This window comes from Ranitomeya variabilis, chromosome 5 (assembly GCF_051348905.1).
Source record: "Ranitomeya variabilis isolate aRanVar5 chromosome 5, aRanVar5.hap1, whole genome shotgun sequence".
Lineage (NCBI taxonomy): Eukaryota > Metazoa > Chordata > Amphibia > Anura > Dendrobatidae > Ranitomeya > Ranitomeya variabilis.
This window is the reverse complement of record NC_135236.1, coordinates 73,744,942-73,889,120: the sequence shown is the minus strand read 5'-3', so window position 1 is coordinate 73,889,120 and position 144,179 is coordinate 73,744,942. Positions and strand designations below refer to the sequence as shown.

Below are 144,179 nucleotides of genomic sequence, written 5' to 3'. Positions count from 1 at the left end.
CGCAGGCTAGGGGGTACTCGGTGTTAGGAGTCAAGTTCCCGCCGCTGCACAAGGGCAATCTCGAACCATGTCTGCTGCGGTCTCTCATCCTGCATCAGCCGCAGTGGAGCCTGCTCAGCGGAGACGTCGGTCCCAGCATCTTGCTCAGTCTCACTCTGTGCAAAGGGTTACTGCTGCTTTTCCTGCTTCTGCCATTGAAGCCAGTGCTGGGCAGCGGCGAGCAGACGCTTTTGGGACTAAGTCCTGCTTTTCCCCTTCTGAGCATGCCCGGGGCAAGATCTCCCGTTGGAGATCGAGGGTCACATGCTCAGATACTGCAGCAGATCCCATTGGTCCTCCAGGAAGGTCCTGAAGGTTCTCAACTTCTGTGACAGCCTCCCATTGGTCCTTCTGGGAAGGTCCTGTACATGCTGCAGCTATAAAATGTTTGCATGGCCGCACAGCCATGCGCTAGTATACAATTGTAATCGTGTGTGTTGATGAGTGCAAGTCGTTCCTTAAAAAACCCATCCCTTGTGTATGACTGTTCGCGTAAGGTGTATGGCTGCTATCTAGCGCCCGGCGGAACTCACAGCGTTAACACACGAAACAGAGTCTACTGCTGTGACCGCCAGTACGGCGCCACGCGCCATTAGAGCGCTTCTTTAGCCCAAGTCTGGGTGGTTTTTGGCGTCCGCCAGTACGGTACAGCTAGCACTCTCCTGCTATTTAATTATTAGTTTTGTTACGTGCGGTACTGCGGCCCTGTGACGCAGCATGGTTCACTTCTTTCACACAGGGTGAAGCTAACCCGTGTGTATCCTCATTGTACTGCCATATAGTCCGTCATTGCTTAGCAGCAGGTACCATCTCTGCACGGTGGACCCCGGGCTGCGAACGCACCTTATTCCTTTTCTCTATTTGGTGCGTTCCGCTAGCCCTAACATTATACTAGCGCAAGGGTCTGGCTAATAATGACGGACGAACAGCTAATGCAGGGGTACATCCAGCTGCTGGAGGGCAGGTTGGCGGCTCTCGAGCATGCAACCTCAGCGGTGGATGTTACCGCAATAGCTGTTCAGGTTGCTAGCGTGGCTGCGGCAGCTTTACCCACTGCCATCTCTGTTCCGACCTTATTTCACCTCCCGATGCCAGAGAAATACTCTGGTGACAGTAAATCCTGTAGGGTTTTCATGAGCCAGTGCGGTATACACCTCAAGCTCCTGGCTGCACGTTTTCCCACAGAGCGGGCAAAGGTGGGATTCATAATTTCTCTGCTGTCGGACAGGGCATTGGAGTGGGCTACGCCGCTGTGGGAGCGCGACGATCATGTGGTGCAGAGTGCTCCTCGGTTTTTGAGCACTCTGAAACAGGTCTTTTTAGGACCCCAAGTCACCCATGATACGGCGCTCCCACTGCTGGCATTGACTCAGGGTTCGTCCATGGTCAGCCATTTTGCTGTCCACTTCCGGACATTAGCGTCTGAGCTGGAATGGTCGGATAAGGCCCTTATCCCGGTATTTTGGAGAGGGCTGGCTGACCATGTGAAGGACGCTTTGGCCACTAGGGAGATTCCCGCCACACTGGAGGAGCTCATAGATATATCAACCCACATCGACCTTCGTTTTCATGAACGAAGGTTGGAGCGCGCCCAGTGTAGGCAGAGGTTTCGTCTGGCTCCCACCTTCGCCAAACCTCAGGAATCTCCGGTCCAGGCGTCCGAGTCACATGAGGCCATAGAGGCGTTGCGTGTGGGATCTAAGTTCCGGTCCGCTCGTGCACCTATGATCTGTCAAGTTTGCCAGCAGTCAGGACATCTTGCCTCCAAGTGTTCTCAGCAGTCGGGGGAACGTCGGCGTCTAGTGGTAGTTGGAGGAGGTACACTAGACACGGAGACGTTTTCCTCTAAATTGTCCTTCAAGGGGACAATAACCATAGGCCCATCCACTCTTATGGTGGAGCTTTGCCTGGACTCCGGGGCAGAAGGCAATTTCATGTCATCTGCTTTCGCCCAGCGTCACGCAATACCAATGGTGATGCTCGCCAAACCTGTGACCGTACGAGTGGTAAATGGGTCGACACTACCGTCACAGATTACACATCAGACCATTCACTCTATCTATGTCTCCATCACATCAGGAGATTATCTCCCTATTAGTCATTCCTGAGGGAATTGATGAGGTCCTGTTGGGGATACCATGGCTTCGCTATCATTCTCCTCATATAGAGTGGTCCTCAGGGAAAATTTGGGGATGGAGTAAATCATGTGACGGTAGATGTCAGAGGGAGTGCGTTCAGGTTACTTCTACAGAGGCACCCGCAGATCTTTCCTCTCTCCCCAAGCACTATTGGTCCTATGCGGACGTGTTCTCCAAAAGGGCTGCGGAGACCCTTCCTCTTCACCGCCCCTATGACTGTCCTATTGTCCTCTGGCCTGGTGCAGAGCCTCCCCGGGGTCGAGTCTATCCGTTATCTCTCCCGGAGACGGAGGCAATGTCCCAGTACATTCAAGAGAATCTGGCAAGAGGATTCATTAGGAAGTCAGTGTCACCTGCAGGGGCTGGCTTATTCTTCGTGCAGAAGAAGAATGGAGAACTACGTCCATGCATAGACTACAGGGGTCTTAACGCCATCACCGTTAAGAATAAATACCCACTACCCCTGATATCTGAGCTTTTGAGCTTTTTGATAGGCTACGGGGAGCAAGGGTATTTACTAAGTTAGATCTGCGGGGTGCTTACAACCTGATTCGCATCCGTGAGGGGGACGAATGGAAGACGGCTTTTAACACCAGGGATGGGCACTATGAATATCTGGTGATACCCTTCAGGCTCTGTAATGCCCCAGCTGTGCTTCAAGACTTTGTGAACGACATCTTCCGGGAGATGCTCACCATCTCGGTCATAGTCTATCTGGATGATATTCTCATCTATTCTCCAGATATTGACTCCCATCGGAGAGATGTTCGCAAAGTTTTTGACCTCTTATGGGCAAACTCCCTCTACGCCAATTGGAGAAGTGTGTGTTTGAGCAGGAGTCCTTGCCTTTCCTTGGCTATATCATCTCTGCCCAGGGATTGGCTATGGATCCTGCCAAGCTACAGGCTGTGATGGACTGGCAAGAACCCCATTCTCTTAAAGCGGTGCAGCGCTTTATGGGGTTCATTAATTACTATCGCCAGTTCATCCCACACTTCTCAACTTTGGTAACTCCCTTGGTTGCCCTCACCAAGAAGGGAACAAATCCCAAGTTGTGGTCGGAGGAGGTCTCCAAGGCCTTTCTCTTGATTAAGTCACACTTCTCTAGCGCTCCCATCCTACATCGCCCCGATGTAGATAAGCCATTTATTATGGAGGTGGATGACTCATCCGTTGGTGCTGGAGCAGTCCTCTTCCAAAAGGATGCTCAAGGTCGGAAGTATCCTTGCTTCTTCTTCTCCAAGACCTTTTCACCAGCGGAGAGGAATTATTCCATCGGGGACAGGGAGCTGCTAGCCATGAAGTTGGCTTTCTCAGAGTGGAGACACCTCTTGGAGGGAGCTCGCTTTCCCTTCCAAGTGTTCACAGACCACAAGAACTTGGTGTGCTTACAGACGGCCCAGCGGCTGAATTCTCGCCAGGCTAGATGATCCCTGTTCTTCTCCCGGTTCCATTTTACTCTCCATTTTCTCTCCAGGGAGAAGAACATTCGTGCCGACACTCTCTCTAGCTCCGTAGTGTCATCTGAGGAGGAGGAAAAGCCTCGGCTTATTGTCCCTTCTGAGAGCCTGAGAACTGTAGCTCCGGTTTCGCTAGAGTCTGTGCCCCCAGGCAAGACTTTCATTCCATCTAATTTGCGACCGGAGGTTCTCTCTTGGGCTCACTCGTCCAGGGTGGGTGGACATTTTTGGACCAAGAGCTTTTGGCGAGGACGTACTGGTGGCCGCATATGGCCCGTGACGTCGGGGACTATATTCGGGCGTGTCTCCTGCGCCAAGAATCGGTCTCCTCGGCAACGGCCTGCTCTACAACTGTACCCCCTGCCGGTGGCAGACAGGCCCTGGGAGATGGTCGGGATGGACTTCGTGGTGGGATTACCCAAGTCTCGTAACTGCACCGTTATCTGGGTTGTCACCGATCAGTTCTCTAAGATGGTGCACTTGGTGCCGCTTCCACGGTTACCTTCTGCACGGGCCTTGGCGGCGTTGTTCATTAAACATATTTTCCGTTTACATGGCATGCCTGATAAAATTGTCAGTAGCTGGGTCCCCAGTTCGCGTCTCGGTTTTGGAGAGAGCTCTGTCGTTTACTCAGCATAGAACTAAATCTCTCCTCTGCATATCATCCCGAGACGAATGGGTTGGTAGAGAGAGCCAACCAGACTCTGGTGACATATTTGCAACATTTTGTCTCTGCTAGGCAGGATGACTTGGCATCTTTGCTACCTTGGGCAGAATTTGCTCTGAACAACGCCGTAGCTGATTCCACTGGGCAGACTCCTTTTCTCCTTAATTACGGCCAGCATCCGCGTGTCTCTGTGCCCATGCCTGTGTCATCCACTGATTCCAGGGTGGCAGACTGGGCAGTGGAGGCACATGACATTTGGGACCGTACACAGGATGCCATTCGGGCTTCCAAGGAGAGAATGAGGGTTTCTGCCGATGCTCACTGGCGCCCCGCTCCGACCTTTGCTCCTGGCGACTTAGTGTTGCTCTCCACCCATAACATCAGGCTGCGAGTTGAGTCCACTAAGTTTGCGCTTCGCTACATTGGTCCTTTCAGGGTTCTGGAACAGGTTATCCCTGTGGTCTACCATTTGGATATTCCTCCGCACCTTGGTATCACCGACACCTTCCAGGTTTCCCTCTTAAAGCCCGTCTATATGTCCCGGTTTTCTGAGTCATCTGCCGGGACATCGGGTTCGTCCACGGATGAGTACGAGGTGAATGCTATCATGGGGTGCAAGGTAGTATGTGGCAAAAAATACTATCTGGTGGACTGTAAGGGCCACGGCCCTGAGGACAGAACCTGGGAACCTGTAGAGCACATTCGGGCTCTGTTGCTCATTGCAGCCTTTGAGCGTAGCGAGGCCCAAGGAGGGGGCCCCATGTTAGGAGTCGAGTTCCCGCTGCTGCACAGGGGGAATCTCGAACCATGTCTGCTGCGGTCTCTCATTCTGCATCAGCCACAGTGGAGCCCGCTCAGCGGAGACGTCGGTCCCAGCATCTTGCTCAGTCTCACTCTGTGCAAAGGGTTACTGCTGCTTTTCCTGCTTCTGCCATTGAAGCCAGTGCTGGGCAGCGGCGAGCAGACGCTTTTGGGACTAAGTCCTGCTTTTCCCCTTCTGAGCATGCCCGGGGCAAGATCTCCCGTTGGAGATCGAGGGTCACATGCTCAGATACTGCAGCAGATCCCATTGGTCCTCCAGGAAGGTCCTGAAGGTGCTCAACTTCTGTGGCAGCCTCCCATTGGTCCTTCTGGGAAGGTCCTGTACATGCTGCAGCTATAAGAGGTTTGCATGGCTGCACGGCCATGCGCTAGTATACAATTGTAATCGTGTGTGTGTTGATGAGTGCAAGTGCAGCACCCCAGAGTCCTGGTCGTTGCAGTAATGTCGCTCTGCCACTAAGGGGAGTGATTTTACGTATGATTGCACTAAAGGAGTTCACCTGACCAGGTAACACTCACTCTACACTTCACACTCCGGCCACCAGGGGGAGTGGTTCTATCTAGTAGGCCACTCCTCACACTCTGGTAAAACTGGGGGTTGGACAGGAAGACAGAGAGAAGTAACTGGGAAGAGCTAGAGAGAGGACCTGTCAGGGATGGGATCCTGACAGATTCCTAAGAAAGGACAAAAAGTGAGAAAACGGGAATACAGCAAAGAGGCGATAGGACCAGAAGGAGTCGTGCTGTAAGATCGAGGCAACATCCTTCTGAGGCGCAAACAGTCAGTGGCCGGAACGCCGAGAAAGTAAGAGACTTTAAGCATTACTTCAAACCACAGCAGGACAGCCAATTATAGGTTGGCTGTCTCACTAAAACACCTAAGGCTTCTTTCACACTTCAGTTGTTTGGTGTCAGTCACTTCCGACATAGTGACGGATCGACGGATCCGTCACAATTGTTGAGAAAACGGTTCCAACGGATCCGTTACTTGGGGGTTGTCTGGGAAAAGTATCTACTTTTTGGAGCATGCGCAATTGAAAAAACGGATTGGGGCGACGGATCCGCCGAAATGACGGTCGCGACGGATCCGTCACCCATAGGCGGCCATTCTATGGAATGACGGACGCGACGGATCCGCCGCGAACCGTCATTTCGGCGTTGACAAAAAACGTTTCAATGTCCGTCTATGTCTAGACAACGTCCGCCAAATTTCGACGGATCCGTCGCAGGACGGATGGAACTGACGACCATCCGTCACAATCCGTCGCCAATGCAAGTCTATGGGAAAATAACGGATCCGCCAAAAAAAAATGACGGATCCGTTATTTGAGGAAACTGGCGGTTTTAGACTGACGCCAAAAAACTGAAGTGTGAAAGAGGCCTAAGCAGACAACGGAGGCAGCTGTGGGAGAGGGGCAACTCTAGGGTCCCGGAAGAACTCCAGGCCTACCCCGTCATACGGGTGCGTCCTAACCATATCATCTGGGGGACGGAGAGAACGAACATCAGAGACAGACAGAATCAGTTGTGAGGACTATCCTGGGGTGCTCAGCAGGGAAGGACTACAACACACAGGCGCTAGAAGGTAGACACTGATTCCCACCTGCAAAGGGAACTCCGGATGTGCCGTTGGACCGGCCGGTCTCAGCCAGCCCTGTTAACATTGCTCTGGTTTGGGTACCTCCAAGCCTTCAGTAAAAGGGTAAAGAGACTGCAACCTGGTGTCCTTTTTATTTACTGCGACCGGCACCACACCACAACAGCATCACCCTCCACCTTCATTGGACGCCCCTCAGCAGTTTCACGGGCCGGGTCTAGCCACCGTGACAACCCCAGAACTGAGACAGAAAGGCCTGGTCCCGGGTACCCCTTGGCCCTGCGGCAGTGGGGGCGCTCCAATTTGGCGTCATGAACAGGATCTACTTAAGCCTGAAGAATCAGGTCATGTGTGCCTTGGAACTGTGATTTATTTTGCTTGGACTGTGACTTATTGTAAAGACTGTGCATTGCCATTTACCGCCAAAACCGCCGCCATTACAGCGCTGAGGAGAGCGCAGGAGAAGAAGAGGGGCGTGGAGCGGGCGTAGACAAGCTGAAGAGCGCGAAAGACAATGGCCGCCCAGTCTAAATATTTCGGCCCTTTGAGGACGTGTCCATCAGCAGCTGAGATCCGCCTCCTGATCCTCAATGGTGGGCAGAGACAAAGAAAGCGAAACCGCCCACGAAGGCGAGAGCGGGAAAAGGACCAGGAAGAAGAAGTCAGTGACATGGAGGATGCCATGGCGAGCCACCCTGAGCCGGAGCGTGGGGTAGGAGCAGAGGACTCCCCCAGCTACCCGGAGGGGCACCGCAACCAGGCCTCCACCACTGATATTGATTTCCTGCAGGCCGGAGTGGATGAGCTCGGCGACCAACTCCGGCGGATGCAGCTGAGCACTGGGGCTGGGTGGAAGAAGACCTTCATCGGGAGCCTCGTCAGACGTCTGTTGGCAGCCTCGTCTGGTCCGGAGCAGGAAAGAAGTTCCAGCGCTCCGAAGCCAGAAAGCAAGGCCCTGCCGGAAAGCGAGATGCTGCAAACGGAGATGACAACGCCGCAGCACAAGGCCCTGCAACTAGCGTTCCAGACCCCAGCGGAGACGGAGCAGATCGGCACCAGAGGGACCGCATCTGAAGCAGGTATGAAGAACCACCCTGCCCCGCCAGCAGAGGCCCTGCTGATAGGCCCCGTCGCGGCACTCCCTCTCCCTCGGACCTATAAACTCCAGCGCCTTACACCCTGGGATCAGGCCCCGGGTATGGAGCACTTCTTAAAGGCCCCGAGCTCGCCGATCACCTTGCCGGGCGAGGTCTATGCGGAGCTACGGCCGCCAGAGCGAGAGTAAACCTCAATGCCATGGATATGTAAATAGTTAACTGTTTGTCCTTTTTGTGTTTTCTCTGCTGCTACAACCCGGTTAGGGTTAACTCTTAAAGGGATCCCTTTGTTTGCCCGGGATCCCTTCTGCTGCTTTTGTTTTTGTTTCTCGTTTTATCATTGTTGAAAGAACTGCTGGATCATGAACACTGCATGATTACAAACTTACTGTAAATAGTTGCACCTTCTTAAAGGTGCCCTCTACTGGTTTTACAAAAGAAAGGACTCTTTGCGAAGAAACTGTTCCTGGAAACAGCACCAGAGTCCTTACTGCATACGGACTTGCAGCTTGAGAAGTTGCACTACCTCATAGAGACTTGGTCCCCTCTTAAAGGGAACGTTCACCCATAGCACTTAAAGTATAATGATGCCTTAAGAGAAATAGTGATAACGCTTACATGTAAAGTTATATGTAGTCAGACAGTTGATAGTAAGAAATGTTTAATGATGTGTCAGAGAATGAGGACAGGAAGTGAACCCGTACGGGGTTAGTCGGTGAGTCCTCTTGGGAGCCATACAGAGATGGCTCAGTGATCTTGAACTGAGAGATGGATGATACGTTCTATACTGTGTATAGTAGCAGAAAGGCAGTAGGCCCGGGCGGAAAGGGGCGGTCCTGCAACCGAACGAGAAGCAGTAGGCCTGGGGCAGATAGACAGGCGGTCCTGCAGATGTAAAGGAGGAAAATGAAGAAAAGTTGATTAGCCTTATAGTGTTTTATAAGAAGGTCTTTAGTGGATTCAGTGTGTACGTCCTTAAAGGCAAAGTTAAATTATTGTTCAAAAATTTGCACTTAGTAGAATACCCGGTTGGGTAAGAAAAGTTATTTATAGTATGTTATTTAAAGTAATTAACCATGTTATAGTAGCCTGTATAGGCAAATACAGTCGGAGTACTTTCTCTTATCATATACAGACCTTCTTGAAAAAGGCATTATCTGCCGAAACGTTGGAATTTTGATGTCTGTTTTTGCTGGCTGTCTCCACCAATAAATCATTTTCCATTTAAATACAATAAGTTGTGGACTAGTTGAGTGCCGAAGGTTATCTTTTTTCTACATAACTTCAAACCTATGGCAGGACAGTCAGTTATAGGCGGGCTGTCTCACCCAAATCACCTAAGAAGACATAGGGGGCAACAAGAGGAGAGGGGCGACACTAGGGTCCAGGAAGAGCTCCGAGCCTACCCATCATACGGGTGCGTCCTAGCCATATCATCTGGGGGACGAAGAAGAACATCATAATCGAGTTGTGAGGGAACTTCAGAAACAGACACAACAGTTGTGGGGACTATCCCATAAGCACAGCAGGGGAGGACCACAACACACAAGCGCTAGAAGGTAGGCACAGATTTCCACCTGCAAAGGGAACTCTGGAGGTGCCATCGGACCGGCCAGACTTGCGCAGCCCGGTTAACCGTATTCCGGACTGAGGATCCTGAAGCCTTCAGTAAAGAGGTAAAGAGACTGCAACCTGGTGTCCTCGTTATTTACTGCGACCTGCACCGCACCATAACATCATCACCACCCACACCTTTCATTGGGCGCCCGTCTTCTTTAAAAAATCCATCCCTTGTGTATGACTGTTCGCATAAGGTGTATGGCTGCTATCTAGCGCCCGGCTCAACTCACAGCGTTAACTGTTGTGATTTTGCTTTTTGCTCCCTCTAGTGGTCATTAGTGATTTGACTCTGGAGCGTCTGTCTTTTCCTATATCCTCACCTGGGCCGTTAGTTCAGGGGCGTTGCTATATAAGCTCCCTGGACCTTCAGTTCAATGCCTGGCATCGTTGAAATCAGAGCTAATCTGCTGTGCTCTTGTCCTCTGATCCTGGTTCCTGTTTTTCAAGCTAAGTCTGCTTCTTTGCTTTTTGCTTTTGTTTTGTTTGGTATTTTTGTCCAGCTTGTTCCTATCTGTATCCTGACCTTTGCTGGAAGCTCTAGGGGGCTGGTGTTCTCCCCCCGGACCGTTAGACGGTTCGGGGGTTCTTGAATCTCCAGCGTGGATTTTTATAGGGTTTTTGTTGACCAGATAAGTTATCTTGCTATATTCTGCTATTAGTAAGCTGGCCTCTCTTTGCTGAACCTGGTTCATTTCTGTGTTTGTCATTTCCTCTTACCTCACCGTTATTATTTGTGGGGGGCTTGTATCTTGCTTTGGGGTCCCTTTCTCTGGAGGCAAGAGAGGTCTTTGTTTTCTTCTCCTAGGGGTAGTTAGATTCTCCGGCTGGCGCGAGTCATCCAGCGATCACCGTAGGCATGATCCCCGGCTACTTCTAGTGTTGGCGTTAGGAGTAGCTATTTGGTCAACCCAGTTACCACAGCCCTATGAGCTGGATTTTTGTATCTTGCAGACTTACACGTTCCTCTGAGACCCTGTCCACTGGGGTCATAACATTATGCCAGGCCAGTATTAAATGTTTAATGCATTGCAGAAGTGGGATTATAAGAAAGAAAATTTTGAGGTTTTGTTTTTTCCCTCTCTCATTTTTTTTTTTCTTTTCCCCTTTACCTCAGAGTGGCTTAAGCTTGCTGCAGACATGAATGTCCAGACCTTGATTACAAGTGTGGACCAGCTTGCCGCTCGTGTGCAGGGTATACAAGATTATGTTACCAGAAATCCTAGGTCTGAACCCAAGATTCCGATTCCTGAACTGTTTTCAGGAGACCGATTTAAGTTTAGGAATTTCAGGAATAATTGTAAATTATTTTTGTCCCTGAAACCTTGTTCGTCTGGAGACTCTGCTCAACAAGTAAAAATTGTTATTTCATTCTTACGGGGTGACCCTCAAGATTGGGCTTTTTCGTTGGCGCCAGGAGATCCGGCATTGGCTGATATTGATGCGTTTTTTCTGGCGCTCGGTTTACTTTATGAGGAACCCAATCTTGAGATTCAGGCAGAGAAAGCCTTGCTGGCTATGTCTCAGGGCCAGGACGAGGCTGAGGTGTATTGCCAAAAATTTCGGAAATGGTCCGTGCTGACACATTGGAACGAGTGTGCACTGGCCGCTAATTTTAGAAATGGCCTTTCTGAGGCCATTAAGAATGTTATGGTGGGTTTTCCCATTCCCACAGGTCTGAATGATACCATGTCCCTGGCTATTCAAATTGACCGGCGGTTGCGGGAGCGCAAAACCGCAAATTCCCTCATGTTGTTGTCTGAACAGACACCTGATGTGATGCAATGTGATAGAAAAACCGCAAATTCCCTCATGGTGTTGTCTGAACGGACACCTGATTTGATGCAATGTGATAGAATCCTGACTAGAAATGAGAGGAAAATTCATAGACGCCGGAATGGCTTGTGCTACTACTGTGGTGATTCTACACATGTTATCTCAGCATGCTCTAAACGTATATCTAAGATTGTTAGTCCTGTCACCGTTGGTAATTTGCATCCTAAGTTTATTCTGTCTGTAACTTTGATTTGCTCACTGTCATCTTATCCTGTCATGGCGTTTGTAGATTCAGGTGCTGCCCTGAGTCTTATGGATCTCTCATTTGCTAAGCGCTGTGGTTTTATTCTTGAACCATTAGAAAATCCTATCCCTCTTAGGGGTATTGATGCTACGCCATTGGCAGAAAATAAGCCGCAGTATTGGACACAGGTTACCATGTGCATGACTCCTGAACACCGCGAGGTGATACGTTTTCTCGTTCTACATAAAATGCATGATTTGGTTGTTTTGGGGCTGCCATGGTTACAGACCCATAATCCAGTCCTTGACTGGAAGGCTATGTCAGTGTCTAGTTGGGGCTGTCGTGGTATTCATGAGGATTCCCTGCCTGTGTCTATTGCTTCTTCTACGCCTTCGGAAGTTCCGGAGTACTTGTCTGATTATCAGGATGTCTTTAGCGAGTCCAGGTCCAGTGCATTGCCTCCTCATAGGGAATGTGACTGTGCAATAGATTTGATTCCAGGCAGTAAATTTCCTAAGGGAAGACTGTTTAATCTGTCGATACCTGAACATACCGCTATGCGTTCATATATCAAGGAGTCTCTGGAGAAAGGACACATCCGTCCGTCTTCTTCCCCTCTTGGTGCGGGATTCTTTTTTGTGGCTAAAAAGGACGGATCTTTGAGGCCTTGTATTGACTATCGGCTTTTAAATAAGATCACTGTCAAATTTCAGTATCCTTTGCCGCTGTTGTCTGACTTGTTTGCCCGGATTAAAGGTGCCAAGTGGTTTACCAAGATAGACCTTCGTGGTGCGTACAACCTTGTGCGCATTAAGCAAGGGGATGAATGGAAAACCGCATTCAATACGCCCGAAGGTCATTTTGAGTACTTGGTGATGCCTTTTGGGCTCTCTAATGCCCCTTCAGTTTTTCAGTCCTTTATGCATGACATTTTCCGGAACTATCTGGATAAATTTCTGATCGTTTATCTGGATGATATTCTGGTTTTTTCTGATAATTGGGACTCGCATGTGGAGCAGGTCAGGATGGTCTTTAAAATTTTGCATGAAAATTCTTTGTTTGTCAAGGGCTCAAAGTGTCTTTTTGGTGTACAGAAGGTTCCCTTTTTGGGGTTCATTTTTTCCCCTTCTGCTGTGGAGATGGACCCAGTCAAGGTCCGAGCTATTCTTGATTGGACTCAGCCCTCGTCAGTTAAGAGTCTTCAGAAGTTCTTGGGTTTCGCTAACTTCTACCGTCGTTTTATCGCTAACTTTTCTAGCATTGTGAAACCTTTGACGGATATGACCAAGAAGGGCTCCGATGTGGTTAATTGGGCTCCTGCTGCCGTGGAGGCTTTCCAGGAGTTGAAACGTCGGTTTACTTCGGCGCCTGTTTTGTGCCAGCCTGATGTCTCGCTTCCCTTTCAAGTTGAGGTGGATGCTTCAGAGATTGGAGCAGGGGCCGTTTTGTCGCAGAGAGGCCCTGGTTGCTCTGTTATGAGACCTTGCGCCTTTTTCTCTAGGAAGTTTTCGCCTGCGGAGCGAAATTATGATGTGGGCAATCGGGAGTTGTTGGCCATGAAATGGGCATTTGAGGAGTGGCGTCATTGGCTCGAGGGTGCTAAGCATCGTGTGGTGGTCTTGACTGATCACAAAAATCTGATGTATCTCGAGTCTGCTAAACGCCTGAATCCTAGACAGGCCCGCTGGTCATTGTTTTTCTCCCGTTTTGACTTTGTTGTCTCGTATTTACCAGGTTCAAAGAATGTGAAGGCCGATGCTCTTTCCAGGAGCTTTGTGCCTGATGCTCCTGGAGTCGCTGAACCTGTTGGTATTCTTAAGGATGGTATTATCTTGTCAGCTATTTCTCCTGATCTGCGACGTGTGTTGCAGAGATTTCAGGCTGATAGGCCTGATTCTTGTCCACCTGACAGACTGTTTGTGCCTGATAAGTGGACCAGCAGAGTCATTTCCGAGGTTCATTCCTCGGTGTTGGCAGGTCACCCAGGAATTTTTGGCACCAGAGATCTGGTGGCCAGATCCTTTTGGTGGCCTTCCTTGTCTAGGGATGTGCGGTCATTTGTACAGTCCTGTGGGACTTGTGCTCAAGCTAAGCCTTGCTGTTCTCGTGCCAGCGGGTTGCTCTTGCCCTTGCCTGTCCCTAAGAGACCTTGGACACATATCTCCATGGATTTTATTTCTGATCTTCCGGTGTCTCAGGGCATGTCTGTTATCTGGGTGATATGTGATCGCTTCTCCAAGATGGTCCATTTGGTTCCTTTGCCTAAACTGCCTTCCTCTTCCGATCTGGTTCCTGTGTTTTTCCAGAACGTGGTTCGTTTGCACGGCATCCCTGAGAATATTGTGTCAGACAGAGGATCCCAGTTCGTTTCCAGATTCTGGCGATCCTTTTGTAGTAGGATGGGCATTGACTTGTCGTTTTCGTCTGCTTTCCATCCTCAGACTAATGGACAGACGGAGCGAACTAATCAGACTTTGGAGGCTTATTTGAGGTGTTTTGTCTCTGCTGATCAGGACGATTGGGTGACCTTCTTGCCGTTAGCTGAGTTTGCCCTTAATAATCGGGCTAGTTCCGCCACCTTGGTTTCGCCGTTTTTCTGCAACTCTGGTTTCCACCCTCGTTTTTCTTCGGGTCATGTGAAACCTTCTGACTGCCCTGGGGTGGATTCTGTGGTGGATAGGTTGCAGCGAATCTGGAATCTTGTGGTGGACTGTTATGACCCCAATGGCGAGGGTCTCAGAGGAACGTGGAAGTCTGCAGAATACAAAAATCCAGCTCATAGGGCAGTGGTAACTGGGTTGACCATATATCTACTCCTAACGCCAACACTAGAAGTAGCCGGGGATCATTCCTACGTTGATTCTAGATGACACGCGCCAGCCGGAGAATCTAGCTACCCCTAGTAGAGGAAAACAAAGACCTTTCTTGCCTCCAGAGAAGGGGACCCCAAAGCTGGATAGAAGCCCCCCACAAATAATGACGGTGAGGTAAGAGGAAATGACAAACACAGAAATGAACCAGGTTTAGCACAGAGAGGCCCGCTTACTGATAGCAGAATAAAGAAAGGTAACTTATATGGTCAACAAAAACCCTATCAAAATCCACACTGGAAATTCAAGAACCCCCGAACCGTCTAACGGTCCGGGGGGAGAACACCAGCCCCTAGAGCTTCCAGCAAAGGTCAGGATATAGATTTGGAACAAGCTGGACAAAAATACAAAACCAAAACAAATAGCAAAAAGCAAAAGGCAGACTTAGCTGATATAACTGGAACCAGGATCAGTAGACAAGAGCACAGCAGACTAGCTCTGATAACTACGTTGCCAGGCATTGAACTGAAGGTCCAGGGAGCTTATATAGCAACACCCCTAACTAACGACCCAGGTGCGGATAAAAGGAATGACAGAAAAACCAGAGTCAAAAAACTAGTAACCACTAGAGGGAGCAAAAAGCAAATTCACAACAGTACCCCCCCCCTTAGTGAGGGGTCACCGAACCCTCACCACGACCACCAGGGCGATCAGGATGAGCGGCATGAAAGGCACGAACTAAATCGGCCGCATGAACATCAGAGGCGACCACCCAGGAATTATCCTCCTGACCATAGCCCTTCCACTTGACCAGGTACTGAAGCCTCCGCCTGGAGAGGCGAGAATCCAAGATCTTCTCCACCACGTACTCCAACTCGCCCTCAACCAACACCGGAGCAGGAGGCTCAGCAGAAGGAACTACAGGCACAATGTACCGCCGCAACAAGGACCTATGAAATACATTGTGAATAGCAAACGACACAGGAAGATCCAGACGAAAAGATACAGGATTAAGGATTTCCAATATCTTGTAAGGCCCAATAAAACGAGGTTTAAATTTGGGAGAGGAGACCTTCATAGGAACAAAGCGGGAAGAAAGCCACACCAAATCCCCAACGCGTAGTCGGGGACCCACACCGCGGCGGCGGTTGGCAAAGCGCTGAGCCTTCTCCTGTGACAACTTCAAGTTGTCCACCACATGATTCCAGATCCGCTGCAACCTATCCACCACAGAATCCACCCCAGGACAGTCAGAAGGCTCCACATGACCCGAAGAAAAGCGAGGATGGAAACCAGAGTTGCAGAAAAAAGGCGAAACCAAGGTGGCGGAACTAGCCCGATTATTAAGGGCAAACTCAGCCAACGGCAAGAATGTCACCCAATCGTCCTGATCAGCAGAGACAAAACACCTCAAATAAGCCTCCAAAGTCTGATTGGTTCGCTCCGTCTGTCCATTAGTCTGAGGATGGAAAGCAGACGAAAACGACAAATCAATGCCCATCCTACTACAAAAGGATCGCCAGAACCTGGAAACGAACTGGGATCCTCTGTCTGACACAATATTCTCAGGGATGCCGTGCAAACGAACCACGTTCTGGAAAAACACAGGAACCAGATCGGAAGAGGAAGGCAGCTTAGGCAAAGGAACCAAATGGACCATCTTGGAGAAGCGATCACATATCACCCAGATAACGGACATGCCCTGAGATAGCGGAAGATCAGAAATGAAATCCATGGAGATATGTGTCCAAGGTCTCTTCGGGACAGGCAAGGGCAAGAGCAAACCGCTGGCACGAGAACAGCAAGGCTTAGCTCGAGCACAAGTCCCACAGGACTGCACAAATGACCGCACATCCCTTGACAAGGAAGGCCACCAAAAGGACCTGGCCACCAGATCTCTGGTGCCAAAAATTCCCGGGTGACCTGCCAACACCGAGGAATGAACCTCGGAAATGACTCTGCTGGTCCACTTATCCGGGACAAACAGTCTGTCAGGTGGACAAGACTCAGGCCTATCAGCCTGAAATCTCTGCAACACACGTCGCAGATCCGGAGAAATAGCTGACAAGATAACTCCATCTTTAAGAATACCAACAGGATCAGCGACTCCAGGAGCATCAGGCACAAAGCTCCTAGAAAGAGCATCGGCCTTCACATTCTTTGAACCTGGTAAATACGAGACAACAAAATCAAAGCGGGAGAAAAACAATGACCAGCGGGCCTGTCTCGGATTAAGGCGTTTAGCAGACTCGAGATACATCAGATTTTTGTGATCAGTCAAGACCACCACACGATGCTTAGCACCCTCGAGCCAATGACGCCACTCCTCAAATGCCCATTTCATGGCCAACAACTCCCGATTGCCCACATCATAATTTCGCTCGGCAGGCGAAAACTTCCTAGAGAAAAAGGCACAAGGTTTCATAACAGAGCAACCAGGGCCTCTCTGCGACAAAACGGCCCCTGCCCCAATCTCCGAAGCATCCACCTCAACCTGAAAGGGAAGTGAGACGTCAGGCTGGCACAAAACAGGCGCCGAAGTAAACCGGCGTTTCAACTCCTGGAAAGCCTCCACGGCAGCAGGAGCCCAGTTAGCTACATCTGAGCCCTTCTTGGTCATATCCGTCAAAGGTTTCACAATGCTAGAAAAATTAGCGATAAAACGACGGTAGAAGTTAGCGAAGCCCAAGAACTTCTGAAGACTCTTAACTGACGAGGGCTGAGTCCAATCAAGAATAGCTCGGACCTTGACTGGGTCCATCTCCACAGCAGAAGGGGAAAAAATGAACCCCAAAAAGGGAACCTTCTGTACACCAAAGAGACACTTTGAGCCCTTGACAAACAAAGAATTTTCACGCAAAATTTCAAAGACCAACCTGACCTGCTCCACATGCGAATCCCAATCATCAGAAAAAACCAAAATATCATCCAGATAAACAATCAAAAATTTATCCAGATACTTCCGGAAAATGTCATGCATAAAGGACTGAAAAACTGAAGGCGCATTGGAGAGCCCAAAAGGCATCACCAAGTACTCAAAATGACCTTCGGGCGTATTGAATGCGGTTTTCCATTCATCACCTTGCTTAATGCGCACAAGGTTGTACGCACCACGAAGGTCTATCTTGGTGAACCACTTGGCACCCTTAATCCGGGCAAACAAGTCAGACAACAGCGGTAAAGGATACTGAAATTTGACAGTGATCTTATTTAAAAGCCGATAATCAATACAAGGTCTCAAAGATCCGTCCTTTTTTGCCACAAAAAAGAATCCCGCACCAAGAGGGGAAGAAGACGGACGAATATGTCCTTTTTCCAGAGACTCCTTGATATATGAACGCATAGCGGTATGTTCAGGTACCGACAGATTAAACAGTCTTCCCTTAGGAAATTTACTGCCTGGGATCAAATCTATAGCACAGTCACAGTCCCTATGAGGAGGCAGTGCACTGGACTCAGACTCACTGAAGACATCCTGATAATCAGACAAATACTCCGGAACTTCCGAAGGCGTAGAAGAAGCAATAGACACAGGCAGGGAATCCTCATGAATACCACGACAGCCCCAACTTGAGACTGACATAGCCTTCCAGTCCAGGACTGGATTATGGGTCTGTAACCATGGCAGCCCTAAAACGACCAAATCATGCATTTTATGTAAAACCAGGAAACGTATCACCTCGCGGTGTTCAGGAGTCATGCACATGGTAACCTGTGTCCAATACTGCGGTTTATTTGCTGCCAATGGTGTAGCATCAATACCCCTAAGAGGAATAGGATTTTCTAATGGTTCAAGAGTAAAACCACAGCGCTTAGCAAATGAGAGATCCATAAGACTCAGGGCAGCACCTGAATCTACAAACGCCATGACAGGATAAGATGACAGTGAGCAAATCAAAGTTACAGACAGAATAAATTTAGGTTGCAAATTACCAACGGTGACAGGACTAACAACCTTAGCTATACGTTTAGAGCATGCTGAGATAACATGTGTAGAATCACCACAGTAGTAGCACAAGCCATTCCGGCGTCTATGAATTTTCCGCTCATTTCTAGTCAGGATTCTATCACATTGCATTAAATCAGGTGTCTGTTCAGACAACACCATGAGGGAATTTGCGGTTTTTCTATCACATTGCACCGAATTAGGTGTCTGTTCAGACAACACCATGAGGGAATTTGCGGTTTTGCGCTCCCGCAACCGCCGGTCAATTTGAATAGCCAGTGCCATAGTATCATTCAGACCTGTGGGAATGGGAAAACACACCATAACATTCTTAATGGCTTCAGAAAGGCCATTTCTAAAATTAGCGGCCAGTGCACACTCGTTCCAATGTGTCAGCACGGACCATTTCCGAAATTTTTGGCAATACACTTCAGCCTCGTCCTGCCCCTGAGACATAGACAGCAAGGCCTTTTCTGCCTGAATCTCAAGATTGGGTTCCTCATAAAGTAAACCGAGCGCCAGAAAAAACGCATCAAGATCAGCCAATGCCGGATCTCCTGGCGCCAGCGAAAAAGCCCAATCCTGAGGGTCGCCCCGTAAGAACGAAATAACAATTTTTACTTGCTGAGCAGAATCTCCTGATGAACAGGGTCTCAGGGACAAAAACAATTTACAATTATTCACGAAATTCCTAAACTTAAACCTGTCTCCGGAAAACAGTTCAGGAATCGGTATTTTAGGTTCTGACCTAGGATTTCTGATAACATAGTCTTGTATGCCCTGCACACGAGTAGCCAGCTGGTCCACACTTGTAATCAAGGTCTGGACATTCATGTCTGCAGCAAGCATAGCCACTCTGAGGTAAAGGGGAAGGAGAAAAAAAAAAACTCAGAATCTTCTTTCTTATAATCCCTCTTCTGCAATGCATTAAACATTTAATACAGGCCTGGCAAACTATTATGACCCCAATGGCGAGGGTCTCAGAGGAACGTGGAAGTCTGCAGAATACAAAAATCCAGCTCATAGGGCAGTGGTAACTGGGTTGACCATATATCTACTCCTAACGCCAACACTAGAAGTAGCCGGGGATCATTCCTACGTTGATTCTAGATGACACGCGCCAGCCGGAGAATCTAGCTACCCCTAGTAGAGGAAAACAAAGACCTTTCTTGCCTCCAGAGAAGGGGACCCCAAAGCTGGATAGAAGCCCCCCACAAATAATGACGGTGAGGTAAGAGGAAATGACAAACACAGAAATGAACCAGGTTTAGCACAGAGAGGCCCGCTTACTGATAGCAGAATAAAGAAAGGTAACTTATATGGTCAACAAAAACCCTATCAAAATCCACACTGGAAATTCAAGAACCCCCGAACCGTCTAACGGTCCGGGGGGAGAACACCAGCCCCTAGAGCTTCCAGCAAAGGTCAGGATATAGATTTGGAACAAGCTGGACAAAAATACAAAACCAAAACAAATAGCAAAAAGCAAAAGGCAGACTTAGCTGATATAACTGGAACCAGGATCAGTAGACAAGAGCACAGCAGACTAGCTCTGATAACTACGTTGCCAGGCATTGAACTGAAGGTCCAGGGAGCTTATATAGCAACACCCCTAACTAACGACCCAGGTGCGGATAAAAGGAATGACAGAAAAACCAGAGTCAAAAAACTAGTAACCACTAGAGGGAGCAAAAAGCAAATTCACAACAGTGGACAACTTGAAGTTGTCACAGGAGAGGGCTCAGCGCTTTGCCAACCGCCGCCGCGGTGTGGGTCCCCGACTACGTGTTGGGGATTTGGTGTGGCTTTCTTCCCGCTTTGTTCCTATGAAGGTTTCCTCTCCCAAATTTAAACCTCGTTTTATTGGTCCTTACAAGATATTGGAAATTCTTAATCCTGTATCCTTTCGCCTGGATCTACCTGTGTCGTTTGCTATCCACAACGTGTTTCATAGGTCCTTGTTGCGGCGGTACGTTGTGCCTGTGGTTCCTTCTGCTGAGCCTCCTGCTCCGGTGTTGGTTGAGGGCGAGTTGGAGTACGTGGTGGAGAAGATCTTGGATTCTCATCTCTCCAGGCGGAGGCTTCAGTACCTGGTCAAGTGGAAGGGCTATGGTCAGGAAGATAATTCCTGGGTGGTCGCCTCTGATGTTCATGCGGCCGATTTAGTTCGTGCCTTTCATGCCGCTCATCCTGATCGCCCTGGTGGTCGTGGTGAGGGTTCGGTGACCCCTCACTAAGGGGGGGGTACTGTTGTGATTTTGCTTTTTGCTCCCTCTAGTGGTCATTAGTGATTTGACTCTGGAGCGTCTGTCTTTTCCTATATCCTCACCTGGGCCGTTAGTTCAGGGGCGTTGCTATATAAGCTCCCTGGACCTTCAGTTCAATGCCTGGCATCGTTGAAATCAGAGCTAATCTGCTGTGCTCTTGTCCTCTGATCCTGGTTCCTGTTTTTCAAGCTAAGTCTGCTTCTTTGCTTTTTGCTTTTGTTTTGTTTGGTATTTTTGTCCAGCTTGTTCCTATCTGTATCCTGACCTTTGCTGGAAGCTCTAGGGGGCTGGTGTTCTCCCCCCGGACCGTTAGACGGTTCGGGGGTTCTTGAATCTCCAGCGTGGATTTTTATAGGGTTTTTGTTGACCAGATAAGTCATCTTGCTATATTCTGCTATTAGTAAGCTGGCCTCTCTTTGCTGAACCTGGTTCATTTCTGTGTTTGTCATTTCCTCTTACCTCACCGTTATTATTTGTGGGGGGCTTGTATCTTGCTTTGGGGTCCCTTTCTCTGGAGGCAAGAGAGGTCTTTGTTTTCTTCTCCTAGGGGTAGTTAGATTCTCCGGCTGGCGCGAGTCATCTAGCGATCACCGTAGGCATGATCCCCGGCTACTTCTAGTGTTGGCGTTAGGAGTAGCTATTTGGTCAACCCAGTTACCACAGCCCTATGAGCTGGATTTTTGTATCTTGCAGACTTACACGTTCCTCTGAGACCCTGTCCACTGGGGTCATAACAGTTAACACATGAAACAGCGTCTACTGCCGTGACCACCAGTACGGCACCACGCGCCATTAGAGCGCATCTTTAGCCCAAGTCTGGGTGGTTAGTGGCGTCCGCTAGTACGGCACAGCTCGCACTCTCATGCTATTTAATTATTAGTTTTGTTACGTGCGGTACTGCGGGCTGTGACGCAACATGGTTCGCTTCTTTTACACAGGGTGAAGCTAACCCGTGTGTATCCTCACTGTACCGCCATATAGTCCGTCATTGCTTAGCAGGAGGTACCATCGGCAAATTTTAGGCCACGCCTCTGTCCACACCCATTCATAATTAGTCACACCCATATCCACGTCCCAACCACACCCATTTAGCACTGCTGATCACACTGTTTCATATACAATAATTATAAACAAAAAAATATAGCCACACAGTGCTCCATACCGTATAATGGCCACACATGATGCTCCATACTGTATAATGGCCGCACATGATGCTCCATACTGTATAATGGCCACACATGATGCTCCATACTGTATAATGGCCACACATGATGCTCCATACTGTATAATGACCGCACATGATGCTCCATACTGTATATTGGCCACACATGATGCTCCATACTGTATAATGGCCACACATGATGCTCCATACTGTATAATGGCCACACATGATGCTGCATACTTTATAATGGCCACACATGATGCTCCATACTGTATAATGACTGCACATGATGCTCCATATTGTATAATGACCGCACATGATGCTCCATACTGTATAATGACCGCACCTGATGCTCCATACTGTATAATGGCCACACATGATGCTCCATACTGTATAATGACCGCACATGATGCTCCATATTGTATAATGACTGCATATGATGCTCCATACTGTATAATGACCGCACATGATGCTTCATACTGTATAATGGCCACACATGATGCTCCATACTGTATAATGGCCACACATGATCCTCCATACTGTATAATGACCCCACATGATGCTCCATACTGCATAATGGCCACACATGATGCTCCATACTGTATAATGGCCACACCTGTATAATGGCCACACATGATCCTCCATACTGTATAATGACCCCACATGATGCTCCATACTGCATAATGGCCACACATGATGCTCCATACTGTATAATGGCCACACATGATGCTCCATACTGTATAATGGCCACACAGTGCTCCATACTGTAAAATGACCACACATGATGCTCCATACTGTATATTGGCCGCACATGATACTTCGTACCATATAATGGCCACACATAGCTACTCCTACACACGCGGCTGCGCTCCCTACACTTTGCACACACGGCTCCACTCCGTACACACGCGGTCCGCTCCATAACCTCATACACATGCGGCTCCGCTCCGTACACCTCGCACACATTTAGCTCCGCTCCGTACACCTCATACACACAAGGCTCCGCTCCATACACCTTGTACACACACGGCTCCGCTCCATACACCTTGCACACATTCAGCTCCGCTCCATACACCTCAAACACACACGGCTCCGCTCCACACACCTCGTACACACACGGCTCCGCTCCACACACCTCGTACACACACAGCTCCGCTCCATACACCTCGTACACACACGGCTCCGCTCCACACACCTCGTACACACACGGCTCCGCCCCATACACCTTGTACACACATGGCTCCGCTCCATACACCTCGTACACACACGGCTCCGCTCCATACACCTCGTACACACACGGCTCCGCTCCATACACCTCGTACACACGGCTCCGCTCCATACACCTCGTACTCACACGGCTCCGCTCCGTAGACCTCGTACACATTCAGCTCCGCTCCATACACCTCATACGCACACGGCTCCGCTCTATACACCTCATACACACACGGCTCCGCTCCATACACCTCGTACACACACGGCTCCGCTCCATACACCTCGTACTTACACAGCTCCGCTCTGTACACCTCGTACACATTTAGCTCTGCTCCATCCACCTCATACACACATGGCTCCGCTCCGTTCACCTTGTACACACACGCTCCGCTCCATACACCTCGTACACACACGGCTCCGCTCCATACACCTCGTACACACACAGCTCCGCTCCATACACCTCGTACACACACGGCTCTGCTCCATACACCTCGTACACACACGGCTCCGCTCCAAACACCTCGTACACACGGCTCCACTCCGTACACCTCGTACACATTCAGCTCCGTTCCATACACCTCATACACACACGGCTCCACTCCGTACACCTCGTACACACACGGCTCCGCTCCGTAGACCTCGTACACACACGGCTCCGCTCCTTACACCTCGTACACACACGGCTCAGCTCCGTACACCTCGTACACACACAGCTATCTGCACAGACTTCTCCATACCTGATACATTGATCTGCAATCACAGCAGCAGAGGCCAGTAACAGAGGAGGCTGTCAGTGTCCATCCCACCCTGCTCAGCCCCACTCATTCCACGCACGATTAGTTTACTAGCCAGGCATGATTAGGTCAGCAGTCCACTGGTCTGCTGCTTATTGCGGCACCCAGGGCTGTGTTCGGCAGATAAGCCCTGGAGGTGGTGACTGACTGTGTTGTAACTTATGTACCTCAAAGAACAGAAGTGTCCCCTCTCAGTGTCTCCCTCTCTGAAGTTCTGTACCGCACGCACATTGGAGACACACTGAGGAACATACCCGAATGAGAAGGGGCATGGCCTAACACAAGGGGGCGTGACACGTAACGCAAACATGTCTCCTCTCTCTCCCTCTGAGCTGTACCACGCACACTGGAAGATAAACAGACTGCTGGGGGCGTGGCTTAACACAAGGGGGCGTGTCGGTTGCTTCTCATTCTGTCTGAGGGATCAGAGCATCCCGTGCTGGACAGCGGGGAAAAGCATCAAAACCCGGACAGTCCCGCACAATGAGGGACGGTTGGGAGCTATGTGTTAATGCAAGAAGACATACAATTTTTTTTAAATGCTATAAAATAAGTAAACAAGTTAATACAAACTGGTGCTTCCCTTTATGTGAGGTGAGGACACTTGAACGTTGCAGAACATATTTACATTGTGGGCCCATTTTGATAAGAATAGAAAACAATATACCAACTACTAAATGCAAGTACCCTCTAAGGGTATACTATCTTTTAAGTGCTACATAAACATTTTCTTTATCTTCTTCTAAGTGCAAAACTTTGACTAACTCCCACGGGTTTACTGCATCTCGTTCTCAATTTTATTCAAAAGTAGATCATCATCATCTTCATAAATGATATAAATGAGGTTTCACTGTAATCGTACTGACCCGAAGAATAAAACTGCTTTATCAATTTTACCAAACGTGGAACGGTATAAACGCCCCCCAAAAAGAAATTCATGAATAGCTGGTTTTTGGTCATTCTGCCTCACAAAAATCGGAATAAAAAGCGATCAAAAAATGTCACGTGCCCAAAATTGTTACCAATAAAAACGTCAACTCATCCCGCAAAAAACAAGACCTCACATAACTCTGTGGACCAAAATATGGAAAAATTATAGCTCTCAAAATGTGGAGATGCAAAAACTATTTTTTGCAATAAAAAGCGTCTTTTAGTGTGTGACGGCTGCCAATCATAAAAATCCGCTAAAAAAAATTATAAATAGTCAATCAAATCCCCCTTCATCACCCGCTTAGTTAGGGAAAAATAATAAAATATTTTTTTTTTATTTATTTCTATTTTCCCATTAGGGTTAGGACTAGGGTTAAGGTTAGGGTTAAGGCTAGTGCTAGGGTTAGGGCTAGGGTTAGGATTATGGCTAGGGTTAGGGTTAGGGCTAGGGTTAGGGTTGGGGCTAGTGTTAGGGTTTCAGTTAGAATTGGGAGTTTCCACTGTTTAGGCACATCAGGGGCTCTCCAAACGCGACATGGTGTCCGATCTCAATTCCTGCCAATTCTGCGTTGAAAAAGTAAAACAGTGCTCCTTCCCTTCTGAGCTCTCCCGTGCGCCCAAACAGAAGTTTACCCCAACATATGGGGTATCAGCGTACTCAGGACAAATTGGACAACAACTTTTGGGGTCCAATATCTCTTGTTACCCTTGGGAAAATGTTGTGGATTCTGTTTGTGGGCTCCCTCTGGTGGTTGCTGCTGGTACTGGGTGACTTTGGTGGGTTGCGGCCTTTGGTTTCCACCTGTCCATCAGAGGCTGGGTGTTTCCTATTTTACCTGGCCTTTCTGTCATTCCCTTGCCGGCTATCAATGTATTCAGATATGCTCTGTTTGGTTCCTGCCTACCTGCTCCCAGATCTTTCAGGATAAGCTAAGTGCTGATTTTCAGTTGTTTGTTTTTTTGTCCAGCTTGCTTATTATGTCTCTATGCTAGCTGGTAGCTCTAGTGGACTGAGGTTCTCCCCATGTGCCATGAGTTGGCACATGGGTTCTTGTAATCTCAGGATGGTATTTTTGATTAGGGTTTTTTGCTGACCGCTCATTCCCGTTTTGTATCTTTCTGCTTTCTAGTTTACAGCGGGCCTCAATTTGCTAAAGCTATATATATCATCTCTATGTGTGTGCCTTCCTCTCATTTCACCGTCAATACATGTGAGGGGGCAACTATATCTTTTGGGGTTCATTCCTCTGGAGGCAAGTGAGGTCTTATTTTCTCTGCAGTACTAGTTAGCTCTTAGGCTGGTGCGTGGCGTCTAGAACCAACGTAGGCACGCTCCCTGGCTATTTCTAGTTGCGTTTGTCAGGCGTAGGGCAGCGGTCAGCCCAGGTTCCATCACCCTAGAGCTCGTCCGTTATTTATTTGTACTTTGTTTGTCCTGTGCTATCCCTAGCCATTGGGGATTCATGACAGTATAGCCGGCCCACAAAGTGTTGATATTTTGGGCTGAAGCAGGAGAAATAGAAGTGTTTAAGGGAATTTTTTTTTTTTTTTTTTTTTTTTTCCCTTCAGAGTTTTGCTGCCTAGCCCTTAATTGCTGTCTAGCTGCTTCTTACCTCCTCTTAACCCTTGAATGGCTCTGATCTTAGCTGTTTAACATGGATGTCCAGAGTTTGGCTTCCAGCCTGAGTAATCTCGCGGCAAAAGTTCAAAACATACAGGATTTTGTTGTTCACACTCCCATGTCTGAACCTAGAATTCCTATTCCAGAGTTCTTTTCTGGAGATAGATCTACCTTCCTGAATTTCAGGAACAATTGTAAATTGTTTCTTTCTTTAAAATCTCGCTCCTCTGGAGACCCTGCTCAACAGGTCAAGATAGTAATATCTTTCCTGCGGGGCGACCCTCAGAATTGGGCATTTGCATTGGCACCAGGGGATCCTGCATTGTTCAGTGTGGATGCGTTTTTTCTGGCATTGGGATTGCTCTATGAGGAACCTAACCTGGAGATTCAGGCTGAAAAGGCTTTATTAGCCCTCTCTCAGGGGCATGATGAAGCGGAAATATATTGTCAAAAATTTCGGAAATGGTCGGTGCTTACTCAGTGGAATGAGTGCGCCCTGGCTGCAAACTTCAGAAATGGTCTTTCTGAGGCCATTAAGGATATTATGGTGGGGTTCCCTACGCCTACAGGTCTGAATGAGTCTATGGCTATGGCCATTCAGATTGATCAGCGTTTACGGGAGCGCAAACCCGTGCACCAGTTGGCGGTGTCTTCTGAACAGGCACCGGAGACTATGCAATGTGATAGAATTCAGTCCAGAAGTGAACGGCAAAATTATAGGCGGAAAAATGGATTGTGTTTTTATTGTGGTGATTCAGCTCATGTTATATCAGCATGCTCTAAACGCACAAAAAGGGTTGATAAATCTTTTGCCATTGGTACTCTGCAGCCTAAGTTCATTTTGTCTGTGACTCTGATTTTTTCACTGTCTTCCATTTCCGTTGATGCCTATGTGGATTCGGGCGCTGCCCTGAGTCTTATGGATTGGTCATTTGCTAAACGCTGCGGTTTTAGTCTGGAGCCTCTGGAAGTTCCTATTCCTCTGAAGGGAATTGACTCTACACCATTGGCTATGAATAAACCACAGTACTGGACACAAGTGACCATGCGCATGACTCCCGTTCATCAGGAGGTGATTCGCTTCCTTGTACTGTATAATTTACATGATGTACTAGTGCTTGGTCTGCCATGGTTACAAACTCATAATCCTGTCCTGGACTGGAAAACAATGTCTGTGTTAAGCTGGGGATGTCAGGGGGTTCATGGTGATGCACCTCCGATTTCAATTGCTTCATCTACTCCTTCTGAGATCCCTGCGTTTTTGTCTGACTATAGGGATGTTTTTGAGGAGCCTAAGCTCAATTCGCTCCCTCCTCATAGAGAGTGTGACTGTGCTATAGAATTGATTCCTGGCAGTAAGTTCCCTAAGGGTCGTTTATTTAATCTGTCACTGCCAGAGCATACTGCTATGCGGAATTATATTAAGGAGTCCTTGGAAAAGGGACATATTCATCCATCTTCGTCCCCTCTGGGAGCAGGTTTTTTTTTCGTGGCAAAAAAAGATGGTTCCCTGAGGCCTTGTATAGATTATCGCCTTTTGAATAAGATTACAGTCAAATATCAGTATCCATTGCCATTATTAACTGATTTGTTTGCTCGCATTAAGGGGGCTAGGTGGTTCACTAAGATAGATCTTCGCGGTGCGTATAATCTGGTGCGGATAAAACAGGGTGATGAGTGGAAAACCGCATTTAATACGCCTGAGGGCCATTTTGAGTATTTGGTAATGCCTTTTGGACTCTCCAATGCTCCGTCAGTCTTTCAGTCCTTTATGCACAATATTTTCCGTGAATATCTGGATAAGTTTATGATTGTGTATTTGGATGATATTTTGGTGTTTTCTGATGACTGGGAGTCTCATGTTCTACAGGTCAGGAAGGTGTTTCAGGTTCTGCGGGCCAATTCTCTGTTTGTGAAGGGCTCAAAGTGTCTCTAAGGAGTCCAGAAGATTTCTTTTTTGGGGTACATTTTTTCTCCTTCTACTATTGAGATGGATCCCGTCAAGGTTCAGGCTATTTGTGACTGGACACAACCTACATCTGTTAAGAGCCTTCAGAAGTTCTTGGGGTTTGCTAATTTTTATCGTCGGTTCATTGCTAATTTTTCCAGTATTGTTAAACCTTTGACTGATTTGACTAAAAAGGGTGCTGATGTTGCTGATTGGTCTCCTGCGGCTGTGGAGGCCTTTCAGGAACTTAAGCGCCGGTTTTCTTCTGCTCCTGTGTTGTGTCAACCAGATGTTTCACTTCCTTTTCAGGTTGAGGTTGATGCTTCCGAGATTGGAGCGGGGGCGGTTTTGTCGCAGAGAAGTTCTAATGGCTCGGTGATGAAGCCATGTGCATTCTTCTCTAGAAAATTCTCGCCCGCCGAGCGCAATTATGATGTGGGTAATCGGGAGCTTTTGGCCATGAAGTGGGCATTTGAGGAGTGGCGTCATTGGCTTGAGGGTGCTAAACATCGTGTGGTGGTCTTGACTGATCACAAGAATCTCATTTACCTTGAGTCTGCCAGGCGTTTGAATCCTAGACAGGCTCTTTGGTCGTTGTTTTTTTCTCGTTTCAATTTCGTGGTTTCATACCTGCCAGGTTCAAAGAATGTAAAGGCAGATGCTCTTTCCAGGAGTTTTGTGCCTGACTCTCCTGGAGACTCTGGGCCTACTGGTATCCTTAGGGATGGGGTAATATTGTCCACCGTATCCCCAGACTTGCGACGTGCATTGCAGGAGTTTCAGGTGGATAAACCGGATCGTTGTCCACCAGAAAGACTGTTTGTCCCGGATGATTGGACCAGTAGAGTCATCTCCGAGGTCCATTCTTCTGTGTTGGCTGGTCATCCTGGAATATTTGGTACTAGAGACTTGGTGGCCAGGTCTTTTTGGTGGCCTTCCTTGTCTAGGGATGTGCGTACCTTTGTGCAGTCTTGTGAAGTGTGTGCTCGAGCTAAGCCTTGCTGTTCTCGGGCCAGTGTGTTGTTGTTATCCTTGCCCATCCCGAAGAGGCCTTGGACGCACATTTCCATGGATTTTATTTCTGATCTCCCGGTTTCACAGAAAATGTCCGTTATCTGGGTTGTGTGTGACCGCTTTTCTAAGATGGTTCATTTGGTGCCCTTGCCTAAGTTGCCCTCCTCCTCTGAGTTGGTCCCGTTATTTTTTCAGAACGTGGTTCGTTTGCATGGGATTCCGGAGAATATCGTTTCTGACAGGGGATCCCAGTTTGTGTCTAGATTTTGGCGGACGTTTTGTGCCAAGATGGGCATTGATTTGTCTTTTTCGTCTGCATTCCATCCTCAGACGAATGGCCAGATGGAGCGAACTAATCAGACCTTGGAAACTTATTTGAGGTGTTTTGTTTCTGCTGATCAAGATGACTGGGTTGCTTTTTTGCCACTGGCCGAATTTGCTCTTAATAATCGGGCTAGTTCTGCCACGTTGGTCTCTCCTTTTTTTTGTAATTCGGGGTTTCATCCTCGTTTTTCCTCTGGTCAGGTGGAGTCTTCGGATTGTCCTGGAGTGGACGTGGTGGTGGACAGGCTACATCAGATTTGGAATCAGGTGGTGGACAATTTGAAGTTATCTCAGGAGAAGACTCAGCAGTTTGCTAATCGCCGTCGCCGCGTGGGTCCCCGACTTCTTGTTGGGGATTTGGTGTGGTTGTCTTCTCGTTTTGTCCCTATGAAGGTCTCTTCTCCTAAGTTCAAGCCTCGGTTCATCGGTCCTTATAGGATCTCGGAGATTCTTAACCCTGTATCTTTTCGTTTGGATCTCCCAGCATCGTTTGCTATTCATAATGTGTTCCATCGGTCGTTGTTGCGGAGGTATGAGGTACCCGTTGTTCCTTCGGTTGAGCCTCCTGCTCCGGTGCTGGTGGAGGGAGAATTGGAGTATGTTGTTGAGAAGATCTTGGATTCTCGTGTTTCCAGACGCAAACTCCAGTATTTGGTTAAGTGGAAGGGTTATGGTCAGGAGGATAATTCCTGGGTGGTCGCCTCCGATGTTCATGCGACTGATTTGGTCCGCGCCTTCCATAGAGCTCACCCTGATCGCCCTGGGGGTTCTCGTGAGGGTTCGGTGACCCCTCCTCAAGGGGGGGGGGTACTGTTGTGGATTCTGTTTGTGGGCTCCCTCTGGTGGTTGCTGCTGGTACTGGGTGACTTTGGTGGGTTGCGGCCTTTGGTTTCCACCTGTCCATCAGAGGCTGGGTGTTTCCTATTTTACCTGGCCTTTCTGTCATTCCCTTGCCGGCTATCAATGTATTCAGATGTGCTCTGTTTGGTTCCTGCCTACCTGCTCCCAGATCTTTCAGGATAAGCTAAGTGCTGATTTTCAGTTGTTTGGTTTTTTGTCCAGCTTGCTTATTATGTCTCTATGCTAGCTGGTAGCTCTAGTGGACTGAGGTTCTCCCCATGTGCCATGAGTTGGCACATGGGTTCTTGTAATCTCAGGATGGTATTTTTGATTAGGGTTTTTTGCTGACCGCTCAGTCCCCTTTTGTATCTTTCTGCTTTCTAGTTTACAGCGGGCCTCAATTTGCTAAAGCTATATATATCATCTCTATGTGTGTGCCTTCCTCTCATTTCACCGTCAATACATGTGAGGGGGCAACTATATCTTTTGGGGTTCATTCCTCTGGAGGCAAGTGAGGTCTTATTTTCTCTGCAGTACTAGTTAGCTCTTAGGCTGGTGCGTGGCGTCTAGAACCAACGTAGGCACGCTCCCTGACTATTTCTAGTTGCGTTTGTCAGGCGTAGGGCAGCGGTCAGCCCAGGTTCCATCACCCTAGAGCTCGTCCGTTATTTATTTGTACTTTGTTTGTCCTGTGCTACCCTAGCCATTGGGGATTCATGACAGGAAAATAAAAATTTGGGGGGCTAAAAAACCATTTTTGTGAGAAAAAAATGATTTTTTATTTTCACGGCTCTGCCTTATAAACTGTAGTGAAACACTTGGAGGTTCAAAGTTCTCACAACACATCTAGATAAGTTCCTTGGGGGGTGTCCCTAATATATGGTCACTTGTGGGGGGTTTCTACTGTTTAGGTACATTAGGGGCTCTGCAAACACAATATGACACCTGCAGACCAATCCATCTAAGGCTACTTTCACACTAGTCCGTTGGTACGGGCCGTCGCAAACCGTCGGCCCGACGTACCGACGGACAGTGTGTTAATGTAGCACAAAGTGGGCAGCGGATGCAGTTTTACAGTGCATCCGCTGCCCATTGTGAGATCCGGGGTAGAGGGGGCGGAGTTTTGGCCGCGCATGCGCGGTCGAAAATGGCGGACCCGACGCACAAAAAAAGTTACATTGAACTTTTTATGTGCGTCGCGGCCGCCAAAAACACGATGCATCCGTCACACGACGGATGCGACCTGCGGCCATACGACGCAATGCGTCGCTAATGCAAGTCTATGGAGAAAAAAACGCATCCTGCGGGCAACTTTGCAGGATGCGTTTTTTCTCCAAAACGACGCATTGCGACGTCCGTCACACGACACTAGTGTGAAACTAACCTAAGTCTGCATTCCAAATGGCGCTCCTTCTCTTCCCAGCTATGACATGCGCCCAAACGGTGGTTCCCCCCACATATGGGGTATCAGCGTACTCAGGACAAATTGGACAACTTTTGGGGTCCAATTTCTCCTGTTACCCTTGGGAAAATACAAAACTGGGGGCTAAAAAATAATTTTTGTGGGAAAAAAATATTTTTTATTTTCACAGCTCTGGGTGACTGTAGTGAAACACTTGGGGGTTCAAAGCTCTCACAACACATCTAGATAAGTTCCTTAGGGGGTGTAGTTTCTAATATAGGGTCACTTGTGGGGGGTTTTCTACTGTTTAGGTACATTAGGGGCTCTCCAAAAGCAACATGGTGTCCCATCTCAATTCCAGTCAATTTTGCATTGAAAAGTCAAACGGCACTCCTTCTCTTCCGAGCTCTGCCATGCGCCCAAACAGTGGTTTACCCCCACATATGGGGTATCGGCGTACTCGGGACAAATTGTACAACAACTTTTGGGGACCATTTTCTCCTGTTACCCTCGGTATTATAAAACAAATTGGAACTGAAGTAAATTTGTTGTGAAAAAAAGAAAAATGTTCATTTTTATTTAAACATTCCAAAAATTCCTGTGAAACACCTGAAGGGTTAATAAACTTCTTGAATGTGGTTTTGAGCACCTTGAGGGGTGCAGTTTTTAGAATGGTGTCACACTTGGTTATTTTCTATCATATACTGTAGACCCCTCAAAATGACTTCAAATGAAATGTGGTCCCTAAAAAAATGGTTTTGTAAAAATGAGAAATTGCTGGTCAACTTTTAACCCTTATAACTCCCCCCAAAAATATTTGGTTCCAAAATTGTGCTGATGTAAAGTAGACATGTGGGAAATGTTACTTATTAAGTATTTAGTGTGACATATCTCTGTGATTTAAGGGCATAAAAATTAAAAGTTGGAAAATTGCGAAATTTTCAAAATTTTTGCCAAATTTCTGTTTATTTAAAAAATAAACGCAGGTAATATCAAAGATATTTTACCACTTTCATGAAGTACAATATGTCACGAGAAAACAATGTCAGAATCATCAGGATCTGTTGAAGCGTTCCAGAGTTATAACCTTATAAAGGGACAGTGGTCAGAATTGTAAAAATTGGCTCGCTCATTAACATGCAAACCACCCTTGGGGCTTAAGGGGTTAAACAGGGGACCCCTTTAAGAAGAAACCCTGGTCGGGTTCGATGAACTTGAAACAGTAGCAGTCATTTTGGGAACTTGCAGCAAAAGAGTTGTTATCTATTTACAGTCATTTTCAAATTTGTTTTGTTCTATTATAGCAGTTGCCAAGGCACCAGTCGGTATCGAACACTTCTTGGCCCGAAAAGATTGGTATCGGAATTCACATCTGGTGCCAGATCGACGTCATGGGTTTGTTCCTCATGTACAGTCAAGTCATTAGCTGCTATCAAAGTTTGTGTGGCTTGAGTGCATACGTCAGCGAGTGCAGTTGCCACAGCAGTTGTCTCAGTGGTGGTGATTATGCACACAGTAGTACTGGTAAGGGTCTGAGCGGTTGTTGGCTGTGCTAAGGTAGTAGTGGTGGTAGTTTCTTTGGCGCTAGGTTGTACTGTTGTGGGTACGCATTTCTTAACTTTCATGGCATACCAACCTTTTTCACTCCAGTGACGGGTGTAGGTCACATGATCCCCTCGGCACAGATCCCGGTCAGGATGTCCTTCCCGAAGATGAGATTCCATGTCACGGCGGGTGACATAGACCTCCACCAGCAGTCCCGGTTCCTTAATGAAACCCCAGCCCCTTTTTGGGTGGAAAGCCACAACCACACCCCATTTTGCTGGGCTTTTGTTACATCGCTTGGTTTTATGGGCCTGCGCTTTGCGTTGGGCCTCACTCCCTTTTTCCTCCTTCCATCTTAGCAACAGACATTGGTTATATTCCTCCCAGGTGATGGCTTCAATATGGGACCCTTCTGGTTGGGCCTCCCCAGGGGACCCAATTGGTTCTGCTCTCGGATTTTCCAATTGAAAAACCACCCCCTCGGGGCTCACCTTCAGTGGCGTGCCCATGGGTGTTGGAAGTGGGCCGTCAACGTCTCGTCAGTGGTGGTAATAGTCGCTGGAGCAGGGCCTTCATCTGGGGCAGGAGCTGTCGCTGAAGCGAGGTCAGTGACTGGGGAAGAGCGGTCGCTGGAGCGGGATCAGTCACCGGGGCAGGGTTGTTTTCTGTATCTGCGTCTGATGTGGTTCCACCAATGCCGGTCCGCTCCGCTGATGTGGCTGCTGGAGTCGGCTGCTGCACGGACCGCGGCGATTCCAGTGAATTCTTCCTGCACAGGGCCGACTTCCATTTCTTCACCGCTGTCAGCTCAGTATCCAGGAGCTGGCAGCTCAGTGCCTCCACCTGCGGTTCCAGGGAGTCCGAATCCTCCAGCAGCGGTGAGTTCGTGTCCTCCTCCGGTGGCTTGGGATAGTCCTGGGTCGCTTCGCCGTCTTTCGGGTACCCGCTGGTCGCCATCTCTCCTTCCGGATCTGCAGCCACACACGCATGCTGCTCCTCCATCTCTTGGGGGCGGGGCTCCTTCTCCTCCTTGTTCCCGCTATGGCAGATCAGGAAGCGGACCTCTTTGGCAGACGGGCACATCTGTTGTGAATTCTGCTTTTGGGCTCCCTCCGGTGGTTGTAGGTGGTAATGCAGTTGCCCCGAGTTGCAGTCCTGGTCAGGTGTATCTGCTGATTGCAGTTCTGACTGGGGTATTTAGGCGTGCAGGATTCATTAGTCCTTGCCAGTTGTCCATGGTTGTTGGGAGGTTTTGGTCCTGGTTTGGTTCCTTCTGCCTTCTGCCAAATCAGCAAAGATAAGTGTCTGGTTTTGTTTCTGTGGCACACATGCTGTGTGCTTAATAATTCTGTGCTATTCAGTGTTTTTTGTCCAGCTTAGATTGTGTCAGTATTTTCTCAGTCTTGTTGGATTCTCTGGAGTGGCAGATATACATTCCATGTCTTTAGTTAGATTGTGGAACTTTTTGTATCATCTGCTGTGGATATTTTTGGAAGGGTTTTAATACTGACTGCTTAGTATTCTGTCCTATCTTTCCCTATTTAGCTAGAGTGGCCTCTTTTGCTGAATCCTGTTTTCTGCTTGCGTGTGTCTTTCCTCTCCTACTCACAGTCAATATTCGTGGGGGGCTTCCTATCCTTTGGGGTTCTGCTCTGAGGCAAGGTAGTATTCCAATTTCTATCTATAGGGGTATTTAGTCCTCCGGCTGTGTTGAGGTGTCTAGGGTTTGTTAGGCACACCCCACGGCTACTTCTAGTTGCGGTGTTAGTTCAGGTTTTGCGGTCAGTACAGTTTCCACCTACTCCAGAGAAAGTTCATGCGGCTCCAAAGTCACCGGATCATAACACACATCCTCGTCGAATAGTAGCATTCGTAGGGATCTTTCATCACTGTTCGCACCACTCCGATAGTCCCCTCCCATGAAGGCACACCCTTCTTCTCCGGCGCTCCTCGTGGCGCTGTAATGGTGGCGGTTTTGGCGGAAAATCACAATATACAGTCTCTCAATAAATCACGGTTCAGGCACAGTCTTTTAGGTGCACATGAGCCGATTTTGCTGGGTCAGTCCATCCTGGTGATAGCGATCGTCATCTCTCCCTCTGGTCGGCGGGATCCTCTTCTGTCGTCGCCAGGGAACATCCTCCGGTCTGGAAGCCAGTTTGATCTTCTCCTTGGGGGCCTCCTGTAGGGACTGCACGGTCTGGGCCAACGCAGAAAAGTTCTTGGTCAGCTCCTGCATCTGGAGGCGTAGTCCTGCGGAGAATCATCATCGAGGACCTGGGCATTGGCCTCAGCAGGGACCTGAGGATATGACGTCACCTCCTGGTGGTACGTGATGGCTGGACGCTTAGGAGGTACTGCATGGCTGGGTGGGGGTTCGTGCAACACCCGAATGGCGCTGTCCTTAAATCGTATACTGTTTTGGGCTTTTTGCTTACATCCGAAGAAATTCATTTTTATCTCTGCAGCGGTGCGGGTGTCAAAGGTAAAGATCTGCTGTACAGTCCCTTTATCCACATCCAGCCAGGATTTTGCCTCCCTCAGGGCCGCTCCGAACAGTTGGCCAGTTAGAATGTTAATCTTCTGATGCTCTGTCAGGGGATACACTTCAAACAGGCTGCAAAGTCTTTCTTTGAAGTCGGTTAACGTATGTGACTGTCCAGTATTGTGGGAGCCATGCTGCTCCAGGTATATATGGCAATGAGAGGGGCATGATGGCTGCTGTAGCTGTGGCGGTGTCTGACCGGCTTACTGAAGCTGCGGGCTCTGCGATACCTGGCGGTGGTACAGGGCCTGCGGCTGCGTCTACCGCGGGGCCCAGGGGCGCTATGAGGTAAGTGGCTGCGACCGCCGCCAACTCCCCTCCCGAGTTAGACATGGCTCTTTCCCCTCACTAACCTGGTAGAAGCCGGCGTCTCCTCTTCGAAATCTGCGGTGGTCTCTCCGGTGCTCCGCTCGGCACTTTACAGTGTCTTTTCTTTCGGCTCCGCTGTACGACGCCTTCACTTCCGGCGCTCTTCTCAGTAGTGCGGCACCCGTTTTCCCGCTTCGCGCTCTTTTTGGCTGGCTCCGCCCACGAAGGTATGTCTCCTCCTCCCCTCGCGCTCCACGCGGCGCAGCAATGGCGGATGTTGGCGGCAAAGTGTTACAGTCACTGGCACACAATACCTAGCAACGCCAGGGCACGAAATCCTGTTCGTGACGCCAAGATGAGTTGCCCCATGGGCTAGGGGGTACTCGGTACCGGGTCCTGTGTTCACAGGGGGATGTCACGGTGACTGCGACCTGGTCCGTGGCCCTGGGCGCCCATGTGAAAGGGAACGGTCTTTAAAGGGAATAAAGTTAATGTTCGTGACGCCACCTGTGGTATTTGGTCAGGGTGACCGACGCTGCTTTAAGGGGTCCGCTGGGGTGATGTTATGGCAACTAGATGGTATACCTTCCCACAGGTGAAGTATATCCCCAGGGCCTCCCAGTGTGTAAATGGTGGTATAGTGAGAGGTGCAGTAAGGAACGAGGACACAGGTTTGCAGTCTCTTTACCTCGTTTACTGAAGACTTCAGCATCCACAGTCCGGGGCACCAGATCACGGGGCAAATAGGGTCCGGCCGGTTCGGAGGCAAGTCCAGAGTCCACTTATCCAGGTGCAAAGTAAAAGCTTTCCTTTGCGCTGTAGTGGTGTAGTCCCTTTCTGCTAAGCTTCACATAAGGTCCTCACAGATGTTATCTCTCTGTCTCTCTGTCCTCCTGGTTCGGAGAGGACATAACCCGTATGACTGGTGACTTGAGCCTGTTTATAGGGTCTCTTAGATGACCCGGCTCTGCAGGGTATCACCGTGCCTCCTGGATTTAGGTGCAGACAGGTAACGTGCAATTAGCTGTCCTGCCGGTCTCTGATGTAAGGCGTGGAGGTCCTTACAACCTCGGTATTCCTGCTACCGGTGTTCTGCGCCTCAGAAGGAGGCAGCTTGCTTGGGGCTAGTCCCCTGCTGGTATCCTCTCCTGTGCTTCCTCTCCTGCACGCTTGCTGCAATCAATTCTGCTTTCTAAAATGTCTCTTTCTGGGAGCTGCAGCTCTGAGGGCATGCACAGCTCTGTAAACCCTCTGTCCTCCTTAGACGGATGTCTGGAACTTTCTCACTTTCCCTACAGACTACCAGTTATATATATATGGAGTCACCTAGTAAATAGGATCAAAAGCTCCCCCTGGCGGCCTGGAGTGTGAATGTGTTGCATGTTTGTGGTACATGGTTACAGTTATCCTTTCTTGCCTCCAAACGTAGCATCACTCTCCCCGTGAGGAAAGCGACATTACTGTGACGACCAGGACCCTGGGGCGCCACATACACATGCGGCTCTGCTCCGTACACCTCGTACACAAGCTGCTCTGCTCCGTGCACTTCGTACACACACGCAAATGCGCTTCATACACAGTGACTGCGCTCCAAACACCTCATACACACATGGCTCTGCTCCGTACACCTCGTACACATGCGGCTCCGCTCCGTACACCTCGTACACACGCATGACTCTGCTCCATACACCTTGTACACGCGGCTCCGCTCCGTACACACACGTCTCTGCTCCATACACATTGCACACGCAGCTGTGCTCCGTACACCTCATACACACGCGGCTCCGCTCCGTACACATGCTTCTTTGCTCCATACACCTCGTACACACGCTGCTCCACTCCGTACACACGCTGCTCCACTCCGTACACACGCTGCTCCGCTTCGTACACACGCTGCTCCACTCCGTACACCTCGTACACACGTCTCCGCTCCAAACACCTCGTACACACATGTCTCCGCTCCAAACACCTCGTACACATGCTGCCCCGCTTCGTACACACACGGCTCCGCGCTGTACACCTTACACACACACGGCTCCGCTCCGTACACCTCGTACACACGCTGCTTCGCTTCGTACACCTCATACACATGCGGCTCCGCTCCATACACCTCATACACACACGGCTACACTCCATACAGCTCGTACACACACGGCTCTGCTCCATACACCTCGCAGACACCTTAATTGTGCCATGATTTGCTGTCTCATTATAGTGCGGCGCGCCCCCACACCGCCGCAGGGCCGAGGGGTACCCGGAGCCGGGCCTCTAGTTCTCAGTCTCGGGGTTGTCACGGTGGCTAGACCCGGTCCGTGGCCCTGTCCGTCAGTGGGGGACGTCCGGTGTAATAGGTGGTAGTAATGATAGCGGTGGAGCGGTGCAGTTGTGGGGTGTAAGTCGCGGTAAATAACGAGGACACCAGGTTGCAGTCTCTTTACCTCTTTACTGGAGATCTCTGAGTCCTCAGTCCAGAACACGGTTCACCAGGCTACGCAAGTCCGGCCGGTCCAATGGCACCTCCAGAGTTCTCCTCTCAGGTGGAAATCTGTGCCTTCCTTCTAGCGCTATGTGTTGTAGTCCTTCCCTGCTGTGCTTACGGAAAGTAACCCCACAACGGTTGTGTCTGTTTCTTAAGTTCCCTCACAACTCGATTTGATGTTCCTCTGTAATCCACCCCTTCCCTGTATTCAGGTTGGAATGGCACCCGTTTGTCAGGTAGGCCTGGAGTTCTTCCGGGACCCTAGAGTCGCCCCTCTCCCGCAATTGCCCCCCAAGACTTCATAGGTGATATGTGGTAGACAGCCCGCCTGAGACCGACTGTCCTGCCGCTGTTTGGAGTATGGCTTGAAGCTGTATTCTAATCCACTCCCTCGGCGTTCCGGCCACCGGTATTGTGCCTCAGCAGGGTGCTGCCTCTTTCAACAAAACCCCTGCTGGTATTCTCCTTCTGCTTGATCTCGTTTCTCACTCAGCACAATCTATCTCGCTTCTAGTCCTTTCTTGAGTCCCGCCGCTTCCAGGAGCCTGCGCGGACCCGTTACGTTCTTTCAATGCCAAGCCTCTGCCAGGATCCCACCCCTGGCAGAGACCCTACAGTCTCTCCCTTCACAACACCCCCTGCCACAGGGTGTTGCTCCGTTCAATCCCGTCAGCGTTCTCTCTAACTTCCTGCCTGACCCCCAGTTTACCCACTATGGTGGGGAGTGGCCTAATGAATAGCACCCTTAGCTCCCCCCGGAGGCCCAGCTGTGAAACATATTGGTGTCTGTGATACCTGATTGGAGGAACTCCTTTGGTGCCATCGAACGTACCATGGCTCCCCTTAGCGGCGAAGCCACAGTACTGCAACGACCAGAACTCTGGGGCGCTGCACTCCCCCCTGGTTAAACACAGTACTCCGGGACTGGGAAGAAAAACAACAATACAGATTAGTAAACAGACATACAATTTTGTTGAGTGCAAAACAATAAGTATACTTGAACAGGCTTCCCTTTATGGGAGGTGAGGACACTTTTAACGTTACAAACATGGTCAACATTATAAATTACAGGCTATGCATAACTCCCGTTACCCAACCGGGTATTCTACTTAGTGCAAATTCTGGAACAATAAATTAACATTGCCTTTAAGAAACATACACTCTTAGTTTACCAAAGGCCTTCCTATAATCACATTACAGGGTAAGGTAACTTCACATTCTCCTACTTTGAACCTGTAGGACCGCCTGTCCCTATGGCACCAGACCTACTGCCTCTCCTTTCTTTTACAGGACCGCCCCGTTCAGCCAGGGCCTACTGCCTTTCTCTACTATACATGGTATAGACATAACATTCCTTTCGTTTAAAGAACTCTGAGCCAGCTCTACTCGGCTCCTTTAAGGACTCACTCTCTAACCCCTACGGGTTCACTCTCTGTCCTTAGTAACAAAGTAACTTTCAATGGGGACGCGGGGTTTACCTTCTATCCTCACCTTCATTATTACTTCGCTTACTTTCAACTATGCAGACCTCTATCTCTACCCCTACGGGCTCTCTGCATCTTTTCTTTCTGCAAAACATTATTTAGACATTTCAACAAATTCAACACATATAACTTAGCATGTAAAACAGTTACATTTCTTTTCAAAGCATCATTATGGCATTACTGTTCTGCAACAGTATCTTTCTCAAGTTCAGTTTCTCACATCCCCTTTAAGAGGAGACCAAGTCTTTCTAAGGTAGCTCGTCTTCTCAGCCTACCGGCCCATGCAAAGGTTCCGGCATGGTATCTTCGCAAAGTGTCTTTAATTAGAATCAGTAGGAAAGGTATCTTCACAAAGTGTCTCTGGCTCAAACCAATAGAGCAAACATCTTCGCAAAGTGTCTTTGGCTAAAACCAGTAGGGAGCACCTTTAAGAAGGTGCAAACTATTTACAATGGAAGTTCGAATCATGCACAGTCCATGATTTCTGCAGTTTGTGTAACTTTTGTGCAACAACTTCAGAAAAGGAAAACAAACAAAGAGGATCCCGGGTTAACAGAGGGATCCATTAACCCTGGGCGGGTTTAGCAGCAACTCAAAAGAACAGTTAAAACAATAAAGTAGCAACTATGTACATTTTCATAACATTGAAAGCTATATCTTACTGAGGTTCTACGGGAGGTGACCTTCTTCCTGGCTTCACCAGACTCACAGATCGGCCCGGTGAGCCAGGACGCCGTTCTGGTCCCAGTAAGGATAGAATCCCTCTCCGGGAGGTCCTTCTCGTCGGTAGGCGTACCCGCCTCTCCGGGGCGCGGTGAGGTCGAACTTCCCCTGGTTCCGCGGGGTCAGGTCCCGCTGCCTTTCCTCCAGGACTATCCTCTTCTGGTGTCCCAGCAGCAGCCTGGAGGGCGACACATCGTTGGACCCCCCGGGCAAACCAGCCCGTCTCGCTGGTGTTCTTTCTCCACCTCGTATAGGTGACGGCGTCCCCCGGCTCCAGATTGCAATCAGACCGCCTGCCAGAAGGTTCCACCTCTTCTCGGTCCACCCGGACCTGGATCGGCTCCCCGATCTCCTGTATGACCCCTCTCCCTTGCTGGGGATGGAAGGCCACCACAACACCCCAGTGTGAGGGCGAAATCTCGGGGACACTAACCAAGTCCACTTGTTCTGCAGGCTGGGGCCGGCTCCGCCACTCTGCCATAAGGCGCCGTAAGTGCTCCGCATCCGGCATGATCTTTAGACCCGGTGCAGGCAGGGCGCTTTCAGCCGGGTCCGGGTAAGGAGCAATGGGAGACAGCTTAATCTCGGTGGGTTGGCCCACCCGGGTGAGCACGCGGGCATCGGCCCTCCGTCGGCGGGTCAGCTGGCGGGCCTCGGCCGCAGCCACACGTTCCTCCGATAACGGCGTCGGAGGTCGGCCCATCGGTGACTCGGTAAGGGTCAGACCTCCCAGCAGCGGTGCCTCGGAGCCTATCTCGGACGCCGCGGCCTCAGACTGAGCCGACTCAGCTCCGCGTGGTGCTTCGGGTGCCGCCATCTTTTTCTCCTCTCCCGCGTCTTCTTCCCGCGGTCTCTTCCGTGGGCGGCCCCGTCCCCATGGTCTCCACCCTCCGACCAAGATCAGGAGGCGTACCTCAGCTGTTGACGGGCACGTCCTCAGGACACAGAAATACTTAGACTGGGCGGCCATTACTGTTCGCGCTCTCCAGCTCGTCTACGCCCACTCCACGCCTCTCTCCTCTTCCCGCGCCTTCCTCAGCGCTGCAATGGCGGCGGATTTTGGCGGCAAATGGCACAGCACACAGTCTTGCAATAAAGTACAGTCCAAGCACAATAAATCACAGTCTCTAGGCACACATGACCTGATTCTTCAGGCTTAAGTAGATCCTGTTCGTGACGCCAAGTCTGCGGCGCGCCCCCACACCGCCGCAGGGCCGAGGGGTACCCGGAGCCGGGCCTCTAGTTCTCAGTCTCGGGGTTGTCACGGTGGCTAGACCCGGTCCGTGGCCCTGTCCGTCAGTGGGGGACGTCCGGTGTAATAGGTGGTAGTAATGATAGCGGTGGAGCGGTGCAGTTGTGGGGTGTAAGTCGCGGTAAATAACGAGGACACCAGGTTGCAGTCTCTTTACCTCTTTACTGGAGATCTCTGAGTCCTCAGTCCAGAACACGGTTCACCAGGCTACGCAAGTCCGGCCGGTCCAATGGCACCTCCAGAGTTCTCCTCTCAGGTGGAAATCTGTGCCTTCCTTCTAGCGCTATGTGTTGTAGTCCTTCCCTGCTGTGCTTACGGAAAGTAACCCCACAACGGTTGTGTCTGTTTCTTAAGTTCCCTCACAACTCGATTTGATGTTCCTCTGTAATCCACCCCTTCCCTGTATTCAGGTTGGAATGGCACCCGTTTGTCAGGTAGGCCTGGAGTTCTTCCGGGACCCTAGAGTCGCCCCTCTCCCGCAATTGCCCCCCAAGACTTCATAGGTGATATGTGGTAGACAGCCCGCCTGAGACCGACTGTCCTGCCGCTGTTTGGAGTATGGCTTGAAGCTGTATTCTAATCCACTCCCTCGGCGTTCCGGCCACCGGTATTGTGCCTCAGCAGGGTGCTGCCTCTTTCAACAAAACCCCTGCTGGTATTCTCCTTCTGCTTGATCTCGTTTCTCACTCAGCACAATCTATCTCGCTTCTAGTCCTTTCTTGAGTCCCGCCGCTTCCAGGAGCCTGCGCGGACCCGTTACGTTCTTTCAATGCCAAGCCTCTGCCAGGATCCCACCCCTGGCAGAGACCCTACAGTCTCTCCCTTCACAACACCCCCTGCCACAGGGTGTTGCTCCGTTCAATCCCGTCAGCGTTCTCTCTAACTTCCTGCCTGACCCCCAGTTTACCCACTATGGTGGGGAGTGGCCTAATGAATAGCACCCTTAGCTCCCCCCGGAGGCCCAGCTGTGAAACATATTGGTGTCTGTGATACCTGATTGGAGGAACTCCTTTGGTGCCATCGAACGTACCATGGCTCCCCTTAGCGGCGAAGCCACAGTACTGCAACGACCAGAACTCTGGGGCGCTGCAATAGCACATGATGATGCAGTGTCAGACTGTCACAGGGGCTTTGGCTTAGCCCTTTTATGCGTGGGGAAAAAAGCAGCCACAATAGCGTCGTCACCCTCTCCCAGGGAGCTGCAGCTGCTCCTCCTCTGAAATGCACTGACTGGAGTGTCAGTGAGTCATCGATCTGTGACATCGACTACTCACTCACTGATCTGCATCTGTCGCTCTGCAATAACACAGCAGTGAGCACTGAGCAGCCGAGGCAAACAGAGGGAGGCTGTGAGTGTGTCCATCCCTCCCTGCTCAGCCCCAGACTCATTCCACGCACGATTACTAGCCAGGCATTATTAGCTCCAGTCCACTGGTCTGCTGCTTACATTGCCGCCGGCACCCAGGCTGTGTTCGGCTGTTACGTACCCAAACTAGAAGTGTCCCCTCTCTCTCCCTCTCTGAACAGTGACGCTGGGAGACTCAGGAACATACGGAAGGGGCGTGGCCTAACAAAAGGGGGTGTGACAGCAGTTTCTCCTGCTGTCTCTGGGATCACAGCGTCCTGCGCTGGACAGCGGGGCAAAGCATCAAATGCGGGACAGTCCAGCACAATGAGGGACGGTTGGGAGCTATGACGCGGCTCCGCTCCGAACACCTCGTACACACGCTGCTTCGCTTCGTACACCTCATACGCACGCTGCTCCGCTCCGTACACCTCATACACACGCGGCTCCGCTCCGTAAACCTCGTACACACACGGCTCCGCCCCGTACATCTCGTACACACGCTGCTCCGCTCAGTACACCTTGTACACACACTGCTTCGCTTCGTACACCTCATACACGCGGCTCCGCCCCGTACATCTCGTACACACGCTGCTCCGCTCAGTACACCTTGTACACACGCTGCTCCGCTCCGTACACCTTGTACACACGCTGCTCCGCTCCGTACATCTCGCACACATGCTGCTCCGCTCCGTACACCTCGTACACACGTGGCTCCACTCCATACACCTCGTACACACGCGGCTCCGCTCAGTACACCTCGTACACACACGGCTCCGCTCTGTACACCTCGTACACACACGGCTCCGCTCAGTACACCTCGTACACACGCGGCTCCGCTCAGTACACCTCGTACACACGCGGCTCCGCTCCATACACCTCGTACACACGCGGCTCCGCTCCATACACCTCGTACACACGCGGCTCCCCACCGTACACCTCATGCGCACGCTGCTCCGCTCCGTACACCTTGTACACACGCTGCTCCGCTCCGTACACCTCGTACACACACGGCTCCGCTCCATACACCTCGTACACACACGGCTCCGCTCAGTACACCTCGTACACACACGGCTCCGCTCCGTACACCTCGTACACACACTTTAGGTACTTTATTGTGCAATATTGTATATGCAGATTTGGTGTAATATTTATGGTGTTTTCCAATCCCTTACCTGCTACTACCATTATACTATATCACCATTGGTTACCATAGTTATCGGGCATTTCTTTACTAAAAATAAGGATTTATCAGTGTGGTTACTGTCATATTCACGGCAGAAAATCCTTCACACTTGCACCACTATTTTTAGACTTATTTTCATTTTTGAAAAAAAAAAAATCTGCTACTTTTCCACAAAAAAAAAATAAAATCCCCCATTGCCCATATCTCTGTATAACTTGTTCAACATGTCATACTGGACGACGAGGAGAGTGGGAGTTGTAGTGGTGGCAAATTTTCCCTGACTAGTAATGGCGTTTTCCTCAGAAAGCTCAAGTCTCGCGAGAGCTAGCTCATCTCCTTTCTCCCTAGACAAAGGGGAAAAACAAAAAATCACGTGACCCGTTCAATACAAAGTAAAACAGCCAGGAGGACATGATCACGTGATAATTGGACAGTGGGCGGCGCTCGGAGCAAGAGCGTCTGATTCAACATGGCGGCCTGTTAGTGGTAAGTGCATGTACTGTACTGTTATACCCGGCCCTCAGTGCCAGAGGGCGCCCTCTATGGGCCGGGGGGAGGATTGTACGCCTGCGCAGATTTACAGACGGCGCTGACTGGAGTGACCATAAGCCGCAGCATGTCGTGTGTGTGTACGTGTGCAGTGCGGTATATTGTATCCTCACATGATGGAGGACTAGCCTCAGGAGCGAGCAGTGGACACAGTCCTGTATGTCATGTGCAGTGCAAAAGTATTCAACCCCCTAGCAAAAATCATCATATTTGTCTTTCATTAAAATTGCAGAAAAACCTGAATAAAATTAATTTTTTATTAGTAAATTAGTATTTATTATGCTTTGATTACATAGCTAAATAAATAAAATAAAATATATTAGTAAAAAATTATATATATATTTTTATACCATGATACACGTCTTGCAAATGTAAAACCTTAATTAAGAAAAAAAAACCTGAAAACTCTTGGCTTTTGTTGGAAATAGAAAAGTGTTATTTATTATCATTTCTTAACTTTTTTTTAAGGGTTATTCTCAAATCGTTAAAGAGAGTTGTCCCCTTTTCAGAAAGTCCCAGTTCCTGGGTGCAGTTTAAATAAAAATAACAAACCGTGCTTGAGTCACTCTCCTCAGGTCCAGCTTTGAGTGTTTGCCGCTGCTACTGGTCCCTGGTATTGTCTGCAGCGCTTTCGTCATGTCTACAGCCAATTAGTGACTCTGCCCGTGTAGATGCACCGCCCTGCTAAGTGCTACTCAACTCACTGATTGGCTGCATCGCTAACGACGTGACGTCAGCGCTGCAGGCAGAGACTCAGAGCTGGACCCAGGGAAGGAGAGTACTATATAAATATATATATAACTAGCTATTGAACCCGTTCTACGCCCGGGTGGCGAGCATTTATATTGGTATATGGTCACCATCCTGGTATGTGCTGCTCCCATCTTGCTCTCCCATCCTGTCATGTGCTGCTCCATCCTGCGTCCCCATCAGTGCGGGCGGCTGTGCTGAGTGCGGGCGGCTGTGCTGAGTGCGGGCGGCTGCGCGTGGCTGTGCTGGGTTCGGGCGGCTGCGCGTGGCTGTGCTGGGTTCGGGCGGCTGCGCGTGGCTGTGCTGGGTTCGGGCGGCTGCGCGTGGCTGTGCTGGGTTCGGGCGGCTGCGCGTGGCTGTGCTGGGTTCGGGCGGCTGGGCGTGGCTGTGCTGGGTTCGGGCGGCTGGGCGTGGCTGTGCTGGGTGCGGGCGGCTGCGTGGCTGTGCTGGGTGCGGGCGGCTGTGCGTGGCGGTGCTGGGTGCGGGCGGCTGTGCGTGGCGGTGCTGGGTGCGGGCGGCTGTGCGTGGCTGCGGGCGGCTGTGCTGGGTGTGGTGGCTGTGCTGGGTGTGGTGGCTGTGCTGGGTGTGGTGGCTGTGCTGGGTGTGGTGGCTGTGCTGGGTGTGGTGGCTGTGCTGGGTGCGGTGGCTGTGCTGGGTGCGGTGGCTGTGCTTCTCCATCCTGCGCCCCCATCCTGTCATGTGCTGCTCCATCCTGCGCCCCCACCATGTCATGTGCTGCTCCACCCTATCATGTGCTGCTCCATCCTGCGCCCCCATCAGTGCGGGCGGCTGTGCTAAGTGCGGGCGGCTGTATGTGGCTGTGCTGTGCGTGGGCGGCTGTGCGTGGGGGTGCTGAGTGCGGGCAGCTGTGCGTGGCTGTGCTGGGTGCGGGCGGCTGTGCGTGGCTGTGCTGGGTGCGGGCGGCTGTGCGTGGCTGTGCTCGATGTGGGCGGCTGTGCTGGGTGCGGTGGCTGTGCTGGGTGCGGCGGCTGTGCTGGATGCGGTGGCTGTGCGTGGCTATGCTGGGTGCGGCGGCTGTATGTGGGCGGCTGTGCGTGGCGGTGCTGAGTTCGGGCGGCTGTGCGTGGTGGTGCTGAGTGCAGGCGGCTGTGCGTGGCTGTGGGCGGCTGTGCTGGGTGTGGGCGGCTGTGCGTGGCGGTGCTGAGTGCAGGCGGCTGTGGGTGGGTGTGCGTGGCTGTGGGTGGGTGTGCGTGGCTGTTGGTGGGTGTGCGTAGCTGTGGGTGGCTGTGCGTGGCTGTGCTGGGTGCAGTGGCTGTGCTGGGTGCGGCGGCTGTGCGTGGCTGTGCTGGGTGCGGCGGCTGTGCGTGGCTGTGCTGAGTGCAGGCAGCTGTGCGTGGCTGTGCTGAGTGCAGGTGGCTGTGCGTGGCTGTGCTGGGTGCAGTGGCTGTGCTGGGTGCGGCGGCTGTGCGTGGCTGTGCTGGGTGCGGCGGCTGTGCGTGGCTGTGCTGGGTGCGGCGGCTGTGCATGGCTGTGCTGGGTGCGGCGGCTGTGCGTGGCTGTGCTGGGTGCGGCGGCTGTGCTGGGTGCGGCGGCTGTGCGTGGCTGTGCTGGGTGCGGTGGCTCAGGCTGTGCTGGGTGCGGTGGCTCAGGCTGTGCTGGGTGCGGTGGCTCAGGCTGTGCTGGGTGCGGTGGCTCAGGCTGTGCTGGGTGCCGTGGCTCAGGCTGTGCTGGGTGCCGTGGCTCAGGCTGTGCTGGGTGCCGTGGCTCAGGCTGTGCGCGGCGGTGCTGGGGGCCTGAGCAGGCGGGGACGCCGGCACGCTGTGGGGGTCAGGTGCCGGAGTCGCCGCTAGCTCAGGCCCCCGGCACTTGCTATAGTTACCTGGGCCTGATCCAGCGCTGCGCGCCGGTCTGTCTTCCGGGTCCTCTGGCTGTGACTGTTCAGTCAGAGGGCGGCGCGCATTAAGCGCGTCATCGCGCCCTCTGAACTGTGAACGTCACAGGCAGAGGATGTGGACCGGAGGTCGGAGGAGCAGCGCGCAACGGAGGAACGGGACAGGTAAATATATCATACTTACCCTCCTGGCGGTCCCTGCTTCTCCGTTGGAGATCGCGGTGTGCGTTCAGTGTTTACGCATACCGCAATCTCCTGGGAGCGTCGCTCTGTGGGGTCTAGACTGCGCCGGCGCGTGCACTTGCGCAGTCTATAGAGGCTTCGGACAGAGTGACGCTCCCAGCGTTATATTATAGATGATGGCCCGATTCTAACGCATCGGGTATTCTAGAATATGCATGTCCACGTAGTATATTGTCCAGCCACGTAGTATTTAGTATATTGCCCAGTTACGTAGTATATTGCCCAGCCACGTAGTATATTGCCCAGCCACGTAGTATATTGCCCAGCCACGTATTATATTGCCCAGTGACATAGTATACAGCACAGAGCCACGTAGTATATTGTGCAGCCCATGTAGTATATTGGCCAGCTATGTAGTATATTGCCCAGCCACTTATATTGCCCAGTGACGTAGTATACAGCACAGAGCCACGTAGTATATTGTACAGCCCATGTAGTATATTGGCCAGCTATGTAGTATATTGCCCAGCCACTTATGACACAGGTAGTATATTGCCCAGCTATGTAGCATATTGCCCATCCACGTATGACACAGGTTAAAAAAATAAACATATACTCACCTTCCGCAGGCGCGTTGTAGCTCTGTCGCCTGTGTGGGGTGCAGGCGGCATCTTCCGGTCCCAGGGTGTGATGACGTCGCGGTCACGTGACCGTGACGCGGTCACGTGACCGTGACGCGGTCACATGACCTTGACGTCACGGCAGGTCCTTGTCGTGCAGGACCTGTCATGACGTCGCGGTCACATGACCGTGTAGCGGTCACATGACTGTGACGTCACGGCAGGTCCTCCTGCCAGACGATCCGTGCCACCGGAACGTGCCGGTTGCATCGCGAGGAGCGGGAAAGGCGGCGTAGGTGAGTATATAATCGTTTTTTATTTTTTTTACTATTTTTAACATTAGATGTTTTTACTATTGGCGCTGCATAGGCTGCGTCAATAGTAAAAAAACTTGGTCACACAGGGTTAATAGCAGCGGTAACGGAGTGCGTTACCCGCGGCATAACGTGGTCCGTTACCGCCGGCATTAACCCTGTGTGAGCGGTGAGCGGACGGGAGTATGCGGGCGCCGGGCAGTGAGTGCGGGGAGTAAGGCTAGGTTCACATTGCGTTAATGTGTGCACGCTAACCGACAGCGTTGCACGGCGAAAATGTCGCAATTAACGCCGTGCAACGGGTCCGTTAGCGCACCCATTGACAGCAATGTGAAGATTCCCTGTAGCGCATCGCAAGCGCGTGCCTTTTTCGGCTCGCGCTAGCGATGTGCCGTTCTTCTGTGGCGCGCCTCGGACGCTGCTTGCAGCGTCCGCGGCGCGCCCGAGGTCCGTTCCCCGCTCTCGCAGATCGGGGATCTGCGAGAGCGGGGACGTTACCGCGACCCCTAAACGTGGCCCCTAAATAAACATTGCGTTAGCGCAATCTGCTAGCGCTAGCGCTAAACGGATTGCCCTAACGCAATGTGAACCTAGCCTAAGGAGCGGCCATTTTCTTCCGGACTGTGCGCGTCGCTGATTGGTCGCGGCAGCCATGACAGGCAGCTGGCGAGACCAATCAGCGAACGAATAACCGTTACAGACAGAAGGACAGACGGAAGTGACCCTTAGACAATCATATAGTAGATAGATATATATATATATATATATATATATATATATATATATATATATATATATATATATATATATATATATATATAATAAAAATGTAGGAAACCTCCATAGGGGTTTTCTATAGGGGTTTTCTTTTTTTGCGGAGCTCTGGAAGCCAATCAAATCAGTGATCTGCCTCCACTCTTTTTATTGTGGAGCCTGATGCCTTCCTAAGGCCGGAGACACACTGGTGCGAGAGACGGCCGAGTCTCGCTGGTTAAAAGCAAGCTGTGGCACCTGTATTCCGGAGCTGAGCGTGCAGCTCCATGTATTGCTATGGAGCCGCACGCTCCGCTCCGGAGTGCAGGTGCCACAGCTTGCTTTTAACCAGCGAGACTCGGCCGTCTCTCGCACCAGTGTGTCTCCGGCCTAAGCCATGATCTCAGGATTGGGGAAGGTTCCAGCAGACTGACCCCCTCTCTTCACCAGGGCTGTGGAGTCGGAGTCGCGGAGTCGGAGTTAGTTTTGGTTGGAGTCGGTAGAAATGTACCGACTCCGACTCAGCGTTAAAAAAAAAAAATGTATTAATATTTCATAATTGAATTTTCATATGAATTTTATAAATGTTACTCAAATATATATGTTCTATCAAACTATGAACAACAGTGATAAGCAGTTCTGGAGATACAAACATTTCTTACTTCTTTTGTGTCACTGTTCTCCACTGCCCTTATCTAATCTTATACTTGGTTAACCTCATGCTGCCCCAACCCCCTACTTACAATGTATGAAACTGAAAGTGAAAATGTGTTGCAAATTCTTAGTAGTAAAGCTCCTCCTCTAGACTAGATGTTTACTAGGTGTGCGTCTTCCAAGCATCTCACAGCTGCTACTTAGAAGAGGAAGACTGTAAGAAGTATTATCCTTTCAACAAACTTTGCATCAGTTAACTGTGAGTACATGAGGAATAATAGTATTACTGACCACTATATCAGTTGTATGACCTGGCATTAATTTTGTACAATTGTTTTTAGGAAAAACAATTGTCATTTGGATTGTGAATGCAGAATTAAAACCCTGAGAATGTCAAAGAAGCGTCACATTAAATCAGCTGTATTTGAACATTTCACCATCACTCAAGATAGAAAACATTATGTCTGTCAGTGTATGACAAATGATCCAGACGAAAACAAATGCTGTGAAGCCAAGATCGGTGCATATTCAGGCAAAGATAACAATGCTCCTACCAGAGATTCTAATCTAAAGAGACATTTACATCGCTTTCATCCAGAAGTACTGAAAGCAGTGGATGAGAAAGACTGCTTCCAAACCAATGAACCAGTGCCCAGCTCTTCCAGCCAAACAAAGGAGCAGAGAACTTTGTAGTAGGGTTGAGCGACATTAACTTTTTTAGGATCAAGTCGGGTTTCGCGAAACCCGACTTTGTCAAAAGTCGAGTCAAATCGTCCGATTATCGCGCAAAGTCAGGGATCGACCGAAACACGAAACCCAATGTAAGTCAATGGGGGAGCAAAGTCTCTCTCTCTCTCTCTCTCTCTCTCTCTCTCTCTCTCTCTCTCTCTCTCTCTCTCTCTCTCTCTCTCTCTCTCTCTCTCTCTCTCTCTCTCTCTCTCTCTCTCTCTCTCTCTCTCTCTCTCTCTCTCTCTCTCTCTCTCTCTCTCTCTCTCTCTCTCTCTCTCTCTCTCTCTCTCTCTCTCTCTCTCTCTCTCCCGATCCGTTTCGCTCCACCCTACTTTGCAGCCATCACTTGCAAGATATTGTCAGTGACAAAGTTACTGTGACAATGACAGTAGATACATTTAAAAAACAGATCATAGAGCTTGTTGTAAAGGATAGTGTGCCTATTTCATTATTTTCACGACCAGCTTTTATGTGTCTGAATGGGGAAATGGCCCGCAAGCTTGGTGTTTCTCTGGAGAGATAGAGTATTAGAAAATTAGTAATCGAAGAAGCTTTTAAACAAAAGGAAGAACTTAAAAAAACTCTCAAGGGACGCTTTCTGTTTCTTAAAATGGATGCCTGCACACGTCACAGAGTGAACTATTTTGCCATCAATGTCCGATTTGTTTGTGACAAAAATGAAATAATTACCAAGACATTGGCAGTAAAAGACACCAAAGCTCATCACACCAGTGAGTTTCTCCAGGTCTTGGTGGAAGGTTCTGCAAGACTATCAACTTAAAAAAGAGCAAGTTCTTTCTGTCGTAACTGACAATGCTTCAAATATGATAAGTACTATTAAGCTAATGAATGAGAGTAATGATGGTGACCAGCAGCTGGAAGAACATTCTGGGTCCACAGACACAGAAATGTTTGAAATAGAGGAACACAGTATTGTAACTGAGGAGCAAACTGAAGTTGCTTCAGATGAACAGCAACATGATAGTTTAGATGATCTTGTTGAAACTGTGTCAATACGTTCTTTCATTCATCACATGCGCTGTGTTGTGCATACGCTACAGCTGGCTATAAGAGACAGTCTGCAAGAAGGACATGCTGCTGCCCTGATTGGCAAGGTGAGAAAATTGGCTACTGAGGCCAGAACCCCTAAAGTTGTCTCAATTTTGAAGAGACGTGCTGGAAAAGGGGCAATTATTGATCAAGCCACACGATGGGGCAGTACTTACTTAATGATTCAGCGCTTGGTTGAACTGAAAACCTTTCTTGTAGACATGGCTAACCCTCAACTGACGCTAAATGAAAGTCAGTGGAATCAGGTGACTGAGCTGGAAAAATTGCTAGAGCACCCATTTACAGTGACTAAAAAATTACAAGCAGAGGACTTAACTCCAGGTATTTTCTTAAAGGAGTGGAAGAACCTGATGTTTCGCCTGTCCCAAAGAGGAGGGTTAATTGCAAGTGGCATTGCTACATCAATGAAACGGAGAGAGGAGCTACTATTACAAAATAACATTCTTTTAGCAGTTGTTTATGTAGACCCAATGCATCGGATTCTTCTAGATGATCAACAGCTAACTAAAGGAAAAGAAGCTCTGTTTGAAATAGCAGTAAGGATGAAAGAGTGGCAGAACTGTCAGGAGGAACAAGAAGAATTTGGTCGTCCTGCCACATCTTCACCCTCATCAACTGATGAAGAATTTAATTCCGAAAAATATTTGGATCACAAGGACCGTGCAAAGCGTTCCCGCATAGAAGAAGAGTCATCCCCATCAAACACAGCCAGTACATTTCAGCAGAATTTTTCATGTGCACTAAAAGAAATTGAGAAATTTGACTGTTCATCAAAAATAACAGTGCAACAAGCGATTCCTCTGTATCCTGACATTGTCAGAGATGATGCCCGAGTGGTTACTGCTTTGCCACCAACCCAAGTTAGTGTAGAGAGGTTGTTCTCTGCTCTCAAAATAATTAGATCAGATTTGAGGGCATCCATGAAGGAGGATCTGACAGAGGCAATACTTTTTCTGAGGACAAATTTATAGATTTCTTATTAACTACACAACAGTGTTTATTGCATATTTACTTACAAGAGTTTAGAAAAGTTATTTGCTATATTCTAATTGTATTCTAATAAATATAGTTTTTGCTCTAAGTGGTCTGATTACTTATATGATGGTGAGAAACTGAATAAGCACGATGTTATTATTTTACAACAGTAAATTTATTGTTACGAATTGGCCATTTATGTCGGAGCCTGATAAAATCCAGGAGTCGGAGTCGCAACTGTGGCTTACCGACTCCACAGCCCTGCAGTCTTCACCAGTGATCAGAATATTAGGGATAGGGGACAACTTTTGTGAATAGTCTTTGGGAATCGGAACTCTGGAAACCAAACGAAGCAGCGGACTGCCTCCACTCTTTTTACTGTGGAGCCTGATGCCTTCCTAAGGCTGCTTTCACACATCAGGTTTTTTGTTTCAGGCACAATCCAGCAGTTTTTGAAAAAAAACGGATCCGTTTTTTTTTTTTTACGCCGGATCCGTTTTTTTCCCATAGAGTTGTATTAGCGCCGGATTGTCCCTGAAGGACATGCGTTTCATCCGATTTGTGCCGGATCCGTCCCTTCAGGCTTTTTTGCCGGACACAAAAAAGTCTACTGCAACGTTTTTTCTGTGCGGCGAAAAAGCCTGAAGGGACGTTTGCGGCAATAAACACATGGAACGGATGTGTGTATGAACGGTTCCGGCTACCGAATCCATTTTTTGTACACTGAGCATGCCCAGAAGCTTTGTTTTTGATTCTGGCATGGGAAAAATCTCGCTCTTGCTCCTTTCACATATCAGGTTTTTTGTTTCAGGCTAAATCCGGCAAATTTGCTAAAAAACGGATCCGGTGTGAAAAACTGATGCACCGGATCCGTTTTTTAGCTGGATCCGGCATTTTTTACTGCGCATGTATTTTGGACTTCCTGGAGGGGGGGGGAGAGAGATTTTTCAGTTTATCCGTTTTTTTCTAAAATTGCCAGATTGTGCCTGAAACAAAAAACCTGATGTGTGAAAGCAGCCTAAGCCATGATCTTAGGATTGGGAATTGGAGGGGGTTGCAGCGACTGACCCCCTCTCTTCACCAGTGGTCAGAATATTATGGATAGGGGTAACTTTTGTGAATAGTCTTTAGGAATCGGAGCTCTGGAGACCAAACGAAGCAGCGATCTGCCTCCACTGTTTTTATTGTGGAGCCTGATACTTGCGTTCCAAAGCCATGATCCCAGGATTGGGGGAGGCTACAGCAGACTGACCCCCTCTCTTTACCAGTGATCAGAATATTAGGGATAGGGGACAACTTTTGTGAATAGTCTTTGGGAATCGAAACTCTGGAAACCAAACGAAGCAGCGGACTGCCTTCACTCTTTTTATCGTGGAGCCTGATACCTGCGTTCCAAAGCCATGATCTCAGGATCGGGGGAGGGGTGTTTGAGTTCCAGCAGACGGACCACTCTCCTACGAATAGTAACAGATGCACCAAGTTATAATACCTCTCTATAGTGCCTCATAGCAGGATCAGGGGTCTTCAGTCATGTACATGCGCGCTGTGAATACGTTGTCCCGTCCCCCTATACTTTTGTAGGTTCCCCAAGCAGAGAGATGATTATAGGGGTCCTGTGGCTACTACCTGCCCTAATTGGTAGAGGGAACACATGGTCACCCCCAATCCCCAGAGACAGGATCCTTTTCTGTGTTTTCCACTGTGGCTCATGCAGAAGGATCACAGATGCAGTGTCCGTCAGGACACGTCCTTTAAAGGGGTATTCCGGTTTTGCCTACTTCCACATCGGGTATAGCTGGACTTGTGCCATCGCATCCACATATATCTGCTGGCTCATGTGCATAGGTGGCAGGTAACACGCACCTGTCCTTTTCATTAGAATAAAGCAGATGCCCAATACCTGTCGCTCATGATCGCAAGTCTGCAGATCTCTCTTCGGATGCAGGAGTGATCAGAGACAGGTAGTCCCTTTAACGGCAGTCATGTTGTTGTTACCCGACTTTGCCAAAAAATGGATATTTATTTCTTACAGTAACTGTTTGTTCATTAGGGAATTAGAACTCTCAGGAACAACTTCATTCATTCATTCATTCATTCATTCATTCATTCACACATGCCGTCTGAAACTGGGCACCAGGCGTGGCTCACATGTAACTGGTGTATTCATACGGCCACCCACCTCGCGTTCTAAATTATTATGCAAATTGGATTTAAGTATCATAAAGATGTGATTTTTTTTGTTTTATTTTTCCAATAAACTCATGGTTAGTTGGTGCCTCAGGCTCCTTGGATCACTGAAATCTATCTCAAACACCTGAGATAATTAGGTGAGCTCAATTATAGGAAAACTACTTAAGGACTCTTTCACACATCCTGATACTTGCCACCGCTACAGGGCAAATGGAAAGAGCGGGGCAAAACGCCGAAGTTGGTACATCTGATAGATGTGCCTTGTCTGGGTGGCTGCGGGAGGTCAATATCCATGGCCCCTTACCAGCCTGAGAATACCAGCCCCCAGTTGTCTGCTTTAGCTTGGCTGGTTGTCAAAGTGTGGGGGTTCCCACGCTGTTTTTTAAAATCATTTATTTAATTATTAAAAAATACGGTATGTAGATCCTTCTATTCTTCATAACAAGCCTTGCTGAAGCTGATAGCTGTCAGTTTTGCTTGTTTTTGTTTTTTTTTTCCTTTTTAATTTATTTATAGCACAGGCGGCGGCTAATGAATACTCCCATCAGTCACCACCTGCTGTCGCTGTTATCAGTTGAATACAACTTTCAACATTGTCCCCTGCTAGTGCTGATCGCCAGCAGTGCTGGGGAGAATGATGGGAGCGGTCTTCAGCACCCGGCGCCGGGGTAGAGTGCTGATTCCCAGGCTCTGGTACATGACACACTGATGTCGTCTGTGTATCATGAGTGTGCGCGTGTGTGGGCCGTTTTGGGGCCCGTGCGGCTGTTAAAAAAGTGGACATGGCGTATTTTGCCCACAGACACATGGTCCATGGAAACACATTGACATGTTCACAGACCCATTCACTTGAATGGGTCTACTTGTGTAAGTGCCTCCAGTACGTGTGAAAACTGTCACCACACGTGCCGGACACACTGACGTCTGAAAGAGCCCTAAGAAGGATGTTCAAAATTATAAAACTGACCACATGGGAAAGAAAAATGATCTATCTGCTGTCAAAAAGCATAAGCAAGGTATGAAAACATTCGATATTTCATTTATAATTAGGCAAGATCATTGTACTGTGAAGAGATTTCTGGTTGATGCAGAGAACTGATGGGTTTGTGCTGATAAAGGCATAATAAGGAAGGTTTCTGCCAGACAAATTTGTCAGATTAAAGGTACCTTCACACTTAGCGACTTTGCAGCGAGAACGACGACGATCCGTGACGTTGCAGCGTCCTGGATAGCGATCTCGTTGTGTTTGACACGCAGCAGCGATCTGGATCCCGCTGTGATATCGCTGGTCGGAGCTAGAAGTCCAGAACTTTATTTCGTCGCTGATCACTCGCTGTCATCGCTGGATCGGTGTGTGTGACACCGATCCAGCGATGTGTTCACTTGTAACCAGGGTAAATATCGGGTTACTAAGCGCAGGGCCGTGCTTAGTAACCCGATATTTACCCTGGTTACCATTGTAAAAGTAAAAAAAAAACACTACATACTCACCTTCTGATGTCTGTCACGTCCCCCGCCGGCGGCTTCCCTGCACTGAATGTGGCAGCGCCGGCCGGCCGTAAAGCAGAGCACAGCGGTCGTGATCGTTGGTAAGTCGTTTAGTGTAACGGTACCCTAAGAGAGCAGCTGCTAAATTACCATTACAAACCAGCAAACAGGTATTTGAAGCTGCCGGTGGCTTTGAATTTTCGGGAATCTCAAGGTGTAGGATCCTAGAGGCTTGCAGTTGTGCATAAACCTACTATTCGGCTACTCCTAAACAGTGCTCACAAGCAGAAACAGTTGCTGTAGGCCGAGACGTACATGACTACTAATTTAATAGCCACGTTCACACGTTAAATATTTGGTCAGAATGTTATATCAGTATTTTTAAGTGTTCCAATCCTGATTTTCAATCAGAGGAAATGTATAGTAGAAATACGTCACCACTTCTGTATTTTTTACCCACTCCTGATATTGGTTTACAAATACCGAGGTAAAATGCTAAATGTGTGAATGTGGCCAAGAACAGCCTTGTTTATGGGGGGGTGTGTCTCAACCCTGGATGGTCCAGATTAATGGAGTAGTGGATAGTTGGATGGTCACCATGTTCCATCCATGCTGTGATGTTTTGGAGTCATGTTTAGGGCCAGAACCATGGGGAAACAGCTGGTTGGCACCTTTAGGATCCCTGAAAGTGTGAAAATGACCTTGGCAATGTATATAGCGTTACTGACTGACAACTTTCTTCCATGGTACAAAACAAAGAACGATGCCATCCAAAATCATCTTCATGCATGATAATGCCCCATCTCATTCTGCAAGGAAACCTCCAAGTCATTGGCTGCTCTGGGCAAAAAGGAGATAAACTCATGGTGTGGCCACCATCTTCCCCTGACCTCAACCCTATAGAGATCCTTTGGAGTATCATCAAGCAAAAGATCTATGAGGGTGGGAGGCAGTTCACATCAAAACAGCAGCTCTGGGAGGCTATTCTGACTTTATGCCAAGAAATACAAGCAGAAACTCTGCAAAAACTCACAAGTTCAATGGATGCAAGAATTGTGAAGGTGATATCAAAGAAGGGCTCCTATGTTAACATGAAACCTGTTAAGATGTTTTTGATTCAGTAAATGTGACCGCTTAACGCTGAAAATTCAACAAATGACCATTTTCAGTTCTTTACAACTCCGCTGTGCAGAATAATTAGGAACAACACATTTTGAGGTTTTTTTTTTTTGCTTTGATAAAAATCCTGTTATCTTTGGGAGGTTTGTCAAATAAAATGTGATTTATCCTCTAACGGGTGAATTGAACATTTGTACAGACACATTTGCATCCACCATTTAGGAAAATCGGAATAAAAGTAGCATTTGCATAATAAGTTGGAACACGGTGTAAAGTCCATTATGAAAAGAAATGGTGGCAGGTTACATCACCTGCAACGCTCGGCCCTGTGCAACGAGCCTTGTGCCTGTGTCATTTGCATATATGTTCAAGATTGGATGTAAACAGTAGAGATGGGCGAACCCGTACAGTAAAGTTCGGCAACCGTACCAAACACCTACTGTTTGCGCATGGACTTCACCAGGAAGTCCGTGTTACTGTTCAGGTTCGGCAAACACCGCTTCTGATCGGTAGTGAAATAATCCCCGCCGGTGAGAGAGCCGTGGGAACAAAAAGTAAAAAGACAAAGCTCCGCTCAACTGTGATCGGAGGTATAAATTTTACCTCCGGTCACTGTTATCAGCTGATGGGATAACTGCTCGCATCATCCAACACCTGCTGCTGCTGCTAATGACAGTGACAGCAGGAGCGACGGATAATAATAATAATAATCTTTATATAGCGCCAACATATTCCGCAGCGCTTTACAGTTTGGATGGGAGACGGATGGGAGTATTCATCAGCCGCTTCTGCGCTGTAAATAATAATAATAAAAAAAAACGACGTGTGTTCCCCTGTATTTTTGTTAACCAGCTAGGCAAAACTCACAGCTGGAGGCTACATCCCTCAGCTTTAGCAAGGCTAGTTATCAAGAATAGAGGGGTCCCACGCCATATTATTTAATTATTTAAATAAATAATTTAAAAAAAACGGCCTGGGGTCCCCCCTATTTTTTGACAACCAACCTTGCTAAAGCAGACAGCTGGGGGCTGGTATTCTCAGGCTGGTAAGGGGCCATGGATATTTGGCCCCGCCCCATCCTAAAAATAGCAGCCTTCAGCTGCCCAGAAAAGGCGCATCTATTAGAAGCGCCAATTCTGATGCTTTGCCGGCTCTTCCCACTTGCCCTGTAGTGGTGGCAAGTGGGGTTCATATTTGTGGGGTTGATGTCACCTTTGTATTGTCAGGTGACATCAAGCCCACGGCTTAGTAACGGAGAGGCATCTATAAGACACCTATCCATTACTAATCCTATAGTTGTATTATAAATAAAGACACAGTCAGAATAAAGTCCTTTATTTGATAAAATGACACAGACGCCTTTAATAATCTCAATTAAACCATACTTACGACCTTGCCTAATTCCAACGAAACCCTCGATCTCCTGTAATAAACCAAAAATAATAAAACAACAATATACCATACCTGTCTGTCATTATGTCCCTAATCTATGGGAGAAAAACAGTTTTCATCCTGGACGGTGCCAAGATGCGACCGTCCAGGCTGAGAACCACTGGGGAATGAACTGCTGCGAGCGCAGCCTCAGTGACTGGAGGTGACGTCATCGAGATACCTACGGTCACTGAGGCTCCGTGTACAGCCGGACTGAACTGTCATGACGTCTGTGACATTCCCGCTAGCAGCTTGCAACTTCAGCCTCATTCAGACTCCCATTTTTTCCCTTAAAAGTTCAATCTGTATTTTTCACAGATATCGCTCGTACCTATATTATTAACCCCTTCACCCCCAAGGGTGGTTTGCACGTTAATGACCGGGCCAATTTTTACAATTCTGACCACTGTCCCTTTATGAGGCTATAACTCTGGAACGCTTTGACGGATCTTGGCGATTCTGACATTGTTTTCTCGTGACATATTGTACTTCATGTTAAAGGTAAAATTTATTCGATATAACTTGCGTTTATTTGTGAAAAAAATGGAAATTTGGCGAAAATTTTGAAAATTTTGCAATTTTCCAACTTTGAATTTTTGTGCCCTTAAATCACAGACATATGTCATGCAAAATACTTAATAAGTAACATTTCCCACATGTCTACTTTACATCAGTACAATTTTGGAACCAAAATTTTTTTTTGTGACGGAGTTATAAGGGTTAAAAGTTGACCAGCAATTTCTCATTTTTACAACACCATTTTTTTTTAGGGACCACATCTCATTTGAAGTCATTTTGAGGGGTCTATATGATAGAAAATACTCAAGTGTGACACCATTCTAAAAACTGCACCCCTCAAGGTGCTCAAAACCACATTCAAGAAGTTTATTAACCCTTCAGGTGTTTCACAGGAATTTTTGGAATGTTTAAATAAAAATGAACATTTAACTTTTTTTCACACAAAATTTATTTCAGCTCCAATTTGTTTTATTTTACCAAGGGTAACAGGAGAAAATGGACCCCCAAAGTTGTTGTACAATTTGTCCTGAGTACGATGATACCCCATATGTGGGTGTAAACCATTGTTTAGGCGCATGGCAGAGCTTGGAAGGGAAGGAGCGCCATTTGACTTTTCAATGCAAAATTGACTGGAATTGAGATGGGACGCCATGTTGCGTTTGGAGAGCCCCTGATGTGCCTAAACATTGAAACTCCCTACAAGTGACACCATTTTGGAAAGTAGACCCCCTAAGGAACTTATCTAGATGTGTGGTGAGCACTTTGACCCACCAAGTGCTTCACAGAAGTTTATAATGCAGAGCCGTAAAAATAAAAAATCATATTTTTTCACAAAAATGATCTTTTCGCCCCCAATTTTTTATTTTCCCAAGGGTAAGAGAAGAAATTGGACCCCAAAAAATGTTGTGCAATTTGTCCTGAGTACGCTGATACCCCATATGTGGGTGTAAACCATTGTTTGGGCGCATGGCAGAGCTTGGAAGGGAAGGAGCGCCATTTGACTTTTCAATGCAAAATTGACTGGAATTGAGATGGGACGCCATGTTGCGTTTGGAGAGCCCCTGATGTGCCTAAACATTGAAACTCCCTACAAGTGACACCATTTTGGAAAGTAGACCCCCTAAGGAACTTATCTAGATGTGTTTTGAGAGCTTTGAACCCCCAAGTGTTTCACTACAGATTATAACGCAGAGCCGTGAAAATAATTTTTTTTTTTTTTCTCAAAAATGATTTTTTAGCCCCCAGCTTTGTATTTTTACAAGGGTAACAGAATAAATTGGACCCCAAAATTTGTTTTCCAATTTGTCCTGAGTACGCTGATACCCCATATGTGGGGGGGAACCACTGTTTGGGCGCATGACAGAGCTCGGAAGGGAAGGAGCGCCATTTGGAATGCAGACTTAAATGGATTGGTCAGCAGCCGTCACGTTGCATTTGCAGAGCCCCTGATGTACCCAAACAGTACAAACCCCCCACAAGTGACCCCATATTGGAAACTAGACCTCCCAAGGAACTTATCTAGATGTGTTGTGAGAACTTTGAACCCCCAAGTGTTTCACTACAGTTTATAATGCAGAGCCGTGAAAATAAAACATCTTTTTTTTCCCACAAAAATGATTTTTAGCCCCCCAAATTTTTATTTTCCTAAGGATAACAAGAGAACTTGGACCCCAGAAGTTGTTGATCAATTTGTCCCGAGTACGCTGATAACACATATGTTGGGGTAAACCCCTTTTTGGGCGCACGGGAGAGCTCGGAAGGGAAGGAGCACTGTTTTACTTTTTCAACGCAGAATTGGCTGGAATTGAGATTGGACGCCATGTCGCGCTTGGAGAGCCCCTGATGTGCCTGGACAGTGGAAACCCCCCAATTCTACCTGAAACCCTAACCCAAACACACCCCTAACCCTAATCCCAACGGTAACCCTAACCACACCCCTAGCCCTGACACACCCATAATTCTAATCCCAACCCTAATCCAAACGTAAATGTAATCCAAACCCTAACCCTAACTTTAGCCCCAACCCTAACTTTAGCCCCAACCCTAACTTTACCTCCAACCCTAGCCCTAACCCTAACCCTACCCCTAACCCTAACCCTAAACGTGACTGAAATACGTGGCACTGAAATACGTGGCACTGAAATACGTGGCACTGAAATACGTGGCACTGAAATACGTGGCACTGAAATACGTGATACGTGGCACTTAAATACGTGGCACTGAAATACGTGGCACTGAAATACGTGGCACTGAAATACGTGGCACTGAAATACGTGATACGTGGCACTGAAATACGTGGCACTGAAATACGTGGCACTGAAATACGTGGCACTGAAATACGTGGCACTGAAATACGTGGCACTGAAATATGTGATACGTGGCACTTAAATACGTGGCACTGAAATACGTGGCACTGAAATACGTGGCACTGAAATACGTGGCACTGAAATACGTGCAACTGAAATACGTGCAACTGAAATACGTGGTACTAAAATATGTGGCACTGAAATACGTGAAAACGTGGCACTGAAATACGTGGCACTGAAACACGTGGCACTGAAATACATGGCACTGAAATACGTGGCACTGAAATACGTGGCACTGAAATACGTGGCACTATGACTGTCAGAAAATGTTCATTAAACGGTTAGGGGTGAGGTTAGGGGTAGAGTTAGGGTTAGGGTTTGGATCCCTTTATCACCTTGATGGTGGTGGGTGGCTTTTCAGTGTGTTTTCTGTTTTTTTTCGATAAAAATGCATGCGTTTTTAACGCAAACAAACGCATGTGCTTAAAAACGCAAGAAAATACTGCAGGTTGTATTTCTGAAAATGAACGCATGCAGAAAAAAACCGCATGCGTTTGAAAACGCGACCAAACGCGTACAAAAAAACCGCATGCGTTTTCAATGTTAAATATAGGGAAAAAACGCATGCGTTTTTTTGTGCAAAAAACGCTGCAGACAAAAACGGAAGTGTGAAACCAGCGACGCTTTTTATAGCAAAAAAGTTTTTGCGTCTCCACCTTTTGAGACCTATAATTTTTCCACATTTGCTCCACAGAGTCATGTGAGGTCTTGTTTTTTGCGGGACGAGTTGACGTTTTTATTGGTAACATTTTCGGACACGTGACCATTTTTGATCGCTTTTTATTCCGATTTTTGTGAGGCAGAATGACCAAAAACCTGCTATTCATGAATTTCTTTTGGGAGAGGCGTTTATACCGTTCCGGGTTTGGTAAAATTGATAAAGCAGTTTTATTCGTCGGGTCAGTACGATTACAGCGATATCTCATTTATATCATTTTTTTTATGTTTTGGCGCTTTTATACGATAAAAACTATTTTATAGAAAAAATAATTATTTTGGTATCGCTTTATTCTCAGGACTATAACTTTTTTATTTTTTTGCTGATGATGCTGTATGGCGGCTTGTTTTTTGCGGGACAAGATGACGTTTTCAGCGGTACCATGGATATTTATATCAGTCTTTTTGATCGCGTGTTATTCCACTTTTTGTTCGGCGGTATGGTAATAAAGCGTTGTTTTTTGCCTCGTTTTTTTTTTTTTTTTCTTACGGTGTTTACTGAAGGGGTTAACTAGTGGGGCAGTTTTATAGGTTGGGTCGTTACGGACGTGGCGATACTAAATATGTGTACTTTTATTGTTTTTTTTTTTTTATTTAGATAAAGAAATGTATTTATGGGAATAATATTTTTTTTTTTTTTCATTATTTTGGAATATTTTTTTTTATTATTTTTTACACATTTGGAAATTTTTTTTTTTACTTTTTTACTTTGCCCCAGGGGGGGACAATACAGATCGGTGATCTGCCAGTTTGCATAGCACTCTGACAGATCACCGATCTGCGACAAGTGCAGGCTGCTTCACAGTGCCTGCTCTGAGCAGGCTTCTGTGAAGCCACCTCCCTCCCTGCAGGACCCGGATCCGCGGCCATCTTGGATCCGGGTCTGGAGCAGGCAGGGAGGGAGGTAAGACCCTCGCAGCAACGCGATCACATCGCGTTGCTGCGGGGGGCTCAGGGAAGCCCGCAGGGAGCCCTCTCCCTGCGCGATGCTTCCCTGCATCGCCGGCACATCGCGATCATGTTTGATCGCGGTGTGCCGGGGGTTAATGTGCCGGGGGCGGTCCGTGACCGCTCCTGGCACATAGTGCCGGATGTCAGCTGCGATATGCAGCCGACACCCGGCCGCGATCGGCCGCGCTCCCCCCGTGAGCGCGGCCGATCGGCTATGACGTATTATCCCGTCGGCGGTCATACGGGCCCACCCCACCTCGACGGGATAGTACGTCGGATGTCAGGAAGGGGTTAAAAAGGGTCATTGACATGTCTGCGATATTTCATGGACCAAGTGATCCTCTTAAAATCACAGAGACATATCTGATTTTGATACGAGGGTCGAACAAAATCGGAAATGCAAGTATATAGGTCTGTGAAAAAAATAATTTACAGCAAATTACTCAAACTGGTAAATGGACCCCATGTTAAGAGATGTGATAAAACATGACTTTTATTGACTCTCAATTAAAAAAGTCAATAACGTTAAAATTTGCTAGAGTGATCCTGTATTGTTTATTTTGTTTGCAATCAGACTCCTAAATTGGAGATTCCTACTTTATATTAGCTATCCTAATCAGTTAGTAGAAATACTGACTGTTCACGGCTACGTCTGTGGCTCCACAATAAATCATAAGGTAAGTATCAATGTTATTGATGTACAGTACAGACCAAAAGTTTGGACACACCTTCTCATTTAAAGATTTTTCTGTATTTTCATGACTATGAAAATTGTACATTCACACTGAAGGCATGAAAACTATGAATTAACACATGTGGAATTATATACTTAATTTCAGTTGTTTCACACTGTTTTATTATGTCTTATATTCTAGGTTCTTCAAAGTAGCCACCTTTTGCTTTGATGACTGCTTTGCACACTCTTGGCATTCTCTTGATGAGCTTCAAGAGGTAGTCACCGGGAATGGTCTTCCAACAATCTTGAAGGAGTTCCCAGAGATGCTTAGCACTTGTTGGCCCTTTTGCCTTCACTCTGCGGTCCAGCTCACCCCAAACCATCTCGATTGGGTTCAGGTCTGGTGACTGTGGAGGCCAGGTCATCTGGCGTAGCACCCCATCACTCTCCTTCTTGGTCAAATAGCCCTTACACAGCCTGGAGGTGTGTTTGGGGTCATTGTCCTGTTGAAAAATAAATGATGGTCCAACTAAACGCAAACCGGATGGAATAGCATGCCACTGCAAGATCCTGTGGTAGCCATGCTGGTTCAGTATGCCTTCAATTTTGAATAAATCCCCAACAGTGTCACCAGCAAAGCACCCCCACACCATCACACCTCCTCCTCCATGCTTCACGGTGGGAACCAGGCATGTAGAGTCCATCCGTTCACCTTTTCTGCGTCGCACAAAGACACGGTGGTCGGAACCAAAGATCTCAAATTTGGACTCATCAGACCAAAGCACAGATTTCCACTGGTCTAATGTCCATTCCTTGTGTTCTTTAGCCCAAACAAGTCTCTTCTGTTTGTTGCCTGTCCTTAGCAGTGGTTTCCTAGCAGCTATTTTACCATGAAGGCCTGCTGCACAAAGTCTCCTCTTAACAGTTGTTGTAGAGATGTGCCTGCTGCTAGAACTCTGTGTGGCATTGACCTGATCTCTAATCTGAGCTGCTGTTAACCTGCGATTTCTGATACTGGTGACTCGGATAAACTTATCCTCAGAAGCAGAGGTGACTCTTGGTCTTCCTTTCCTGGGGCGGTCCTCATGTGAGCCAGTTTCTTTGTAGCGCTTGATGGTTTTTGCCACCGCACTTGGGGACACTTTCAAAGTTTTCCAAATTTTTCCGACTGACTGACCTTCATTTTTTAAAGTAATGATGCCCACTCGTTTTTCTTTACTTAGCTGCTTTTTTCTTGCCATAATACAAATTCTAACAGTCTATTCAGTAGGACTATCAGCTGTGTATCCACCAGACTTCTGCTCAACACAACTGATGGTCCCAACACCATTTATAGGGCAAGAAATCCCACTTATTAAACCTGACAGGGCACACCTGTGAAGTGAAAACCATTCCCGGTGACTACCTCTTGAAGCTCATCAAGAGAATGCCAAGAGTGTGCAATATGCAAATTGCCTCTTCTGAGAAAAAGAGGACTTAAACTCTATAGCGCCACCTGTTGGAAGTAGCGATCCTACAAGTCACAATCAACCCTTTAACAAGTCGTGCAAGATGACTTAGGATAAAAGCCAAATCAGTATCTCAATTCGCAGACACGGTGTTTCGGGCTGTTGGCCCTCGTCAGTGCGAAGCATGAGAACTGATTTGGCTAGGTGAGAGGCTCTGGACTGGGGTCTAAGGGGTATCATTTCTCCTTATGGAGAGTGACATACCATCTCTGGCTTGTCAAGGTAAGGAGGCTTATTCGCCGTGCAACGCTCCTCTAGGAAAGAGAAAAAGAGGACTTAAACTCTATAGCGCCAACTGTTGGAAGTAGCGATCCTGCAAGTCACAATCAACCCTTTAACGAGTCGTGCAAGATGACTTTGGGATAAAAGCCAAATCAGTATCTCAATTCAGTATCAGTATCTCAAAGAGTGTGCAAAGCAGTCATCAAAGCAAAAGGTGGCTACTTTGAAGAACCTAGAATATAAGACATAATTTCAGTTCTTTCACACTTTTTTTAAGTACCATTTTTTGGGGGCTGAAAGTCCCCCTCTCGGCTTATACTCGAGTCATACCCAGGGGTCGGCAGGGGAGGGGGAGCGGGGGCTGTCTAATTATACTCACCTGCTCCTGGCTTGGTCACTGCAGGTCCCTGGCTCCCCGGAGCCGGCAGCTTCTTCCTGTACTGAGCGGTCGCATGGTACCGCTCATTACAGTAATGAATATGCGGCTCCACCTCCCATAGAGGTGGAGCCGCATTTTAACTACTGTAATGAGCGGTAACGGTGACCGCTCAGTACAGGAAGAAGCTGCGGCGCCCGGGAAGCGGGGACTGCACCGTGCCAGGAGCAGGTGTGTATAATGGGGAGCGCTGCACGATATTCACCTGCTGCTCGTTCCGGCGCCACTCCGTCTTCAGGTTCTTCTGCAGTGACGCTCAGGTCAGAGGGCGTGGTGACGTGGCTAGTGCGCGCCCTCTGCCTGAACGTCAGTGCTGAAGACGGAGCGGCGGCTGGAACGAGGAAAGGTGCATATTGAAAGTGCCGGGGGCCTGAGCGACGGAGAGGTATGTGTTTTTTTTTTGTTTTTTTATCGCAGTGTCTCTATGGAGCATCTTATGGGGCCATAACGTTTGTGCAGCATTATATGGGGCAAGTGTCTGTATGGGGCCATAATAAACGTTTGTGCAGCACTATATGGGGCAAATATCTTTATGGAGCATCTTATGGGGCCATAATCAAGGTTTTTTTTTTTTATCCCACGTACACTTGGGCAAACTCTGATGAAAATCACTAATGAAACATGGTCCGTTTTTTTTTTTTTTCTTTTGACGTGCTACCCGGATTTCCGTAGAGCCTTTTACCAGACCGCATCGGTCTCCCGCCCGAAACAAACAAGCATAATTCCTCATATACTGTGTGGAAAAAAAAAAAAAAATTGGCAGCAAAAGTTTTTGTGGTGCAACATGTGCAGTTGCCAAAGGGGCTCAAGAGGTAGCGTGTCCACTTCAGGTTCGACAGCGGCTTCTGTTACAAACCCATTAGTTGACTACAAAGGGCCCATATACTATTTTTGCACAGGGGCCCTCTTCCATATGTGCCTGGCTGTAGGAGAGGGGATGACAATCTTAAGATTAGGACTCTAGAACCCCTAGAGCATCCTGCATGCAGCGGAGGTGTGATGCTCCTCTTCTGCTCCATTCATTGTCTGTGGGACAGCCTGAAATAGCTAAGTACTGTATTTGACTTTCTTCTATAGTCACGTTGACAATAAATGGAGTGGAGGATGAGCTTGCATATCTCTACTCCATTCAGGAATGCCAAGCCCCAATCTCAGGGGAGGAATAACCCCTGAAAGCTACGTTTTGGATGAGTTGGTTTTACTTTTTCTTTATTTCTACATTTTTGGCTGTTTTTTAGGTCTTCGCAGAAGTTCTTCATTTTCTTTATTTTTTTTTTACAGCTTGTATTACTCCCCACTCAGACATTTCTGACCTGCGCCTTGTGTGTCCCCCATATCACGCTTCAGTTTCCATTCTTAAATGCTACACAAAAAGCAAAGATGTGAGTGAGACATAAGGGGACCTTCATATGAGGCTAATTGGTGGTGCGGAGTCAGACCACCATTTCCCGATGTGAATAACCAGCAACGTTTTGGGTGTTCAAGGGTGTTCCCATCTCGTAAAGGGATGAAGTGATCTGTCCCCTTCTCTCTTTTTCTGCGCAGCAGGTTTCCCGGCCACCTCCCCGCACAGGGATCTGTGGCCACATTTACCCATATAGTGCCGTTCTGTGGAGGGTGGATGGAAATGTGCCAGTGAAGGGAACACAAATCTACACCATAAATAAAGATCGTTGGTCGGTCCTCCACCGATCCTAAAGTCATGACATATCTTTGCGATATGTCTTCACTTTATGAAATGTGAATAGGTCTTTACCTGCAAGTAATTTGGTGTCAGCCCTGGTGCCGATTTATTCACAACTCCAGGTTATATTAGGGCTCAAATAGATGTAACATCCTAGTGTCCCTAGACCCACAAGCTTTCCCCGCTTCTACAATGAAGCTTGATCGTCTTCCTCTATTACCTGTGCCGGACTATGGCCACTGATTCTAGCACACAAGCGACTCCTGTGACCTCTCTCCAGCTTAGCTGTGCTGTTGGTGGGTCTGTTAACTGTGCTGGTCCATAAATCTGATCTACGATGTCCTATGTTTATGAACAGGTTCCCGTCGGCATAGCTTCTCTAACACTGATATTGTACTCCCTCCCTATAGGGAGCCTTTTGCTCCTAACCTATGGCACTGATTTCAACATTTCTGCTCTCTCCTAACTTCGGGCCAAGATTTCTACATTTGAAGACCAGGTCAAGCAGCTTCTGGACGAAATACTCTGACAAAGCACTGAGATGTTCACACCACAGCTTTCCTTACTCCCCCATACACAAGAATGCTTGTCTCCGTTGGATGTTCATTCAAAAACTAGGCTTATCTTCCCGAAAAGAAAGCTAAAGTTCAACTGTTCAATGCTAATTTTCCTCAATCTCATTTGTCGGTGAGAGTCTGGGGGCCTCCATACACATCAAATGACAGGCCAATCCTTGTGAAATTGTTGGATTTGGACATCTTTTATCTAATGTGCATGGTGGCCTTAAGAGATGAGTATATAAAATTGATGACTACTCTCATAACTCAGAATTCCTCAATAGTCTTTAGAAACTGATTTTCCAAAACCAATACGGTAATCCATTTTTAGGATGCCGAGCACCATGAAGAAGAAGAAACATAGGGTCTGATTTATTGTGTTTGCACCCTTTTTCTGCAATAAAAATGGTTCTAACAGACACTTTTAATTATTATTTACTTTGTGCCCTTTTAAAGTTATCTTTACTTGGTCTCTTCTGTTTGTTTTTTGTTTTTTTTTTATTTAACTTGCCATTATGTGTGTGGTTTTGGTATTCAGATGTTCATCATTTTGGACTCTTTTTATTAATATTTATGCTCATTTATACTCCAGAACCTTAGTGAAGAATAAAAATCTGTCCAACTTTCTTTTTTTGTACCTGACATTTTAAAGATTATTTAGAGGATCAAATAATTTTTTTTGTTAATTTACACTAAAAAGGTGCAAAAGAGCCAAAAGAATAATCATCATTTGATTTGTGCCAATTCATCAAACATTGTACCCCATATTGACTGATTTGGTGCAAAATCCACCAGTTAAAAAAGAAATACAAGACTAAAGATTACTTAAAACGAAAACCTCACAAATGATGTATCGAAGTCTACAATACATCCAAATGTCTATTGTTGAGCTGATGAAGACCCAACAGTCCCACAGTTAACGATTGTGATTGTCTGCAAGCAGCCAGAACAACAGTGCACCTTGGTGGTGGACCAACACTTTGGAATTTTCTCGTACCCTTCTCCGGCTTTGTTTCTTCCATCACTTACAGAGAGAGCAATAACTGCATCCACGGTAGCAAAAAAGCTTTGTCTTTATTAATGTGTCACGTAATAAAGGGAGATGGATACGTTCTAACTTTATTAGATAGGTCTTTGTCAAGCCACCAACTTCCGGTCAGGTCTAGATGAGAAGCTATTGTAGACTTACACTGTTGAAAAAAATAGCTTTAAGTACTAAATATTTCTACAAAGTTCAAGTTCTCCATTAGGATTTACAATATCCTTTCGAAGACTTTTCAGTTAGAATCGATGACGATCTGGACAGCTCGACTTCAGCACGACATGGTCAAAGATTGCCATGTACCATACATGTATAAAGCTACTTAGATCGAGCACTTCTGGTCAACTTGTGGGTTGTGTAACCAGGATAGCTTTCATTTACAGCACTGTTTTTTAATTTTTTTTGTAGATTCTGTGGCACCGTGAGCATTCATGATGTCCATTTCCATACATCTTTTACCGTTTTTGACTTGCTCATGTTCACAAGCCTCGTAACTTGGCCACCAGAAGATACAGACTATCGGTACAAGCTGTATATATCCTGTAAATGGTTTTCCAATACCTTTTTAGATGATTGGTTCCAAAAATGAAGGTGATGGGTAGATGCTGAACTTTGTTTCAGACATTGTTTGTTGATGCTCGGCTTTCAAACACTTACGTGATCCTAGAAAAGACTTCCGATACTTTGGTAGGGTCCAAGGCTTGAGTGTTGTCCCACCAACATCTGCTTACGTATTGTCGCTTTTGTTCTACAGCCTTGCAGGAGAGGTAGACTTAACTCATGAAAGGTTTATGTTGGGTGCCAGTGCCGTGTTTAAAATTATCATTTTTTTTTTTTCACTTTCATCAATCAGCTGTGGGTTGCCAACACATCCATCAGAGATGTTATGGAATGGGTTTAGCTTCGTATTGACCCAGCTAAAATGCTTGCATAATGAACAAATGGCTGTGTACGCCTCTGATCTGGCCATACAAGTGCTCACGGCATTGCGACCTGCAAATAGCTGGCTCACGACAGATAAAAATGGCTGACCTTTTATAAGTCTTTTTTTAGGACTGAAAGCGTTCTCGGGCAAGTGGGTCACTTTAAGCCAACACAAGCTCTGATATAGGGGCAGTTATTGGACATTGCCATCAGTATTGTAGAAGGTACAGGCACCTTAAATAAGAGACCTTTCTCTCTTTTTTTTCTAGAAATCAACCCATATTCTTCGCTGTGTAATTAAAGTTTGTTTAACTTGTAGATAAGCCTCGGGTACTGTTCCTTGGTGGTCATCAAAAGCAACATGAAGAACAAGCAGCTTTCTAAAGACGTGCGGGACAGAGTTGTAGCGCTCTACAAAGCTGGAGAAGGGTATAAAAAAATTTCAAAGGCACTGACTCTCCCCGTAAGCACAGTGCGCAGTATCGTTGTCAAATGGAAGACCCACCACACTACAGAGACTCTACCGAGGTCAGGTCGCCCTCCTAAGCTGTGCAGCCAAGTACGCAGGAGGTTAGTTGAGGATTTCTCGCTGCAGCCATTGACGACTCTGAAAGACCTTCAGAATGCCGCTTCTTTGATGGGAGTCAATGTTCACACATCTACAATAAGTCGTTCCTTACAAAAACTCCAAATTTATGTGAGTGTTTGGTTGTTTTTTGTTTTTCCCAAAAAATGCTTTATAATTCTACATCTGTGTTTCTCGAAATCCTGCTTCTGAAGATAAGGCAATAGAATTTGATGTATAGAATTTAGTCCAGGGAATATCCTAGAATCCACAAGAGTAGGCTATATGGGTACTCGGCTACACCTAATGATGTTTTTTTTTTCATTATTTTTGGGTGTGGATTCAACAATTTATAATTTACCAAATTACGGAAAAGATGTCTTCAGGACCTTGTTGGAACTGTAAAGTGTGCATGTGTTCTTGGTTGGAAAAGGGTAGGAAGCCACTGCTAGACACCATTTGATGGTTGGTTATCTCCTTAAAGTACCACCTATCAGGAGGCTCCCATACAAATTGGTCAGCTGATCCCCATTTGCATTGTGGAAAAATTAAAATTTCATTGTCGTCCCCCTTCATATCAATTGATACATGCATCAAAAATAAAATACGGTATCTGCTTAGTAAGAAATTGCTTTTGTGACTTCATAAATAATATCCGCTAAAGAAAAGCCACAACAGCGTGGTCAGCCGGAATACAGTCATTGGCCATCTTAAATGTATTCTGTCATCAGGTTATACTTCTCAGACTGAGAGCTATTGATTCCAGTGCAATGTCATTTACTCGGCTTGTTTCTGTAGTTTTGATAAACTCCATTTTCTCTGCTGCAGCTCTGCTAGTCTTCTCATTGATGAGCTCTGTCTAACCCCCACTGGCAACATTGATTATGCACAGTGTAGACATAAAGCTTCTGACCAATAGTGTGTTGATAAAGATGGCGGATAGACAGAGCTCATCATTGAGAAGACTAGCAGAGCTGCAGCTGAGACATCTGTTATCCAAAACTACAGCAAGAAAGCCATTAAGTGACACATCTCTGGAATCGGGATCTCTGTCCCTACATTATATTGCCCTCAGGGGGACAAATTGTCATTTAACATCTAACCAGTTGAGAATGAATTTGTAGTCTTCATCTTGTCTGAAAATTTGAGCTTGAAACGCCAGTTTGAATACACATCTAAATAGCACAATTTTGAACCGTGTCCATTTTAGGCATCAGAGTTGGCCTTCAATGGCCTAAAATTTGCTTTTGTATGTCAATGCTTACCCAAAATGCTTATCTGGGTTCTAAAATCTATTCTCTAATATCTTATTGGCGGATTCTAACTTGAGTTATGTGCACAGAGGTTTTTTTTTTAAGATTTTTTTTTTTTTTTTTTTTGGAACTGAAATTAAGAGTAAACTTTCCGTATCTCAAAAACATTGCGCTTTTGCTCTGAAAATTCGGAATAAATACTCAGTGTGCACATAACTTTTTAAACTTTTTTTTTTATTCTTATGTTTGTAATTTACTCACTGTTTAATGTAAAGCCACTGATGCTGCAATTTCGATAGCCTTTACGTTATCCTCATCTACTCAGTTAAATAGATGCCTTTAGATCATGTCCTGTACATGCTTCACGTGATCTCTTCTTACTTGTCTTCTCCCACCAAGTATTTTTTGTCTCTTTGTTTCTGTTATAGCTCTTTTTACATAGTTCAAATGCTTTATAGTCTTTGCCTAGGGGGCGTGGCTTACAGGATCCTCTGGGGCGTGTCTTTAGGCTGCTCTGCATTGTCACCGTAGAGCCACGCCCCCTTGTAAAGACCATAAAAATTTGCAGGAAATAATAAAAAAAATAAATAAATAAATCCATTTCTCTGTAGCTGGATGGTAAAATTAATTATATATAAACCCACAAAGACTGAATACTCAAGGGAACAGTGGGAATAAAGTAAGAGCAAAAACTGGTCACTTTTGACCTGGTTTTCTTTGAGAGGTGAAAACTATTGCATCACTGGGAATTGAAATATTGTCTGTAGATACTCAATTATAAGAACTGTCCAGGATTCTTTAGAAATTGCCACACTGCAGGAAACTGGAGATGACTTTAACTTAGCCTTATTCACATGTCAGTATTTGGTCAGTATTTTGCCTCAGTATTTTTAACCCCTTTCTGACATTGGACGTACTATCCCGTCGAGGTGGTATGGGCCCGTATGAGCACCGACGGGATAGTACGTCTAACGCGATCAGCCGCGCTCAAGGGGGGAGCGCTGCCGGGTGTCAGCTGACTATCACAGCTGACATCCGGCACTATGTGCCAGGAGTGGTCACGGACCGCTCCTGGTACATTAACCTTCGGCACACTGCGATCAAACATGATCGCAGCATTCCGGCGGCATGGGGAAGCATCGCGCAGGGAGGGGGCTCCCTGCGTGCTTCCCTGAGACCCTCAGAGCAATCTGATGTGATCGCGTTGCTCCGAGTGTCTCCTCCGTCCTCTTCCCTGCAGGCTCCGGATCCAAGATGGCCGCGGGGCTCCTTCCGGGTCCTGCAGGGATGTGGCTTGCAAGCTCCTGCTCAGAGCAAGCGCTTGCAAGCCTCCCTGCATCTCAGATTTCTGATCTGATACAGTGCATTGCGAAGTGTCAGATCAGCGATCTGACACTTTATACCATGATATCCCACCCTGGGACAAAGTGAAAAAGTAAAAAAAAAAAAATATTTACATGTGAAAAAAACACATATTTAGTATCGCCGCGTCCGTAATGACCCGACCTATAAAACTGTCCAACTAGTTAACCCCTTCAGTGATCACCATAAAAAAAAAAGAAACGGGGCAAGAAACAACGCTTTATTATCATACCGGCGAACAAAATGTGGAATAGCACACGATCAAAGACGGATATCAATAAACATTGTACCACCGAAAACTTCATCTTGACCCGCAAAAAATGAGCCGCCATACAGCGTCATCAGCGAAAAAATAAAAAAGTTATAGTCCTCAGAATAAAGCGATGCAAAATTAATTATTTTTTCTGTACAATAGTTTTTATTGTATAAAAGCGCCAAAACATAAAAAATGATATAAATGAGGTATCGCTGTAATCGTACTGCCCCGAAGGATAAAACTGCTTTATCAATTTTACCAAACGCGGAACGGTATAAAGGCCCCTCCCAAAAGAAATTCACGAATTGCTGGTTTTTGTTTATTCTGCCTAACAAAAATCAGAATAAAAAGCGATCAAAAAAGTCATGTGCCCGAAAATGATACAAATAAAAACGTCAACTCGTCCCGCAAAAAACAAGATCTGAGATGATTCTGTGGACCAAAATATGGAAAAATTATAGCTCTCAAAATGTGGTAACGCAAAAAAATTTTTTTGCAATAAAAAGCGTCTTTTAGTGTGTGACAGCTGCCAATCATAAAAACCCGCAATAAATAGTAAATCAAACCCCCCTTTATCACTGCCTTAGGTAGGGAAAAATAATACAATAAAAAAGTATTTATTTCCATTTTCCCGTTAGGGTTGGGGCTAAACTTTGGGCTGGGGCTAAAGTTAGGGTTAGGGTTGGGGCTAAAGTTAGGATTGGGGTTAGGGTTGGGGCTAAAGTTACTGTTAGGGTTGGGACTAGACTTGGGGTTAGGGTTTGGATTACGTTTACGGTTGGGGGTGTGTCGGGTATGGTTAGGGTTGGGGTTAGGGGTGTGTTGGGGTTAGGGGTGTGTTCGGGTTAGGGGTGTGGTTAGCGTTGGAATTAGGCTTAGGGTTGGAGTTAGAATTGTGACGTCCGATCTCAATCCATACAATTCTGCGTTGGAAAAAGTGAAACGGTGCTCCTTCCCTTCCGAGCTCTGCCGTGCGCCAAAACAGTGGTTTACCCCCACATATGGGATATCAGCGTACTCAGGACAAATTGTACAACAACTTTTGGGGTCCAATTTATCCTGTTGCCCTTGGGAAAATAAAACAAATTGGATAAGAAGTAAATTTTTTGTGAAAAAAAGTTAAATGTTCATTTTTTTATTTTTTTTTTAAACATTCAAATAATCCCTAACACCTGAAGGGTTAATAAACTTCTTGAATGTGGTTTTGAGCACCTTGAGGGGTACAGTTTGTAGAATGGTGTCACACTTGGGTATTTTCTATCATATAGACCCCTCAAAGTGACTTCAAATGTGATGTGGTCCCTAAAAATAAATAAATAAATAAAAAAAAAATGGAGTTGTAAAAATGAGAAATCGCTGGTCGACTTTTAACCCTTATAACGCCCTAGCAAAAAAAAAATGTTGATTCCAAAATTGTGCTGATGTAAAGTAGACATGTGGGAAATGTTACTTATTAAGTATTTTGTGTGACATATCTCTGTGATTTAAGGGCATGAAAATTCAATGTTGGAAAATTGCGAAACTTCAAAATTTTTGCCAAATTTCCATTTTTTTTTCACAAATAAACTCAAGTAATGTCAGGGAAATGTTACCACTACCATGAAGTACAATATGTTACGAGAAAACAAAGTCAGAATCACTGGGATCCGTTGAAGTGTTCCAGAGTTATAACCTCATAAAGGGACTGTGGTCAGAATTGTAAAAATTGGCCTGGTCATTAACGTGCAAACCACCCTTGGGGGTAAAGGGGTTAAGCAAAAATCAGTAGTGGATCTTACAGAGAGAGAAGGTATAATAGAAGATTCGCAGCTGTTCTGAGTTTTTGTGCCATTTCTGACGAAAAATACTGATGTCTCAATAAGGCCCAATAAATCCCTCATGTCTTCAGTGAATCGGTGACCAACTGCCTAGTCATGTGCAGGAAAGACGTCTCCGCTGCAGCCAAATAAGGGCAAGTGATGGAGACACAACGCTGGACCAGGGGAGGGGGTAAGTAAAGCCAAGGTTGTTTTTTTTTTTTTTTTATTCCCCCCCCCCAGAAAGGGGGCAACCACTTTAACCCTTTAGTGACAGAGCCAATTTTGACCTTAATGACCAAGCCATTTTTTTTACAAGTCTGACCACTGTCACTGTATGAGGTTATAGCTCTGGAACACTTCAACGGATCCCATTGATTCTGAGACTGTTTTTTCGTGACATATTATTCTTCATGTTACTGGTAAAATTTATTGGATATGACTTGCATTTATTTATGGAAAAAAGGAAATTTGGCAAAAATGGTAAAAATTTTGCAATTTTCAAACTTTTTTTAATTTCTCCTTCGCCTCATTGGGTGAAACAGACCGTGGGTGTACGCTGCTGCCACTAGGAGGCTGACACTAAGTGATACAAAAAACGTTCTCTCCTCCCCTGCAGTATACACCCCCCTGCTGGCTCTCAGCTAACCAGTTCTTGATTAGTGTCTGTAGGAGGCACTTGGGTCTGGTTCAGACCCCAACGTTTTTATTTTATTTTAAAATTTTCTGTAACTTTTTATTTTTTAATTAACGGAGTGAAGGGGGCGACGGATCCTTTCAAGGTTCCGATCTCCCCCGAAACATCAACAGGCGAGAACGCGGAGTGTCGCCTCCCCGTACCCTCTCTTGCGACGTGGGATGCCAGGCCTGAGCTGATTCATAGGGGTGACGGGTCCCTTCAAGGGCACCGATCTCTCCCGGAAGCTGCGCCCGCACTATGGCGCGCTAAGGCTGCTCCGCCTGCTTTTCTGGCGCTTTTCGCCTGCCACGAGAACGCTCAATTTTCTCGCCTCACTTCTATCTCTGGTATTGCCCCCGCAGGCTGCAGAAATTTAGGCCCTGACTTGGGCCTATTCATGGAAGTCTCGAGGCTCCGCCCACATCATGTCTGTGGCTCCGCCCCCGAATTGGCGCTTCTCGCTCGCTGCGAGATTTTACCACCTACCTGGCCGGCTCACACAGGGGCGACGGTTTTTGCATTAAAATGGCACAACGACTACATCAGTACCTGGGTAAGGAAGTACCCGACCAGTATGCCCTGGTCCTAAAGGCACATGACCAGCATGCCCTGGGCTTAAAGGCACATGACCAGCATGCCCTGTGTTTAAAGGCACATGACCAGTATGCCCTGGTCTTAAAGGCACATGACCAGTATGCCCTGGTCTTAGGCACATGACCAGTACGCCCTGGTCTTAAAAACACATGACCAGTATACCCTGGTCTTACAGGCACATGACCAGTATGCCCTGGTCTTACAGGCACATGACCAGTATGCCCTGGTCTTAGGCACATGACCAGTATGCCCTGGTCTTAAAGGCACATGACCAGTATGCCCTGGTCTTAAAGGCACATGACCAGTATGCCCTGGTCTTAAAGGCACATGACCAGTATGCCCTAGTCTAAAAAGGTGCATTCCCTCGTCTTAAAGGCACATGACCAGTACGCCCTGGTCTTAAAAACACATGACCAGTATACCCTGGTCTTACAGGCACATGACCAGTATGCCCTGGTCTTACAGGCACATGACCAGTATGCCCTGGTCTTAGGCACATGACCAGTATGCCCTGGTCTTAAAGGCACATGACCAGTATGCCCTGGTCTTAAAGGCACATGACCAGTATGCCCTGGTTCTTAAAGACACATGACCAGTATTCCTTCCTCTTAAAGGCGCACGACCAGTATTCCCTGGTCTTAAAGACGCATGACCAGTATTCACTGGTCTTAAGGACACATGATCAATCCGACCCTAAATGAGCTCAGGAGCACTCCGCCGCTGATCCCAGTTTATCCCAGAGTACCTAGTCCCCCTCAGTGGACTTTGTCACTAACCGCAATCCATGGTTTCTCTGACCAAGAGTTTGAATCCCTCCGTGAACCCTCTGTGGCTCGGAGTGCTCGCAGGACCGATATACATGGTCCCTCTCCTACATGGGAGCCGTCGGCTAGCCGGGGCCGCAAGTATTTTAGAAATGTACAGGCGTCTAGAAACGCACAGGCATCTAGAAAGCAGAAGTTTCATTTCCTGATCTCTCTCACCAATGATTTGCTGAGAACAAGGCTCTGAATATGGATCGGATATTGACTTGGGTTGCCAGATCTTCAGAAAAGGATGGACTCGCCTATTTATATCAACCAAATTGATGAGCGATTCACTGGACAGAAGCCTCTATGTGGGATGCCATGCCTGGCCTGATTTTTAAGGGCGATGGGTCCTTTAAAGGGCCCCGATCTCCCCACACCATCAACAGACGAGCACATGGAGTGTCGCCTCCATGTATCCTCTTCTGCATCCAGGCCTAACGCCAGACAACCTGCCCTGTCCACCCGGGAACCTCAACTCTGGGGATGTACAGAGGCACCCCTTTTTGGCGTCCGAGCACCCCCCTTTGCATCACCACTATTTAGCGGATGATGCAAGAAGGCGAACGATTCCTCTCCACTTCCCTGTTAAGAGGATGGTGGATCGAGGGTTCCTAATTTTCTACTCTGCACCATCAAAAGAGAGCGACGATGGCAAGAGACGGTTTTTTCCTGACCTTCTGGATGCAGCCCCGCATTCTGCCACTTGGCAGACTAACCGGGTAGAATTTCTTGTGGCATACCTACCAGTATCCCTGCCCGATGTATCATCAATTAAAAATATCAAGGACTGTTGGATAGCAAATCTGGTTCGTTCTGTCTTGTGGCTTCGGGTTCAGCGCTCTTCCCTTCCTTAGCCGCCACATGGGTTGCTTGAGCAATGGTCTCCTGGTCGGAGACCTTAACTACTTCGATTCACACAAGTAATCTTTCCCCGAAGACAGTACAGCTGGCCAATCAAATCTTCTGAGCGGAAGACTAACAAGGGATCGTATTTTTTCTACAGACCCAACCAGCAGTGGAAGGGTTGTCCAGAACAGGATCTTGGTTCCAAAAAAGGGGAAGGAAAAGTAAGACCAATCCCGGACCTCAAACTTCTAACAACCTTTGACAAGGTCCTCCTTTTTCGGATGGAGTTCCTCCGCTCAGCCATTACTTCAACAGAAAAAGGTGGAGTTTCTAGTATCCTTCGACATTCGGGTTTCTTACCCTCAGGGTATGTGCACACGTTCATGTTTTTTCGCGTTTTTTTTCGTGTTTTTTTCGTGTATTTGTCGCATTTTTTCGCTATAAAAACGCTATAAAAACTCATTAAAAATGCATGCATTATTATGTATTCGATCATTTAGAATGCATTCTGCATGTTTTGTGCACATGGTGCAAAAACGCATCGCGGTAAAAAAAGCAGCATGTTCATTAATTTTGCGGATTTTCCGCATTTTTCCCGCAATTCTATGCATTTGGAAAAAACGCATGAAAAAAACACGAAAAAAACGCATGCGGATTTCTGGCAGAAATGTCAGGTTTTTGTCAGGAAAATTTCTGCTAGAAATCCTGACGTGTGCACATAGCCTCACATTCCTATTTTTCCCCTCTACAAAAATCCCTTCGCCTTTCCATTCGCGAACAGCATTTTCAAGTCACGACCTTGCCCTTCGGCCTGGCTACCGCACCCAGAGTGTTCGCAAGGGTCATGGCGGTTGTCAGGTTCCTCTGGCACCCTAGTAGCGTGGTTGTCCTGCCCTATTTGGTCGACTTTCTAGCCGCTCTTCCTGGACTACGCTGAGTCGTCTATATCACTTGCGATACCCTCTCTCCTCGGCTGGCAGCTAAACTTAGACAAGTTTTCCTCATTTCCAGCCCAGCAGATCCTTTTTGAGGATGATCCTGCTCAAGAAGGATGGTAATTCTCTCTCGAGTCAAGCTCGTGGCCCTTCAACAGGGAGCTCGCGCACTTGATCACTCATCCCCTCAGTTCAATCGATTCGCTAGGAGGGTTCTGAGGAAAAATGGTGACGACAATGGAAGCAGTTTCCTTCGTTCCTCTCGTTTTCAGCAAGTCAATCAGGCTTTCAAAAGGTAGTCTCTGAGCTCCTTCCTCATCCAGGGCCTTCTCCTGGTCCAATGGTTATTAGTGAATACCAATGCCAGTCTTCTTCTCCCGATCATTGCTCTTGGGATCCAAAACGGTACGGCTAATCCTACAGCAGGTCCACTGCCTTCAGGCGGGTCACCCCATCTGACTTCAATTGGATAATGCCATGGCTGTGCCATACAGCAATCATCTAGCAGGTACCCACAGTCAAGCGCCATGGCCGAGGTACCTCACACTCTCTGATGGGCCGAGATCTACCATTCAATGATCTCGGCAGTACATATCCCTTGAGTAGTGGGAGCTTCACCCGGAAGTCTTCCATCAGATCTGCCTTCACTGGATACTCCAGATGTAGGTCGGATGGCGTCCAAACTGAACGCCAATATACTTGCGTTCATGGTTCGGCCTCGAGATCCAAGAGCATCACAGTGCATGCTCTGTTCTTCCATGGTACCAATTTCCATAACCCCTCTTCCACTACTTCCGAGATCTTTTTGGAAGCAGAAATGGCCCCAGTGATCCTGGGACACCCACACTGACCATGTCAGGATTTCTCGCTTGCGGTACTAGTATTTTTCCGTCTTATTGCAACAAAACTACAAATATGGACTCCCTTGTGGGGAGTCTTCACCTTTGGTTCTTCTCTATCGCATACCGTTAGATCTTTGGGACCTTAATGGTCCTGGGGGTCTTACAGTAAACTCCTTTTTTGATCCGGACAGACTTTACTATCAGGGAAGGTCACTCCCTTTTTTCTCTGCGTTCTTGTCATCCTGATGAGTCTTCAGAGCTTGCCGCTCTGTTCTTTCAGACTTTTTTCCTTATTACCATCAAGGCAAGGTTGTCCTCAGGCTATCCCCTTCCCTTGTTACCAAGGTGGTATTGTATTCCCACTGTTACAGGGGCATCGTCCTTCTCTCATCTCTTTCGGTTCCAGTCCACAAAACGGAATGGGTTCTCCATAATCTGGACGAAGCGAGTGCTCCAAATAGGTACTTATCAAGGACGGCGTCCTTCCGAAGGTTGGACACTTTATTTGGGCTTCCTGATGGTAAGAAGAAGGCTTCCTGACGGTCACAGGAAGGGTTTAGCCATTTTATCAGCCATGTTAGCCTGGTGGACTCGTTTCACCATCCAGGAGTCCTTCCGTGCTACATGTCAGCCTATCTCCCTGTCTGAGGGCCCTAGGTACCAAACGTCGGCAAGCATGGCTGCAAGCTTGCGGATTTGTCCAGTCTGCATGCATTCTTGAAGCACTATAATTCCCACACTTCCACAGATGTGAGTGTGGGCAGGCGGACTCTGCAGGACGCGGTGGCGCACTTGTAAGTAGCGGTTACACAGGGCCCGATCTATTGTTGTCCCCACCCAGGGACTGCTTTGGGACATCCCACTTTCTGTGTCCCCCAATGAGGCGAAGGAGAAATAGGGATTTTTGTGTACTCATTGTAAAATCCTTTTCTCCGAGCCATTCATTGGGGGACACAGCTCCCACCCTATTATTATCTTGTGCTTGTTTTTTATAATTTGACATGCTATACTCTCATATATATAATATGACATGATATACGCTCATTTGTTGTTATTGATCTCCTACTGCTTATGCACTGAACTGGTTAGCTGAGAGCCAGCAGGAGGGTGTATACTGCAGGGGAGGAGCTAACTTTTTTTGTATCACTTAGTGTCAGCCTCCTGGTGGCAGTAGCATACACCCACGGTCTGTGTCCCCCAATGAATGGCTCGGAGAAAAGGATTTTACAGTGAGTACACAAAAATCCCTATTTTTGTGTCCTTAAAGTAAAAAACCGTGGCAGACAAAATAGTCAATAAATAACATTTCCCACATGTCAACTTTACATCAGCATAATCTTAGAAACAATTTTTTTTTTTTTTGTTAGGAAGTTGTAAGGGTTAAAAGTTGACCAGCGATTTCTCAATTTTTTTACATCAAAATTGACAAAACCATTTTTTTATGGACCATCTCATATTTGAAGTCACTTTGGGGGGGTCAGTATGACATAAAATACCCCAAAGTGACACCATTCTAAAAACTGCACCCCTCAAGGTACTCAAAACCACATTCAAGAAGTTTAATAACCCTTCAGGTGCTTCACAAGAACTAAAGCAGTGTAAAACGAAAATATTAACATTTAACTTTTTTTCACAAAAAATGTACTTTAGACCCAAACTTTTTTTATTTTCACAAGGGTATCAAGAGAAAATGGACCACAACATTTGTTGTGCAATTTCTCCTGAGTACTATGACATAAAATACCCAAAAGTGACACCATTCTAAAAACTGCACTGTTGTGAATTTACTTTTTGGCTCCCTCTAGTGGCTACTAGTGATTTGACTCTGGGGTTGTCAGTCATTCCTTTTATGCTCACCTGGGTCGTTAGGTCAGGGGTGTTGCTATATAAGCTCCCTGGACCTTCAGTTCAATGCCTGGCAACGTTGATATCAGAGCTAATCTGTAGTGCTCTTGTCTACTGATCCTGGTTCCTGCTTGATTAAGCTAAGTCTGCTTTTTTGCTTTTTGCAATTCGTTTTTGTTTGCATTTTTTGTCCAGCTTGTATACTATCTGTATCCTGACCTTGCTGGAAGCTCTAGGGCGGCTGGTGTTCTCCCCCCGGGCCGTTAGACGGTTCGGGGGTTCTTGAATCTCCAGCGTGGATTTTTGATAGGGTTTTTGTTGACCATATAAGTTATCTTACTATATTCTGCTATTAGTAAGTGGGCCTCTCTGTGCTAAACCTAGTTCATCTCTGTGTTTGTCACTTCCTCTTACCTCACCATTATTATTTGTGGGGGGCTTGTATCCTACTTTTGGGGTCCTTTCTCTGGAGGCAAGAGAGGTCTTTGTTTTCCTCTTCTAGGGGTAGTTAGCTCTCCGGCTGGCGCGAGACATCTAGCGACCAACGTAGGCATGTTCCCCGGCTACTTCTAGGGTTGGCGTTAGGAGTAGATATATGGTCAACCCAGTTACCACTGCCCTATGAGCTGGATTTTTGTACTTTGCAGACTTGCTGATATCTCTGAGACCCTCGCCATTGGGGTCATAACAGTTTGCCAGGCCAGTACTAAATGTTAAATGCATTGCAGAAGTGGGATTATAAGAAAGAAAGTTCTGAGTTTTTTTTCTCTCTCTCATTTTTTTTTCTTTTCCCCTTTACCTTTGAGTGGCTTGTGATTGCTGCAGACATGAATGTCCAGACCTTGATTACAAGTGTGGACCAGCTTGCTGCTCGTGTGCAGGGCATACAAGATTATGTTACCAGAAATCCTATGTCAGAACCTAAGATACCGATTCCTGAACTGTTTTCCGGAGACCGATTTAAGTTTAGAAATTTCAGGAATAATTGTAAATTGTTTTTGTCCCTGAGACCCTGTTCCTCTGGAGACTCCGCTCAGCAAGTGAAAATTGTTATTTCTTTTTTACGGGGCGACCCTCAGGATTGGGCTTTCTCGCTGGCGCCAGGAGATCCGGCATTGGCTGATATTGATGCGTTTTTTCTGGCGCTCGGTTTGCTTTATGAGGAACCCAATCTTGAGATTCAGGCAGAAAAAGCCTTGCTGGCTATGTCTCAGGGCCAGGACGAGGCTGAGGTGTATTGCCAAAAATTTCGGAAATGGTCCGTGCTGACCCAGTGGAACGAGTGTGCATTGGCTGCAAATTTTAGAAATGGCCTTTCTGAAGCCATTAAGAATGTGATGGTGGGTTTTCCCATTCCCACAGGTCTGAATGATTCCATGGCCCTGGCGATTCAAATTGACCGGCGGTTGCGGGAGCGCAAAACCGCAAATTCCCTCATGGTGTTATCTGAACAGGCACCTGATTGAATGCAATGTGATAGAATCCTGACTAGAAATGAGCGGAAAATTCATAGACGCCAGAATGGCTTGTGTTACTACTGTGGTGATTCTGCACATGTTATCTCAGCATGCTCTAAGCGTCTTACTACGGTTGTTAGTCCTGTCGCCATTGGTAATTTGCAACCTAAGTTCATTCTATCTGTAACTTTGATTTGCTCACTGTCATCGTATCCTGTCGTGGCGTTTGTAGATTCAGGTGCTGCCCTGAGTCTTATGGATCTGTCATTTGCCAAGCGTTGCGGTTTTGTTCTTGAGCCATTAGAAAATCCTATCCCTCTTAGGGGTATTGACGCTACGCCATTGGCAGAAAATAAGCCGCAGTTTTGGACACAGGTTACCATGTGCATGACTCCTGAACATCGGGAGGTGATACGTTTTCTTGTTCTGCATAAGATGCATGATTTGGTTGTTTTGGGGTTGCCATGGTTACAGACCCATAATCCAGTCTTGGACTGGAAGGCAATGTCAGTGTCAAGTTGGGGCTGTCATGGAATTCATGGAGATTCCCTGCCCGTGTCTATTGCTACTTCTACGCCTTCGGAAGTTCCGGCGTATTTGTCTGATTATCAGGATGTCTTCAGCGAGTCTAGGTCAAGTGCATTGCCTCCTCATAGGGAATGTGACTGTGCAATAGATTTGATTCCAGGCAGTAAGTTTCCTAAGGGAAGACTGTTTAATCTGTCGGTACCTGAACATACCGCGATGCGTTCATATATCAAGGAGTCTCTGGAGAAGGGGCATATCCGTCCTTCTTCTTCCCCTCTTGGTGCGGGATTCTTTTTTGTGGCTAAAAAGGACGGATCTTTGAGGCCTTGTATTGACTATCGGCTTTTGAATAAGCTCACTGTCAAATTTCAGTATCCTTTGCCGTTGTTGTCAGACTTGTTTGCCCGGATTAAAGGTGCCAAGTGGTTCACCAAGATAGACCTTCGTGGTGCGTACAACCTTGTGCGCATTAAGCAAGGAGATGAATGGAAAACCGCATTCAATACGCCCGAAGGTCATTTTGAGTACTTGGTGATGCCATTTGGGCTCTCTAATGCACCTTCAGTTTTTCAGTCCTTTATGCATGACATTTTCCGGAAGTATCTGGATAAATTTTTGATCGTTTATCTGGATGATATTCTGGTTTTTTCTGATGATTGGGACTCGCATGTGGAACAGGTCAGGATGGTTTTCAAGATTTTGCGTGAAAATTCTTTGTTTGTTAAAGGCTCAAAGTGTCTCTTTGGTGTACAGAAGGTTCCGTTTTTAGGGTTCATTTTTTCCCCTTCTGCTGTGGAGATGGACACAGTCAAGGTTCGAGCTATTCATGATTGGACTCAACCCTCGTCAGTTAAGAGTCTTCAGAAGTTCTTGGGTTTTGCTAACTTCTACCATCGTTTTATCGCTAATTTTTCTAGCGTTGTTAAACCGTTGACGGATATGACCAAGAAAGGCTCTGATGTGGCTAACTGGGCTCCTGCTGCCGTGGAGGCTTTCCAGGAGTTGAAGCGCCGGTTTACTTCAGCGCCTGTTTTGTGCCAGCCTGATGTCTCACTTCCCTTTCAGGTTGAAGTGGATGCTTCGGAGATTGGGGCAGGGGCCGTTTTGTCGCAGAGAGGCCCTGGTTGCTCTACTATGAGACCTTGTGCCTTTTTCTCTAGGAAGTTTTCGCCGGCAGAGCGAAATTATGATGTGGGCAATCGGGAGTTGTTGGCCATGAAGTGGGCATTTGAGGAGTGGCGTCATTGGCTCGAGGGTGCTAAGCATCGTGTGGTGGTCTTGACTGATCACAAAAATCTGATGTACCTCGAGTCTGCTAAACGCCTGAATCCTAGACAGGCCCGCTGGTCATTGTTTTTCTCCCGTTTTGACTTTGTGGTTTCGTATTTACCAGGTTCTAAGAATGTGAAGGCCGATGCTCTGTCTAGGAGCTTTGTGCCTGATGCTCCTGGAGTCGCTGAACCTGTGGGTATTCTTAAGGAAGGAGTTATCCTGTCAGCTATTTCTCCAGATCTGCGACGTGTGTTGCAGAGATTTCAGGCAGGTAGGCCTGACTCTTGTCCACCTGACAGATTGTTTGTGCCTGCTAAATGGACCAGCAGAGTCATTTCCGAGGTTCATTCCTCAGTGTTGGCAGGGCACCCGGGAATTTTTGGCACCAGAGATCTGGTGGCCAGGTCCTTTTGGTGGCCTTCCTTGTCAAGAGATGTGCGGTCATTTGTGCAGTCCTGTGGTACTTGTGCTCGAGCTAAGCCTTGCTGTTCTCGTGCCAGCGGATTGCTCTTGCCCTTGCCTGTCCCGAAGAGACCTTGGACACACATCTCTATGGATTTCATTTCGGATCTTCCGGTGTCTCAGGGCATGTCTGTCATCTGGGTGATATGTGATCGTTTCTCCAAGATGGTCCATCTGGTTCCTTTGCCCAAACTGCCTTCCTCTTCTGATCTGGTTCCTGTGTTCTTCCAGAACGTGGTTCGTTTGCACGGCATTCCTGAGAATATTGTGTCGGACAGAGGATCCCAGTTTGTTTCCAGGTTCTGGCGATCCTTTTGTGGTAGGATGGGCATAGATTTGTCGTTTTCGTCCGCTTTTCATCCACAGACTAACGGACAAACGGAACGAACTAATCAGACTCTGGAGGCGTATTTGAGGTGTTTTGTCTCTTCTGATCAGGATGATTGGGTGACCTTCTTGCCGTTGGCTGAATTTGCCCTTAATAATCGGGCTAGTTCTGCCACCTTGGTTTCGCCATTTTTCTGCAACTCTGGTTTCCACCCTCGTTTTTCCTCGGGACATGTGGAGCCTTCTGACTGTCCTGGGGTGGATTCTGTGGTGGATAGGTTGCAGCGGATCTGGAATCATGTGGTGGACAACTTGAAGTTGTCACAGGAGAAGGCTCAGCGTTTTGCCAACCGCCGCCGCGGTGTGGGTCCCCGACTTTGTGTTGGGGATTTGGTATGGCTGTCTTCTCGATTTGTTCCTATGAAGGTCTCCTCTCCCAAATATAAGCCTCGATTCATTGGTCCTTACAAGATATTGGAGATCCTTAATCCTGTATCCTTTCGCCTGGATCTTCCGGTGTCGTTTACCATTCACAACGTATTTCATAGGTCCTTGTTGCGGCGGTACGTTGTGCCTGTGGTTCCTTCTGCTGAGCCTCCTGCTCCGGTGTTGGTTGAGGGCGAGTTGGAGTACGTGGTGGAGAAGATCTTAGATTCTCGTCTCTCCAGGCGGAGGCTTCAGTACCTGGTCAAGTGGAGGGGCTATGGTCAGGAGGATAATTCCTGGGTGGTCGCCTCTGATGTGCATGCGGCCGATTTAGTTTGTGCCTTTCACGCCGCTCATCCTGATCGCCCTGGTGGTCTTGGTGAGGGTTCGGTGACCCCTCACTAAGGGGGGGGGGGTACTGTTGTGAATTTACTTTTTGGCTCCCTCTAGTGGCTACTAGTGATTTGACTCTGGGGTTGTCAGTCATTCCTTTTATGCTCACCTGGGTCGTTAGGTCAGGGGTGTTGCTATATAAGCTCCCTGGACCTTCAGTTCAATGCCTGGCAACGTTGATATCAGAGCTAATCTGTAGTGCTCTTGTCTACTGATCCTGGTTCCTGCTTGATTAAGCTAAGTCTGCTTTTTTGCTTTTTGCAATTCGTTTTTGTTTGCATTTTTTGTCCAGCTTGTATATTATCTGTATCCTGACCTTGCTGGAAGCTCTAGGGCGGCTGGTGTTCTCCCCCCGGGCCGTTAGACGGTTCGGGGGTTCTTGAATCTCCAGCGTGGATTTTTGATAGGGTTTTTGTTGACCATATAAGTTATCTTACTATATTCTGCTATTAGTAAGTGGGCCTCTCTGTGCTAAACCTAGTTCATCTCTGTGTTTGTCACTTCCTCTTACCTCACCGTTATTATTTGTGGGGGGCTTGTATCCTACTTTTGGGGTCCTTTCTCTGGAGGCAAGAGAGGTCTTTGTTTTTTCCTCTTCTAGGGGTAGTTAGGTCTCCGGCTGGCGCGAGACATCTAGCGACCAACGTAGGCATGTTCCCCGGCTACTTCTAGGGTTGGCGTTAGGAGTAGATATATGGTCAACCCAGTTACCACTGCCCTATGAGCTGGATTTTTGTACTTTGCAGACTTGCTGATATCTCTGAGACCCTCGCCATTGGGGTCATAACACTGCACCCCTCAAGGTACTCAAAACCACATTCAAGAAGTTTAATAACCCTTCACAAGAACTAAAGCAGTGTAGAACGAAAATATTAACATTTAACTTTTTTTCACAAAAAATTTACTTTAGACCCAAACTTTTTTTATTTTCACATGGGTATCAGGAGAAAATGGACCACAACATTTGTTGTGCAATTTCTCCTGAGTACTATGATAACCCGTATGTGGGGGAAAGCCACTATTTGGGCGCACGTCAGGGCTCAGAAGGGAGGGAGCACCATTTGACTTTTTGAACTCAAAATTGTCTGGAATCAATGGCGGGTGCCATGTTGCGTTTGGAGACCCCTTGATGTACCTAAATAGTGGAAACCCCCCAATTCTAACTCCAACCCTAACACAGCCCCAACACACACCTAACCCTAATCCCAACCCTAACCACAGCTATATCCCAAACACCACCCTATCCCCAACACAACCGTAACACCAACACAACCCTAACCCTAGCACCAACCCTAACTGCAAAGAATGGAAAAATGCATTTTTTTTTTTAGTTTTATTACATTTACCTAACTAAGAGGGTGACAAAAGGGGGGTTTGATTTACTATTTTTTAAATTTTGATCACTGTGATAGGGTCTTTCACAGTGATCAAAATTACCCAATAGGAAAAATTTTGTATTGTTGCAGGGTACCGTCCAGCAGATCTCGGCAGGCCGGGCACACTGCGCATGCCCCCTCCATTTTCTTCCTGGAAGAAGACGTGGAAGGCCGTGGATGGTGGAGGTACCGGGGGGCTTGGGGGACCCAATTTCTCTCTCCTCTAGACCATTTCAGAGGGGTTCTCCGTCCATGGATCCAGCCATAACTGTCCTTCTCTCTGCAGTTAGCTGCAGCGGTGAAGTCTCGTCGACAGCATTGTCATCACCACTGTAGCCAATCGATGAGCTCTACCTCTGCACACTCGCTGAGCTCAGTGATTAGGTACAGCGGTGATGTGCGCTGACTACGTGATGTCACCACTGCAGTCAAAACATTGTGGCCCCGATTCATCAAAGTCTCTTCACCATAAATTTCTTTCAGAAAAATAGGAATTTCGGTGGTTGAGTCCACGGTGACCAAGGTTCAAAGGTGCAGTCACACAAGGTTAAAGCATGAATGGGGTTTATTGTGGCAACGTGTTTCAAGGTTTCCAAAGCTCTTCAACAGCATACAACTCAAAAACTGTGGAAATATATGAACAATGTATTCAGAAAAAAGGCCCTCAGTAGTGAATCGTAGCAGTCATATGATACCTCGTCATTGTAGCATATACAGAGTGAACGCAAAATACAAAAATATGTAATTTTGACAGAAACCTTGAAACGCGTTGAAATAAACCCCATTCATGCTTTATCCTTGTGTGTGACTGCACCTTTGAACCTTGGGCAGCGCGGACTCTGAACCACGTAGTCCTCTTTTTCTGCCCGGCATTTTATTGGTGGTCCAGCAGCAGCCATTACATGGTTTTATAGGAGTAGTGACTGTCCCAACCCAATCAGGTGAGCGTACCTACAATATTTTATTTCATTTGTCTGCGATAAGACACTATTTGTGCTTTTTGTTTCTCCAGCTTTATTAGTTGATTGTCACCAGAAAAAAGCATCAAAGATTGATAAGTCTCAACAGTTTTTCACACCATGAGGTTGTCGAATAATTTTGCCATTTTTGATGGTTTTATGCCAGTTTTGCTCAGCTTTAGAGGGTAGAATGTCTAGAATTAAACTTTTGAAATGTCATAGAGAAGCGTCAGACGTTTTGATCAGTGGGTGTCCAGAAGCTGAGATCTTTAGAGATTGCTAAAACCTGGTCTTCACTCTTGGAGGAGCGCAGTGTGTCATCAACTTAATTTTAGTGATTGGTGGAAGTCTCAGGATCTGGCACCCAAGTCTCTAACGTGCCAAAAGTTCTTAGAAAACGCAGTTGCCCTTTATGTGCAAACAACGATCCATAAAGAAGTTGGCAAAGTTTTTTAGCTGACTCTTTTATTAGTTTACTTTGTCATTCTAGCACATGGCGTCACTGGACACATCCGATATACTGGAGACCCCTCCACCGATCTTGTACCCGGTCTGTACTGAGACGATGGAGACGACAGTGTACTACGAGGTGGTGGTCCCGCACTGGTTCTATGCCAGGACACATGATGGCAGAAGTTCCTGGAACCCCTTCAGCAAGGAGGACTCCGACATACTGGAGGCAGCGTTCTGCTCTGGTAAGGAAGCCCTGTAGAACACCTCCCGTACGGGTACACCTATAGCATTACCAAAAACATCGTTCACACAGGTCGCGTAGAGTTTGAGGGGTTTCAGTGTAAAATAATCTAACATTTTCTCCAGCTTTGTAACATACCTTGTGCTCTCTATCTCTCTATTATCCCTTTTTCTTTTTTTTTTTTGTTGTAACATAAGGTTTATTATAAAGTTGTGCAACTTTTTCACTGATGCAGCAATTATAGGGGTTTCCGTCATGGAAACATAAATGTATGACGGAAACCAATTGCTGAGTGTGTTTCTGTATCTGTCTATGCATCAACAGACCCCCTTAAGTGATTAGCAATGAAAAGTTATACTTCTCGCCAATATATAATATTTCTGGGATCTGAATACTTGGACCTCAGACCACCGAGAAAATGTGTATCCTTAAAGGGGTATTCCCATCTCCAAGATCCCATCCCAATATGTAATAGGTATAATAATATTATTAGCAGATACCTCCAATTAGAAATGTAATATAGTTCTTCTGATTCGCTATTTCACTTACCCCATGTGCAGGGCATTGCAGTAGCTTAGGTATCCATGGTTATGGGCACTAACTAACTGGCACTATATGACTGGTTGTAGCCATAGATGCCTAAGCTACTGCAATGCCCTGCACATGGAGTGAGCGACATAGCGAATCAGAAGAACTATACTACATTTCTAAATGGAGGTATTTTCTAATTTTATTATTATTACATTGTGCACATATCGGGATAGGATCTTGGAGATGGGAATACTCCTTTTTAAGTTCCTTTTGTGAATGTAGTGGTGGTGAGCATGGATGACTTCTATGTGCTGTCTTCTTTTATTTCCTTATTCCTGTAGAAGAGAATGGTCACATATGAGCACTAGTGTTCCCTTCATAGGGGGGACTTGGAAATGCACCACGTATGTGAGGGTCCCAACGATAGGACCTCCCAGCAATCATATCCTTTGGATAGGTGATAAATCCTGTAAAAACCTGCATAATTTGAAATCAAAATGTCCTATTATAGGATACGTTTTTTTTTTCCTGCTTACAGTAGACCTAATTACTGTCCTTACTGTGTTTTCTTCTTCAGTCCTTTTTTTTTTTTTTTTTTAAGAAACTTTTTTAAACTGCTCTCTTGTACACATTGCGCTTGCTCTGGCTTGTCATGTGACCGTCACTCATACTTTTTATAAATAGAGATCACATGAGTAGAAATCTGTTGCCACTGACACTACCATGGCGACCCCAGAGCAGGCGCATTATTTCCTTATATTCACTGCAGTAATTCCAGCCCTTTAATATCTGCATAGCTCTAATTATTAATGATGAATAGTATATCTGTGGTGACAAAACAATTATATCTGACCACGTATGATACTTTAAATGGTGGGAAAATCATTCCTGTGGTTACGGTTGTGGCTTATTCATAACATCCTCTATGTCGGCTATGGAGGAATCTGTACCTAGCGGGATCGGAGTAATTGGATTTACATGTTTGAGATTTAATCTCATTAATTATAAAGTTTAGCACATTAGTTAAGCCTTTAATCTTCTAGATGGTAATCTCCCCATAGACAATTCATGATTGTGGGTAGGTGCTGGCAGAATATGTGTGTAATGGATCCACAACATCCTAGCCTTTAGGACCTAGAGGATGGGACATGCTGGGTTTTACATGCCCAATCCTTAATGGGTCTACTAATAATACATCTGGCCGCTCGATGATCCTACGGCTATGACCACCATTGTTGCACTTTGGTTTTACAACATTAGGGTGTAGCTGGATGGCGGAGGGAAAAAAAGTCTGTGTGTTTCTCCTAAAACTTGACATCTTTTCACCCGTTGTGTGCAACTGTCTAAGAATTATATGTTCATGAAGTTTGTTTAGAGCCGATCAGGTCAGAAATAAAACTTTAAAGACTTTTCCTATTCATTTCTATTGGAAGTGTATGTGTGCATGGCGTTATTTAGACTGCAGAGTTTTCCGAGGTCGACTCTTTCCTGAGGCAGTTTCGCCATAGTTTTTCCGTCAGATCTGCCACCGGCGTCTTTCTCGCTATACTGTGCATTATAGTGAGTAGGCGACTTCCAAATGAGCATGTTACTTCTTGTAACCACTTGACTGTTTCCAATCCCTGAAGCCATTAAAAGACGTGATATAAGATGGATCATGTACACAGGAAAATACTATTTTCATTTTATGGGGCACCAAATCGAAAACAATGAACTGGCACACAAGTTGGTATGAAAAAAAAGGAGAATGTTCACACTGGCCATTAAACAGGAAAAAAGAAGACAACAGGAACATAAACCCTGCTGTAAGTAAAGGCAAAAGTGCATTTAAATAGCACAGGGTACTTTGTAAACACCGGTTTTGATTTAAAAAAAAAAAAAGCGTAGAGGCCATCCCACCAGCGCCAAGGTGACCCAAATCAGGATAGTCCTAACCCCTAGTATTAAAACCTTACCATGCGTCATAGTGACGTCCCACATTGCACATATACCAACACGTGTGTCAGCCCATTTGGTATTAAAATAGTAAATGATGAAATAATTCTGATTTTAATATTCACCTACTGTTTTGGTGTATACAGCTCCTGTGCTGACCAATGTACATTGGAAGGATACACTATACTATTTTACTTACTATACTTGCAAAAAAAAACAATGGCCCCCCTGGGTCCTTCAATATGATCTGAGCAATTTAGGTTTATGTCCACCAAGGGAGAAGCTTCAGAGGAGACGATCACTGAGCTCTGAACTTGCAGGTCCACTTGCTGGAGTGTTAAAATGGGTCTTTAAAAAAGCAGCTTCAGAGGAGATGATCACTGAGCTCTGAACTTGCAGGTCCACTTGCTGGAGTGTTAAAATGGTTCTTAAAGAAGCAGCTTCAGAGGAGACGATCACTGAGCTCTGAACTTGCAGGTCCACATGCTGGAGTGTTAAAATGGGTCTCAAAAATAGAAGTGCCTAAGTCTGCCCACTATTTAGTGCAGGACCGTCAGCCACATGGACTTTAGGTTGTTGGTGGTTTCTGACATCTGTTCATGGGCAGCTCCAGAACTTGAGGATTTGGTGGTGCCATCATAGTCATTTTGACGCTCTTCGACCTGAATTTTGTAACATTTCTTGCTCTATAATGTTTCTCTTTTTTTTATTCTGTTTTTATCAGGAGAGAATCCAAACAGTATTGTTGTGCCGGTTTGTGGTGGCCGATATGACGTTTACCTGGGCAGTCGCAGGCGACTGTCTGTGTACTGGGATGAAGAGGACTCCATCGTACAGAGATGCACCTGGTTCTTCAAAGGGGATAAGGACAGCAAATATGTTCCGTATCCAGAGAACTTCAGTGAGATCTTGGAGGTCATTTCCTATTACATTATTATATATAATGAAAGACTGCGGGGAAGGGGTCTTCATCAGAAATGACCCTCCTTAAAAGACTCTGCTCCTGGCATCCCAGCCAAATATCTGACCTTACCGAGGAAATCTGTGTCCAGCCAGTGCCTGTGGTTGATCCCTAGGGGCATTATCACTCATGGCTGAAATTGTCTGTTTCCGTAACGCCCATATAGGTTCTATGTCAGTAGTAATTTGACATAGACATGTCTGTAAATTAATATTTTACTTTTTTTTTTTACCCTCCCAGGATGCCTTCATGCAGGCAGTAACCCGAAATGAGTGGAAAAAGAGATTGGAATCGCCATCTAGAGACCTAATTATTTTGCATAATCCCAAGGTGAATGAAGAAGACTTTTTCAATGCAATTGCAACCCCACAATGCTGTAAATGTTTGTGAGAAGCTATGTCAGTGATTTTTATATATATTTTTTTCTTGATAAAGTGGAACAAAATATGGCTGCTTTCCTCTTTGTGAAAGGCAGCGGCTATTATTATTGTTAAAAAAAATCAAAATTAAAATATATATTATTATTATTTATTTTTTATTTACTATACATTTTTTTTATTCCTAGTTTCAGTGACTCAAGTTAACTTTATTAGGAGGTTCGGTCCACCCTAACTGTGGCCGATGTGAACTACCTGCAAACTCTGTCATTGCAAAGACTGAGTGTTCTGAGTTTTAGCAAGCATTCTGGCTTAAAAAAATGTTTTTGAAATGTTGCGAAGAATTTTCAATTTTTAGTAGATTTACACCAGTCTCAGCCAACTTTTTGGAAAAAGTGGGTAGGACTTAATTAAGGGCAGAGGTCAAGGCTAAGCGGGGCCCAGAATTTCATGACTCCATAAAAGTGGCTTAAATTAATAGAGAAATGTACATTTCTTCTATTGACGCTCGGCAGCTAAAACATTATTGGGTCGAACAGCTTTTATTGAAATTTCCACATCATGGTACAACGCTTCCTTCATCAAGACCGGTGTGAAAAATGCACGTCTTGGTGAATCAGGGGCCTAAGTTTAGAGTGTGAAATATGTAAAAAAATGAAGGGGCTGGTGGGACCGCTGTGGGGTCCGCTTCTTGGCTTCATCATTTCCTCCTATTTGGACACATACTGGATTTTCAGACATGGTTTATGGTAGGCGGCTGAGGTCTCGTATTAGAATTTATACATCCTATATGTTAATATATGAATAGTGATCAGATTAAGTTCCTAGTCCTCTTACTGTCTTTTTAATTTGCAGCTTATGGTTCACTACCAGCCAACAGGAATCGTAGATGAATGGGGGGCCACCCCAAGTGAGCAGGGCCGGCCTCGGATTGTAAAGAGAGGAGTAGACAATATTTCGGTGGAGATACCTCAAGGTGAGATTTGCCTTCACATGCAAATTATGGGATGTAGACGCAGCGTGTGCGACTAGAAGCGAAACGTTACTTAGAGAATTCCACGACTCAAAGACACCGCAGGTAGTCATGCTCTATCCCTTTCTATGCATCAAACTACTTTTTCTGGAGTTTCTTTTTAAAGGGCTTTTCCATTTATAATTTTTGAAGGGAACCATCAGAAAAGCTCTATTTACCTCCATAACTAGGGTTACAATGCTGGCCGGCCACCTTACTGAAAATGTGGCTACTGGGAGAAAATGAACTTTGTCTTTCCTCCCAGGAGCTGCTGGTTAAAAATACTGATCTTGGCGTTACTCACTTTTTCCGTTACAACCATGGTCCCGGTCTTGCAATGGTGACAACTACTGTGTGCGTGACCACTGCAGCCGATCACCAGCTCTGTCGTTGTACATGGCACAGGCTGCTGAGCTCAGGGATTGACTGCAGTGTAGTTGTGATGTTACCGCTGCAGCCTGTTAGAAAGGACAGCAGATCTCTTACCTTCCATAACTGTGGCACTGGGTAGGTGCTGGATTATCGGGCTGATATATCCACTCTCAATGGGAAATATAGCCGGACATTCCTTTAGGTCGCAAGTTCCTGGATTCAGGGGGTGATTATTATGCCCTGACACTTGGATTTTCTTACTTGTTATCACACCGCTATAAAAGCGTCTGATCATTCAGTATCCGAGCTGTGAGTCCAGACCATGAATTCGGCAGCTTTACCTCCCCTGCTTCCAGCAGACCATTAAGCCCCAATTCACTTTGTTTTAGGTGAGCCACCCCAGATTGATCACTTGGTCTTCATGGTTCATGGCATCGGCCCGGCCTGTGACTTACAGTTTCGAAGTATTGTGCAATGTGGTGAGTACTGTCACATAAAGAAATCGGCATGGATCGCCCTCTCCATCACTGGCCGTCATGTACCTGACCTCCATTGTTTTTTTCCTTTTCTCAGTAAATGATTTCCGACTTGTATCTCTGAATCTGCTCCACGCGCACTTTAAGAAATCCTTAGAAGAAGAACGGATCGGACGGGTAGAGTTTCTCCCCGTGGACTGGCACAGCGCTCTCCACGCTGATGCCACCGGAGATGACAAGTACGTGCACCGCACACTGCATGGACACCGCTGACGTGACTTGGAAGAGGGCGATATAAGTAGCAAAGGTTACCATGCCTCGCAGCGCACCATCTCGATAACTTGTCACAGAAGATTATTTCACTTAAGAGGATTAAGATAACATAAAAGGGTTATTCCCAGCTCCAAGATCCTATCCCAATATGTAGTAGGTGTAGTAATAATATGAGCAAATACCTATAATTAGACATGTAGTATAGTTCTTCTGATTCACTATGTCACTTACCTCATGTGTAGGGCATTACAATAGCTTAGATATCTATGGTTACGACCACTAACTGCTAAATAACGAACTATATGAGTAGTCGTAACTATGGATACCTAAGCTACTGCAATGCTCTGTAGGTAGGTGACATAGCTAATCAGAAGAACTATACTACATTTCTAATTCGAGGTATTTGCTAATATTATTAAGAATAATATTAATAATACACCTACTATATATAGGGATAGGATCTTCGAGATGGGAGTAACCCTTTAAGGGGAACGTTCATTTTATCAACCAGATGAAAGATACAATATCCCTTCTCAACCGTGGTACATAAGTATATGTGATATGGGCACAAGGTATGGCATGGGTTAAGGACGTTTCTAGTTTGGTATCTTTGTAATCGTACTGACCTGGAACATCATGCTGCCTGGTCAGTTTTACTGCACAGTGCATGTCTTAAACCCCTCCCCCACCCAATAAAAAATGGCAAAAAGTGGTTTTATTCTTTTTCAACATTTCACTTTTGGATTTTACTCTGTCGCCTCATTGGGGGACACAGGACCATGGGTGTTATGCTGCTGTCCACTAGGAGGCGACACTATGCATAATCTGAACAAGATTAACCGTGGCTCCTCCTCTGCAGTATACACCCCTGCATGGCGTCAGCCTTCTCCAGTTTTTGCTTAGTGTCGTATAGGAGGCACACCTAAGATTTTTTCTTTTACTCCGTTTTTTTCCGACGGATTACAGATGAAGAAAAGTGGGTCTCCTGTGAGACTCCCGGCATGGCTCCTTCCTCGGCCCCCTATTATGGGGTGCCCAGTTGAAGTAGAGATGGCTATTCCCCATGTTGCTCCTTCCCCAGTCCCTCGGGTGCTGGTTCGAAGTCGAGACCCCCCCCTCTTTCCCCAATTCCTTTTGGTTTCTGGGTTGAGGTCGAGGATAGGATAAAGGCCCCTAAAGGTCACACAGCACCCTCCCTATCCCCCTCTGGGGGTATTAGGTTGAGACACCTCAGGTAGGGCCTGAACAGACCGCATTCTGCAGCTCCCAGCAATGGGCCAGCGCACTGCGCCTGCATCCAGGGACCCCAGCCCAGCTGCGGGCTCCTGTTGGGGCCGGGGGGAGTGCAGGCAGGCATGGCACAGACAGACACAGGGCTCCCTGCGTCCCTGTCTCTGCGGCAGCACCAGCTCTATACTGCCTCAGGGGGACCCCAACCGGGCTCCCCCTTCCGCTTACAGCCCCACCGCCATCCTGCCTTTAAATCCGGAGGCATCCGGTTCAGATCCGACCCCCTCCCGGACTTTCGCGCCGACCTGGAGCCTTTCTGGGCCTCAGGCATCTAATTTAGGCCCCGGCTTCGGCCTAGCTGTAGCCGCCGCCTCTTCTCCGCCCCCCCGGCCCACCCCCCGGATGACAAATATGACACTCTACAGTGTCATAGAGGGGGCGGATCGAGACAGAAAGGGCGTGTTTTTACACAGCTTTGCCGCCTTTTTCTCAGCTCTCCGCCCCCTTCTCCCCCTGCCTCTTCTCCTCGGCGGCCATTTCTACTGCAGCAAGGATTAACCCTGCATCTCCCGGTCAGCAGGACCAGGACTAGGCCAGCCAGTCTCCGGGGGGCACAAGACTGTGGATCTTCAGCGCTGGACCTAGGGGCACACTGGTGGGGTAAGATCACAGCTGGGTTGTTTTACTCGACTGTGAATCCATATTACCTATAAGGCTCCCCTATAGGTTTCTCTACCCCTGTAAGGTCCTCTGCAGCCAGCCCTTCTGCACTCTGTGCACTATGCCGGGCTCAAGGTCCAAGAGAACCAGGCAGGACTGCTATTATGCATTCTGTACAACCTGCAGGACCGCTCTCCCCAGTGGCAGCACGTAACGCACTGCCAGGACTGCATCCAGACTACTGCGTCAGAGCCCCAAGAAGCCCCTGCCAATGCCTCGGTGTCTAATGCCACGCCGGAATGGGTCACTCAGAGGTCGCAATCTATGACGCAGTCTATAGATAACAAACCTCCACATTGCTTCAGGCTCTGCAGGGTCATGCCTCGGCTATGACCGTTACCCAGCAAAGGGAGAGCTTGACTCAGGAACAGAACGACCCTGGCACATCCAAGTCCAGATCAGGACGCAAGCGGACCCATAGGTCAAGTCCATCTACGTCATCCCATAGCACACGGTCATCCCCTTCTAGGGAGAGACACCGTAGTTCCAGGTCTTCTAGACCATCCCCTTCCAGGGGCAGACAATGCAGATCTCCGCAATCCCCGACCAGAGAAGGCCTCCTCCCCAGCTCACCCAGCAGGGGACGCCTCAGTGATACACAGGATTCGGAAGGCATCTGTGACTCCGACTCAGACAGGGAAACGGAGGGGTCCCTGATCCCAATCCCCCCCTAGCAATACAGCGCTAGTTGAGGACATAACCTCTTCCATCCATCGGGTGCTGGACATTTCTAATCTGCCACTAGAGGCCCCAGAACACAAGATTTCCTTTGAAGGACCTCTGAAGCCGCCTAAGGTTTTCTCTAACCACCCAGAGTTTAAAGCGATCCTTATAGAGCAGCTCTCACAGCCTGAGAAAAAATTCGCTAATCGCAAATATCTGGAGGCAAGGTACCTTTTCCCACAGAACAACACCAAGGAATGGACAGATCCACCCGAAGTGGACCCCCCAGTCTCTAGCCTAGCAGCACAGACCCTCCTTTTTTACTGCCAGATAGCTCAACCCTCAGGGACGCAGCAGACCACCGGCAGTTAGAACGCATGGCTCGTTAAATTTTCGAGGCGGCAGGGGCCTCCCTGGCTCCCGCGTTCGCTTCAGTTTGGGCTGCCAAGGCCATACTGGCATGGGCCAAAAATGTACAAGCTGGCCTCCAAGCATCTGCTCCTGAGCTGTCGGACCAAGCGGTTCAAATAGCAGTTGTAGCAGATTACATGCTTCATGCAGCTCTGGATTCAGCAAGGGGCGTAGCAGGGATAGCATCAAACGCCATCACGATTCGGCGTATCCTCTGGCTGTGGAATGGAAAGCGGACGTAGCCTCAAAGAAGTCCCTCACGCACCTCCCGTATCTCAATGGGTGACTTTTCGGTGAAAAGTTGGACACAATGATATCCAACGCCACCGGGGGGAAGAGTACCTCTCTCCCTCAACTGAAACCTATACGCACTTAAGAAGAAGTGTAACAAAACCGATTCCGATCCTTTCGGAATTCCTCGGGCTGGTCCGTATCGCGTCCAGCACAAAATCTTAACCGTTCCCCACACAGGGACAACTCATGGTCGACGCAAAGGTGGGACAAGACCTGGCAGTTAAAAGTAGGCCAGTCAAAGCCCAAAGGAGGTAAACCTCAGATCTTTTCCTCCTCATGACTCACGGACCCCGGAAGACATCCCACCCGTAGGCGGACGACTTTGCTCTTTCAGCAAGTCTGGATGCCTACTACAGAAGACAGGTGGGTCAGGGAACTAGTGTCTTCCGGATACAAAGTAGAGTTCACCTCCAACCCACCGAACTGATTCTTCCTCTCTGTTCCCCCAAAACCACCAGCCAAGGCTCGTGCCTTCCACCAAGCGGTTTCCTCGCTTCTTCAAGCAGGAGTCATAGTACAAGTTCCCACGGCCGGGCGCTTCCGAGGGTTCTACTCCAATCTATTCGTAGTCCCCAAGAATGGAGGCAGCGTACGGCCCATACTGGACCTAAAACAACTCAACAAATACGTACAGGTTCGTCACTTCCACTGGAGTCCCTTCGGTCCATCATTGAGTCCACGGAGAAGGGAGAATATCTCGCCTTCATAGATATACAAGACGCATACCTGCATATACCGATTGCACCTGCACATCAGAGTTTTTTCACAGGTTCGCAATCGACCAGGACCACTACCAGTTCGTGGCTCTCCCGTTCGGACTCGCCACGGCTCCCAGAGTGTTTACCAAGGTCATGGCAGCCACCATGGACGTCCTGCACTCCAGAGGCATAGTAGTCGTTCCATACCTGGACGATCTACTCATCAAGGCTCCTACCTTCAAGGACTGCGAGCTCAGCGTCTCAATCACAAACGACATTCTGAGTCGCATGGGCTGGTTAGTCAACCTACAAAGGTCATCACCAACTCTGAGTCAGTCTCTGACCTTCCTGGGAATGCTATACAACACCTCCAGGGGTCTAGTGCCCTTTCCCAGGGACAAGGCACTGGCTCTCCGCCTAGGAGTTCGCATCCTCCTCTGCAAACCCCCTCGATCTCTCCGGTTTGCCATGATAGTCCTCGGCAGGATGGGGGCAGCAATAGAAGCGGTCCCATTTGGCCCAGTTTCACCTCAGGCCTCTCCAACTAGCGGTTCTCAAGTCCTGGGACAGGAATCCTTTTTCCTCTCGACAGGGAATTCCAGCTAATGCCGTCAACCAGGAGGTCCCTGCTCTGGTTGCTCAAGCCAACCTTGCTAGCAAAGGGGAAATCCTTTCTCACAGGTCAATGGAAGGTTCTGACCAATGATGCGAGCCTGATGGGTTGGGGTGCAGTGCACCTACACCACGGGACCCCAGATGTGGACCTAATGGCATCCCACTTCAATGCCAAGGTCTCCAACGTCATGGCCAGAACACACGATCCACGGTCGCTCGGAGCAGACGCTCTGGTTCAGGACTGGACCCAGTTCCAGCTTCTGTACATTTTTCCACCTCTCCCCCTGTTATCCAGAGGTGAGGAAGATCAAGAAAGATGGAGTTCCAACCACCTTAATCGCACCGGTCTGGCCCAGACGTACATGGTACGCCGACGTCGTACAACTTTCAGTAGATGCCCCCTGGCGCCTCCCCGACCGCCCGGATCTTCTATCACAAAGCCCATTCTACCACCAGAACTCAGGGGCTCTCAATTTGACGGCGTGGCCCTTGAAACCTGGGTTCTAACCAGGCAGGGCTCTCGACGAACGTCATTAGGACCATGATCAGGGCACGGAAGCCAGCCTCTGTCAAGATCTATGACCGTACCTGGAAAGTTCTCTTTACCTGGTGCGAATCTCGCGGCCAGACCCCATTCCCTTCTTCCCTCCCCGAACTACCTGTTTTTTTTTTTTTTTTTTCTCCAATGGGGTCTGGAGGCCAGGCTGTCCCTGGGCTCGCCTAAGAGCCAGGTGTCAGCCCTCTCAGTGCTTTTTTTCAAAGGCGCATTGCTACCAAGCCACGAGTAAGGACTTTTCTTCAGGTGGTTTTCTGATTGGTTCCCCCCTACAGACGACGACTAGAAACGTGGGACCTCAACCTGGTCCTGACAGCATTGCAGGAACCACCCTTCGAACCCCTTAAGGAGGTCCCGCTCCGCCTTCTCTCCCAGAAGGTGTTTTTTTTTCCTGGTAGCACTCACCTTCGCTACGCAGGGTGTCTGAACTGACAGCACTCTCCTGCAGACGGCCCTTCATCCACCATACAAGAGGCCTACCGCCTTAAGAATTCTCCTCTTCCAGCCGGTATTACGGCACACTCTAAACGGGCGGTAGGGGCCTCCTGGGCCATTCGGCACCAGGCTTCGGCACAACAAGTGTGTAAGGCGGCCTCTTGGACTAGCCTACACACGTTTACGAAACACTACAGGGTTCATACCCAGTCCTCAGCGGACGCGAGCCTGGGTAGATGTGTTCTGCAGGCGGCGGTGCCCCAAGTATAGGGGCCTGTCTGCACAATATTTGTCCATTGCTTCCCACCCAGGTACTGCTTTGGGACGTCCCATGGTCCTGTGTCCCCCAATGAGGCGACAGAGTAAAGGAAATTTTTGTGTACTCACCGTAAAATCTCTTTCTCTTAGCCTCTAATTGGGGAACACAGCTCCCACCCTGTTGCCCTTTTCGGGCCGTTGTTACTGTTGAGTTCTCATATTGTTCTTTGAGCTCGTACATAGTGGCCTTCTTATAGGCATGTCTATGTTATTCATGTTACATTCCTCCTACTGCTTTTGCACAAAACTGGAGAAAGCTGACGCCATCCAGGGGTGTATACTGCAGAGGAGGAGCCACGGTTAATCTTTTTCAGATTATGCATAGTGTCGCCCCTTAGTGGTCAGCAGCATAACAGTCATGGTCCTGTGTCCTCCAATTAGAGGCTAAGAGAAAGAGATTTTACGGTGAGTACACAAAAATCTCCTTTTTTTTCTTTCCGTTTCTCGGTACATTATATTGTAAAGCGAAAAATATAATTCTAAACTACAACCAACCAACCTCTCATACGATTATGTAGACAGGAACATTTTTTTTATGGTTCTTGTAAGAATGTACTGGGGAAAATAAAAAGTGTCACAAAAAAAAAAAAAAGAAAGGGATTAAAATACCCCAGTTTCTCTTTGTCCCTAATTGTAAAAAAGTTTTCCTTTTTATCTGCTTTTAATTTGACTTCTTTTAATGCTCCCTAGTGACATCCAGAGGATCTCGCTGCCCAGCATCTGCCGCCTCCGGCAGTTCACAAACGAGACCATACCGGACCTGTTCTTCTACAACAGCCCGACGTACTGCCAGACCATCGCGAACACCGTGTGTGGGGAGATGAATCGCATCTACCGCCTGTTCTTGGAGAGGAACCCCAAATTTAAGGGGCGAATCTCAGTCACAGGACACAGTCTTGGTAGGTGGAGAGAGGGCAACATGTCGCCCGAGGTTCTTATCCTACATTGGCTACGTATTGGGCCATACCAATTGTGGTAAGGTGGCCCGTAATGTTACAGTGGAGAAAGAGACCCAGCACATTTCCTGCATACAGTACTAGTTCAATATCAAAACAAAAGTGGTCTTCTAGGCATTAACCTTCAAGGATACAGCCCATATCCCATTTTCATTTTTGCTATATTTTTTTTAAATATATATTTTTTAAATTTTCCCATCGATATAGCAGCATGAAGGCTTGTATTTCCTTTTCTTTCTTTTTTTAGATGAGTTAGTTTTGAATTTGATGTATTTTGTAAATTTTTTTTTTTTTTATTGTACAGTTGTGTGAAAGTGTTTTCTGATTTCCTATTCTTTTGCATGTCTGCCACATTTATATGTTACAGATCACCAAACAAATTTAAACATTAGACAAAGATAACAGAAGTAATCACAAAATGCAGTTTTTAAATGAAGGTCTTTATTAAGGAAAAAATAAATCCAAACCTACAGGACCCTGTGTGATAAAGTGATTGCCCCCCTTTCCCCTCTTAAAACCTAAATTAATTGTGCTTTATCACATCTTTGGGAAACTGAGTTCAAATTCCCTAGCCACGCCCAGGCCTGATTACTTCCACACCTGTTCTCAATCAAGAAATCACTTAAATAGGACCTGTCTGACAAAGTGAAGTAGACCAAAAGCTTCTTAAAAGCTGGACATCATGTCATGATCCAAATAAATTGTGGAACAAATGAGAATCAAAGTAATTGAGATCTTTCAGTCTGGAAAATGTTATAAAGTAACCTAAAGCTTTTGAACTCCAGTGAACCACATTGAGAGCCATTATCCACAAATGGCAAAACATGGAACAATGTAGAACCTTCCCAGGAGAGCCTAGCTGACCAAAATTACTCCAAGAGTGCAGCAACGACTCATCCTAGAGGTCACAAAAGACCTCACAACAACATCCAAAGAACTGCAGGCCTCACTTGCCTCAGTTTAGGTCAGTGTTCATGACTTCACCATAAGAAAGAGACTGGGCGAAAATGGCCGTCCCACTGCGACAACGTGTACCCATCGGTCTTAAACCCTTACCACGTATCCTACGACGTCAGTATGAATAGGGGCAGGGTCCTACCGAGATTGTGAAATGGCCGCAGTGTGAACGTGCTCCTACACCTCGCACATACACCATCTCTGTGTATGGGGATGAAGCCCGTCACGTTGTCTTCTAGGTGGAGCCTCTGTATCAGCTGCTGAATCTTGTACCTGGCGCCACAATATAGTTGTGCAGTCGGTTTGTGTTGATCTTTGCCCGTTTAGTGATTCATGTGTAATCTGGGTCAGAAAATCATCATTACATGTGATGTGATCTCACGTCAGCTTTCTTGCCAAATGAATGACAATTCTACAGTTTTAATTTTTTTTTTAATTACTTTTATACAATTACTACACTTCTCTGAAAAATAATTGCTTTTGGATCGCTGTAGTCCCAGACAAGTCTTTTTTTTTTTTTCTTTTTTTTTCCTTCAGTTAAAATGTATGAGATCTTAGTTTGTTTGTGACAAGCTGTAGTTTTCTTTGATCGCTTTTGATAAACTTTATGGGAGACATAATAAACAAAAAAAGACATAATTTCTACATTTTTATTTATTTTTATATGCACCATTCACCCTTGGATATAATTGTCATGTTATCTTTATTCTGCGGCGCGATTACAGTCATGACAATTGTAGATTTATAAAAGTTTTGTAAGTTTTGCACGAGCAATGCTTTACAAAATGTACTTTTTATGGGTCAGTATATTCTGAGACCCACAATTGACATTTCTCTGCAGATATATGAGGGCTTGTTTTTGTTGTTTTTTTGTGGGAAAAGCTGTTGTTTTGCTGGCACCATTGTTGGCTATATACAACCTTGTTTGATCACTTTTTAAGTCTTTTGGTAGCAATCCTGAACCTTTGACAGACCATCAAATCTGGAATTGTTTGTCAATGATAAGTTGTTGTTTTTTTGTTTTTTTTTACGTAGTTCATTTTGCAGGTCAATACAATTCCGGTGATACTAATTTATTCTTTTTTTTTTTTTTTTTTGACAAAGGGAGTCCTCCTCATGTGCCCCTCTCATTATTGAAGGGGTAAAAGTGCTGGGATCGGAGTTGGGTCCGATCTCCGCACACTCAGCAGGAGCGCAGCTGTGTATAATAGCCGCCTCCTGATGTGGATGACCATGGCACAACTACTGTACCCAATCCATCCCTCAGATGTAACTAAATGTGGGAAATCACTTACAATCTGGATGTGAGAAGGGGTTAAAGCAGATTTCTATTGCTCACATTTACAGTTTTCAGAGCTGAAATCTCCCAGAATTCAGAGCTTGCTTTGGTGATTTTCAGTCTTGGAGGTGCCATCTTTATACCACACACTCTACAGTAAGCGGACGTAGGAAAAAACTAACTGTCCTATGTATTGTAGGACTTCAGGGGGTGTCTATTCACAAGCTTGTTGACTGTGACGGCCAGCAGAATTGTGATTGCAGCTCTGGACTCTATGAAAAGTAATACAATGTATTTACAAAGTTGGGGCCCTTTTGATTTTTTCCTGGTTTTATCCTATTGCAGCCATAATACAATATTTTTATTGACGTGGGTTAATAAACTTATTACTGGAATATGATCCCTATAAAGACCGGTTGATGCCCATTGACACCGTACTACTGTCTCCTCTATAGGATCTCTGATTCTCTTTGATCTGCTCACTAATCAAGTGGATCCTGAAGAAAATGTTCCTCTCAAGGCAAAGGTAACCTAGACCATTTGCATGTAGATTCAGCTGTTATAGTTTTGTTTTGCTTCTTCCAGAGGCCGTCTTATACCATCAGGCATGACGGTGGTCTATGGCTACAGAAGTGGAGTAGGAGTACCACCTCTTACCTGCCGGCATTCCTTGCTCTTCTTTTGATTAGCTGGTCTGATATTGCGCCAGGTCAGCTAATGAAAAGGAAATCCGTGAGTGCCATCAGGTAAGAGGTGGTCCTCCAGCTCCCCTTCATCCTAACTGCTTTTACAAGCCTCTGAACCTTTGCCACCACTACGTGACACCATACTCTTTGTAGGACTTTGTAAAGTTCTATCCACTTCAGAAGTACATGTTTGCCGCTATGGTTATTGGTGCTGCTTTGGCGGGATGGGTGATCCTATACATTGGGACACCCTAAATGTGAATATTTTTTCTTTTTTTGTGCAGACTTCCGTACCGAAATTGGAATTAAAGACAAACAAGCAGACGCTGGAAGACGTCATGAATCAGCTGGAGCTGGCGGAGTTCACTGATGTGTTAGAGCGAGAAAAGATGGACATAGACTCTTTGGTGAGTCTGACCCTTCCGGCTGTTCCTAAGTTTAACCCATGCGGTTACTGTCCTTTTTGAGCGGTGCGGCTCTGTAGGTGTTTTACTGCTTATATTTTTGCCCCATGCGTGTATAGGGCTTGTGCTCTGAGCAAGACTTGGAGAATATGGGCATTCCTTTGGGACCAAGGGAAAAAATTGTCCACTATATAAAACACAGAAGACCTCCTCTTCATGTGAGTATTTTCATGGGCTGTTTTTTTTTTATTTTTTTTTATGTTGATTTCCATGTTAGCAGATTCCATACTTTTGAGTGACCTTATATCTTAATTCCAATCTCGGGCATTTAATAAATGAGATTCTCTGCAGTAAATGAGTCTCATAGAACTAATGAAAACAGAAGAATTAATCTTTATTTACTTCTAAGGGTACCGTCTCACAGTGGCACTTTTGTCACTACGACGGTACGATCCGTGACGTTCCAGCGATATCCATACAATATCGCTGTGTCTGACACGCAGCAGCGATCAGGGACCCTGCTGAGAATCGTACGTCGTAGCAGATCGTTTGGAACTTTCTTTCGTCGCTGGATCTCCCGCTGTCATCGTTGGATCGGTGTGACACCGATCCAGCGATGCGTTCGCTTGTAACCAGGGTAAACATCGGGTTACTAAGCGCAGGGCCGCGCTTAGTAACCCGATGTTTACCGTGGTTACCAGCGTAAAAGTTAAAAAAAAAAAACAGTACATACTTACATTCCGGTGTCTGTCCCCCGGCGTTCTGCTTCTCTGCACTGTGAGCACCGGCCGGCCGGAAAGCGAGCACAGCGGTGACGTCACCGCTGTGCTTTCTGGCTGGCAGACACAATGCAGAGAAGCAGAACGCAGGGGGACAGACACCGGAATGTGAGTATGTACTGTTTGTTTTTTTTTACTTTTACGCTGGTAACCACGGTAAACATCGGGTTACTAAGCGTGGCCCTGCGCTTAGTAACCCGATGTTTACCCTGGTTACCCGGGGACTTCGGCATCGTTGGTCGCTGGAGAGCGGTCTGTGTGACAGCTCCCCAGCGACCACACAACCACTTACCAACGATCACGGCCAGGTCGTATCGCTGGTCGTGATCGTTGTTAAATCGTTTAGTGTGACAGTACCCTTAATTCTAATCAGATACATTTTTATTAAGGAAAAACAATTATAACAAATGACATCAAGCTATTATTCACAGATAGTCACATATTTTTATGAACAAAACTCCCCCCCCTTCGAGACCCCCTTAATGCCTTCCTCATTTCCCATCCGATATTCCTTCCCCAATCCAAATACAATTGTATAGTATGAACATCATCTATAACATTATGCATCCTCCCCACAAATCTAATTCCATTCTGTCCATGGCTGCCATATCTTTTGAAATACATCGAGTTTATTTCTCTTAGTATAGATACTTTTTTCCAATAAAATTATATGATCCACCTGCGTAAGAAAGTTCTTCTTAATTCTAGGACACAAAATGCACGGCCCCGGGGTCATCTCCTAAGAAAGACTTAACACCACCTCCGTCCATGTCTGGCAGCACTTCCAGTATGGCCAATTATGAATACTGCGATGTAGGAATTGGACAGGTAAGAATATATAAATATATATAATATATATATATATATATATATATATATATATATATATATATATATATATATATATATATATATATATATATATATATATATATGAATATATATAAAATTAGGAAAATAAGTTGATACACTGCCGACATTATTCATTTATTATTTTTTTGTGTCTTAACCCCTTAACGACCGCCGATACGCCTTTTAACGGCGGCCGCTAAGGGTACTTAAACCACAGCGCCGTTAATTAACGATCGCACATCGGAGGACAGAGAAATAGGGTCCCCGATGGCCCCCGATAGCCCCCCAATACTCACCTATCTCCCCCGGTGCTCCTCGTGGCTCCCGATGGGCGCCGTCATCTTTTTCCGTAGAAAAAATGGCGGGCGCATGTGCAGTGCGCCCGGCCCCCGGAAGATTTTTGGGGTCTTGGCTGCCGGGGGTAGCCGAGACCCCAAAGAACATGATCGGGGTCGGTTTTTACCGATTAACTGTTTAATTTACTGATTATTTAATTAACTGTTTACCGGCGACCGCAAAAAAAAAAAAAAAAAAGCGATCTGTAATTCTCTGTCCTCTGATGTGATCGCACATCAGAGGACAGAGAAATAGGGGGATTCGGGGACCCTATCATACTTACCGGTGTCCCTGGGTCCTCCTGCGTCTCCTCCTGCCGGCCGGCTTCCTCGGGAAAGAAAATGGCAGGCGCATGCGCAGTGCGCCCGCCATCTGCTGCCATCTGCCGGCCGGCAGGAGAGACGAGTTGGGGCTAAAATTAGGGTTAGGGTTAGGGTTAGGGTTAGGGTTGGGGCTAAATTTAGGGTTAGGGTTGGGGCTAAATTTAGGGTTAGGGCTAGGGTTAGTGTTAGGGTTAGGGCTAGGGTTAGGCTACTTTCACACTAGCGTTTTTTGGCTTCCGTCGCAATGCGCCGTTTTGGAGAAAAAACGCATCCTGCAAAAGTGCTTGCAGGATGCATTTTTTCTCCATTGACTTGCATTAGCGACACATTGCGACGGATTGCCACACGTCGCATCCGTCGTGCGACGGATGCGTCGTGCTTTGGCGGACCGTCGGCACAAAAAACGCTACATGTAACGTTTTTTGTGCGACGTGTCCGCCATTTCCGACCGCGCATGCGCGGCCGGAACGCCGCCCCCGCCTCCCCGCACCTCACAATGGGGCAGCAGATGCGTTGAAAAACAGCATCCGCTGCACCCGTTGTGCGGCGCTTAGAACGCTAGCGTCGGTATGTCGGCCCGACACACTGCGACGGGCCGAGTACGACGCTAGTGTGAAAGTAGCCTTAGGCTTCTTTCACACTTGCGTCGGTACGGGGCGGTCGCAATGCGTCGGCCCGACGTACCGACGCACGTTGTGAAAATTGTGCACAACGTGGGCAGCGGATGCAGTTTTTCAACGCATCCGCTGCCCAGTCTATGTCCTGGGGAGGAGGGGGCAGAGTTACGGCCACGCATGCGCGGAAATGGCGGACGCGACGTACACAACAAAGGTTACATTGAACTTTTTTGTGACGACGGTCCGCCAAAACACAACGGATCCAGTGCACGATGGACGCGACGTGTGGCCATCCGTCGGCAATACAAGTCTATGGGCAAAAAAGGCATCCTGTGGGCACATTTGCTGGATCCGTTTTTTTTCCAAAACAACGGATTGCGACGGATGCCACACGACGCAAGTGTGAAAGTAGCCTTAGGGTTAGGGTTGGGGCTAAAGTTAGGGTTAGGGTTAAATTTAGGGTTAGGGTTGGGGCTAAATTTAGGGTTAGGGTTGGGGCTAAATTTAGGGTTAGGGTTGGGGCTAAAATTAGGGTTAGGGTTGGGGCTAAAGTTAGGGTTAGGGTTGGGGCTAAAGTTAGGGTTAGAGTTGGGATTAGGGTTAGGGTTTGGATTAGGGTTGGTATTAGGGTTACGTTTGGGATTAGGGTTGGGATTAGGGTTACGGTTGGGATTAGTGTTAGGGTTGGGATTAGGGTTAAGGTTAGGGTTGGGATTAGGGTTAAGGTTAGGGTTGCGATTAGGGTTAGGGGTGTATTTGAGATTAGGATTAGGGGTGTGTTGGATTTAGGGTTTTGATTAGGGTTATGGTTAGGGTTGAGATTAGGGCTGTTTTGGGGTTAGGGTTGTGATTATTGTTAGGGTTGTGATTAGGATTATGGATCGGGTTGAGATTAGGGTTAGGGGTGTGTTGGGGTTAGGGTTGGAGTTAGAATTGGGGGGTTTCCACTGTTTAGGTACATCAGGGGGTCTCCAAACATGACAGCCAATTTTGCGCTAAAAAAGTCAAATGGTGCTCCCTCCCTTCTGAGCTCTACCGTGCGCCCAAACAGTGGTTTACCCCCACATATGGGGCATCAGCATACTCGGGATAAATTGGACTACTTATGGTGTCCAATTTCTCCTGTTAGTTACCCTTGTGAAAATAAAAACTTGGGGGCTAAAAATCTTTTTTGTGGAAAAAAAAATATTTTTTATTTTCACGACTCTGCATTATAAACTTCTGTGAAGCACATGGGCATTCAAAGTTCTCACCACACATCTAGATAAGTTCCATGGGGGGTCTAGTTTCCAAAATGGGGTCACTTGTGGGGGGTTTCTACTGTTTAGGCACATCAGGGGCTCTCCAAACGCGACATGGCGTCCGATCTCAATTCCAGTCAATTTTGCATTGAAAAGTCAAATGGCGCTCCTTTGCTTCCGAGCTCAGCCATGCGCCCAAACAGTGGTTTACTCCCACATATGGGGTGTCGGCGTACTCAGGAGAAATTGCACAACAACTTCTGGGGTCCATTTTCTCCTGTTAACCTTGGTAAAATAAAAATTTGGAGGCAAAAAGATCATTTTTGTAGAAAAAATGCGATTTTTTTTATTTTCACTGCTCTATGTTATAAACTTCTGTGAAGCACTTGGGGGTTCAAAGTGCTCACCACACATCTAGATAAGTTCCTTAAGGGGTCTAGTTTCCAAAATGGTATCACTTGTGGGGGGTTTCCACTGTTTAGGCACATCAGGGGCTCTCCAAACGCGACATGACGTCCGATCTCAATTCCAGCCAATTCTACATTGAAAAAGTAAAACGGCGCTCCTTCTCTTCCAACCTCTGCGGTGCGCCCAAACAGTGGTTTACCCCCACATATGGGGTATCGACGTACTCAGGAGAAATTGCACAACAACTTTTGTGGTCTAATTTCTTCTGTTACCCTTGTGAAAATAAGAATTTGTGGGCGAAAAGATCATTTTTGTGTAAACAAATGCGATTTTTTATTTTCACGGCTCTACGTTATAAACTTCTGTGAAGCACTTGGGGGTTCAAAGTGCTCACCACACATCTAGATAAGTTCCTTAAGGGGTCTAGTTTCCAAAATGGTGTCACTTGTGGGGGGTTTCCACTGTTTAGGCACATCAGGGGCTCTCCAAACGCGACATGGCGTCCGATCTCAATTCCAGCCAATTCTGCATTGAAAAAGTCAAACGGTGCTCCTTCACTTCCAAGCTCTGCGGTGCGCCCAAACAGTGGTTTACCCCCACATATGGGGTATCGACGTACTCAGGAGAAATTGCACAACAAAATTTGTGGTTAAATTTCTGTTTTTACACTTGTGAAAATTTAAAAAAATGGTTTTGAAGTAAAATGTTTGCAAAAAAAAGTTAAATGTTCATTTTTTTTCCACATTGTTTCAGTTCCTGTGAAGCACGTAAAGGGTTAATAAACTTCTTGAATGTGGTTTTGAGCAGCTTGAGGGGTGCAGTTTTTAGAATGGTGTCACACTTGGTTATTTTCTATCATATAGACCCCTCATAATGACTTCAAAGGTGATGTGGTCCCTAAAAAAAACATGGTGTTGTAAAAATGAGAAATTGCTGGTCAACTTTTAACCCTTATAACTCCCTAACAAAAAATTTTGTTTCCAAAATTGTGCTGATGTAAAGTAGACATGTGGGAAATGTTATTTATAAACTATTTTTCGTGACATATCTCTCTGATTTAAGGGCATAAAAATGCAAAGTTTGAAAATTGCAAAATTTTAAATTTTTTTGCCATATTTCAATTTTTTTCATAAATAATCGCAAGTAATATCGAAGAAATGTTACCACTAACTTGAAGTACAATATGTCACGAAAAAACAGTCTCAGAATCAGCGGGATCCGATAAAGGGTTCCAGAGTTATAACCTCTTAAAGTGACAGTGGTCAGAATTGTAAAAATTGGCTCGGTCATTAAGTACCAAATTGGCTCTGTCATTAAGGGATTAAATCACTTTGCATAGCACAATTATTTTTGCACTTTATTTACTAACTGGTTCTATCTTGGCAATAATCCCAGTATACTCGTTTTAAAGGCAATATATATATATATATATATATATATATATATATATATATATATATATATATATATATATAAAATTGTATAATGTTCTTTAGGTAATATCTATTCTCTCCAGACTTTAGTGCTTATTATTTGTCATGTGTTTTGCTTTTTCCATTTCTGCATTGTTTGTCTCCATCTCCAACAAAAAAAAATTTATTTTTAAGTTGTTTTTTTTACTATAAATTTAAATAAAGATTGTCATTTTATGATTCCTGTCTGGAGGACCTTTGTTCTTTCATATTTGTCTAAATCACGGTCCTCCATGTTTAATTATTGGGGCATCTTTTTCAGTATTAGTAATTTGGACTGAATACTCTGAGGGGATGGGAGCCAGTGAAGAGATTTGCGGAGGAGTAGCGACGAGAGAGATGAACTAGTCGGGCAGCAGAGTTAAGGATGGACTGGAGAGGTGCGAGAGTGTTAGCAATTTTCGTTTTGCCCATTCTGCAGATTCAGCGCACCGATCTGGGCCATCCTCACTGAGATGCTGCAGCAGCTGGATTTTGTAAGGGCGCCATTTGTGAGTGGCTAATATCCGCTGAAGGGATGTTCGACTGATGCCAGATCGGCACGCTGAATTTGCAGAATGGGCAAAACAAAAATTGGAACAGGACCCTCAGTTTACACAGAACATTATCTTCCGTGATGAGGCAAACTTTTTTGGGTGGGCCATTTATATGGATACACCTAAATAACATGGGAATGGTGACAGTTTTCTTGGGTAGGGTGTCTTGCATTGAAATCTGCTGCAGTGACCCGTGTACTGTGTTCACCAGACATCAACACAATTTCTATCTGTTCCTCACGTGTTAACCTCTGCGACATGTCATTGGCTGTAAACAAAGAGAAACTTGTAAATAACTCATGAAAGAATAAAGTTACGTTAAAACCAAGCACACCATTGTTTGTTTTGTGAAATTCTCAATAAGTTTGATGTCACATGACCCTCTTTCCATTGGAAAAAAAATTTGGATCCAAAATGGCCGACTTCAAAATGGCCGCCATGGTCACCACCCATCTTGAAAAGTTTTCCCCCTCCCATATACTAATGTGCCACAAACAGGAAGTTGATATCACCAACCATTCCCATTTTATTTAGGTGTATCCATATACATGGCCCACCCTGTATAAATGTATTTGCATTTTGCAGTAAGAAATACGTATTTGATCCCGTACCAACCATTAAGAGTTCTGGCTCCTACAGACCAGTTAGAAGCTCCTAATCAACTCGTTACCTGCATTAAAGACAGCTGTCTTACATAGTCATCTTTATAAAAAAAACTGTCCACAGACTCAATCTGTCAGACTCTAACCTCTACAACATGGGCAGGACCAAAGAGCTTTATAACGATGTCAGGGACAAGATCACAGACCTGCACAAAGCTGAAATTGGCTGCAAAACTATAAGTAAGATGCTGAGTGAGAAGGAGACAACTGTTGGTGCAGTAGTAAGAAAATGGAAGAAATATAAAATGACTGTCAATCGACATCGATCTGGGGCACCATGCAAAATCCTATCTCGTGGGGTATCCTTGATCATTAAGAAGATGAGAGATCAGCCTAAAACTACACGGGGGGGGGGGGACTTGTTAATGATCTCAAGGCAGCTGGGACCACAGTCACCAAGAAAACCATTGGTAACACATAACGCCATAAAGGTTTACAATCCTGTAGTGCCCGCAAGGTCCCCCTGCTCGAGAAGGCACATGTGCAGGTCCGTCCCCAGACACTTGGATGATTCTGTGAGTGATTGGGAGAAGGTGATGCGGTCAGATGAGACAAAAATTGATCTATTTGGCATTAACTCAACTCGCTGTGTTTGGAGGAAGAGAAATGCTGCCTATGACCCAAAGAACACCATCTCCGCTGTCAAGCATGGAGGTGGAAACATTATGTTTTGAGGGTGTTTCTCTGCTAAGGGCACAGGACTACTTCACCGCATCAATGGGAGAATGTATGGAGCTATGTACCGTAAAATCCTCAGTGACAACCTCCTTCCCTCCTACAGGACATTAAAAATGGGTCGTGGCTGGGTCTTCCAGCAAGACAATGACCCAACACATACAGCCAAGGCAACAAAGGAGTGGCTCAAAAAGAAGCACATTAAGGTCATGGAGTGGCCTAGCCAGTCTCCAGTCCTTAATCTCATAGAAAACTTATGGAGGGAGTTGAATCTCCGAGTTGCCAAGCGACAGCCTCAAAATCTTAATAATTTAGAGATGATCTGCAAAGAGGAGTGGACCAAAATTCCTCCTGACATGTGCGCAAACCTCATCATCAACTGTAAAAAAACCAAACATCTGACTGCTGTGCTTGCCAACAAGGGTTTTGACACCAAGTATTAAGTCTTGTTTGCCAGAGGGATCAAATACTTATTGCTCACTGCAAAATCAAATAAATTTATGTAATGTATACAATGTGATTTTCTGGATGTTATTTTTGATATTCTGTCTCTCAATGTTAAAATTAACCTACCCTTAAAATTATAGACTGTTTGTCTTTGTCAGTGGGCAAACTTACAAAATCAGCAAGGGATCAAATAATTATTTCATTCACTGTGTATATTATATTTTATTATACACTGCGACTAGGCAGAAAAACAGGTTAACTCCACCCCCAAGCAGGCTACACCCACCGACTGGCAGAGAGCTAACCAATTTGTGAGAAAGCAGCTGGAAAAGAGAGTGCCATTCTTAGTTCAATTCAGGGTAAAAACAAGGGCGGGTGCTGTGTTCCCCAATGAAGGCTCAGAGAAAAAGAACCCAAAATCTTCTTTTTTCTATCGCTTTATTGGGGACACAGGAAACCATGAAATGACCTGAAACAATCCCTGGTTTAGGAAGAAACAGTGTAAGGCCGGTTCATTGTTGCATGCAGGGCCTCCATGACAGCGCTGGTGTTCGCTGAAGCATAGGAGAACCATGTGTGGAAAGATGTAGACCAAAGACCAGGAAGCAGCCTAGCAGGCCCAAGGGTGAACAGCCCATTAAGCTTCCAATGTCAAGCGGAGAGAGATGTGATCCTAATTGAGATCAGTCTTTTCCGAAGATAAGAAATAGCAGGTGCATCGGACAATGGAGATATATGAAGCGGGACGACCCCCTGCAGAAACCACAAAAAAAGAAAGTCCGAGCTTCTGAGGAGTCTTGTCCTGGAAATGTAGAGGCTCAGCTCTGACGAGATCCTGGTTGAGAAGAGGCCAATCCAGAGAATGAGATGAAAAGGTACAAAGTACCTAAAACGGAATTGGAGTAACCACCTTGAAGGGAAGGATGGACCGGGCATATGATCCCTCTATCCTCGTGAGACAAAGTGACAAATTCTTCTGGCGGAGGATATAAGAACCACCTTAGGAAGGAAGGAATGAGAGGACCTCCTTCTGAGACAAGGTCTTCTGGTAGGGGATGTAAAGTGTGTCCTGGCACTTTAAATAATAGGGGGACAGATTGGAGTCTAGGCCCGACAGTAGGAAAACCCAAGAAGGAAGGAAGAAAAAATGACAGTGGTGTGACCTGACAGTTATGCGGGGGAAGGTGGTTACTTCGCTGTCTTTATGGTATAAAGAGCCTGGTCGGAGAAGGCAAGCAGCCTACAAGGCTGCGGCTTCTGCAGCCATGATGTAAACTAGGAGGCTGAGAATTCAGGAGGAAGAGAGGACCCTTGGAGGACAGGGCTGGGCAAAAGAGGATCATGAGAAGGCAGGTCTGGACAATCTGGAAGACTCCATGGGACCAAAACCGGGTCTTCTGGGCCAGACCGTAAGGTTGACACCAGGGGTGAGGCTGCAGAGAAAACATTTAATTTGGCACCCAAAAACCCAAGAACACCCTATTTAGAGTTGAGCTCTGGAGATTATGTAACTCAGAAATGGCAGATAGTGCAGACTCTGAACTTCAGAGGGTTGTTAGAGGGTCTTTCCAGCGGCTCAGGGTTGTGAGCTCTTTAAAGACTGCTCCTCAACCCGGGAGACAAGTATCCAAGGACATGGCCTACCACTGATCGTGAATGTCAAGAGCGGAAACTGAAGGGTGGGGGGGAAGGAGAAAAAGGCTCCTTTCAGTCAGGAGATGCTTCGCCCGAGGTGGGCGAGAGATGTTGTGAACACTGTGTGAGTTCTCTGTTTTGTCTCCCTCTAGTGGCCTTTTTGTTTTACTGCGGCTCTTTGGCTGGAATCAGCTGTTTCATTACTTGCTATTCAGGTTTGCTATTTAGCTCACCTGGACCATTATTCCTTGCCTGCTGTCAATGTCTTCAGTGCTATTTTGGAGCTCTCCTGCAGTCCTTCGTTATCAGTCTCTTCAAGAGAAGCTAAGTTTTGCTTGGTTGATTTTTGACCATCAGTGGTCATATGTTTCTTGCTTTATTTTTGTTTCTTGTCCAGCTTGCTAATATGTGATTTCCTAGCTTGCTGGTAGCTCTAGGGGGCTGAGTTTCTCCCCTCACACCGTTAGTTGGTGTGGGGGTTCTTGTATTCTCAGCGTGGATTTTTTGCATAGGGTTTTTAACTGACCGCACAGTTCCCTATCTGTCTTCTGCTATCTAGTATTAGAGGGCCTCATTTGCTGAATCTGTTTTCATTCTACGTTTGTGTTTTCCCCTTACCTCACCGTTATTATTTGTTGGGGGCTTTCTATATCTTTGGGGTGATTTCTCTTGAGGCAAGTGAGGTCTTACTTTCCCTCCAGGAGTAGATAGTTTCTCAGGCTGCGTCGAGACGTCCAGGAATTTAGGTATGTTCACCGGCTACCTTTAGTGTGTTGGTTAGGATCAGGTTTGCGGTCAGTCCAGTTACCACCTCCCTAGAGCTCGTGTCTAAGTTCATTTACTTAGCTAGTCCGTTTTGCGATCCTCAGCCACTAGGATCATAACAGAGAGAACTAAATTCTGATCCAAGGAGAAGGGCCGAGAATTCTTACTAGAATTCGTACGCTAGGAGGAAGGATCTTGGCACCAACTGTGAAAAAAAGATTCTGCCCACAGGAGTTATAGGCAAGATAACGTTTGCAGTGCGGCTGTGATGACCAGCCATCTGAAGGGAAGGCTCTTTCATAGTGTAACCTCAACCAGGTAAATAAAATGAGGCACTAAGCACTTTATCACTATTCTTTCCACCGCATCTCTCCTAGGTGCTCTAGGTAGTTCACACAGCGTTAAGGGCTGCATTATTTGTTGATTCATTCACACTGTTGCAAATATAAATTTAAGAGGGCAGCACCTAGTCCATACACCTATAACATAGCACCATTACTTCTGAGAGTTCTATGGTCTTAATCATTATTTATAGCAAGGAATAACACCATAATAGTGATCCATTGTCTGTACAACAAGTGTATTATTGATGTTTGTGCACATTACCTGATTCATTCCATTAATCCATTGCTCCCCATGGTACTTTGAAGTCATTATAAATTTAATTAAAAGTACACATATTATGTTTTATGTATTTTGCGTGCCACCTATAAGCGTCCCCTATTGTGACATCTCTGCTTATTTTATTATTAAGTTTTCATTATAAATAGTCAAATTTTAATTATGCTTCGGTATTCGATTCATTATTCGTTTCTACGTTTGATATGTATAGTTGTTGAATTGCCTAAAATAATAGTCTTGGACTTCCTTGTATAATTCTAGTACCATGCCTGTAGCTTGACAGACTTGAAGTGGTCCATTTCTGTGGAAACAAAAAAGACGACAAAAACACTGTGGATAGTGGATTGAAAACTAGACAGTTGACGGGATAGGCAACCACTTCATAGTTGCGAAGAACGGGAGCTAGTAGGTCTGACACTCTATGAATAGTGGACAGAGAACCGGCGTAAGTCTGCATAGGTAACCGCTCCACAGCTATGGTCATGGAGCTGGTGAATCACCAGGCGGTTGTTGCCATAGGAAAAAAATGGTCTAACTGTTGTCATTGAGGTTGGTGTGTCTGACACACTGCAGAGAGTGGACAGAGTACCAGACGGTTGACGCATAGGTAACCACTCCGTAGCTACGCTCTGGGAAGCTGGTGGGTCTGACTAAGATGGTGGAAAGAGTTAAAACGGTTCTCAGTTTGTATAGCATTTAATAACTGTGGTAGGGGTCTGGTGACACATCGTTTCTGACCTACTAGCTACCGCAGAAGCACTGTCTGACAATGACAGGGGTGTAATACTATTAAATCATGGTTATGGCACATTTCTAGTGGATCTGTGGACTTGACCATAGGGACAGGTGTGATGTTCCTGTATATACTAAAGGCAGGTGCACCCTGCCAGGGACAAGGGATCTAAATGACCGGCGACCTCAGGCTGCGGGGGAATCTGTGCGAGAGATACAGGGTCAAAGGGAAAGACTATCTCAGGACATTATCTGTTCAGGACACAATTTTCCCGAGTGTTACCTGTCCGCATGGACACTCCTGTCAGATTCTTCATGGTTGGAGAAAACACCCACAAGAAGCATTGTGTTCTTGATGGTTGACAGAGTGCTCCATGGGGGGAGGCTCATCTTCCTTTACTCGGTCTGCTTGACAGTTGTTATCGGGCTGTCCATCATGTCCTGTAGCTTGGAGGGTCTGGTTTGAATCTAGATAGGACTCTGACTCGGAGGGCGGTACTACCTCGGGGAAAGAGGAACGAGACATGGAAGTAATCCTGGATGATGTAGGCAGCAAAGGGGTCCAGACGTGGAGCTCGAATGCGCCTGCTTTCTGAACCTTTACATGGTCTGCCATAGCTGCATGCGTCTGATACATCTTGGGAAAGGATCAGAGCCGCAGGGTCAGAGGGCTTATCAGGTAGTTGTGTTGGGACCTCTACCAAGTACTGGGATACCTTGGTTAGGGTGGTTGCTGAATGAAATAGGGCAGCCACTCACTCGAAGGAGAGGGTGCATGCTAGTCCTTGGAAGGGGGAATTCCTGAAATACCTGCGTGTTTGAGTTGCAGCAGTCGGAGCAGAAGCCGTATCCTGATCTGTGAGCAGTCTTGTAGTAGACTAATTCCATACTAATGCTATAATGATTTTGGAATGACCCACAAACTCTATAGGTGTGATGGCCCTTCTTTCCCTTCTGGTCGTATATTGACCTGGTCGTGTTCACACAATATCCTGACCTTGCAGAGAAGAATATAAAGGGGTGTCTTGCTCTCCACTCCTAAAGTTGCACAGTTAGGCAGGGCCCAATGAAGGAGCTAAGCTTAGCAGTCGTCTGAGGCAGGAGCTCCCGCTCAGTATAAGCTATATGCAGGATTGCAGCCTGTAAAATTGGTGGCCAGGTACCTGAAATTATTGGGGAATCCGTGACCGGTGTGGTGCCTGCGGATCTGAGTGCCTGCGGGGCAATGACCAGCAGAAGGAGCTCCAGGAAGGCGGCTGGGGAGCAGGAGAGAAAGACCCAAGATGGCGCCGGCCAGGAGGAAAGGCTGTCAGAGGAGCCTGTGATTGCGGGGGAGGATCCTAGGAGAGCAGATGCTGCAGCCAGGCTGCAGCGCTTCGCCCGACAGACAGAGGAGATCCGGAGCTCTACTGTGACAGGCAAGTCGAAAGATTAAGCCTGTGGGGCACAGAGATATGGAGGAGCTGGGGGAGGAGGAGGGAGAGGACAGCGATGGTGGGAGCTGTTCTGTGCAGGAGAAGGAGGAGAGCGGGGGAATCATGAAAGGCTCTGTGCTATGCATCGAGGGAATGCAGATTCCTGAGAAGCCCACTCTGAAGGATGTGTTTTAAGGTGGTTTTACAGAGTCACAATACTATCACCAATATTGCTGCGCAGATGGGGGTCATGCAGGCAGACATGTCCAAAATGCAACATTCCTTGCACGTGACTAAGGAAAGGATGGGAGAGGTGGAAAAACGCATTAGCGGTGCCGAGGACTGTATTACTAAGGCGGATAAGGCTACAAAACGCTTGAGTGCTGCGATTTCTGCCATACAAGCGAAAACGGACGACCTTGAAAATAGGTCCAGGCGCAATAATGTGCGGCTGATTGGGGTGCCTGAAAAGACGGAAGGCTCGGCGCCAACAGAGTTCTTTGAAAAATGGCTATTAAACCATATTGGAGCCGACAAGTTATCTCGGATGTATGCTATTGAAAGAGCACACCGCGTCCCTATGTATCCCCTCCCCCCTGGGCGTCCTCCTAGACAAGTGCTAGTCAAGGTCTTGCACTATCGTGACAGAGACGACATTCTCAGACATGCCAGAGAGTACCCGGATTTGCAGATAAATGGCTCCAGGATTTCCATATTTCCGGACTTCTCCATAGAGGTGCAGAAGCAGAGAGCCAAATTTGTCCATATCAAGAAGAGGCTGAGGGAGATCGGCGTCACTTACTCGATGCTGTAGCCGGCCAAACTAAGAGTGGTCGCTGAAGGGAAAGTGCACTTCTTCACGGAGGATAAAGAGGCACTCGGATGGCTGGACAGCAACGAGCAACATTTGCGTCAAGCGAAATTAAAGGACTCAGTGGGATGATAGAACGGTTCTTTCTTATTCTTGTTTCTCTTTTACTGCCTCTTTTTTTTTTTTTTTTTGGAGGGATCCATTGGCTCCTTTCCCCCCCCTGGGTTTTTTGTGTTCTTATGAGGCGGGGATCGGCCCTTGTTGGATCTCGAGTTGAAATTTAAATAGGCTGCAATCCACAAGTCATGTGAGAGTCCCAATAGTTTGGGACAAGCGGCGGGACTGTTGGACGGGGTTAACAGACTGTTCCGGATAAAGTGCGCTCTCCCCTCCGTGTTAGGAGGGGATGGAAGGATGGGATGGGGATTTGTTGGGGATGTTTCTCTGTTGTGTGGGGGGAGGGGGGGGGATGGGGAAATATTTGTATAATGTACATCACCATGGTTACTGTGGTTGTGGCTTTGGCCGCAAATGGATGAAAGAATGTGGGATAATATGTACTGAGGAGGGAAAATGGCGGGAAGAATGAGAATTGTGAGTTGGAATGTCAGGGGTTTGGCGTCTGGTGTGAAGCGGCAAGCTGTGTTTAAATTTTTGAATGATGCCAAGCCGTCAGTGATCTATCTGCAGGAGACTCATATGGTGAAGGAGAGAACGCATTTTCTGGCTAAGAGATGGGTTCAGGTGGGGTACCATGCCACATATTCAGCATATTCCAGGGGGGTCAGCATCCTCATCTGTGATGGCGTACCTTTTGTGTATCACAAAGTGGTTAGAGATCAGTCGGGTAGATTCGTATGTTTGCTTTGTAAACCACCATATTGTGCAAAGGTTATCCACAGAGTTCTGGGTATATTGGAGGAGACACCGGGGATACCGTTTTTGATGATAGGGGACTTTAACAACATTCCGGACGCACACTGGGATAGGGGGAGACGAGAGCCGTTGAAGTCGGGTGGTAATTGCACACCATTTGGTGCTGTCCTGAGGGAAACTGCTCTGCATGATTTATGGAGGATTTCTCATCCTGGGGTGTATAAGTATTCCTGTTTTTCATCCTCTTTTGCTTCTTTGTCAAAAATAGATCTGGCCTTGGGCAATTCACAGATGTTGGGCCTTGTAGGAGAGGTAACGTATATGGCTAGAACAATATCTGATCATTCCCCCATGAGTGTGATACTTGAGGGTGTGGGATCCTTGTCTGCTAGGGGGTGCATGTGGAGGCTGAATCCGTTCTGGCTACACCTTATTGATTTAGATGGACACATGGGGGGGAAATTAAGGAATATTTTAAAATTAATGCTGGGTCGGCTTCAGTATTGACGGTATGGGAGGACACGAAGGCCTATTTCAGAGGGCTCTGTATTAAGGGGATATCCCGAATCAAGGCAGAAACAGGCAGGAAGGATCAGATGTTGATAAAAGAGTTGGAGGAGGCATTAATTAACGATCAATCCCCAGAGGCACAGGGAAGGTTAAAGGTGGCGCAGAATAGAGTATGTCAGATGGCAATGAAAACAGCGGAGCGTAGAAGAATGTTTCAAACTGCCAAATACTTTGAAGAGGGGGACAGGGCGGGCCATCTCCTATCCAGAGTAGTGACGGCGCAGAGAGATTCCACACATATAGTCGCTTGGAAGGGATGGGAAGGAGCACACTGGTTGCAAAGCAATTTTGGAGGTGATGACCGAGTATTACTCGGATCTTTATAAGTCACGGGCACAGCCAACGATGGAGGAGGTGGATGGTTTCTTGACAGAGGTACAGCTTCCCAGACTCTCAGTGGCCGATCGGGGACTTCTCGAGGAGCCGTTTAATTTGGAGGAGCTTGACGCCGCATTGGTCTCTATGCCCAAAGATAAAGCCCCGGGGGTAGATGGGATCCCGGGGGAGGTGTATAAAAAATTTAAAGAGATACTGCTTCCTGCCTTATTGGAGGTGTATGCTGCTGGTCTGGTGGAGGGGGAGCTGCCGAGGTCCATGCGGGAGGCAATACTTGTTGTACTGCCAAAACAGGGTAAGGATCCGAGGGATCCAGCTTCTTATCGCCCAATCTCGTTATTAACAATAGATATCAAAATCTTGGCCAAGATGTTGGCTAACCGTCTTAACAAGGTGATAACAACACTAATACACCGGGACCAGTCCGGATTTATGCCCAATAGTTCTACAGCGTGTAATCTTCGACGACTGTTTCTCAATATGCAGGTAAAGACGGATAATATGGGTCGGAGGGTTGTGGTGTCTTTAGACGCCGCTAAGGCGTTTGATAGTGTGGAGTGGCTGTATTTGTGGGCGGTCATGAAGGCTATGGGTTTTGGTGAGAGGTTCATACGCTGGGTGCAGCTGATGTATGCGTCTCCAAGAGCCAGGATACGGGTGAATGTAGTCTTGTCGGGGGATTTTCCTTTATATAGGGGAACGCGGCAGGGGTGCCCATTGTCTCCTCTGCTGTTTGCAATTGCTGTTGAGCCCTTGGCGGCGGCAATATGGAGGGACAGGGACGTAAAGGGGTTTCGGTATGGAAACTATGAAGAAAAAATAGCCCTGTACGCTGATGGCGTGTTATTGTTCTTGGAAGATGCACAGGAGTCTCTGGGGGCCGCTTTGAACAGTATTTCTAAATTTGGGGCTCTTCCCGGATTAACTATTAATTGGGAGAAGTCTGTGTTGTTGCCCATGGACGCGGCGGCTCCTCTGACTCTTGACCCTGGGGTTCCCTTAAGAGTAGTACATGAGTCTAAGTATCTGGGCATTGTGGTTTCGGACAAATTAGAGGACTATGTGCGGCTCAACCTGACTCATTTGCTTTAGAAGTTTCAGCAGAAGATTGGGGCCTGGAAGAAGCTATTTCTGTCGGTCACAGGCAGAGCCAATTTGATCAAAATGATACTTATGCCTCAGCTCCTCTACATATTGCATAATGCTCCAGTGTGGCTGCCTCAGAGTAAATTTTATAGGATCAATACTCTATTTAGGGATTTAATTTGGAAGGGTGGACGGGTGTGCATCAAATTGAAACATCTGCAAAGGGCAAAGGATGAGGGTGGTCTGGCGGTCCCCAATCCATGGATTTACTATATAGCATCTCAATGCCAGCACATGGTAGGTTGGGGAGAGCCAGAACAAAGCTCTTCAGCGGGGATAATCATTGAACGCGCGGTAGGGAAGGGCCCATTGTTGGCCAGTCTTGAAGCAGGTAGATTCAGAATTAACCCCCCAAAATTCCCAACAATAGCTATGATGGGGAAAGTATGGGAGAAAATTAAGCAATGGAGGGGAGTAACGGAATTTACGAGATATACGCCAATTTGGTTTGAACCTAGGTTGGCAGAGCTCATGAGATTGCGGCTGTTCGGTCAGTGGAGGCGCATTGGCATTTCGTTCGTGTCTCAGTTGCTTGATGGAGATGTTATTAAAACATTTGAGACACTTAGGACTGAGTTTCCTTTAACCCAGAAGTCATTCTTTCAGTACCTGCAGCTGAGACATGCCCTAAACTGTTAAAATGAGGTGTCGCGCGTGAATCTGCAGTCAGATAGCTTGTTGAATCTTATTGGGCCTCGGAGGAGTACGAGGGGGTTCATTACCTTGATTACAGGGGTTTGATGGATAGCTTTTTATTGAAGCATCCGTTAAGGATTAAGGAGAAATGGGTGGCGGATGTGGGCCCCTTGTCGGAGTCCCGGTGGGAGTCCATGCTTCAATATATCCCCAGGGCTTCCCTGAGTGAGGCTAAGAGGGTGTCACAGTTATACCTGGTGTATAGGGTGTACAGGACCCCGGCATGGATGAGGAAGGCAGGACTGAGAGGTGACTCAGAATGTCCCAGGTGAGGTGAGGAAGGCGCTGATCTGCTACATATGATGTGGTCGTGTGCTCGCCCCAACCCTTTTGGGTGAAGGTGCTTAACTTGATCCAGGAGGTGACAGGAGTAGATGTGGTGCGTAACCCGCTGACTTGCCTTTTGGGCTGTATGGATGATATTGTTACGGATGAATGTGGAAGGCTGACTATCGCAAGATTGTTGTATGCTGCGAGAAAGCTTATCGCAATACACTGGTTGGATGAAAAACCACCAGGGAAAAAGGAATTTATCAACAAGATAAATTTTATTGTCCTTATGGAAAGAAATATATACAGTAAGAGAGGTCAGAATACAAAATTTGAAAATGTGTGGGGTGGATGGATGGATTACCCAGGTGTGGCGTCTGCTGAGATACTGCAAAGTAGAATGGGTGTCGTGTAGTTGATTCTGGGGGGACTCCTACATGTACAGGCTTGTTTTTGTAAAGCTTGTTATCTTTTCTCAAGAAGTGATGCTGTCAGATGGTTATATTGGATAATGGGCAAGAAATTGGGGGGAGGGAGAGGGGGGTTGGTTAGGTGGTAAGGGTGTTGTTTAGTAAAATAAAAATATATTATCAGGTCATGTATCTAATGTACGGTATTTGTCTGGAAATTGTATCGGACTGTGTTAATGGCGTGTCATATGCTTTAATAAAAAATACATGATTTAAAAAAAAAAATGAAGGAGCTGAGCTTAAAGATCGGACCGCCAGAACAGGGCTTGCCTTGTCCTGTGTGGGAAAACCTGGTGGGCAGGGATCCGAGTGCTAGAGAAGGATTGCGCGTGAGTCTAGAGCTGAGCCAGAAACCAAGGCAGCTTCTCCTGGAGCTATGCTGGAGGCTGCAGACCGCGTGATCAATGGCATCAGCTGGAGGAAGGGGCAGAGTCAGAAAAAAGGCGTGCTGTTAGCCTGCGCTTAATAGGAAGTAAAACCCCAGGGATTAGTCAAAAAGGCGCGAGAAAGTCTCTGCTGCTCCGAATGACTAAGTTGTGGCTGGGGATGTGGTTTAATCAGAAAATGGGAGTAGAACGAAGCCATGGCCTAAATTTTTAAAAATAAGGGGGCTCGAGTAATGGCTGAAAATAAACAGGGTGCTATCCAGCTGTAGGGCACCTGTCTTTTAAATAAAGCTCCTATGCCTATCTTTAAATTAACAAATTGTGTCCTGTTGTTGCATGGGCTGCGCTTTCCTATGTTGCCCCCTCTGCCATGAAGAGGGTCTGAGGAAGAGAAGGATTCCTGCTTTTAGACGTGACCCTGACTCCTTCTTCACAGTCCCGAAGATGGCACTGGAGCCCCCGGGTGAGGGGGTGTCGCTGGAATGGTTACGTCTTCCTTCCTACACCGTTATGGTCTCGGACTGTGCAGATGACTGTGTCGACCATGGATGAGGGAGGGATACTGAGGAATGACAACAGTCTTCCTCCTGGCACTGCTCGCAGAGAAGTGGGCTGGGGGTGGGGATGGCAGGACTGTCCGCCACAAGCCGCCCTGAGACACGCTTGAAGTGTTGAGGGGGGGAAGGATCCTGGCTTGCGATTTGTGGTTTTGAAGCAAATACAGGTGGAGCTTATAGAAGCTATGTCCTTCACATGAACTTTCCACGATATTGAGGCAATTCATGATGTGGTGATTGACCTTCTCCTCTGCCAGAGTGAGTCCTCCAGGTATCAAATATTCTACCCTCTATCCCTAACAGTCTTCAAAGCTCACGTGAAACTATTCTGCTCTATTTTTCAGGCCCGAATCGATTACCCACATCTCAATTTCAACCCGGAAATATTCTTTGCGTGGGGTTCTCCAATTGGGATGTTTCTGACTGTACGAGGATTGAAGAGGCTTGACCCCAATTACCAGTTCCCCACCTGTAAACGTTTCTTCAATATCTATCATCCAGTAAGTAGCTTCAAATATCACAATTTAGGGTTTTTTTCTGTTTTATTCACTATGTAACAGTAAAAAATAGAAAAAAAAAAGTAAAATAATATTAATTCCATTACTATTTTTCTTTAATATTTGCAGTTTGATCCAGTCGCATGCAGGATTGAACCCATGGTTCTGAAGGAAGAGGAGTTTGAGCCAATGCTGATCCCTCACCATAAAGGCAGGAAGAGGATGCATCTAGGTAATTGAGGTCCTATCTGTACAGCTATCTATGGAATAATTAGTGATAGAACGGTGGGGAACAGAGTAGGTAAAGGTTGGCAACTAGAGAGGTGCGGGATGCATCTGACTCCAGTCTATCCCACCTCCTGGAGGTAGTTTCTGGCGGAGTTCTCAATTTTGACCCATTTTTTTTCAACTTTTGAAAGTATTTATGACTTTTGGATCTGGTTAAAGACTAGAACAAAGAGTAGTTTTGATTTTGGAGGATTCTCCAGTACCAGGAGCAGGAGGGTGTGTTATTTGCATACATGTGGACACATACCTACTAGACATACGCAGGGTCGCTCAATACAAGTGAGTTGAGTGAGACCGGACACGACTAGTCAGAATGTGGCCTGAAGTATGCAAATTGCATGCTTGCGGTCACATGGCCGCCGGTACCAGATAATACAGGCAACGCACTTTGCACTCTGTGAGGATTCAGAAGTCTGCCGTCCCGTAAAGTGACTGCAGACTTTTACTCCAAGACTGGACAACCCTTTTAAGGAATCCATGTTTTCAATGCATCTATGAGTAATGTTCCATTTCTTTCTAACAGAACTGAAAGAAGGACTAACGCGAATGGGTACAGACATTTTGGGGTCTCTTCGGGTAGCCTGGCAGACATTTATCCGGCCCCCTGTACCTACGTTACCACCTCCAACTGTAGAAGCTGCCGAGTTGACTGTTTCTGAACTTGCACCTGTCCCAGAAGCTATGCCTGGTAAGGGACTCTCTACACATACCTTGTAGAGGCTTCTATCCAAGGGATTGGTGGGTAACTTGCTGATCACTGCTGGTCCAACCACAGTGATCTCAAGAACTCGGCTTTGGAGTGGAGGTGTGCATGCTCCGTTACACTCCATTCATTTTCTATAGGATTGGCGAGCAATGTGCTATTTTCTGCCAGTCTCGTAGTCAATGAATGGAATGTAGGATGGGCATGTATACCTCAGGAATTCCAAGGTTGGCATTTGGAAGCCCCTTCCTGAAAGGAGCAGAGCCCCAATCTTGTGATCACTGGGGTCCCAGAGGGCATTGACCTTAGCTACAAGATGGGGAACAACTTGTTGATGGCTAAGGGATAACTTGATTTTTTGGGGAATAACTCTTTAAGGGTGGACAATCCCATTAATGACTTCCAGGTGTCTTCCAGATAAAAGAATGCTGCATATACAGGATTGAAAGGTTAAAAATATATATAGAATCTGTTTCTGTGAATTAACAAGGACTTCAATGATAACTTTCTCTCTACCTGCAGCCACCACTAGAGGGAGCACGGGAGCTTTCTGCATACTCTGCTGAATGACTCCCTCTGGTGGTGACTGCAGGCAGTCAGCAAAACTTCAGATCTCTCCATGTTGAGGATGTTGAACTCTGATTCAGAAGTTTCTGAACTGGAAATCTACCCAAAATCTATTTCTTGCCCCCTAGTTATTGAGATATTGTAATTTTCACAAATAACAGACCCCTATTGCTCACACTCACCCAGATTCTGTGTTTGCCATAGATTGTCCCTTTAATGGGCCATTTGAAATTGACAAGAAATATCTTGGCGCTAGGACGCAATATTCAATGTGTGATGCTAATGACATTTTATTTTTGTAGTTGCAGCGTCAGATGATGTTATTGTGAAGGAGGAGCCGGTACAGCTCGATGTGGGGATGTTAAATAGCGGTCAGCGATACGACTACGTTCTCCAGGAGAAGCCGATCGAGAGCTTCAACGAATATCTGTTTGCACTACAGAGTCACCTCTGTTACTGGTAACGACCGCAGTCGCCTACATATTACAGGGACTGTAGTGGGGTGGAAAGGGAGAGGGGCTACACTAAAAGGTGCCAGGGTTGGGGGTCATGGTTATGCTGCAGCTGATCAGACGTGCTGGAATGGAGCCTCTACAATCCGCTAATCACAAGAATAAAATACACCCTAAGGAGCCGGATGGGGAGAGGAAGTGACGGGGCTGTATGCAGGTAATGTGGGTGCCTGACACTTGTCCTGTGGTGCTCTTATATCACTGAAGCTGCCACGTGCGGTAAGAACAGCGGCAGCATGCTTGGTGTGTGGGTGCCGTACTGTGCCCGCCGTACTGTGCCCGGAGCAGACACCGCTGCAGAATACTTGCCGGTCTCCGATCTGGGGTTTGCCACCCGACAGCTGCAGTAAATTTTTGCGCGCCTCGGCTGGAGAATCGTGTGACCTCCCTGAGTCCTAGTGCCTGTTTTAACAGTCAGTTCCTGAGGATCTGTGTGAAGGTATTAGAGGCAAAGGTGGATATCCAAAACCCCTGGTACTGGGAACTTACGACTTCGGGCTGTGACGGGGCCATGACGCGCAGCAAGAAGCTGGGAAAATGTGAGGGAGAACAGCAGACATACTCCCAAGAAGGCGCCCGCCCAGCACAGGAAGATGATGGTTCCCCTGAAATGGCCACTCATTCACAGGAATCCCCTGTAGTGTCCAACTCTCCTAGGGAAATAATAATGCCCCTGATGATGTACTCACAGGCGAAACGCCTTCATTGATGGATGTCCTCACCACAGTCAATAAATGTAATGTTACTCTACACTGGCTGGCCAGGTGGGATATATCCAAGAAAACCATCTCCATAATCCGTCATGCTGTACAAAAGGGAGCGGATGATGGCAGAGTAAGTGAAGATGGAGGATGCTCTTCCCCCCCTGTCTGCGGAGATGTTGAGAACCATACACAGGCCATGACGGCCCTGTTTGTTAAAGGAGACAACTTGGAAAATCACGAGAGACATAATAACATAAGGCTAGTTGTGTGCCGGAAAAGGTGGAAGAGGGGGGATGGGACCCGGACAGAAAAAAAAAAAAAAAGGGCTCCTAGATAAATTTAGGAAAGAGCTCCTTACTCCTTACTCCCTTGGTCACGGTGAAGAGGGCGCACACAGTTCCTACCTGGGCCGGTGGGTAGGCCTCTCAGACCCATCCTAATTAATATTCTCCACTATAAAGACACAGACATTATACTAACGAAGGAGAAGCCAGATATCCAGCTTGGCGGGCAAACGATTCCAATATTTCCAGACTTTTCCAAGGATGTACCTGTATATGGCTGTCCGTAATGGAAGGAGCGCTGCTCTGAGACCCTGGCACCCGAGTGTGTAACGAATCATTAGGCGTTTTTTTGTGCTCATACCTTATCTTTAAGGATAGGATTACATCACTTTGGGAGGGCGGAGTGTTTTTGGGTGGGAGGTAGGGAGGGACTGTTATGGTGCACGATAGCAATAGTTTTTGGCTATACTTAAGGGGGTGAAAATTGAAATGGTCCTGAGTTCCCAGGTCAGTATGAATACGTTGGTACCAAACATACAGAGTTTATTTTTTAGTTTTTTTTATTTACGTGGTAAAAAAAGATGCCAGGAATGTGTTAATTTTTTTTTTTTTTTTGCTTTTCTTGCCATGTTCGGAGACCCGTAATGTTTTCATTTTTCATAAGGGCTTATATTTTGCACCTTGAGATGACATTTTTATTGATGGAACGTTTTGATCTCCCATTGCATTTTATTGCAATGTTGCAGCAACCAATAGACTGTCATTCTGTCGATTTTGATTTTTTATCTCGTTACACCATTTATTGATCAGATTCATTTAATTTATAGTTTGATAGATCAGGCATTTCTGAACGCAGCGATACCAAATATGTGTATTTTTTTTTATTTACCGTATTTTTAATGGGACCTTCGCAAAGATGACTGATATCGAGGGGGCAGAAATTAAACGGAAACAAAAGGAGTTGCTTGTCTGCCTTTCTGGATTTTATTGTTTTTTTTTGAGACCAGAAAGAACCTCCAAAATTCATTTTTGAACTGTTTTTTCCCTTTTCATATCTAACATTTTTATATATCAGTCACACATTTTATGTTTTTTTTAATCTTCTATTTCACACATTCTGCTCCCCCTTTATGGTGATAAGAGACCTTTTTGAGGGCATATCTACATTTTAGGTACATTTTTATTATTGCTGGTTTTCCATGTAACTGTGGCTGGTTTATTAGCCCCAGTTACAGGGCAAAATGAGTCTCCGTTCTCTTGTACAGAGCGGATGTGAGTCTGTTCGGACCCAGCAGCTCCTTCTCCCTCTTGGCATCTAATGATCACATGATCTGTGGGAACGGAGGGGGATTCTGTATATACGGTTGTGCTCAAAAGTTTACATACCCCGGCAGAATTTTTGCTTTCTTGGTCTTTTTTTCAGAGAATATGAATGATGACACCAAAGGAACTGGAACTTTTGATCAAGGTCATTTGGATGTTTTGGGTTGTCATTATGATTTATAAAGAGAAAACACAGTAGTGACAATAAATGGCTTCACCCAACCACTGACCATGAGTGGGGAAAAAGTTTTGGTGTTATCATTCATATTCTCTGAAAGAAGGCCAAGAAAGTCAAAATTCTTCCGGGGTATGTAAACGTTTGAGCACCACTGTACAACTCTTTATCAGTATGGTTTATACAGTGATTGTGAAGGCAGACATGGTTATAAACATGTACAGGTTATCTGAGTCTTTGGCAACTAGCTCCATCTGTGCGATGATGTTCTAACTCGTCATCGCAAAGTTTTATGTGGATCGGCCTGATGTTAGGATGTTTGGTGGTCCACAAATAGTTTCCAGCTACTGAACGTTTGTGAGGGTGAGAACGTGTGATGCACCTCACATCATATCCGGATGGACGTCCTCTGTCTGGAGAGTCGGGCGGCCTTGTGACATATATATGTATATTTTTCCTTGTAGGACCTCAGAAGACACTGCTCTGCTGTTTCTTAGAGAGATATATCAAACTATGGAAACCAACATGGATCCACCACTACAGTAATGGCACCACACCCAGTAGGTTTTACTAAATCTCTCATGTGAGCGAAACTTGTCTGCTGGATTTACTAGAGGGGAGATCCACACGTTGGCAGAATGGATCGGAACTTGGGCTCCACATAAACCCCAGGGAGTTTTTTTGGGTGCCCAATTTCATGGACAAATTGTCATTTTTGATTCAAATCCGTCAGCACAAATTATATGTTTGGAGAGAAAATGGGGAATGTAGATTGATTTTCTGTCTCTGATTCGCTGGTAAGAGGTAAAACATTTCCGCCATTGAAACCTAAGCAATAAGTCCTATTCTGACGACACATGCCCTTGAAGTCAGTTTACCTTTGTTTCCTACACACTTCTAGACAGAGGACAGATGACATCCACTGCTGCAGTGCAGCGCCATCTGGGGCCGCGGGTCTTACCTTTTATTGGTTTTTAACCTGAGTTCTGCTGGTCCTGTTCAGAAGTAAGGAGGGCAAAATACTGAAAGCCATCACACAGGAAGATTCAGGAACTTTTATATTTTTTGGTTATTTTTTTGGAGGGGGAGGAGCCTATAATTTCAAAAGTAATAACCATATAATCGAGAGCACATGGAGCAAGCCTAAAATATCATAGAAGTGTTACTCCATACTGATCACAAATCAAACAAATGTATGTGGACATCATGTGTTGTTTTGAGGTACACAACTAATTAGACATTAGAAGTTACTAGTTGAAATCAAGAAACAAGGGGAGCCGATGAGAGACGCAAAATAAAGAGAAGACAATACAAAGCGCAGCCACCAGATGGCAGAATACTACCAAGGAATGATATATACGGTATATTTACAGAGTGAATTACGATGCAATACTGAAAGTTAGATCTATAGACATTTGGTGCAGTGTAATGCAGAAAATTAAATCCGTAATACCGATAAAAGATGCATTATGTATTTAGACATACCCAAAAATAGTGTGTCATAGTTGTGTACCTCAACATTTATTGTTTATATACATTTGTCTGATTTCTGACTGTTATGGAGTAACACTTGTATGAACTTTTCTATAATTTTTTTTTTTTTTTATCTAGGGTGCAGGTTTTTCAGACTTGGTAAATTTTAGTGTTCTCTTTGGCTTAATAAAACTATTTTTTCTTCTTTTTGTCTTCTATGGGGGCTGTACAATGCCAGGAATATTCACTGCCATTAAAGATGTAGCAGAGCTGAAATTGCTACTTGGTTTTAAAGGGAACCTGTCACCCCCAAAATCGAAGTTGAGCTAAGCCCACCGGCATCAGGGGCTTATCTACAGCATTCTGGAATGCATTCTGTAATGCTGTAGATAAGCCCCTGATGTATCCTGAAAGATAAGAAAAACAGATTATACTCACCCAGGGGCGGTCTGATCCGATGGGCGTCGCGGTCTGGTCCAGGGCCTCCCATCTTCTTACGATGACGTCCTCTTCTGGTCTTCATGCTCCAGGCGCAGGTGTACTTTGTCTCCCCTGTTGAGGGCAGAGCAAAGTACTGCAGTGTTCAGGTGCTGGGCCTCTCTGACCTTTCCCGGCGCCTGCGCACTGCATTACTTTGCTCAGTACGCCTGTGCCAGAGTGTGAAGACCAGAAGAGGACGTCATCGTAAGAAGATAGGAGGCACCGGACCACAACGCCCATCGGACCGGACCGCCCCTGGGTGAGTATAATCTAACCTCTTTTTCTCATCTTTCAGGTTACACCGGGGGCTTATCTACAGCATTACAGAATGCATTACAGAATGCTGTAGATAAGCCCCTGATGCCGGTGGGCTTAGCTCAGATACGATTTTGGGGGTGACAGGTTCCCTTTAAAAAGTCACTTGTTAAGTAAAACTCAAGGGCGACTCAAAATTCCCATTCCCTGCCTTTCCTTCTGGACACCATCGTTCGCTCCAGGTGGCGGATATAAATACAGAGCCCCTGCACATAGCCTGTCCAGACACCCTAGATACCTGCGTTCTCCAGACACATGCAGCCGAATGTGCATCTGTCCTGAACGGAGACCATGGAGTAAGCCGCTGGCGGACATTTCAGATGGATGGTGCGTTATCGCTTCTGAAAACTGAGGGATGGGGCATGTTGAAATCCAACTGCCCCATCCCTCTTCTCCGGACACTTTCCTACAAATGAAATGGTCAGCTGGTGAAATCGGCACATGTTTTTCCAATAAGGAGACTTTATTTTCAGTGTTTCCCATTAGAATAAAACATGATTGGAGCCAAGTGACAATCTCGGCTCTGCTGCACCTGTATTTCTCATAGAAAACTCATGGACTCCTCATATCTTTGTTTGCCCTTGTAGGTGCACGGGGACAATCTCCATCCTTGGTTTATCGGGACTTCCTATACAGATGGGACATTTTACTGACGATCTGGAGAACACATTCTTGATGTCACCTGAAGTTTTGTCTTTCACAACCTTCTATTTATGTGCAATATTATTCCTCACCGTGCTTCATGGGTATTAGTAATGTTGGTTTACAGGGTAATCCATAACCCCAACCCCCACAATAAACATTCATATTCCAGCATTAAGAGGTTTTTCAGAATTAGAAAAGAGGGATTTTTGGTTCTTACCGTAAAATCTCTTTCTTGGAGCCTTCATTGGGGGACACAGGTAACCATGGGTGTATGCTGTTGTCACTAGGAGGCTGACACTATGCAAATAAAGAAGTAACTCCTCCCCGGCAGTATACACCCTCCGACAGGCACCAGGCAACTCAGTTGGTGCAAAAGCAGTAGTAGGAACAGGTAATATAAAACTCAACCTATGTACCAACCCACAACAACGGCACGTTTGCCAACACGGTACAACTTCAAGGGAGGGTGCTGTGTCCCCCAATGAAGGCTCCAAGAAAGAGATTTTACGGTAAGAACCAAAAATCCCTCTTTCTTTCTCGCTTCATTGGGGGACACAGGTAACCATGGGACGTCCAAAAGCAGTCCCTAGGGTGGGTATTGCAGAAAAAGAGGAGTTTGGTTGGCCAGTGAGAAACCGCCGCCTGCAGTATCCTCCTACCCAGGCTCGCGTCCGCGGAAGCCTGAGTATGCACCCCGTAGAATTTAACAAAGGTGTGCATGGATGACCACGTAGCGGCCTTGCAAACCTGCGAGGCCGAAGCTTGGTGACAAACTGCCCAGGAAGCTCCCACTGCCCGGGTAGAGTGAGCCCTCACCCCCGAAGGAGGCTGTTTGTCCTGGGCATGGTATGCCTCCAGAACCGCCGAACGGATCCAACGAGCAATCGTGGACTTGGAGGCGGGAAGTCCCTTTCGAAGCCCATCCGAGACGACGAACAGAGGATCGGCCTGACGAAAAGAGGCAGTTCTGGCGAGGTAAATCTGCATAGCCCTGATCACATCCAACTTGTGAAGCGACAGGATAATGCCACCTGTTCTGACACCCTTCTGATGGAGGTGATGGCGACCAAAAAGGCTACCTTCCAGGATAGAAGCAAGAAGGAAACGTCCTGAAGCGGTTCAAAGGGCGCCCGCTGGAGGGCGTCTAAGACGAGGTTGAGATCCCAAGGCTCGACAGGAGAACGGTAAGGAGGAGCTATATGAGCAACCCCCTGGATGAAGGTCCTCACCTGAGGTAGGGAAGCTAGGTCTCTTTGAAAAAGAATGGATAGAGTGGAAATCTGACCCTTCAAGGTGCTAAGGGAAAGACCCGAATCTAGGCCCGTTTGAAGGAAGCTGAGAAGGGAAGGAAGGGAAAAGGTCATAGGAAACAGATTGTTGTCCTGACACCACTGGAAAAAGGCCTTCCAACATCTGTGGTAAATACGCGAGGAAGCCGGTTTCCTCGCCCTTATCATAGTCTGGATGACGCTATGCGAAAAACCCGCGTTCTTCAGGACCGCGGCCTCAGCGGCCATACCGTTAAATTCAGAGACCGAGAATTCGGGTGGGAGAGGGGCCCCTGCGAAAGAAGGTCCGGAAGATCCGGAAGCCTCCACGGAACGTCCGATAGCATGTTCACCAGTTCCACGTACCAGGCCCTGCGAGGCCAATCTGGCGCTACCAGGAGTATGGGGACTCCTTCTGTATTGATCTTTTTTACTACCCTTGGGATCAAGGGGAGAGGCGGGAACAGATAGGGCATCCGGAACTGGGCCCATGAGATCACGAGAGCGTCACATCCGACGGCCATCGGATCCCAAGATCTGGAGACGTACTGGGGAACCTTGTGGTTTGCACGGGAGGCCATCAAGTCTACGTCTGGAACGCCCCACCGCTGGCAAATCTGGCTGAAGATTGCGGGAAGAAGAGACCACTCGCCCGCAACGATGCCCTGGCTACTTAGAAAGTCGGCCTCCCAATTGTCCACCCCTGGAATGTGGACGGCTGACGGAGAGGGGACGTGATCCTCTGCCCATCTGAGAATTTTTCGCCACTTCTGTCATGACTTGACTGCTGCGAGTCCCTCCCTGGTGGTTTATGTATGCCACAGCCGTGGCGTTGTCTGACTGAATGCGGACTGGCTTTCCCGAGAGGAGGGGCTCCCAGCGGATGAGGGCTAGGAAGATGGCTCTGATTTCCAAGAGGTTGATAGGGAGGCACGCCTCCTGTGCCGTCCAGCGGCCCTGGGCTGTGGGGTGGAGAAAGACCGCTCCCCAACCCTGGAGACTGGCGTCGGTGGTAATCACCTGCCAGTGGGGAGGGAGGAATGACCTCCAGTGCAGAATGGAGGTGGACAGCGTCCACCAAGAGAGGGACTGCCTCAGCTTGTAAGAGAGGCAAAACGGACGCTCCAGGGAAAATGGATTCCTATCCCAGGCAGATAGAAGGGCCAGCTGGAGGGGACGAGAGTGGAACTGGGCATAGGGAACCACCTCGATAGAAGCGACCATTTTCCCCAGAACCCTCATAGCGAGGCGGAGAGACGGAGGATTCGGGCCCTTTAGTGCTCTGACACCCCGACGAAGAGAAAGGAACTTCCCCTTGGGGAGGAAGACCTGAGCCTGAGAGGTGTCGAATTCCATGCCCAGGAACTCCAGACGCTGGGTTGGAATCAAGGAAGACTTCTGGTAGTTGATTAACCAGCCGAGGCGAACTAGCGTGTCCAGAGTAAGCTGGAGGCTCTGGCTGCAATCCCGATGAGACGAGCCCTTGATCAAGAGGTCGTCGAGGTATGGGATTACTAGGATCCCCTTTGAGCGCAGAATGGCCATGACAGCTGCCATGACCTTCGTGAAGACCCTGGGAGCAGACGCCAGCCCGAAAGGGAGAGCTGTGAACTGGTAATGATGCTCCTGGATCGCGAACCGGAGGAACCTCCGATGCTGTACGCAAATCGGAACGTGAAGGTACGCATCCCGAATGTCCACTGAGCACAGAAACTCTCCCGGCTCCATGGACGCGATCACCGAGCGCAGAGATTCCATTTTGAAGTGCCGAATCCGAAGATGGCGGTTCAATCGCTTGAGATCCAAAATCAGACGTAGAGTGCCGTCCTTTTTTGGAACCACGAACAGGTTTGAGTAAAAACCCGAAAACCGTTCGCAAAAAGGCACAGGTACTACGACTCCTGAGGTGAGGAGCGACTCGACGGCCTGGAGAAGCCCTTGGAGATGAGAGGGCTGTGTGGGAGGACGAGAGAGCATGAAACGTCTTCCTGGGGGCGAAGAAAATTCTATTTTGTAGCCTGACGTGACGATCTCCCTGACCCAGGCGTCGTCGACTACTGAAAGCCAAACTTCTGAGAACAGAAGAAGGTGGCCTCCCACCCTGGAAGGAGTTCCAGGTGGGGGCGACCCGTCATTTATTAGAAAACCTGTGGCCCCGAGATCCCGATTGTTTTGCGGGGTGGCTCTTGGCTCTCCAACGCGGTGGAGGCCTGAAAGAAGGTTTTCTTCTGTCCCCTTGTGATGAGGAACGGTCCTGGGTGGGATTTCCTGAAGAGGCAAAGGATCGAAAGGGACGAAAGGACTGAGGGCCCCTCCTGTTGAAGGGACGTTTCAGCTTGGACTGGGGTAAAGAGGTACTCTTACCACCCGTAGTGTCTGAAATCATTTGATCTAGTTGGGTGCCGAAGAGTCTGGAACCCTGGAAAGGTAGACCAGTGAGCGATTTCTTAGAAGCGGGGTCAGCGTTCCACGCCTTTAGCCAAAGAATCCGGCGAATGGCGACAATATTGCCGTTAGCCCTGGTAGAGCAGGCCGCTGCATCAAGGGAGGCATTCATGAGGTATTTTCCTGCCAGCGAAATCTGATCCGCTAATTCAGACAGTTCCTCAGCAGGAGCAGAAGCTAAAATGCCCCTGCGCAGGGTCTTGGCCCAGGCTGATACAGCCTTGGCTACCCATGACGAGGTGAAACTAGGGCAAAGGGAGGCTCCGGAGGCCTCAAATGCCGATTTTGCTAGTGCCTTGATCTGTCTGCCCGTGGGGTCCGTAAGGGAAGCCGTGTCCGGGATAGACAGAACTGTCTGAGGGGATAGCCTGGACACAGGTGGGTCGACCTTAGGAGACTCGGACCATTTGGAGACAAGGTCGGAGTGAAAAGGGTATAACACGTCAAGCCGTTTCCTGCCAGGGAAACGCCAGGGTTTTCCCAGTGTGTAGAGGTAGTGTTGTCAAACTCTTTGTGAATAGGAAAAAACCTAGAGGGATGTTTAATCCATTTAAACGCAACGGAGACGTCCTGAGAGCTCCTTAAGATCAAGCGTCTGAATGATAGCTGAAGTAAGGCTATCGACCATCTCCTGTGTTCCGGAAGTCTGATCTGCATCAGAGTCAGATTCCGACTGGGAGGAAAGGTCAGACCCGACGTCCGCCTGCGAAAAGGGGGAACGGGCAGATAGGGGAATCCCATCCAGGGAACTGGAAGAGGATCTAGATAAGGTCAGTTTTCTGTCCCTTTTGGCCGGTCTGCCTCTGTGAGGGTCTAGGACAGGTGCGAGCGAATCGCCGTGTGAAGCGTTCGTGGCACTGGTGGCATTAGAGAGAAACGGGATACGTTCAAGTGCCTGGACCGGGGCCTGAGAAACCTTAGTCAGGTCGGACACTGATTGAGACATAGCAACAGCCCACTCCGGGGGAGGGGGTGTGCACTCATCCCGGGACCTAGAAGCTTCCTGGGGCACTGACATGGTAGGAGGAACGCAGGACGGGCAGAAAGGAGAAGGCTGACCTGAGGCCCACTTTTTCTTACAGTGAGCGCAGGCGTAATGGATGGCCAAGGGGGCAAAGGCCGGGGTGGGGTCGGACATAGGTGGATATAACCTTGTCCACGGATAAATACTGCCAGGTGGAGTACTTAGTAGCGCTGAGCCTGCTGACGGACAGCAACAGCGGAAGCCGCAGGTGCCTGTGTTCCCAGAGAAAATCCTGTGTCCCACACGGTGAGCAGACGCTGACAGGGAGCAGGAAGCAGGAGAAAAGAGCGCGGAGACAGTGCGACGCTGTGGGCGTACACAGACACCGAAGGGGGGATAGAAAGGAACGCCCCCTAAGACGCTGAGAACGTCCCGGCCGCAATAACGCCGGCCGCCACAAGAGGGCGCTCAAGCGCCAAAAAGAAAGAAAAAGCCTAGAGAGACAGGGAGACGCTGAACGTCCCGGCCGCCACAAGAGGGCGCTCAAGTGCCAAAAAGAAAGAAAAAGCCGGGAACAGGGAGAAATGGCGGGCGCGCGCCTGCAAGTTTGAATAAAGGGGGAAAAAGATGCTCAGCGTTTCTGCTCCCCTTCCTGCGGCGATAGCGCGTCCCGGCGCTGAGAATGCGGCCCTCTCCCTCTTCGGTCCCCTTATGAGAAAGGAGGTCTGGTAAGAGGCGATCACTGCTGGGCAGGTGGTGGAGGGGAGGGGGGTATGGTTTGTTGATTGAAGACTCCCTACCTGAAGATGAGGAAACATCAGGATCCCTGGAAGATGGAGGGTCCTGGAAAAAGTCCTCCTTCCCGCGCCGCAAACTCTCCGGCGCAGAAGACGGCGTCGACCCCTAACCAGGGGGAGAGGGTCACTGGAAGTGACCGCCGTCTTCCTCTCAGCCCTCTCCGAGGAGAGGGATGAGGAGGGAAAAACGGGCAGGACTGGCCACCGAGGAAAGAGTCACCCTGAACACCCGAATGGGTGACAGGGGACGAAGTCCTGCCCAGCGGGTCTGAGAGGGTGCGATGTGGGTGATACCACACTGCTCTCTCGGCCGCTCAAAGTGGGGAAAACAGGGTGAGAAAAACTGCACCCTGTTACCCTGAAGAAAATATCTGAAAATGAAAGGGGAAATGATTAAAAACAAACAACAAATCCCTGTAAAAGAAATGCTGATCTGGGGTTAGATCCAGGTCCGCCTCCTACAGACACTAAGCAAAAACTGAGTTGCCTGGTGCCTGTCGGAGGGTGTATACTGCCGGGGAGGAGTTACTTATTCTTTATTTGCATAGTGTCAGCCTCCTAGTGACAGCAGCATACACCCATGGTTACCTATGTCCCCCAATGAAGCGAGAAAGAAAAAGGGTCTACTTTTTTTTCTCTCCTCCAGAAACAGCGCCACTTCTGTCCGTAGGCTGTGCGTGGCATTGCAGTAATGAAGGGTTTGAGGCTCCGCTGTGATACCAGACCCAGCCTGTGGATAAGGGGGGCACATAGACTATTTTTCCAACCATAGAAAACCACTTCAATTACATATATTTCTTTTTATGTATTTGTTACAGTATTTGGAAGATTTTTATGCCGCTCCACATATAATCCTAATAAAGTTTTTGGGGTTTTTTTTTAGTATTTTTTTTCCTTACTTTTTAGAAAAAGGCATTTAATATTTCAGCCTGAGACTGTGACGCTGCTGCCAAGCTGTTTTTGCTCCTTTCTTTGCTTCAACTTAAAAAACTGGCCTTGCTCTGTGATGGCGTTCCATTTGCCCTCTATCACCCCTGCATTGCACTAATAACGAGTGCAGAAAGAGTAAACTGGGAACCTTCGGAATACAAATCATAAACCTCAAAAATTAAGGGGTTAAAATGTAACAATTGACAAAATAGTTATGTTTTTCTTACCCTAGACAACCGCTTTTAATATCGAACAGTGCGAGTGAAAGTGATTGTACAAATCCTCTAAGGTTGTCTCATATGTCTTGGACATATGAGTATTGTCACCCGTGCTACAATCTATGTAATACTTCAAGGAAAGTCAGTACGGTTGCTTCTCCTGTCTTGGGCAGCACAAGCATCAGTCGCCACCTGGTGCCCTATTGTATACCGTTACTATACGTCATCTATATATCCCCATACCAAGCACAACATACTGCATTAGCCTTTGTAACCGCTTCCTAAAGTCCAGTGTGTTGATCCATAGCAAAGTACTGTGTATGCCTTATTTGCCGTTCTTTGCACTTTTTTTTCCCTTTTATTTTCTATTGTATATATTATAAAATATATAACGAAGACAAGTCAGTACGGCATGTGATGACATGTAGAGGTAGTATTTTATAATTAAAGGAAATGTGTTCTTTATTAGTTGAGTCTTGTTTTATTACTCTTATACACCAATATCTCAGTCTGAATTTTCTAAACTGGGAAATTAGGAGTAGATCAAATTCTGTCAAGTCTTACTGATGAAGACTACGTCCATTCAATGATACATTTCTTCCTGTTGTCGCTAGAGGGCGCTCACTACCTATAGATCAGGGGTGGGCAATTCATTTTCCTCACAGCCCCATAGATACAGTATGATGGCCCCACTGATGGCACCCACACACACAGTATGAGGACCCACAGCCCTCCCACACAGTATGATGTACCCACAGCTTCCCAACATAGTATGGTGGCACCCACGGCTTCCCACCTAGTATGAGGGACCCCACACAGTATGAGGGCCCAACAGCTTCCTAATATAGTATGGTGGCACCCACAGCTTCCCACCTAGTATGAGGGACCCCACACTGTATGAGGGCCCAACAGCTGTCTACACAGTATCGGTCCCACAGCTTCCTACACAGTATGATGGATCTCACAGCGACTACCTCCACACCGCACATGTTCCTCACCGCCCCTCACACGTTATGATGGTCTCCAAAGCCCCCCACACACAGCCTCCCACATAGACTTATGACCCCCATAATCCCCCACAGAAAGCATGATGATCCTCAGCGCCTTCCCCAAACACAGGCCGAAACTCCTCACATGGTATGATTTTCCTCAGCTCCCATATATGCAGTATGATTCCCCTCAGTCTTCCTACATACAGTATAATTCCCTGCACAGCCCCCACATATACTGTATGATCACCTTCACAGCCCCCCACATATACTGTATGATCACCTTCACAGCCACCCTTTCCATGGCCTTTACATGTGAAAAGAGGCGTACATAAAAAACAAGCACAATAATCCTAAACGACTGATACAGGAGGAGAGAGGACCCTGCCTGCGAGGGCTCACAATCTACAAGGATATGCAGTATGAGCCCACATACAGAAACCCCTATATGCATTATGAGCCCATACACACTCACACATACGATGCAGATACTAGTAATATTGGGACGCCAGCAGGCGGAGGGTGGCCGGACCATAAGACACAACTAGGTTTTAGAGTAATAAAGACAAGGAAAACACAACAAGCAATTGTAGAACAATCTGATCATGATATCTTACGGAAAACAATCCATCTAGATAAGTCAGGCCTGTATATGGAACAGTGTGGGACCCACTGATATTGCAGAAAGCTAAACCACAGAAACAAACAGTGGAATAGTCCAGATATAGACAAATCATGCAAAAGTTTATTTAAATATTTGGACAAAGAACATGTACAAAAACGTGGGTTAAAAGTGACAACAGGAAACATGGAGCACTGGGAGCAGGGCAGCAATCCCCATAGTATAGAGCAAATGCATGGTACTATATATATCTCTCTCAAACGGATTTAATACATGAAAAGTTCCCCATCAGTGGCAGTATAAGAATACAATATGTCAAACTGGGAACACATGGAAAAATGATCTAAACATGTTAGATAGAAACCAAGAGGAGAAACATTCCAGTAATGGAACAGGGGAAATCGCGCCGTCTCCCACCCAACCCGACGTGCGTTTCGGAGTAATCCTCCTTCAGGGGGCATTTTCCCGGAGGCCACCGCATCGCAGCAACGGAGTAGTGAGGGCTTCCGGGCTTTGACAAAATGCCGGCGGAGCCCCCCATGCAGCACAGAGAACCGCTGCCCCAGTACAGAGCACTGCCGCAACACAGCACCGCCACCGCACCAGCCTGGGATGGGATTTCCCAGAGGCCACTGCACCTGCCTGGACCACCGAATGACTCCTGTGACCACTCCTCCATCTGTGCCAATCCCTTCCCTGGTAAGCTGAATTCGGACTGTAAGACGGACCCCCATTTGACACACTTTTTTTTCCCCCTATTTTCCTTCTGAAAATTTGGGGTGCCTCTTATAGTCCGAAAAATACGGTACCTGTACTGAGTCTGAGTCTTCATGCTGCAGCTACTGTACGTGAGATCGTCAAGCAAGGCAAATTTTTTTTTTATTACAAATCCAAGCTACTACAGTATTTTATACAAATCCACCATAAAAAAAAAATGTTTTTTTATAAGGGTCTGTTCACATGGCGTCTTATAGCCGTTATTTTTTTTTTGTTTTTGTATAGAAAGACGTTTCGGGAAGTCGTCTGTAGTTTTTTATCTGAAGAATCTTTTTTTGGTCTTTTTTTTTTTTTTTTTTTACAACAGTTTTTTTGTTATATAGTTATTTACAGTCATGGCCAAAAGTGTTGGCACCCTTGAAATTGTTACACGTTTTGTTATACACGTTTTATTACCTTTGTGTGTATTGGAACCACACAAAAAAACTGAAAAAGGGTAAATTGTACATAATTTCACACACAACCCCAAAAATTGGCAGGACAAAATTGTTGGCACCTTTCTAAAATTGTGGGTTTGTTTCAAGCATGTGATGCTGATTCAAACTCACCTGCAGCAAGTAAGAGGAGTTGACTCAATCCTTTGCATTGTGCGTGTGCATGGAGAACAGAAAAAGAAGAGGACTTGAGAACCAAAATTGTTGAACAGTATCAACAATCTCAAGGTTACAAGTTCATCTCCAGAAGTCTTGATGTTCATATGTTCTAATGTTCATGTTTTTTAGGTGTAGTAAAAATACTATTAGGGAATTTATTAAGAGTTTTGTCTTAAGTGTTTGTTTTTAATAATTTTTGTTTTTAAGAATTGTGACATAAGTGTTTCCTATGCTGTGGATTTATGGTATAATTTTGTTTAAATTGA

At 46.9% G+C, this 144,179-nt stretch overlaps 1 protein-coding gene across 3 annotated transcripts; it reads left to right on the top strand.

Moving 5' to 3' along the window:
• The first annotated feature begins 44,995 nt into the window (after positions 1–44,995).
• LOC143774549 (triacylglycerol hydrolase DDHD2-like) lies at positions 44,996–134,483 on the top strand. Of its 3 annotated transcripts, none has more exons than XM_077262251.1 (19): positions 45,011–45,078; positions 71,195–71,572; positions 90,348–90,552; positions 93,742–93,932; positions 94,219–94,308; positions 95,211–95,331; positions 96,129–96,218; positions 96,313–96,454; positions 103,119–103,327; positions 106,076–106,146; positions 106,591–106,713; positions 106,830–106,928; positions 108,198–108,317; positions 126,689–126,844; positions 126,971–127,073; positions 127,653–127,817; positions 128,702–128,858; positions 131,862–131,957; positions 134,253–134,483. In XM_077262251.1, exons 2-18 carry the CDS (start codon positions 71,237–71,239, stop codon positions 131,941–131,943), a joined length of 2,460 nt encoding a protein of 819 aa, XP_077118366.1. In that variant the 5' UTR covers positions 45,011–45,078; positions 71,195–71,236; the 3' UTR covers positions 131,944–131,957; positions 134,253–134,483. The 3 variants fall into 3 exon arrangements, with proteins under 3 accessions (XP_077118369.1, XP_077118366.1, XP_077118367.1); XM_077262252.1 differs by lacking the exon at positions 45,011–45,078 and adding an exon at positions 71,023–71,099; XM_077262254.1 differs by lacking the exon at positions 71,195–71,572 and having other exon boundaries at positions 44,996–45,081.
• Positions 134,484–144,179: the final 9,696 nt, after the last annotated feature.

What these genes read in the sequence shown, in the direction of transcription:
- LOC143774549 (XM_077262251.1), top strand. Translation starts at nt 71,237, where the DNA reads ATGAAGAACAAGCAGCTTTCTAAAGACGTGCGGGACAGAGTTGTAGCG. An exon ending in AGTCACAGGACACAGTCTTG is followed by an intron (nt 103,328 to 106,075) that starts GTAGGTGGAGAG and finishes TCTCCTCTATAG; the next exon opens with GATCTCTGATTCTCTTTGAT. An exon ending in TGTCCCAGAAGCTATGCCTG is followed by an intron (nt 127,818 to 128,701) that starts GTAAGGGACTCT and finishes TTATTTTTGTAG; the next exon opens with TTGCAGCGTCAGATGATGTT.